Source organism: Hypomesus nipponensis, chromosome 14 (genome assembly GCF_054491055.1).
Source record: "Hypomesus nipponensis isolate SF chromosome 14, ASM5449105v1, whole genome shotgun sequence".
NCBI classification, from domain to species: Eukaryota; Metazoa; Chordata; class Actinopteri; order Osmeriformes; family Osmeridae; genus Hypomesus; species Hypomesus nipponensis.
In genome coordinates, this window is record NC_140374.1 from 8,508,658 (window position 1) to 8,652,836 (window position 144,179).

Below are 144,179 nucleotides of genomic sequence, written 5' to 3' on the forward strand. Positions count from 1 at the left end.
ATTACTTATTACTCCTGTTTAAAATGAAAGGTAAAGGTATTTCATGGAGTTTGTTCAATGTATCTGACTCCAGATATGAATGAAAAGCAGAATTGTGTTTTTACAGTTGTTCACGCCTTTGGTTACATTGCCATAAAAAAATTGTGACAATGAAAATTGGGTATTATTTGCACGTAACTTTTATAGTTAAAAAATGTCCGAAGGGACAATTGGCCCCCGAGCATCTTCACATTATCAAATCTGGCCCTCTTTGAAAAAAGTTTGGACACCCCTGTTCTAGAGTCTTTGGATCATTTTTTACGTGACCTGCATAGGCTGTGTATCTAGAGGAAACGAAGGACTCGTTCATTTCCCGACTCTATGGGAGCAAATCGTGACCAAGATTCTAATGAAAATGCATTTCCAGAAATGCATTTTCATTTTAAGAATGTGGCTGCATTATTTGACTCATAAATGAAATTAGTAATCAATCATCCTATTTGCATTTTAATTTTCTTCTTTAAGACTGCACGTTATGCCATAATCAAAAAGAAAACAGAGGGGACATTGCATTTTTATTTTCGTGTTCTGCCCGCAAAGAACTAGCCTGGTCCTAACCAGACCCTCGTACATTACATTTGTACAGAGGGTCATTCTTTCCCTTAATTAAAATTAAAACGAAAAATACATTTGAAATTTAATTTTCAAAATATTCCCCAGCAAATAGATACCAAAATTCAATTTGAAATGTAAAATTTGAAAATGAAAATGCATTTCCATAAATGCATTTTCATTTTAAGAACGTGGCTGCAAAATCGTGACCACAATTCAAATTCAAATGCATTTCCATAAATGCATTTTCACTTTCAAGAACGTGGCTGCAAAATTGTGACCACAATTCAAATTCAAATGCATTTCCAGAAATGCATTTTCATTTTAAGAATGTGGCTGCATTATTTGACTCATTAATAAAATTAGTAATCAATCATTCTATTTGCATTTTCTTCCTCAAGACTGCACATGTTATGCCATAGAAAGAAAACAGAGCGGACATTGCATTTTCATTTTCGTGTTCTGCCCGCAAAGAACTGCCCATAATTCTAAAACGAAAATGCATTCTGATCGGCGCAGTGGAGTGACGTCAGTAGCCGCTCTTCTTCAGCTCCCTGCTGACCGAGCCACCCATCTTGTTCGGTAGGGGGCGGTGTGCACATACGCATTGCATTACATGGCATATGTGCCGGGAAATTGATTGAATTGCCGGGTCTTTAGAGGACGCATCACAGATCATGGCGCTCCCTCAAATTGTGCAGACACTGATAGAATTAGCTGAGCTGGTAGAAACTAATAATATATCTGAGTCTGATGCCCGTGACCAAGTAGAACAAGTCACAGAGAGATTGGCTGCATACTCTGCTGTCACAGACGTGCACATTAATGAGGTTGCCATAGTAAACCTCTCTTCAGTCCTGGAACGGCTGGATGCTGTGGAGCCTCAAATGGGACGGGGACGACCAACCATCCACATTCCGTTCGAGTCCATCGAAAACAATTTATTAAATGGTTTAAAAATAAAGGACATAGCGGAGCTGTTCGGCGTAGGCCACCAGACCATCCGTCGGAGGATGCAAAGCAACGGATTTATGGAGAAAACTAGAAAGTTGACAAAAGTATCTGAATTTGAATATGAAAGATCTGAAATATTTGTGTGTCGAATTTCATAAAACTAAAATATTTTGCTGTTGAATATATAATATCTGAATTATTTGTATGCCGAATTTAATAAAACTGAATTATTTTGATCCAAAAATACAAATGTCTAAAATTAAGATTGCAGGAATTCAGATTCTTGAAATTCAGATTGCTGAAATTCAGATTGCGGAAATTCAAATTCAGATTTTGTCTGAACAAGGCCATAGGGGAAACAGCTTGCTTTCACAGGGAAAAGTAGACGATTTCAGAACGACCGAATTTTACCTCAGAACAAAAGCTAAGTTGCTCATTGGAGGAACAGACGAACAGTATGGAGCAAGTGCTTATGAAACTTGTAAAAACTTGTGTCTTCTCCTTTGCCAAAATCGGCAGTTACTGTTACCAATTGAGTCGAGACAGAGTCGGAGGGGGGCGGACACCGATGGAAGACGTGGAACAACTGGCAAAGCTATAGCCTATATATTTATGTTCCGTTGTTCTCTTTTCTGTGTTGGAGTTCTTTTAAGAGCTTGATGCCATCAACATCCAGCCTGATATAAAATCATGAACTTCAATTGTGTCTCTTAATTATAATACCCACACAGAAAATGAACAAGTCACGCTAGCTAGCTACTGTATTGCTAATAGCCAATTTTGGATGGTCAAGCATATTTTTCATTGTCTCCTTATTCCTATTCCTATGTTCATTTGCTAAGTGACATTTCATATTGGTTATGGATAGTGAAATATTTGCTTTCTGAGAGATCGGACCTAGCAACTTATATTTTATTGTATATTTTATTTTAATTGTATTCCACTTAGTATTGCTAGTTTATGTATCCTTAGTATAGTTAGACCACATTTAAATTTAAGATTCCTATATGTTTATTGTATGCACCTCCCTGCCAAAGCAAATTCCTTGTCTGTGCAAACCTTCATGGCGAATAAATCCCTTTCTGATTCTGATAGCCTAGTATTTAACAGCATATAAGGAGTTATCTATCAGAATATATCTGTAGTGTGGCCGGGTGTGATTTGATTCATCGTTCACACATAGTCTGGAAGTTAGTTTCGATCAAATGCCAACGATCTCCATACTACATCTTGCAGACGTATCTTCTACACATCGGGCTGACGTCGGAAAGACATATGTGTGCTATCCCAGATGATCTGGGTCTTCTTCCAACTAGCAATTTTTTGTTCTACTCGGTCACAGGCATTAGACTCAGATATATTATATATAGTTTCTACCAGCTCAGCTAATTCTATCAGTGTCTGCAAAATTTGAGGGAGCGCCATGATCTGTGATGCGTCCCCCAAATTTCCCGGCACATTTGCCATGTAATGCTATGCGTATGTGCACACCACCCCTTACCGAACAAGATGGGTGGCTCGGTCAGCAGGGAGCTGAAGAAGAGCGTCTACTGACGTTACTCTGCTGCGCCGCTCAGAATGCATTTTCGTTTTCGAATTATGGGCAGTTGTTTGCTAGCCTGGCTCTGCCCTCCTACGTATTTCCGCTCAATTGGATTTCGTTTCAGTAGTAGGTCTGGGAGCTAGGCTCTGAAGTCGGTTTCTAGAAACACATTTTTTGTAGGTCCAATCAGCGAACAGAGGGAGTGGCTGAGAACGATGATGTTAATGTCGTGCACTAGTTTGAGTAGTTCCGTAATGGCGGCGGAGAAAGATGCGAGCGAAACTATTCTGCGGTTGTAGCAGCAACGCTGCCGAATATCCATAGGTTAAAGCCAGAGCAAGAAGTTCTTGCTGAGTTCGTGGCCATGATGTTGAGGCCCTCCTCCCCACGGGGTTTGGAAAAGTTTGATTTTCCAGCTACAGCAGCTAGCTCCATTACAGTAGTGGTGAAGGAGTTGGCTAAGGCGAACGCTTGCGATTGGTTATGGCAAATCAGAGTGGCTCTGGGCGGATCCAATAGTTTTAAACTTCAACAGAGGCGGGTCGCCTTCTAAGAAGTTAACGTTTGTCAATAGAGAGATCCCAGACCCTCTGTACAAATGTAATGTACGAGGGTCTGGTTAGGACCAGGCTAGTTCTTTGCGGGCAGAACACGAAAATAAAAATGCAATGTCCCCTCTGTTTTCTTTTTGATTATGGCATAACGTGCAGTCTTAAAGAAGAAAATTAAAATGCAAATAGGATGATTGATTACTAATTTCATTTATGAGTCAAATAATGCAGCCACATTCTTAAAATGAAAATGCATTTCTGGAAATGCATTTGAATTGTGGTCACGATTTTGCAGCCACGTTCTTAAAATGAAAATGCATTTCTGGAAATACATTTGAATTTGAATTGTGGTCACGATTTTGCAGCCACGTTCTTAAAAATGAAAATGCATTTTTCAAATTCTACATTTCAAATTGAATTTTTGTATCTTTTTGCTGGGGCATATTTTTAAAATTAAATTTGAAATGACTTTTTCGTTTTCATTTTAATTAAGTGAAAGAATGAGCAGTCTTAAAGAAGAAAATAAAAATGCAAATAGGATGATTGATTACTAATTTAATTTATGAGTCACATAATGCAGCCACATTCTTAAAATAAAAATGCATTTCTAGAAATGCATTTTCATTCGAATTTTGGGCACGATTTGTTTCCATACGACCCGGTCTTTTTACGAGTCTTTGGATCATTTTTCACGTGACCTACATAGGCTCTGTAGCTAGAGGAAACTAACGATTCGTTCATTTCCCGACTTGGTCTTTCTAAGAGTCTTTGGATCCTTTTTTCACGTGACCCGCATTGTATTTTTTAGTAGAGAAAACAGTTGCCTTATTCCCTTTCGCGTGGCTGCTGTTTTAGTAGACGTGAATGATATTCACTCAAGTCATCATACTGACTGGTCTTTATTTTCACTTTACATTTACACATACAGTTTAGTGCAGTGTAATTGTTTGACGTGATAATTAAATGCTAGTGTGATAATACATGATCAAATCATACAAACTCATGATACATTATTTTAATGCAAGAATTTCTTTTGAAATAGTATCTGCTGGTGCACATGTCATGCACTAACCTTCATGAGAATATCCTACATGTTTGCAGTGGACGTATAGCCCCCCCCCCCACCCAGTTAGTTTCAAAGGGGGTTCGGCTTGTTTCATAATAAACGGACACATCTGCAACTGACGCACGCCCTACAATTCCCCCCGGAAATTGTCCTGTTCCCCTTTCAAGTAAGCCCCTGTGTTCAAGTGTTGACCATTAAATTAGCTGCATGGTTTGTAGACATCTTGGGACGAACCTGCAATACCTAATAGAAAGTGTTTCATTCTGTAGAAATTGTGTAAATGTTTTATGTAGTTAGATTGTCAGAGGAAAATGAGTGGAGTTGGTGAAGCGTCCTGGTGAGTTGCAGTCATTCGCCATAGTTCTAGTACTAATCTGAGGCTATTCTCCATAGATATCTATATTATGTCTATGGATATCTATGCCACGTCTCCCCAATATAACATCATCACCAAATTGAGCTAATATGCTAATGCTAACACCAAAAACGACAAAAACTGATCTTTAACACCATGTAGAGACACCACTTGGAGATTTTTTTATGATATACAACTTTTGAGTGCTTCATGTACCCATTTATCAACAGTGATGTTTAACCTGCAATATGGCCTTTAAGTCACGCTCAGAAATGTGTAATTTGCATATTAAAATCCAGGGCTCTCAAGTTTTAAAGACAGGCAAGAGTGACATTTCCCTCAGTGCAGCCCCCCCCCCCCCCCACGTGGGAATTATTTATTTATATATAATTATTAGTGTTTAGGTTATTTTGTTGATTGTTATTAATAATTGATCTGACGTGCAAAACAAAATATTTGACACATGGCACTGACAATTCAACCAAATACAATGTATTTATTCAATTTCCGTAAGCACGCGAGTGTGTGTGAGAGAGAGAGACACGAGACATGGTGTATATCTCAAACATTACATATTTTCCTTTTTTGTTTCGATTTGACTGATTTAATTACTCTTTCTAAGCACTTGAAATCTATTATGATTATTACAATTATTATCATTATGACAGGGTGTATGTGCGTGTGTATGCGGATATATGTGTGTATCTTTTCTACCAATTATTTGGCAACATTAATAATATACCAACTTGAATAATAACATGGATACAAGTTGTACACCCGTTTGGTGTAATTACACATATGTATAGGTATAACTACCGTGTGTCTCTCTGTATGTAAGTGTATGACATATAAGTACATAGAAGGCCATGATTTATATATATATATATATATATATATATATATATATATATATATATAGAGAGAGAGAGAGAGAGGGAGAGGGAGAGGGAGAGGGAGAGGGAGAGGGAGAGGGAGAGAGAGAGAGAGAGAGAGAGAGAGAGAGAGAGAGAGAGAGATTATGACTGGTGATGTTTATTGTGTTTGTTGCATTTTTGGACTGCTTTATCATAAATGGTGTTGGCTCTCACTTGAAACAGTTTGGCTCAAGCCCAGCCATTTTCAGGGTCATTATTGAGGCCAATGTCCCGTCCAGAGACAAGCTGTTTTGGGTTTTTGTTTAAACCGACCTTGGAAAATACCCTCTCGGCATCAGCATTTGAATGTGGAAGTACTAAAACCAAGGCTGCAATCTTGGATAGCCTCCCAAACTGGTTCAAGCCAGTCACCTTTGAAAAAAGGAAACAAGGGCCTTTATTACTCAAATGTTTTCCTTTCTTCATAATTAATAATGAGCAAGTCATGTTGTGTGCAAAATATTTGTTACCTTGTTCTTTGTTGAGGACATTTTTCCCCAAAAGTCCTCAACATCAAAGACTGTTGGGTCCTGGGGCATAGAAATGTCCATGAGTTGGTACTCCATAAACTCCTCACTTACTTGGACCTGTTTCGTTTGGGTCATGAAAAGCAAAGAGTTCCTGAACTCTTAAAAAGAGCATGTGTACAAGACTGATTACAATACATTTAGAAACAGATTTGTTTTGTGATCATGACCATTAAACTTAAAAATATATCATCAGTATGTGAAAACCCTTGCCTGTCTACAAAGTATATCAAGTACATCTTCAACCCCACACTCAGCTCTCTGCTGCACATAAGTAAATCTTGCATGCTTCAGGACAGCATCTTTCAACAGGAGTTTATCCATGGCATACTCCACAACTCCGACCAAAAAGGCCAGTGCTAACTGCTGGAATTGTTGAGCCTTCTGTGATGTGACCTCTCCAGCCTCAAGGAGCCTGTTGAGCGTAGCTCTGGTTGTGAAACCCACATTGAGTTTTTCTCCTTTCAGTGAGACAGAAGACAGAGAAAGCTAGTCAAATACAGGCGTCTTATAAGTTTCAAGTTTATTGCCATATACTCATAAATAACATTTATCAGTCATGAAATTTGTTGTGCTCAAAGTAATCTCAACTTTACAGAATAACATTTTAATATAAAGTTGCTGAATAGTAGAGGTAAAAAAAAGGATTAATTCGTAAAAAGTGACAAGTGTGCCATTTAGAAGAGTGAAGATGGTTGAGTAGAGTTTAGCATCCTGATGGCCTGTTTCTGATGCTCTTATATCTTCTACCAGATGGCAGAGGGGTAAATATATTGTGATACCATACTTATTACAATTTGTATCAATTTTCCATCATCAGAAAGACCACTCAATCCATGGAAAAGGTGTATTTGTTGTCAATAAGCATACAGGTTTATCACTCTATGTGACTTCAAAGCATTACCTGGCAGTTGGTGCAGTGGGTCCTTGTAGGGGATGTCATGGACTTCTCCTCGTAGTGCTGCTGGGGTCATGAACCTCGAACAGAGTTTCTTGATGAATTTCGTCATCTGCAAAATGTAATGTCATAAAAGATTCAAATGCATTCTTAATGCAATAGCTACTCAGTTAAATGACTGAGTAAATTTACGTTTAAATAATTAAGTTATCTTTTCACTCTGTACAAGTAATTTATAAAGGGACACATGAAGTGCACAGAATCAACAAATGTCAGCTGTTTTGAAATAAGATAGCTTAATTGTCTTTCTTGACAAAGTAACACAACCTATATTTCACAGGGGTGTTGCACTTAAAAAAGGAGACATAAAAATAGCCCAACCCTCCCATTTACCTCTCCATACAGCAGGAATATGGAGGCATTTTCTCTCTGGAGAAGGATGTTCAGTGTAGAGAACACTGGGAATGTGGCCTGAACAGGAGGTAGACTTCTGTCAGGGGATTGGAATATGCCTCCACCAGCCTTCTGAACCTTGGTTGTTTCTCATCTGCAAACAGACAGGTTGTTAGTATTGGGTGTCTCATATAACTATCTTGAACTAGTGCCAATTTAATGTGTGACTTACTTAAAGATCTGAAGTAGCTGGTGAGTGGGCCATACTGCTTCAGAATGCGGGTGATGCCCATCTCCAAACTCAGCCACCTCACAGAAATGTACAGCAGCATTACCATATAATCACTGCCATGGAGATCACAAAATTCTGGTAAAATATATAAGAAAAGCAAACAAAGTTACCCAAAAGGTTCCTCAGTTTGGGTGTATAACACTGGAGCTAATTGAATTACAAACCTTTCAAGTAACCTTTACGGTTTGTGCTGCCCTTAAACCAGTATCCAACTTCAACCACAAGGTCCTCAGTGTCAAATCCAGATATCTGCAGAACATGACCAAAAAGATGTATTAATTTTGTCATGATACAGCAAATGATTTACTTCACCTTAGCTTAACAGATATTTAATGGAAAGCAAACATGTTGAAACGTACTTCCAAAAACTTCTTCCCTGCATGTTTGGCAGTGTTATGGATTATATGGCAGGGGCATCCATGAATGTAAATGCTGGGATTTTCCTTTTGCATTTTTGCCGTAATTGAATTTTTGGCTCCAATGTTAACTGGGGCATTGTCGACTGACAGGCCGACACAATTTTTCCATGGTATGTTATACTCTATCAGGACGTTGTTGATTTTTGTATATATCACATCAGCTGTGCCACAGCTTCTTCCACTTGTGGTGCCCATGTCGAGAAATCTGTGCACAACTTTGGTGGTATCAAATACCCTTACAGTTAAGGGGTTCATCTTCTCTAGTCCTGTAACAATATGATACTTAACTAACTCTACATGCAGGTATTATTTCAGGGTGTGTGACAAGACTTTGAGGAAATGGAAACAGGCAATTTAGCTTTCAAAGGTATACCTGTGTCATTTGAGCCATCCATGACCAGTGTAAAGGGATTTTCCCTCATCTCGACTGTGCTGGTTGACTTCAGTGCCTGCTGTTTGTCCTGATGCCCCTTACTTTCTATGTGCCTTGTCACATCCCGTACACCTTGATGGGCACAGGAGTTCTCTTGACGGTAGATAGAGCACCAGTAATAGGAGCGTGTGCTTCCTACAGTAATAAATGGCCATTTAGAGGTCCATTCATTATTAAAGGAGCTCTTGTACGTGGCTGCTCCTGGTACTTATCTCCCTTTTGTTTTGATAGTCTCTTCTAACACCCTAGCCATCTCCTCCACCGTCTCTTCCTCTTCCACCTGCACTGTCTCTTCCTCTTCCACCTGCACTGTCTCTTCCTCCAGCACTATCTCTTCCACCTGCACTGTCTCTTCCTCTTCCACCTGCACTGTCTCTTCCTCCAGCACTATCTCTTCCACCTGCACTGTCTCTTCCTCTTCCACCTACACTGTCTCTTCCTCTGGCTCCTCCTCTAATGGGCCTACCCTTTCCGCCACCTTCTCTGGGCCAGCATCCTCTAACCTGGCCTTTTTAGGGGGCTTTCCTCTTAGGGCGAATGAGAGGATGCTTAATAGCTTTTTACCAGACATCTTTGAAAGGCAGATGCAATGATTAATGCATCCATGGCCAGAATATAATTATAAAATATAACATGATTTTAAAAGTGACCTATAACATTGACTACGCAATACACTTACATGTATTTAGTGCTAATAAAATTATTAAGCCTATAGGTATTTATAATTTGACAATAGTCAAGTCATCGTTTGATAACGAAACTATGACTAGGCCTAGACTACTTGTTCTGAGCAGGTGTTGTCAGTAAACAGGCTGTAAAACTGTTGGCTAATGCTGGGTACACACCACACCTGTTGGCTAATGCTAGGTACAATTTTTTTTTTAATCTTTTAAAGGGGCAATTGACTGCAAAACCGATTTTACCTTGTCATAGTTGAATAACGACAGTTCGGTGGGTAAAATGAACATACCGTGAATATCAAAGTCCATTGACACCTCTTTCCTATTCAAATCTCAAAAAGAAAAAATTTGGCTGTAAAACGCTAGCTTTTCAACAAAGCTACCAGTCCTACGTAGGACCGGTGATCGCCCTCTTATTGGCTCTGGTCTGTATCTTTGTTATGCCCCAGAATTTACATACAGACCAGCCCGAGGTAGCGTCTATCTCCGATGCTAGTTTAGCTGCGCGCTGCTCTGTGTAAGCTACTTGTAAGGAATTATAAAGAAGAACGTTTTGAATTATAACAAGGATATTGAAAATGGACCACGTTCGTAAATGCTGTGTTCCATGCTGTAGCCTACAGGGAAGGCTAACACTCACAGTCTTCCCAAGGAGCCAAACATTCAACAGGCATGGCTGCTGTTGTCTTATGAGAAGATCCCGGCGAAGTTCGACACTCAACACCTAGACTGTAGGCATGTAAACAAGTTTAGCTTGCTAACGCAAGAGCGTAGAATGTGTGATAATTTAGCCTAGTTTATTGGCAATGGGGCTAACGTTGATTCATGTTCCTGACTGTGTTTCATTCAAATAAATAACCTGTGTAATGTAAATCTACAATTCAAGATGCATGTTTGTCCAGATCTTGGTCATGTTATTTTTCAGCAAGTTATTTAGAGCTAGCTAGCTAACTGAAGCCGAGTAGAATCAGGATATGGTTTGGTTGCTAAGCTGTAGCCTAACGTTCTACCCACCCAAGTCAATCCAGTTTGCTTCAACAACAGAAGTGGAAACAAGTAATGTTATCATTTCAAATGACATATAGTCAATCTGTTGAAAACAGTGTTGTGTAGACACAATAGATTTATTTGCAAGTTTTTATTTCAAGTCTCCAACTTCGGTGTTTCAGCGAGTGCTGCTGTTGGCCGTGTTGCGTTTTTGCTCCCCAGCTTCACTCGTTGAAAACCAACCAATCAGCACGCAGCTCATCTAAATATTAATGAGCATACCATAAAAGGAGAAAAGCTAGTGTTTTTTCCCGGGAACATTTCAGAGGATCTGTCAGTGGGCATAGAACAGCACCCGGGCCATTTTCAACCCAACCAATGTTACATACCCTATTTGGAGACCTTAAGGAACAGTGTGAAATACCCCCAAAAAACAGTCAATTGCCCCTTTAAGATTTTCAAAATGTGAGACCACAAACATGAGGACAAAAAAATCCTAGATTTAATAGTTTGCTTATTCAACATGTTGTTAACACACCCCACACCAAGGGAAATCTGATCAAATAATCTGTAGAAACATCTAGATAATCGGGACATGGCCTAGGATTGTCGGAAGGGGGAAATCGGCCCGATTATCCTGTGGTGTGTACCCAGCATAAGTTACAGACATTCAGGCAAATCTGATGCTGATTATCTGGGAAACATTTTCTAACAGCAGTCATGTTGTCATTGTTTGTGTCAAACAAGTTGTGAATTTGTTGTAACATTAAAACAGGAGATCATGACTTACTCTGTGCTGATGATCGAGCTCCAGTGGTTTCCTCTGTGAGTGAACGAAACGAAAGATGTTGTCGCAGAAACAAGGGAACAATTCCAGGATATTCTTTTTTTCCATTGGTTGTTGCGTTAAATCTTAACCAGATACAATAGTACCTGTTTTCTGATTGGCTATTGTGTAGCCCCTTTCTTTTTTTTGATTGGCTGATAAGTGGCAAGAACTAAGAACTCCAGGGGAGACACGCTTGATTCCTGCCGGTTCCATAGTGTGAGCGGCGCGGCCAGAGAAATGTTGTTTGTGCGCTGCGGCATATTAAATATATTATAAATAGTTTTTCTGCGTGAGATATTCGATGTGTGGCGGGAGAGCATGACTAAAGACCGAAATGAGTGACTGTCACGCTCAATGCGTGACACTTGAGAGCCCTGAAAATCACTAAAAAATCGAGCTGGGGGCACGCCCCACCCACCCCCCATAACACTGTCACCTTTTTTACTCAGGAGTTTGCAGGTTTGAACTTATAACATAGGAAACAGCAAAAAAAATGAAAGCTAAAGAAACCTTGCATGAAGGTTACCACAGCATTGGCAATATGACTAGATATAGATGTAAAGGTTGTAGGGCTGCCACTAACGACTATTTTTCTTTCGATTAATCTGTAGACTATTTTATTGATTAGTCGATTAATCTAAACGATTCATTTTTTTATTTTTTTATTTTACAAAACTGTAGGTTTAAACTATCAACTCCAACGTTAATTAAAATATTTAGATAAGGTACATAACATATCCCAACATACACGAACACACACCCCTTTTAAACCAAAAATTCCAAGGTGCTGGTTCTGGGCTGGTGCTTATGCCAGTTCGGTAATGATTAGATAGCGATATTCGCCAATTATCTAAGAACCAGGTAGTCTACATTTACCACACTCTAGAGCCGGAGTAGGGCTAACGTCTTTAAATCACTTCATACGCCTCCATTGTCCTAGCAAAGCGTCATGGTTACGGTTAACAAGTTAGCTAAATAGCAAGAGCTAACCTAGAGAGCCATCTTATCGACCAACATAGAGTAAACCCCGATTCTAACCTACCTAAACATTTATTCAATGGAAACTCTAAGGTAGCAGGCAGACAACTTTATAGCTTTAATAATGCGTGTATTTAGCAGCTACAATGACAACATAGATTAAAAAGGCTATCCCTTATAAACATGAATAGACAACACCAGACAACCGTGGTTTTGCCTTTTTAGCGCCTGTATGTTTTCTTTTCAGGTGCTCGTGCATAGCGCAAGTGCTGCTGTGGTAAGCCATTGAAACTTTGCACAGTGTACAAACCACCTTATTGTTTGGTGATAGCGTTAAGTCGAAGTATTCCCATACTTTTGAAGCCTCGTTAGGACATTAGGGAATCCTATATTTAACATGTAATAATCAGTCTCATCTTTAGGAATGAATTCGTTCTAAGTGTAGAGCCAATCGTAACATCAGTGAACACGCACGTCAAAATATCTTTACAATGAATTTATTCAAGTAAGGTAAACGGATCTTATGAACAAGTTAGATTATGGATTTAATATGAGTTATTGGTTTCAATGAACAGAATGAAATGGACTAACTTAAAGAAATACAGAAATGGTAAGTCAATGATTACATCCTTACAAATCATAAACAGAGCTTACGATAATGTCATGTCTGGGAGGAAAGAGCGTTAGCCATAGTTACGTTTGATCAGGGGTTGATCAATGAGGTTGAGGGCGGTTTGCGCCAAAGGTTCATTTGAAGAATCGGAGGTGAAAGCGCGGCTGCGCTGCCGGGTCATGTGGCTGAGTCTGGGGGATCTCAGTCAAGTCGCAATGATAATTGCGTTTTTGGTTCTTCTGTTGAAACGTCCAGATAGTGTCGCGATCACTATAAAGTTGAATCTCAGGAGAAGCTTGGAGACGTCCTTTGGAACGCCAATCCCAATGGCGTTCATGCCATGGTTGGTTTCGCTGGAGTCCGAGATTGATGGTCATCTCAGATATTTATACAGTTCAGAGTTCGCGGGAGGACCTGTCTGGGGTCAGACGTTGATTGGGGGAAGCTGGGTTGTCAACTCCCCCCTCCTTCCTTCACACCTACCAAAAGTGTGATCTGGTCTCTGACTGGTTCAAAAGATCATTCAAATATTGTTCTGGACATCTTGGTACAGTTACAAAATATAGTTGAATGATTGTTTTATTAAGAGAGCTTTGTGTAGATACCAAGAATGACATGGTTATCTTTCAGGAAGAAGGAGTAGTTACTAGAATCAAGATTTCAGTGAACACAACATTAAAACAAAGTAACAAACATGACACAAATATCCCTCTCATAATTCTCCACCTTGTACTCTCGTGGTAAAGGTGAAGTCTGAAGAACTTTCCTCAAAAGTTCTGATTAAGGTATGTTCTTTGTTCAAATGCCGCCAAAACGGATGCAAATGGTTGCTGGAGACGTGTCGTCTCAAGCACGCCCTTTGAAGCTTGCAAGCTAGCAGGAGGGCTGAGATTGGGGAGGTCCTCCCCCCAATTCTATGGTTCCTTTGCATCGGCGTTTGGTGGGTAATCAGCATACTGAGGGTGTCACAAGGGCTGATTAGGTTTGTCTGATGTGATTGAATCACTCTTCAGGCGTGGCAAGATGTTGGCTCCGTGTGGTCTTGCTGACCTCACTACAGGTATTTGAGGACTCGGGTTTCGGAACCAAGTCGGACTCTGCATCTGCCATGATATTTGAGCGTTGACTGGAGCCGACCAATGACTTGAGCCAACAACGACCGACGTCATGCAAGCACCAATTACGATGTGATATTGAAGAAAAACACTTGTTATAATGAATTGAAGCGTTTTTTGTATTTTTTATAATAAAAAAATTGTTTTAAAAGATGCGTCGATTTAAAATATTGATGTCGACGCATTTTCAGCGACATCGACGAATCGCGGCAGCCCTAAAAGGTTGAACAAGTACTTAAGAGACGTAAAATAATTTCAATTGTGATCTGAGAAATATAGGTTCCCGAAACCGCTGAAAAGTCTGTCATCACCAGCTGCATCACAGGCACTGTATATAATTCCAGAAATCTGTGTCGACAAAATAATCAGTGGCACTGTGTCCTATCTATAGTTCAAGGAATCTGTATTTGTGTTTCACTGACAAATGTATCACCAACTGGATCATGGGCACTGTGCACTAGTTCTAACAATCTTAGTTCTTGTTGGATGTTTCCTACTTCACTTGTAAAAAAAATCTTCTGAAAGTGAATCCCACTGAGGGAACTGAGGATTTATTGCATCTCAACTCTTAGTTTAAAGAAAGTCACACACTCCACTCTATTCCATCTGCATCTCTTTATTTTGAGGAGGAATTGTTCCTTAACTACATAAGACTTGCACTTGCAGCGGCCTGGTTTCAGGCACTGGCCCCTAGTGATTATTATTTCATCACTAACAGTGGACATCTTGTGCCTTCTAAAACATTACAAAAATAGCACAGTTGAATACATGTGTTGGAAAGCTGGATCCCTGATTTAAATTGTAAATTTAGTTATTTTTTGGGGGGCTACCTAAATTCTTCCTCCAACAAATAAAGACTATTGTGTATTGTGGGCCTACATATTGCTAACAAAATAATGAAAAGGCAACCAAACTGATACCACAACAAATTACACTTAACTTACATTGCTAAACAGTTATTCATTAAAATCATTATGTTTTAATCATAGCATATTGCTAATTTCTAATGCCTCTTCTCAAATGTACTTGTTGGACTAGCAGAACTACAAGATTGTGTAGGAAAGATCCATATAATATAGACTTGACTGTAAAATTTGATCATGACATTCTCAAAGGGGATTTTAGAGCTGTCTTTTTGACACTGAGAATGACCAGAGATTACCATCATCTTTAGAATCTAACAGGAGCAGTCTGTCTCAATAGAGGAATGTAACGTAAAGCAAATAAGACAAGTACATCTTTTTAAAATAAGAGCAGCAAGGGAGGTCTAATGAAATGCTATATTAATAAAGAACTCATGCACTTTTAACAACCAACTCGGAGTGATAGGAGTGATAATGATGCAGATAGGAGGCAAGCCTGATCTGGGGCCATGAAGCCTACACGCTCCAACATGCAACAGGTTTTAAAGCTTGGTGTCAACCTTCAAGTCAGTCATGTTTGACACAGCCTAAGAGTCTGTTTCTAAGACAGCAGTGCCCATGGCGGCAGAGTCCGAGGCAGCCAATTCCGAGGCAGTCTTCCCGCAGACAGCAGTTTCCGATGCAGTTGCATCAGAGGCAGCCTTGTCTGGCCGCTCCACATAGAAGAGGATGTAGGCTTTTGCCTTCACCACAGTTTCCTCTTCAGTTAGAGTCACAGTGCTATCATTAAAGTGGTACCAGTGGCCATCGTGGCTGCCATATGCAGTATAATGCCCTGATCCCACCCTGTAATTACAGTAGACATTTTTTGTCATATTCATATATAATCATGTACATTTTATGTGAGTGATGCACCACTGCCACCTAATGGTTATTTGGGGAGATCATCAGCCATGTTGCAAAAATAAGTATGATGGAAACCCATGGAAAATTCACTCACCCTGACCCATGATGCACCACCACAGCAGCAAGGTCATATAGGCAGCTCTCTGGCAGATAATTCTCTGGCTGTACACAAAAAAAAGCAAGAACATTATAATAGTACATACATAAGGGAAAGGACAATATTTGATACACCTACCTTATTGTGTCAAGATCCAGGGCTTGAAATTGCGAACATTTTGGTCACGTATGCTCCCAAAATTGTGACTGTGTGACCTCAAAATATATTTCAGAGCATTTGTGCGAGTGCAAATAATCGTAATGGTGCGACTTGTTTAAATTTCTTTACAAAACGCTCGCTAATTTGCCTACTACACATGTGCCTGCTGTGAGCTGATAGTGACCGGATCAATCCAACATTACATAACCAATTAAACTTAATCTTTACGTTCTACACTTTAATGCAAATTTAAGATTGGTTAATATTAGCCGTCAGTCAATACTTGTCATTGCGCCCCGTTGTCATGTGACAAGGAGCTAACTAGCGAGCAAAATAAATCTATAACATAAAAATTTTAGTTGTGCTGCTCCTTAATATCCAGACAGTTCAGACTGAAGAGGACTAAAGACCAAGAGCCTGGGCCTCCCTGCACCTTACGTGGTAAGCTCCAGTGCTCCATAGTGGACATGTGTATAGATCTCGCTCGGATTGCGTTTGTTTATTTCTGTTCAAATGTAGACTGCCTACCCAGCTAACACATGACGTTGCGGCAACGTTGCCAGTAGGTGCTCAGTTGGTAACCCGCGACGTTACCTTCTGGCAACATCGTGGCAACGTTATAAAGGGAATGTTGCCAGTTGGTCCCATGGACTACGTTGCCACGACGTCGTACCTTAGTCGGCCGGTTACATTATTTTTAGCACTGTGGGCAACGTTGCCGCGATGTCGTACCTTGGTCGACTGGTTACTTTATTTTTTGGTCCCATGGACGTTGCCGCAACGTTGTACCTTGGTCGGCTGGTTACGTTATTTTTTGGTCCGTGGGCAACTTTGCCGCGACGTTGTACCTTGGTCGGCTGGTTACGTTATTTTTTGGTCCCATGGACAACGTTGCCGCGACAATGTACCTTGGTCGGCCGGTTACGTTATTTTATGGTCCCGTGGACAACGTTGCCGCGATGTCTTACCTTGGTCGGTTGGATACTGTTATTTTGGTCCCGTGCACAACGATGCCGTGACGTTGTCCCTTGGTCGGCTGGATACATTAATTTTGGTACCATGGGTTAAGTTGCCGTTAAGTCTCTCTTTGGTCGCAGGACAACGGATCTCGAGTGCGTGGTTTATCCATGGAGAGATCACACTGGACTGCTCTCACTGGACACTTTTGTAATGTAGCCATAGTCTACATGAATTTCAATCACACAATATTAAATGTTGCACCCAGCACGTATAAATTTAGACAATGTATGTAATTCATGTGCAGCTCAGCCCCAGCATGGTCATCAATTTTCTCATATGCAGGAACATAGCTTTAATAAATAAAAGACTGAATTTGGAATATCATTCTTATATTCTTAGCCTTAGGCCTATATTAAATTATAAGTATTTCATTCTTTACATGTCCAAAAGCAATCAATGTGTGATGTGTAACATGATTAAGCAAACATTCTTTGTCCAGCACACCAAAGCTGTATGACACACAATGCAAATTTGAGCTGCAATATTACAATTCTTCTGCAGGGATTCAAAACCGTCTTGAACGCATGGATTTCAACTGGAAATTAGCTACTTCAAAGGTGAGTTTCTTTACAGAAATAGCTTTAAATATATAAACATATTTTCTGAAATTGGATGGAGCATGCTATTACGTTTAGGTTTGAATTTAGGCTATTTAGCCTGGTTATCTGTTTCAGATTCACATTGTTTGCGTTAGGATTTCGCTAGCTACTAGTAGTAGAGCTAGTATAATGTACTGTAGAGATAAGACTATACCGTCCAGAAAGTTATGTTTAAATCAGTGGCGAAAATCTGTTATCAACTTTGGGGGGGACAATTATATGACATTTTCTCAAGAGCAATTTCTGAGGGGGACACCAAAATGATTGCTGCAATGTAGTTATAAGTAGTGTTTCTTATCAGTCAAGTATGAATGCAGGCATACAGTATTTACAACCAGCAATACCAAGAAAGGCCCGTATGTACTGTACACTGTATGGGTGCAGTTTATGTAATTACAAAGTGATGAAGAAAATTACGTCACCCTGCTGAAAATGATGGAGATGGGTTACATTTATGGAACTATCCGATTGAAAAGTGAATGTCTCAGTTATTCCTTATATTATACTCTAAGTTGTATTATGGGAAATTTGATGCTAAGCTGTGACTGAGTAAAACCAAATAGAAGTGTGAAACGTTGGTTTTAGCAAAGGAGGGTAGGGAAGTACCACTCCATGGAATGCAGAGGCCTAGCCGTAAATTAGAACGTACACATATGGCCAAGCTGCAGGAAAACTACCAACCAAGTCTGAAGCTGTCACCCAGGTCAGGCCTAGGTCTGTGTCTAGGGGTTTCCTATGTTTATAAAGCACGAGCATCCCATACCAACTAGAAAACAGCCTAAGATGTGTGTGCACCCAACACGAGCCTGGACATGGTCAGATTTATGTAAGGACAGAGATGCCAACGTGACCCAGCTTCTGTAATCAGAAACCCTAGTATAGGGGCCAATTGGGTGACAAAGCGTAGAAATGGTCATCAACAGAAAGGTACCAATAATGTGAGGATGCATAATGTATCTGTGACCAACAGTATTGTACCAATAGCAAAAAATGACACAAATAATAGGCAGAAAATACAGTATATAAGAGGATGTTTGGAGAGAACTTGCCAGTCTGCTCTTGGGAGCTTACTCACTAGGATACCTTTTTTACCCTGTGTTGGAATAAACTTTTGCATCAATACTCTGAGTTTCAGTGCATCTGTTTGGACTTAGCCTGATTTTTGACTGGTTTGGACTTAGAATAATTTTCAACGTTGGGACTTAGCCTGATTTTTGACTGGTTTGGACTTAGAATAATTTTCAACGTTGGGACTTAGCCTGATTTTTGACGGGTCAACACTTAGAATAATTTTCATCGTTTGGACTTAGTTTATTTTCCACTTGTCAACACTTACAATCATTTTCAACCTTTGGACTTAGTTTATTTTTGACTTGTACGGACTTAGGATTTTCTTCACTTCGACACTCTGATTTATTTTCACTATACACGGGAACTTGCAAAAATCATTTATGACAATTTACAAGGTAAGCAGACCATTTACTCTGCTAGATTTGAATGTGTGTCCGAGTGTGTCCGCCCAGGCCCGATACTGGTATAGTGTCATTTTTTCAAAAGAACCTAGCTTTTAAATTGGATTTATAAAATATATTAGTGCACTGCAACCACAGTTTGATGCAAACGTACATGTATTTTTATGTATTTCAATAATTTGCGATTTTTAGTAATTGTAATAATTGTTGCTTATATGTTTTGCTATGGTGCGGAAAGAATGAATGACTAACATGGAACGTACGTCTATCATTTGCTGGCTGATTGCATGCTTAGTATTTGCGGGATGTTTGCTTTGGCTTGCTTTGACGGCGAGACGTTGGCATTAATCGCTACGCTGTGAGTTATTTTTTTGAGACTCTGTTGAGAGAGAACCCCGTGTCGCCCTAAATAAAATTGTATCTTCTGTTTTAGTGTGTTTAGAATAATAGTAGTAAAACTGTAGTACGAGTGAAGTCCTCCGCGCTAGTAAGCGAGGCACTTATCCTTGGGGATAAGTAAATAACGAATGTGTGAAGTCCTCCGCGCAAGTAAGCGAGGCAGTTATCCTTGGGGATAAATAAATAACGAATGTGTGAAGTCCTCCGCGCTAGCAAGCGAGGCATTTATCCTTGGGGATAAATAAATACAAGTGGCTCCCGGCTGGTCTAAGTCGAGAGAGCGGCTCCCGGCTGGTCTAAGTCGAGAGAGCGACTCCCTTCAGCTGGTCTAAGTTGGGGGAGAGACTCCCAGCTGGTTTAAGTTGGGAGAGCGCCTCCCAGCTGGTCTAAATTGGGAGAGCGACGCCCAACTGGTTTAAGTTGGCAGAGCTCCTGGCTGGTCTAAGCCAAGAGAGCGACTCCCTTCAGCTGGTCTAAGTTGGGGGAGAGACTCCCAGCTGGTTTAAGTTGGGAGAGCGCCTCCCAGCTGGTCTAAATTGGGAGAGCGACGCCCAACTGGTTTAAGTTGGCAGAGCTCCTGGCTGGTCTAAGCCAAGAGAGTGACTCCCTTCAGCTGGTCTAAGTTGGGGGAGAGACTCCCAGCTGGTTTAAGTTGGGAGAGCGCCTCCCAGCTGGTCTAAATTGGGAGAGCGACGCCCAACTGGTTTAAGTTGGCAGAGCTCCTGGCTGGTCTAAGCCAAGAGAGCGACTCCCTTCAGCTGGTCTAAGTTGGGGGAGAGACTCCCAGCTGGTTTAAGTTGGGAGAGCGCCTCCCAGCTGGTCTAAATTGGGAGAGCGACGCCCAACTGGTTTAAGTTGGCAGAGCTCCTGGCTGGTCTAAGCCAAGAGAGTGACTCCCTTCAGCTGGTCTAAGTTGGGGGAGAGACTCCCAGCTGGTTTAAGTTGGGAGAGCGCCTCCCAGCTGGTCTAAATTGGGAGAGCGACGCCCAACTGGTTTAAGTTGGCAGAGCTCCTGGCTGGTCTAAGTCGAGAGAGCGACTCCCTTCAGCTGGTCTAAGTTGGGGGAGAGACTCCCAGCTGGTTTAAGTTGGGAGAGCGCCTCCCAGCTGGTCTAAATTGGGAGAGCGACGCCCAACTGGTTTAAGTTGGCAGAGCTCCTGGCTGGTCTAAGCCAAGAGAGCGACTCCCTTCAGCTGGTCTAAGTTGGGGGAGAGACTCCCAACTGGTCTAAGTTGGGAGTGAGCCGGCGGTTTCCCTTGGGGGGAACGAAAGTACTTTGTAAATAAATAAATAATAATAAATAACTGCGTGGGTCGCTGGAGGGGCGACAGATAATAAAACTGGCCAGAACCAATGCTTGTAAATTCGCTTGTATATACTGCATGAGTAGATTTTAGACAAAAAGTCATATAACGTGTTGTATCGCAGGTTGTTGAAATAGAGAGAAAAGACAAAGTGACCTGCGCTTTGCACAGCATTATAATAGGTAGACCGCTGTCAGGAAAAGGGAATGTAGAGGCTTGATTTTAAATTGATTGGAGCTGACGAGGGGCAACTCAGAGTACCGCTCGGAGACTCCCCGAGGGAGACACGACCGGTAGACAGACGCTGTCCGTTTTCTCGGACGGGGCAGCGGGTGAACAGACTAAATTACAGATTTATGTAAATTGAGTTGAATATTGTTTTATACTCCACGTTATTCCGTAAGGATTTAGTAATTGTAGTTTATTTATTTAAAGTAACAGCAAACCATAGAGCATTTGGTGAATTTTCAGAAAACTAAAATAAAAGTGTTATTTGTACTAAAAAGACGGAACAGCATATTTCTTATATATTGCTGCTAGAATGTAAGTGTTATAACACGGAAAACGTAGAAAATAGGCTGATATCTTTTTCCAAGTGTTTGTTTCCGACCCAAAGTATAAATATTAGTTTAAAACTGCAAGCTGCCCCGCGGGTTAAATTAGTTAACCCGAAGAAGTGTAATTTAGAGAGAAAAGCCTGTCAATCTATGTGGATCTGCGGAGTCCGTTCGTCTAGTAAGAAAGCAGACTGCAAATCACCAGGGCACTCCAAACAGGAGACAGAGTGGGGTTTACAGGGAGAAAATCGGTTAAAAAGCCACTCCATCTCTGCCCCAGACTGAACATCACAAAGTTATAGATAAAGACAGGGAATGGGATTGTGAGAGCCGACGGAGAACTCTGTTTCATGAGTTTGAGAGTTTAAGTTGTGGGACATATAAGTGGTGGTTCTCTGGAACAGTTGAAAACAGAGATAGTTGTGTGGGAAGGTTGTCTGAACTTCGACGGACAACTCCCGTCTGCGTAAGTTTCACTCATTGCGAAGGGACCCCTCCGCTCTCTGTCTCTCTCCCTCTCTCTTGCCACCAAGCAAGTGGCAACGCCCATTTTGCTCTCCCCAGCTCAAGTTGAGCCTCTCCCTCTTCCTCCCTCCTCTTACCTCTCTCTTCTCCCACCCCCTCCCCTGCATACACTCATACACACCCCTCACACGACATACACACTCACGCATCCACACACATTCACACGCTCTCACGTACACTCACCCCTCACCACACACACTCATACACACACATCCACACACACACACACACTCACACGCGCACACAAATACACACACTCACACGCACGTCCACACACCCCTCACCACACACACTCCTCTCCCTCCCTCATACACTCACACATACACATCCACACCCACACACTCACACGCACACACAGATACACACACTCACACTCTCTTGATCTCACATACACACATACGCATACACACATACTCATCCAGACACCCCTCACACGCACACACACACAACACACCTACTCACACTCTCTCGCTCTCTCACACACACACACACACACACAACACACACGCATACAACACACACACCCTTTCGTATTCACACACTCACATATATATTCATACATAGACACCTACACACACACCCCTCACACGGATACACACTTAGACTCTTGCTACCCGTCCTTCCGCTTTTTTGAAGTTTCACACTGAGTTGTATTTGATTTACTGAGTGGCAGGAAGAGCAGTGTGCCATTTGCAAATAAATCACATTCAGATAATAAAGCTGGGAGGAAACACCAGAGGTCTGTGTGAAACTTTAACGTCAGTCTGAAGTCAGAGGGACTGGTGTGAGTTACACAGAACAGCATTTGCAAAAAGTATTACTAAAAGCATCCAAGACTCGGGAGTTCCGGGATATAGACGGCGTTCCATTCTTACACATTGATTGATTAACATAAAAGGGGTGAAAAGCCCACCAAATACATTTAAAGCTTGATTATAAAATCTTGGCCCAGAAGACGGTTTTTCACAGACGTGTCTTGAGCAACAAGCATTGCATTGTTTGTGTGACTGTAACAGTCTGGCCCAGCTCTTAGAGCAGACCACAGGGGCAATTATACTGGTGATATCCGCTTTACAGTGTCGGGAGGGTAACAACGGGACGAGTTAGCCGCACATCCATCACTCAGTATCACTGTTATTCCCAGTAGGTTGAACAGGGATCATATTACCAGACCTCCAAGATAAGATAGATCTGAGGAGCTGGTGTAAGATTCCAACTGAGCCGCAGAACACCAACTAGGACAGCCAATGAGCTATTTGATAGAGATAAATAAAATCAGGGAAACGGACGACCAACCAGAGTTTCCCGGGTCCTTGGCCAACAGAGCACAACAAATCTTCATGGGGATCACTCACGGTAAAAGTAGAGGGAGGGCCTTAGACAGCCAGTCGAAGGTCCCAATGGAGATAATAATAAAGCGCCACCCAGAGGACAAAAAATTAATTCAACAACTAATGAAAAAATGGCATGTTCGCAACCCACTTTGGCCGGAAGGTGGATCCTTTGATTGGGCGTGTTGTGAGGAGATGGAGGTCAACATCAAACACCATAAATCTGAAGACCACGGTGACAAGAGATTAGGCAGGAGGACGAGGGAAAGAATGGTGTTAAGCTGGTTTAAAATGCATGGACAAAAGCGCCAGCAGATGGCCAGAACAATGTGGAAAATACGAAGTGATGAAAAAGAAAAAACAGATGACTTGGCTACAGCAAAGGAGACAGGGACAGAGAGAGTACAGGGTCAGGACCCCACCGCACCAGCATGGCCTTCGGAGCCGCCCCCATATCCTGACAACATGAATCCATTCAGAATGGGACAGTATCCACTCCTGAACATGGGCCCTGAGGAAGGAAAAGTAACAGGGCAACTACAGGGAGATTTCACTTTCAGTCTGAACAAAGCACCTGAAATCCACATTAGGAAAGTGCCTGAACTACCAGTCAAGTCAGGACAGCTGGTCAAAACTGACATGGGACAAGAGGAGGGGAAAACAACATGTGATAGTGAACGGTCCCAGGACAGTCGAGACAGACGGGAGTACCAAGAGAAAGCGGCAGCCAAAGCAGAAGTGGCACACCTGGCTGATAAACTGAATTACCTGGAAGAGGCAATAAAAGAATCCGATCAAGAGGGGCGGAAATGGAGCCAACTTAAGAGAGCTGAATCACTGAGACAACGTGACCATCGAGACATCCGACAGGAGGAGGGCGAGGAAATTTATCAAACACCTCCAAAAATAGAATCAATACATCTCTCATCAGGGGCACGGCCCAAACAAAAAAGCAGAGGGCAACCATCGGAGGAGTGGGCCCACCTCACACGGACATGTGAACACTGGGAGCAGGCACTACGGAGGATGGATGACGAAATAACCAACCTGACGACAAAATTACGAGTCCACGGAGAAAAAACACCCACGCCCAGGCCAACGCCGTATGACAGACCAAACAAGGATCCCCGCAGTGCATGGCAACAGAACAGCGACAGAGGGGCAATGCACTTAAGTCTGGAAGGGACAATAACTCCACAAGACAGAAGAGCTGCGGAAGTGGAGAAGGCTTCAGTCGACAGTCCACTGCCCAGACGACACCCACAGGAAGAGCAACAGCGGCGCTGGGTGAGAGATGGAGGAAGACTGGGGAGAAGATCCAGCCAAATGGACCACCCAGCCGAAGGGGGAATAGAAGACCTAGACGCGCCAACCTCACTGTGTCCTCTGGTGGTGAAAGGAGCTGGACAAAATCCCATGTACGTGCCATGGTCATTCATGGACATGATCGGCCTAGCAGGGAGACTGCCCACACTCACGGATGGAGCAAATAAATGGATAACAGCACTGGAAGAGAGCACAGCAGGGGTGACTCTGGCTCTGGGAGATATAAAGGCTCTACTGATGCATACCGCCGGAAAACAAATAACAGAAGAAATCTTCCAGAGTGCACAACTGCCAATAGTGGTGTCCGGAAACCAAGTGGACGGCGTAGGGTTCGGAGGTCATCGCAACCAAGTATGGGCAGAGCTAAGGAAACACTACCCAGAGAAGATGGATCCCTCCAAGCTGGATGGCGAAATGCTGAAAGACGACGAGTGTCCATCGAAGTTTCTGCATGTTTTCCAACGCAGATGGAGAGATGAGACAGGGAGTGCCTGGAACACGAACAACACCACACAGAGACTGTTTATGCTAATGGTGAAGAAGGCAATGCCACTGGAAGTACAGAAGTGTCTGGACGGTGTGGTGGGTCTGATGAAAATGGACTGGCCACTGTTCTCAGAACACATTGTCCATCACGTTGAAAATAGCAGGAAAGATAAGCGGGAGGCGGAAGAACAGAACAAGCAACTTGTCAACAAGCTAGCGCAACTGCAGCTGGGAGAACTGTGTAAACTAAAAAAAGACAAAGCCAAGACACAAGCCCCGGTTATAACAACACCACCCCAGGCTCCCGAGAACCCGACCCTCCACCACCCAAGCCAGCTGCTCCAACAGGACCAGTACAGGCAGCAACAGTTAACCCTACAGCTCTGCCACCAATCCATGTGCATATTGGACCCCCAGATGGCAACTATCGATCCTGGAAGGGAAAAGGAGGACCTACGCAGCGAGGTGGGAACACCCAGGGGGGAGGAGGACAAGGCCCACCCCCACAGCAGTATGGACTAGCACAGTCCAACCCCAATCAGTACGGACATGCGCAGTCCAACCCCAATCAGAACGAACAAGCGCAGTCCTACCCCAATCGCATTGACAATCAACAAGCTAATGTGTGCTGGGGATGTAAACAACCAGGACATATCAAAAGAGACTGTCCATCACAGTCTTGGGGGCCAGCAGCAGACTGGCAATAGAGGTGCCCGGAGAAGCCTGAGGGGGAAACAATAATGTCGCCAGTTATCTCACTACAACCACGAGAAGAACCCACCATACCAGTTACAGTGCAAGGACGAGAACATGCCTTCATGGTAGACACAGGAGCGACGTATTCATGCATTGGAAAAAACGGCTTCAATCTCCCCCTCTCCAGTTCATCCATCCGAACTGTAGGCTTTTCTGGGAAAACACAAGTAATACCACTTACGGAGCCACTCACAATGCAAATTGAAGGAAAAACTATTGTAGCGCCTCTACTGTACTCCGCACACACTCCCATCAATCTATTAGGAAGAGACATTCTCTGCATACTAAAAGCCAACATTGTGTGTACTCAACGTGGCCTGCAAATAGAGTTCCATGAAGGTCCCTCAGTAAACCAGATGATGCCAGTGATGGTTGGAAAGGAACTCCAAAATGGTTTAAGTCCATTAATGAATGTAACAGCACAAGATCACCACAGCCGGACTCCACCGCTAGCGTACTGGCTACAATTGGCCCCACAAGAATCTTCACTAATCCAATTATGGGAAGAATGGGAACCGTGGGTCCAAGCATTAGTAGGGAAACCAAGACCACAACAGATGCCGCTCCACTGCACTCTTCTATATGACGAACATCAAAACTACACAGACTATGCCGACTGCTGGATGGAGCTGATCAATAAAAAACAATACTCCATCATCAGCCAGGATATCTTTGTAGGCCCTGAAGGAGCAGCCGCAGCCATAACACTCCCACCAGAATTACGAGAATGGCATCATGTACAGGACTCTGCCCCCCATGTCCCATTGATGACAAACGAAGGACATCGATCTAGTGAGTTAGGACCAATGATAAAAGCAGCTTTACAAGTGTTAGACTGGAGGCCCACCAATAATAAGTACTTACACATATCACCTGATGCCCGGTTCCATAGAATTTCAGCAAGAAATTACAACGTAGGGACAGCTGAGATGGTGGTTGTGAATGTAAAGACAACATCACATCAATGCCCATTGTCGGAACATGAAGATGTGTTAGGACAGGTGCCCCCATCCCTGTGGTCAAAACATAAGACGGATGTGGGTTTTATACAGGCAGCAGACCCCATACACATAAAAGTGAAGAAGGGAGCAAGATTACCATACCAGAGACAGTACCCACTCCGACAACACGCCATAGACGGGATTAGACCCACGATAAGGGGTTTAGTGGATGCGGGAGTCTTAATAGAGACAAAAAGTTCCTGTAATACACCCATCTTTCCAATAAAGAAGCCACATTCTAATGATTATCGGTTAGTACATGATCTGCGGGCTATTAACTCCATTGTGGACGTTCCAAAGGCTATTGTTCCCGATCCACATACACTACTTTCTAACATACCCCCAGGTACCAAATGGTACACTGTCATCGATCTGTGCTCTGCCTTTTTCTCAGTCCCCCTACACGCTGATTCACAGTACCTGTTCGCTTTCACCTTTGAAGGCAAACAAATGACTTATACTCGGTTACCCCAGGGATTCCTGGACAGCCCAGCTGTGTATAATCGAGTGTTGGCCCAGGACCTGCAGAACCTGCACGTCACTAGTACCGTCTTGCAATATGTAGATGATATCCTTATTTGCAGTAGTTCAAAAGAGCAGTGTGAGAGAGACTCTGTCACGGTGTTAGAACAGCTGGCAGAAGGAGGTCATAAGGTCAGTAAAGATAAGTTGCAGTTCTGTCAGACGACAGTTGATTATCTGGGGAGACGGCTTAGTGGGGATAAGAGGCAGATAGCTCTGTCACAGATAGAAGCCATAGCCAAAGCTCCGAAACCTCAGATGGTAGGGCAAATGCTCACCTTGTTGGGAATGGCGGGATACAGTAGACCATGGATTTGCGACTATGCCCTCAAATCAGCGCCTCTGAGGGCTCTTATTAGGGCTGCGGGGCAGACCAGTAATGCTGCGGCTCTGCAGTGGACCGAAGAGGCGGAGGGCGCTTTCTTGGCCCTAAAAAGTGACATGCAATCCGCCCCCGCCCTTGGCAATCCGGATTACTCGAAACCATTTCACCTATATGTTGCAGAACGGTCTGGATATGCAACTGCTGTGTTGTTGCAGGACACGCCCATTGGGAAACAACCGTTAGCCTATTACAGTACAAAACTGGATAATGTGGAGGCAGGACTTCCACCCTGCTATCAGGGACTGGCAGCTGCTGTCTTTGCTTTCAAGAAGGCATCATCACTAACTATGGGACACCCAGTCACATTATATACGTCCCATCAACTGTATGCCTTACTCACAAGTCCCCGGTTTGTGTTAACACAGGCCAGACGGACTGGCTACGAGGTGATACTGTCTGCCCCAGAGCTTACCATTCAAAGGTGCGGTATAGTAAACCCAGCGACTAAGATGGTATTACCTGTAGATGGGACACCACACGATTGTGTTCATGTAACTGATGTATTCATGCGTGCACGCAACGACTTGCACAATGAGCCCATCGTAGCAGACCTCACGTTGTTTGTGGATGGATCTTGCTTTAGGGATGCTGTAGGTAATCATGCAGGTTACAGCGTGGTGCAGCTTAAGGATGACACCACGTTTGAGATACTCCAATCTGTAAAGGTGGACCAACCATGTTCAGCCCAATTGGCTGAGATCAAGGCTCTTACAGCTGCATGTCAGTTGGCGTCGGGTAAGAGTCTCAATGTTTATACTGACTCTGCTTATGCATATGGTGTGTGTCACGTGTATGGTAACATATGGAAACAGAGAGGTTTCTGCCGAGCGGATGGAACAACCATCAGCCACGGAAGCTCTATTTCGCACCTATTAGAAGCTATGCACAATCCGACAGCCTTGGCCATTATTAAGTGCCCGGCCCACCAAAAGACGGATACTCTCATTGCCAAGGGTAACAATATAGCCGATGAGGCGGCCAGACAGGTAGCGACACGGACAGGGGCAGTAATGGGACCCGTACAAGTAGCTGAGGACCCTGCCCCACTTACCACGTTGTCTTCCCTAGTGTTAGCACAGGACAGAGTCAGTCCTCAGGAAAAGGACATGTGGGTGAGACGGGGGGCAATACAAACCACTCAAGACGGACCGAACAAAGGTCTCTGGAGGAGCTGTCAGGGACATTTTGTCCTACCTAGTTCGTTGTTACGCTTTGCTATTAGGAATGCGCATGGCGGCGACCATGGCGCAAGGGGGGAGACTATACGGCGTCTTCAGGCTGTATGCTGGTCCCCATATTTAGCAGCCACAGTTGATAGAGTGTTACACGAATGTGAGGTATGTGCACATTATAATCTTAGGAAAACACTTCCTGCCCCCATATCACACATCCCAACACCTGACGGACCATTTCGACATTTGATGATCGATTATGTTGACATGACGCAACGCATAGGAAGGCTGAGATACATCTTGGTAGTAATATGTCGATTCAGCAGATGGGTAGAGGCGGTACCAACTGCAGGTCCAGACTCCCGATCAGTAGCAAAATTTCTGTGTAGAGAGGTCTTTCCGAGATTCGGAATCCCGGATAGCATAAGTTCAGACAATGGACCGCATTTTGTGGCTGAAACATTTAAATTGGCATTGAAAATGCTAGGTATTAGACAAAGGTTTGGCTGTGTTTACCATCCCCAGTCACAAGGGACAGTCGAGAGAGCCAACGGTATCTTGAAAGCTAAGTTAGCAAAGATCATGGCCGATGGTAAGTTAAACTGGGTACAGGCTTTACCGCTGGCACTAATGGCAATGCGCTCAAGTACTAACCGCATGACATTTCTAACACCGCATGAAATGGCAACTGGAAGACCGCTTCCAGTTCCTTATTTGAGAGGACCCATTGCGGGTCCTCCCCTAGAAAAATTGGAAAGGGAGCTGCAAAGCTACCTACTACATTTAACACAAATACATAAGGAAGTGTTCTCACAGGTAAAAGGTGCCACGGAGCAAAGGGAAGCAGAAATCCCAGAGAACCTGCAGAAAGTTGAGCCTGGAGACTGGATCTACGTGAAGGTATTCAAACGAAAGTGGAACGAGCCCAGACGGGAAGGTCCTTTCAGAGTCCGTCTAACAACCCACACAGCACTAAAAGTCGACGGTAAGAAGTTTTGGTACCACTTAAATCACTGCTGCAGAGCAGAAGATCCAGAACAGACTGAGGCGTTTAGGAGTGAAGCAGCTCCACCGGAGACAACAGGGGCAGGTGTCACCGCCCCGCAGGGACTCCAGGATGGGGATGGACACTCCTCCCCGCAGGGACTCAGACGATCTCACAGACTGGTCCAGCAGAGAGTCACAAACAACAGCAACACTGTCAGCAGCTGCTCGCCAGTTAAGGGAGTACCAAAGGTACCGAGGGTCAACAGGCAGTAAGGAATGTATCAAGGCGTGAAATCACCTTGAGACATGAGGAAAGAAACCCAGATTGTGCAGCCATGATAAAACTAGGGATAGGGATGATGCTAATAGGGACAGCCATAGTGTTGGCAGGTAGTTTGATGTGGATACAAGCACGCCCAAACCCCACCTTGTATCCCCAACCTAACTCAACTCAACAGGTTTTACACATCACACATCACCAATACAACCCAACGCCACAACAGGAAGTGCCCCTCAATGAGTCAAAAACATCTATGGATGATATACAGATGGCGAAATGTGCATTAGCTGTAGGAGTTATGGCAGCTTACCTAGGGTATATACCATTAGCATAGGAAGTTAACTTAACATACACCAACCCACCCAACCGACACGTGATAACAACACCCATCCCCAGTAATGTAATAATCTACAGCTATTCCTCGAACAAAAGGTGCAGGAACAAAGGAATGACAAAAATAACAATAAAATGCTTGAAAACTCAATGTATTGATGTAAACACCAAACGAACAATGAATAACCAAAGAGCCATTAATATGATCAAAATATACTCCTTCACCCGTCGAGTCAGACGTAGCCAGGACATTAAGTCAATAAGAACGGGGCAACTCCAATCTAACATGTTCTACAAATGGCTGAAGTACTCAGCTCGGCAAGTGAGTCAGGAAACCTGTGTAGCAATTTACAATGCAAAAAAGATTCCACAGGTCAGGCCCATCCCAGGCAGCGCACTAGGGTCCTGTACGGACCCAGACCAGTGCTTTGCTTATTGTACTCTGTACATGGCGAATGGTAATTACCAAAGTATGAGTATGGATGAGACGGTTTGTCCGCGCAAACTAGATGAAACGCAAAACGAGGGCGATTATAGTGCGCCACCCCTGGTTCAGATCCCGCCGACTCTCATTTTTCCATTTTGTATAGTGAGGGGGACAGAAATAGAGGATGTGATTAAACGCTACGCTGTAACTGACTCCAAAGGATTAGTGAGTTGTAGACAGGAAGTATTTGGCAGATGGTGCACGACGGTAAACACGGCCACAATAAAGTGCGAACAGCTGGTATTAGACGGTGAATACCTTACCCACAAAATAGAATCCACAAATGCTGAACAATATCGCATACCTAGTTTTGCAGAAGGAACAGTACCATTGGGAGATATATTTTGGTTATGCGAAGGAGATGAAAGTCTTAAAATAAAGTTAGAACCGAAATGGGAGGGTATCTGCACTCCAGTTATGCTAACTGGAAAAGTAACAGTGTTAGTGCCGCAAAGCCAAGTAGGCCTACAAAACAAACAAAAAAGAGACACACAAACTCAGTGGAAGACAGGTGACAGGGTATACATCTCTTATGACCAAATTCCGGTCGGAACGCCCACTGAACATTTGGCCATAAGTAATGACTGGATAATCTCAGGACGTATAGCAGGCTCATTGCCCTTGTACGGTCAGATAATAAATGCTCAATACATAGCACGTAACAGCAGATGGATAAATTACTTATGGTACAACCAACAACGATTCATAAACTACACAATAACTGCCCTAGAAGGAGTAAAAGAACAACTACATGCCACCTCGCTGATGGCTCTTCAAAATAGGTTTATCATTGAAACCATACAAGCAGAAAATCAGGGAGTTTGCGATCTCATTGGCGAAGAATGTTGTGCCGTCATTCCCATGCACACCGGGGAAGGGGGGAATCTTACTAAAGCTTTAATAAATCTAAAAGAACTAAGACAGGAGCATGTAATACATTCCAATTGGAAAACGGGAACAAATGCGTTATGGAGCTGGTTAACTAGTTTGACTTGGCCTAAATTACTGAGGGGGATAGCGATGGCATTGGCAACGGTTGTGATAATAGTGGTAGTAGCTGCCTGCTGTATATTGCCATTGGTAGCGCGACTGATAAAAAAGATGGCAGGAGTAATAACAGGACAGTTTCCAGTACAAGTATATCCTAAAGGAGAGGAAAGTGATGAATCACTGTATATGGTTCCCCCTAACAACCAACTCGATTTAGAGATTTACACAGAAATGAAGGACTTAGGGGAGTCACCAAAATTCAAGTATAAATCTAACCTGTATGAGCTAAACCATGAGGAGCTTGGCAAACTCTAACCTTGTGTTATGTCACTAGATGAACACGGCAGACGACCCCAACCAGAAGAATGACCAAGGCAACCCAACCCCCCGGCAGACGCCAACTTCATCCATGCCATCCCCAACAAGTCAGAAACCCCCAACTCCAGGTCTAGATTTACGTCAGTTAACATCCCCGGTTTCATCTGTACCAGACACCCCAGAGAGTCCACCCCCATTGACCCCTAGAGATGTAGACATGCGTCCCCCAATCCCTATACCAGTGTGTAGAATTATCGCGGTAGGAGAAGAAAGTCAGGTTCCCAGCGACCCCCGACAAAGGAAGTGGCAGATCCAGCCCATAGACCTGCCCCCCTCTCAGGTAGACGAGTTAGAGCTGCTGCAGGATCTTCCACTCGTTGACCTTGGTCCTCTGATCGCACTGGGCCAAGGCGTGGGGTGGCCAATCGATTTCAGTCTATCAGGACCATCATCCAGTGACCACCCACCATCATCCAGAGACCAACCACCATCATCCAGCGGCCAACCACCACCTCCAGGAGACCAGACCAGACCAGGTGGAGCAGAGGGCCCAACGGCGAGGGAATCCACGGACGACGCGGATGAGGGCCCTGATGACGAGACGGATGACGATGCAGACGACGAAATGATGATCACCGGTTCCTGGACCACTGAGGCCATACAACGGATCGGAGACATGTCACTGGCCAAGTTTAGGAGCCTCCAGCAACGTGTGTCCCGAAGGATTAGACAACGTCTCGCTACTGCTAGAAAGCGAGGGCAATCACTTCAGCGGTGGAGCCTTCGCCGCCAGGAAGACACTCGTCGGAGCGACGAGTGTCTGGCAGTTCAGCACCAGAATCGGGTGCTGATTCGCGAGAATGAGGAGCTCAGAGAGACGTTGGACAGATTGCAGCGGGTGTGGGGAACCTCTCAACGCGGTTATCCGCCAAACCCGCCACCACGTGGATAGTACCGACAAAGGGTAATTGGACTCGTTCTACATCACCACGAAGAACAAGTCACAATTGATTCAGTGTTATGGACACCATACAACCTTACCTCACGATCTACCTCAGTGTTATGGACACCATACAACCTTACCTCACAATCTACCTCAGTGTTATGGATACCATACAACATTACCTCACAGTCAACCTCACTGCATGTCTTCAAACAGATTTTTGTTTCATTGTTTTGTTCAAAGTATTGTGTGTTTTTGTTTTGCTGACCCTGCAGTAATGTTGTGTTGATGTCATTGTTTTGGTTGTTAGCCTAGCATACTGCATGGGGACATTTTAAATGTAGCATGACCACGTTGCTCACTAGCCCATCATATAACCACTATTCCTTGGGTCGGAAATAGTAGCAAATCTTCATGTGGCAACGAACACCTATATCGCATATGTCACGACCACTGGCTGGGGTGATATGTATAATCAACATACATTCATACACTATGTATTTTATAATCTTCCTTTCTCACCATTTTTATCTTACACGTACGAGACGGACCAATTTGTATAAGTAATCAGGACCTCAGTGCCAAGCTTACGAAGTGTGGAGGGTGGATGAGCGGGAAAGTACAGTATGACAACTAGCGATGACTCAGTTTGTCTCATATACTTAGGTAGAGGCTGGAACAGATACTCATGTCGCATTATGAGCATAGTTGCCCTGATGACCTGCGCCATGTGCATCATTGGGGCTACGGGGAGTTTCCATCACCCATACCCCTTTTACTTCACTCCCCTGCTATGTGTTGCAATAAGCTGATAGCTTATGCGAGTATTGGGCGATAGGAAGACCACCAGGCCACCAAGGTAAAGCTTCGCACATGATGACATTTATGTACAAGATGAAAATTGACAATGCATAGGTCGGTATTACTGTTTATTACCTCAACTGTGTTTTACAAGCTGACAGCTTTCTTACATTTACCTTTCCATATTATCATTATGTAACTACTACTGTTTTATTGGATAGTTGTAATCTCATTCCATCATTAGTAAAGATGGGACTTTGCAAGTCCCAAAGGGGGGAATTGATGAAGAAAATTACGTCACCCTGCTGAAAATGATGGAGATGGGTTACATTTATGGAACTATCCGATTGAAAAGTGAATGTCTCAGTTATTCCTTATATTATACTCTAAGTTGTATTATGGAAAATTTGATGCTAAGCTGTGACTGAGTAAAACCAAATAGAAGTGTGAAACGTTGGTTTTAGCAAAGGAGGGTAGGGAAGTACCACTCCATGGAATGCAGAGGCCTAGCCGTAAATTAGAACGTACACATATGGCCAAGCTGCAGGAAAACTACCAACCAAGTCTGAAACTGTCACCCAGGTCAGGCCTAGGTCTGTGTCTAGGGGTTTCCTATGTTTATAAAGCACGAGCATCCCATACCAACTAGAAAACAGCCTAAGATGTGTGTGCACCGAACACGAGCCTGGACATGGTCAGATTTATGTAAGGACAGAGATGCCAACGTGACCCAGCTTCTGTAATCAGAAACCCTAGTATAGGGGCCAATTGGGTGACAAAGCGTAGAAATGGTCATCAACAGAAAGGTACCAATAATGTGAGGATGCATAATGTATCTGTGACCAACAGTATTGTACCAATAGCAAAAAATGACACAAATAATAGGCAGAAAATACAGTATATAAGAGGATGTTTGGAGAGAACTTGCCAGTCTGCTCTTGGGAGCTTACTCACTAGGATACCTTTTTTACCCTGTGTTGGAATAAACTTTTGCATCAATACTCTGAGTTTCAGTGCATCTGTTTGGACTTAGCCTGATTTTTGACTGGTTTGGACTTAGAATAATTTTCAACGTTGGGACTTAGCCTGATTTTTGACTGGTTTGGACTTAGAATAATTTTCAACGTTGGGACTTAACCTGATTTTTGACGGGTCAACACTTAGAATAATTTTCATCGTTTGGACTTAGTTTATTTTCCACTTGTCAACACTTAGAATTATTTTCAACCTTTGGACTTAGTTTATTTTTGACTTGTACGGACTTAGGATTTTCTTCACTTCGACACTCTGATTTATTTTCACTATACACGGGAACTTGCAAAAATCATTTACGACAAAAAGGCGTGGTGTAGTCTCATCTAAAATAATCTCAATTGAACCATCATAACATCGGGGAAAATTGCTAAACCTCTTGAAGTGTCAACACTTTGTTGGCAAGAGTTTGCGGTTCTATAAATTGTGGGTGTGGCTGATATGGTTCTGTGCCACCACTGAGGTGACTAGAAAGTGCTGTGCCACTGTCTCCTATACTGGTGCTGCTGGCAAAAAGGTTGACCCCCAGTCCTGCCATGGCTGTGACACGGTCATCTGAAGTCTCTCTCTGGCTCTTTCCCTTTTACCACCCTCACTGACTCACAGTCTGTCTCCTAGAAAGACATAAGGTGTTTGCCATCCTACTTACTACCAGTACCCAATACTACTCAATTAATCACAACAACAATACCATTGCCTCAAACTAATCTTGGTTCAGTCACCAGTTCAAGTAGAGAGTGGGGGTATCCATGGCATTGTCCAATTATGTCCCTATTTTACAAGTCTGAAGAAGAGAACCCATCATGTTGCCAAACAAGAGACTCAACAAACTTACCCGAGACCCCCGTCTCTGCCAGTTTGTTCCTGCCTACCTCCAGCTCTATTGTCTGTTTGTAATCTGGTGCCTCCTCTGCCTAATGGCATCATTATGAAACATTCAATTAGCACATTTCACATCATTTTTATGAACATTTTATCAACTAGTCTTTGAGATTAGGCCACTAGGGTTCTTTCTTTGCGTTTTGGTGTCCTGAAATGCTCTGATGTCCGTCTTTCTTTTTTCTGCAATTTTTCTACCATGCTGGCCGCACACACAATGTGCTGTTTATTTACAGTAGGAGATGGGCTTCTATAATTTATTAAGATTCTTCTAGAATAGGCTTCGATCTACCAGGTAGCTAGACAGTTAGGAAAGGTGAAACGGATTACATTGACAAGGATTGACAGCTGTATGAGTTCACCTTTTACACAACGCAAACTGCAACCTTTTGTCATATTAATATAATTCATGTTTTGGTTTTACTAACCCAGAATAGCTGAATTTGCAGAGCTAGCGAGCCCCAATTCCGTTTGTGTGGCATTTGTCATCATTTTTGCTATCTCCAGTTTACTCCAGATCGGCACACAGGTGCTTCGAAGTCCCTGGAGACGATTTAGCTTTTGCAATGAGACCATTTAAGATAATTATGAAAATGGTAGAATATAGTATAGTACTGTTCAGTATCGCTAACCATGGCAAATGGATTTCGAAGAACTACAATATCCGTGCTGATCTTGGATTAAATTGACGATAGCAAAGTTTTCATCTTGCACAAAGCCAAATGGAGTAGGTGCTAATGTTTGCTCCATCGGTTTGTTTGGTAGCTATGCAAATGCAGCTAGTTTAGTTTAACCCTGCAAACATAGTGAAATCGCTTTGGTGCGATTAACTGGATTAATTTTACGTTGGCTTCGTGCATTTCAGATGGTAGACACTCATGTCACCTTGTCAGATAAGGAACACAACTACTGCATTGCTAGCTTCTCTCAGTTACTGACTATAATGCAAAAAGCTGGTGATGTTACTTAGCTGGCTAGCTAACATAGTGATCAATGCAGGGAAAATTGTGACAGATATGAATGTTTTATTGTATTGAGTGCTAGAAATAAATTGTCAAACCAATCCTTTCCTACTAAACTACTTACTGGACATCAGCCACCAACGACACAAACAGATACTGTCCGATTTTCACACACGCACCTGCATCACTGCTGAGGGCTGGGGCTGTGGATCAAACCATTGTGGGACCAAGGGCGGGGTTCGCAATCATTTAAAACTTTAAAAAGCGCCATTGTGTCCATAATCAGCAAAGCGCTTTCATTGCATATTATTATAAGTGTTATTGAAATTACATAGTTATGTTTACAGTGATTTATTAGGGGGGGGAAATCATATTCTTCCCAGGATTGGGGGGGTCGTGTCCCCCCTGTCCCCCACGGGATTTCCGCCCGTGGTTTAAATACTGAAAATACATACATCAAAGTTTAGCGTCTCACAAATCACCCACAAAAGAATCAGTGAAAATAAACGTTCAGAACTGTTCGAAAATACCTTGTCCGAAAATAGTTTATTTAGCCCTGGATTTTCAAAGACTGTGGAGCTAGCGCGTGGCTGATCACGTTTTGATCAGTCGGTCATGGCATGCACAGCAATGGCGTCTATAAAAGTATCATGTCACTAATTCTTCCAATTTGTACATGACATCTGTTTTTGGATACGTTTATTCGTTTTAACCTTAAGATGCGTGAGTTCTAAATATTTCTGACGCTTCCACGAGTGAGTTTTTTCCCAAAACGGCAGCTAGGTAGCTTTAATTAATACTCGTAGCAATGCTCCTACCTGCTAGTGTTACATGTTAGCCTACTAATTGTAAATGTTGAAGCCATACTATAGCATTTGTCACATTGTTTGTCTATCTGAAAATAGTCGGTTGTAATGTTCAGAATCACACATGTGCGACGCTACGCTGTGGGGCCCTGCTTTCGAACGATCACACATGTGCGATGCTACTCGTTTTATATCAATATCAAAATGCCGATACTATGTACTTAAACTACATTCCACTTTCATTTTTGTACAGAGTATCCTACCACTGTCACAAGGCCTAGGCTGTGTCCCTGGGAAATTATGGTAAAGTAATGAATGACCGTTTTTAACAGTGACAATAATTGTATGAACCATGGCAACCCTAAAGGCTATGTTTTGAAGCAAAAGCATGACTTAAAACTTTTGCATCACCAGACCCCTAGGTGTCAACTCTGGTCTGGTGGAGGAGAACCCATATGGGGTCCAGGAAAACAGCTGGCAGCCAGGCAAGTGCAAATATAAGACACTCAAAGCTTCTCAATAGCATTGCCAACTCATTGTAAGGCATACTTAAGTTGTTCTGATCATGGCAGGGGGATACATATTTGTCAAAACAACAAATGTTGTCTTACTAATGCTTTGTATATAACCATTCAAGGTAACGTGTTATTTACATCAATGTTACAGCTAATCTAGAAGAACCACAGTGTATGCCAATCATGTTAACTCTTGTAAACTTGTTTTACTTGTCTTTACTGACAGACACATTACAGTTTATGTTCCAGAAGATGGAGACATTGGAGGAGAACCAGCGAGAGGCTCTCCTATTCAGGCGACGACAGGGCAGACACGCTGAAGAGGTGCCAGTGATGGACCTACAGGTGGCCCAAACACGGGCTGAACTCCAAGACCTTGAGGAGCGCCTTAAGGTGCTGGAGTTCCGAAAGAGGTGTTTTGAGATGCCGTAAACTATGGCTTAGCATTCAACGTTCAAATTGGTGCTAACAATAAGTTCATGACTACTAATTGCAGATGCTGTGATGAAGTGGAAGACGGGACTAGGAGAGAAGGCTGTGGAGCTCCTCACAGCGTAAACACTCAAACACGCCCCGGTAGCCCATTCAAAACAAGCCAGGTGAATGAATCATGATTGCAGCTTCTCAATCCAACCTTTGACATGGCTATGTGACCAAAAACTAGAATCCCATAATATTTTTTTGATGATGTATATTATTCTAGATGTGATTTTTTTAATGACTTGTATATCCCCTTTCATACGTGCAATTATGTTGATAGGACACTAACTTATTTTGTGCTTCATTGTCAGGGCCAACAGACAGGACCTGTAGCGGGGACTGGCAGAAGATGTTCATTCACTGTTTGGCACTTTGTTTGAAATAAAATGACTGAATGTTACATGGAAATGCTGGCTTGTTTATGATTAGCTTGAGTTAGGCTACACACCACATAAACATAGTCCTCCTGAAGTTGGCTATGTAGCCTATTATACAAGAACAAGTAGCATTTGGGGCAAATGAGGTCTGCATATGAACCGCCCAAATATAAGCAATAGAATTGAGAAATATAGGTTAGTAATTAACGTCGCAGTTACAGACTGGCAACGTCGGAAAATTACGTTGCTAGGAGGTTGCGGTTACGGACTGGCAACGTCGGAAAATAACGTTGCCACGACGTTGCGGTTACGGACTGGCAACGTTATTTGGTGACGTTGCCGTTACCTCATGGCGTATTTCACTTTCCACGTTGCAAAGTATGTTTGGTCAACGAGTGACGTTGCGGCAACGTAAGGGCAACGTAATTGTGTTAGCTGGGTATACAGTTTCACAGACCAGGGGGGTTTTCCAGGTAGCGGGTTTAGTGAAAAGTTTGAGTTGTTTAACCCTAAAAAGAGGCTTACTCCACGGTTTCCGTTCCAGGAAGAGAGGTAACGAAACCTTTTGGCAAATTTCCATTTCCAAAACTTGTCCTCTTTCAGCCAATGTAACTACTAAAGAGCTCACATTTACAGATTTTCAGCTTTGAGCCTTGAAGCGAGAGCAGCCTTTCAAATTCTCTCACTAACTTCCATGGAGAGGTGGGTAAAATTCGTCAGAGAATTTCGAAAGTAGACGTGTTTTTAAACTGCCGGTAGAGTCGTATTTCTGACCGCACAGACATATAAAGGACATTTCTGGTTTCGGGAGAGTCTTGGGTCTCGTAAAATATCCTCATTTTTTGGATTGGACGTATAGTTTTGCGTCTAGGTTAACTTGTTTGAGGTGTGGATGCTAGCTAAATGTGTCAATCTCTGCCCAGCTCGTTAGCGAGCACAGCTGCTCCATTGCCGTGGCAACCAAACAGACACGCACCATGAAAGCAGAATTGGGTGACGTTTTGGAAACTGCCTAAAGAGTTGTATTTCTGACCGCACAGACACATAAAGGATATCAATGGTTTCGGCAGAGTCTTGGGTCTCGGAAAATATCCGTATTTTTGGGATTGGACGTACAGTTTTGCGTCTAGGTTAACTTGTTTGAGGTGTGGATTCTAGCTACATTTCTCATAATCGAGCTAGCGTGATGCCTCTCCATAACTAGGCTAATAACGGTTCGACTTTTTTTCCACAATCGACCAAATTGGCCAAACAAGCTATGTACATTCAGCTTAAAGTGTACATAATCTAGCTAGATCGTTTTCATTTTAGCAAGTTTCACAGAAATCTGCAAAAATCGAGGCTCAAGACAGTCATAGCTGACCGTCACGAACAGCCAAACCAGGGCTGGGGTAAGTGTTTGCTGCAGCTGGCGTTAATCCTGCCAACAAATGCTTCGTAACTGAAGTATTTACTTTTTATTGGCGATATTGACAACAGAGGTTAAGGAACTTGTCCTTAATCCAAAGATGGTCTCCGTTTTCAATTTGAAGCAGTAGATGTAGCTTATGTAGGAAATCTTCCATTGCATCCTCTCTACCGGTTATGCCTACAGTACGGTGTTAATAAATACCACTTTGACACACTTGCAAGAAATGATCCGCTGGTTAGATGTAGCATGATCTTGTTATTTACCAGAAAAAAACTCACCAGGGACAGACAACATCAGCGACCCTGTACTATGAATTATTATTTTGATGTAATCTTAAATTAAGTGTCTGAACAGGACTGGTGTGCAGGCACGCATGATTAGTTTCTCCTCCGTTTTGTGATTCTAGGTTAGAAATGTTGCCAGTCTATTGCCAATGACCAGCGGTTGCTACATTTTTCCAGCAAGTTCCAGTCATTCCAGTGTTGTCCTCTTACCTTCAAATTCGTTCAACCCAGACTTCAGCAACTGGTTTTCTGCTCAATTTTCACAGTTTCCTGCAGCTCATCTTTCTGAAATGTTCCCCTTTTTGTTTTGCATTTTTCTTCTTATTTTCTTCCGTTTTCTGCCTTCATCTTGCTCCAGGTCCTTTCAAAAATACATTTCACAGCAGTATCTTCCAACTGCCAGTACTTTTGAATTTTTTCCCTCTTTTCTGTACTTTTCTGCCTTCATCTTGCTGCAGGTCCTTCTTAACATACATTTTAGGCCTTTTGAAACTCCAGCAATTTTTTTTTGCTAAATGTTCACATTTCTATGCGTTGTTTCTCTTCTTTCTGATTAGTTTCACTTTGTTTAGCATTTTTCTTCTCTTTTCTATAGTTTTATGCCTTCGTCCAGCTCCAGCCTCTGTTTAAAATACCTTTCGGTCGCTTTGAAGCTTCAGCTTTTAACTTTCAGAAAACTTTCAACATTTTCAGCTTTTTTAGCATGGTCAGCTATCCCCATTCAGGTTTTCAGCATTCTCACTGCTGTTTCGCAGGAACAGCCTTTTCTAGTTATTATTGTGAGAATGCTGTTAAGCATTCTCACTATTGTTTTTCTGTTTCTCTTTATTATTATTATTATTATTATTATTCCAACTTCTTAGTTCTTCCGTAGGTTTTTTGGCCTTTAACTAGTCTCAACTTGTTTGAGGTATGGATGCTAGGCAAATTTCTGTTATTCTCGACGAACCAATAAAGTTCATCATTCATCAAACCCGATTATTAGCAATTGTCGGTTCATGCCAATAATACAATTACTCTGTTTACATGTGTAATTAGTTATGCGATTACTCAATAAACACGTCTACATGATTCTTTTTTATTTATCGTTGTACGCTTCACGGACGAAACTTGCACCATCATCCTTCTGCAACACAGTGTCGCCATGTCTTCTTGTATCGGCCCTACTGCTGTATGTTTGAATCCTACTAAGAAAGCCGAGTAAATGCACTCAATGTTAGGCTACATCTGCTACTGCTATTACTATCTCAACTATATTTTCAGCTGTTTAAACGATAATATTCTTGTTGTGACTAGCTAGCCTACTTCTTCTCTGTTTAACAGTTGAGCTTTCAGCTTCTCCCTCATTGTAGGCTATTTTAGCTCTTAGCATATAATAAAACAAACGTTCAGCTCCTTCAGGAGATGTGTGCTGTGTTTTGGTATTTCTCCATTTTATACTTAAAAAAATGTTAAGGTTATTGTGCAAATTATTTTCCCTTTAAAAGTAATGGTAAATCCTTTCAAATCATTAAAAAAGCTTCCTCTTTCAAACTTAACTTCTTCAGCATACTTTCAGTCCTCCTCTTTCAAACTTAACTACTTCAGCATACTTTCAGATAGAGACACCATTCAACCTTTAAAATGTTCACAAGACATTCAGCTTATAACTTTCTACTAAATGTTCACTATTTTCAGCTTTTTTAGCATGGTCAGCTATCCCCATTCAGGTTTTCAGCATTCTCACTGCTGTTTCGCAGGAACAGCCTTTTCTAGTTGTGAGAATGCTGTTAAGCATTCTCACTATTGTTTTTCTGTTTCTCTTTATTGTTGGAATGCTGCTTCAGCATTCCAAGTATTGTTCTTTGAATCTTTATTCAACTTATTATTGTTGGAATGCTGCTTCAGCATTCCAAGTATTGTTCTTTGAATCTTTATTCAACTTATTATTATTATTATTTATCTTCTATTTCTTCCGTGGCACCTTTCAGCGCCTTCAAATCTTCAGCTATTTAACCCATTCAACTATCAAAAAATTCAGCAGTTTCAGGCCATGGGGGCTATGACTTTTCAGCTTTGTACCTCTTATAGTTGAATTAATATAAATCAATATTCATAATATTTTTAACATGGGTTTCCAATGGAGTTTTCTTTCAAATCCTTTCAAACTTCTTCAACTTCCAAATCCTTCTTCTTCCTCAATCTTTCAGCTAGAGCCACCATTTAAACTTTAATTCCAACTGCATTCCAACGCATTTTCAGCAGGAAATGCATGTTCTAGTTATTATTATTATTTATCTTCTATTTCTTCCGTGGCACCTTTCAGCGCCTTCAAATCTTCAGCTATTTAAACCATTCAACTATCAAAAAATTCAGCAGTTTCAGGCCATGGGGGCTATGACTTTTCAGCTTTGTACCTCTTATAGTTGAATTAATATAAATCAATATTCATAATATTTTTAACATGGGTTTCCAATGGAGTTTTCTTTCAAATCCTTTCAAACTTCTTCAACTTCCAAATCCTTCTTCTTCCTCAATCTTTCAGCTAGAGCCACCATTTAAACTTTAAAACGTTGACAAAACCCTAAACTATTTTTAAATAATTCAGCTTTTTGATATCTATTCAACTTTTTTTGATATCACTGATTATGTTTCATGACTTTTTCGAACCGTTTCTGAGATTTACATGGGTGTGTACGAGGAAGCCCAGAGTGCAGACTGAATCGCTTAGAGCGGAAGGAAGCTTCTGGTGTCGTTGAAAACATATTTCAAGTTTGCCAGCATTGCCACAATTTTCGCTCTTCATGCTTCGTTTTTGGATCAATAGATAGCTAATTTTGTGCTAGTTGTAGACAGTTGTCTGTGGAATCCAAAAGACTTACACATTTGTTCAGAGCCCCACGAAAGCGAGACAACGTCCAACTCTCGCCCCATAGAGTCCAATGCAAATGTGGTGACAAATTCGTCACAGAAAACAAAAAATAACAAGATTTATAAACTGCCGTTATAGTCGTATTTCTCAACGCACAGCCATATAAAGGACATCTCTGGTTTCGGCAGAGTCTTGGGTCTCGGAAAATATCTTTATTTTTTGGATTGGACGTATAGTTTTGCATCTACGTTAACTTGTTTGAGGTGTGGATTCTTGCTAAATTTCTGGAAGTCTCTGCCTTCAGCGCATTAGCAGCCATAGCTGCACCATCACCGTGGCAACCACACAAACAAGCGCCAGTCTCTTACACAGGTGATTGGTATTAGCTGATTAGTGGAGACACAACAAGCGATTCAGTCAAGTCGTCTCATTAAAAGACTAAGAGCACCACAACACAACTACTACCACTACTGATACTGCTATATCTTATGCCACACAACAACTACTAATTCTGAAGATGCTGCTAATATCTCTTTTGCTAACTACTATGCTAATGCTACTGTTTTCTTCTACTACGCCACTGAGTGCGTTCTCTTGACCATGAAAAACCCGATAGCAATTGTCACTTTATACCAATAATACGATTACTCCGTTTACATGTGTAATTAGTTATGCGATTACTCAAACACGTCTACATGATTCTTTGTATTAATCGTTGTATGGTCCACGGACAAAACGTGCACCATCATTCTTCTGCAGCAAAGTGTCGTCGTGTCTTCCCGTATCAGCCCTACTACTGCTGTATGTTTCATTCAATCAAAACATTGAATCCTACTAGGAAAGACGAGTAAACACACTCAATGATAGGCTACATCTGCTACTGATATTACTATCCCAACTATAATTTCAGCTGTTAAAACTATAATATTCTCGTTACAACGATAACTTCTTCTGTTTAACAGTTCAACTTTCAGCTTATCCCGCATTGTAGGCAATTTAAGCTCTTATAGCTTTGTTGATGCAGTTCAGCTTCCACACTGCCTCTTGAAATTAAACTTTTTTGCTTCACAACGTTCAAACGTATTCTCCCGCATAGTTTTTAAGCACTGAGCTTCGATAGATGATGCAGTTCAGCTTCCACACTCCCTCTTTTGAGTAAGTCATACATTTGTTAAATTAATTTCAGTTTGAAGGTATTTTCTCATTTCTGTATTTTCAGCCATTTGAAAAAAATAATAATCAGATTTCAGCATTCCAACGCATTTTCAGCAGGAAATGCATGTTCTAGTTATTGTTGGAATGCTGCTTCAGCATTCCAAGTATTGTTCTTTGAATCTTTATTGTTGGAATGCTGCTTCAGCATTCCAAGTATTGTTCTTTGAATCTTTATTCAACTTATTATTATTATTATTATTATTTATCTTCTATTTCTTCCGTGGCACCTTTCAGCGCCTTCAAATCTTCAGCTATTTAAACCATTCAACTATCAAAAAATTCAGCAGTTTCAGGCCATGGGGGCTATGACTTTTCAGCTTTGTACCTCTTATAGTTGAATTAATATAAATCAATATTCATAATATTTTTAACATGGGTTTCCAATGGAGTTTTCTTTCAAATCCTTTCAAACTTCTTCAAACTTCTTCAACTTCCAAATCCTTCTTCTTCCTCAATCTTTCAGTTAGAGCCACCATTTAAACTTTAAAACGTTGACAAAACCCTAAACTATTTTTATATAATTCAGCTTTTTGATATCTATTCAACTTTTTTTGATATCACTGATTATGTTTCATGACTTTTTCAAACCGTTTCTGAGATTTACATGGGTGTTTACGAGAAAGCCCAGAGTGCAGACTCAATCGCTTAGAGCGGAGGAGAGCTTCGGATGTCGTTGAAAACATATTTCTAGTTTGCCAGCATTGCCACAATTTTCGCTCTTCATGCTTCGTTTTTTTGTGCTAGTTGTAGACAATTGTCTGTGGAATCCAAAAGACTTACACATTTGTTCAGAGCCCCACGAAAGCGAGACAACGTCCAACTCTCGCCCCATAGAGTCCAATGCAAATGTGGTGACAAATTCGTCACAGAAAACAAAAAATAACAAGATTTATAAACTGCCGTTATAGTCGTATTTCTGAACGCACAGACATATAAAGGACATATCTGGTTTCGGCAGAGTCGTGGGTCTCGGAAAATATCTTTATTATTTGGATTGGACGTATAGTTTTGCATCTACGTTAACTTGTTTGAGGTGTGGATTCTTGCTAAATTTCTGGAAGTCTCTGCCTTCAGCGCATTAGCAGCCATAGCTGCACCATCACCGTGGCAACCACACAAACAAGCGCCAGTCTCTTACACAGGTGATTGGTATTAGCTGATTAGTGGAGACACAAGACAAGCGATTCAGTCAACTCGTCTCATTAAAAGACTAAGAGCACCACAACACAACTACTACCACTACTTAGTGATGGGCAAATCGAGGCTTTTCGAAACACCGAGACAATTGAAACATTTGAGTCGGGGCCTTTGAAACGCTCGAAACCTTTACCCAACAGCGACATCTGCTGGCATTTACGAGTATGGCATAACGAACAGTTTTATAGCTAATTCCACATTGATTGTGTAATGAGCTGTGTGGTTGAGTGGAATTATTGCCGTTCTGCAATGCAGACAGTGTGGAATCGAATATCAGAGAGATCTTTCTCATTCAAAAATATAAATGGCCCAAAGCATGTTTTTTGAACAGTTTGAGACGGTAAACTAAAAATATACATTTTCATATATATATTTATACATCTTTTGCATTGTTTCCAAACCAAAATGAAGGCCAAAAATATATATTGTTAGTCGAGTATGGATTTCGGGTGGATGTGTGTCATGAATTCATAGGGCATTGCAAACACTGCATCTTGTTAGGGGAGACCAGATCAAAGTGCTCCCACACATGGGACCTTTGTCTCTTGTTGGCTCTATACTACAAACTATCTACATTATTTATCTGAACTATCTATCAAACTATCTATCAACTAATACTGAATATAAACAAACTATGGAAACACACAATTAACTAACTAAGGCAGCACTAAACTATGAATAACTACACTGAAGCTCATACGGATAATATCTATACATATATTTTAAAAAATTTAAAAAAACACACAACAGCACACAAACAGACAAATGAACAAACAGGATTTCGCTAATGGCACACAAGTAACTCACTTTCTCTAACGTTCTCTAACTGTCTCAATCTCTCTCAAACTGTCTCAAACTCTCTCAAACTGTTTCAAACTGTTTCAAACTCTCTCAATCTCTTTCAAACTGTCTCAAACTCTTTCAATCTCTCTCAAACTGTCTCAAACTGTCTCAAACTCTCTCAAACTGTCTCAAACTCTCTCTATATTTCTCAAACTGTCTCAAACTCTATCTCTCTCAAACTCTCTCAAACTCTCACAAATCTCTCAACCAAGGTCTCACTCATTCAAAACCTTTGGCTTTGCCGCCTCATTTTATACCCCGACACATCAGTCTTTTGGCAAGTTTGGCACAGGTTTCGTTCAAGATCACGTCACAAAACGTTTCGAAACATTTTGCCACGTGACCGGAAGTGTTTTTAAAACCCGTCTCGAAACGTTGTTCCGATGCAGTGAGTGTTGAATGTGTCGGGACAGTATCGACACTGTAGTACCGAGCAGCCCATCACTACCACTACTGATACTGCTATATCTTATGCCACACTACAACTACTAATTCTGAAGATGCTGCTAATATCTATTTTGCTAACTACTATGATAATGCTACTGTTTTGTTCTACTACACCACGGACTGCGTTCACTTGACCATGAGACACCCGATAGCAATTGTCAGTTTATACCAATAATACGATTACTCCGTTTACATGTGTAATTAGTTATGCGATTACTCAAACACGTCTAGGCCTACATGATTCTTTTTATGAATCGTTGTGCTCCACAGACAAAACTTGCACCCTCATTCTTCTGCAACAAAGTGTCGCCGTGTCTTCCTGTATCAGCCCTACTGCTGTATGTTTCCTTTAAATCAAAACATTGAATCCTACTAAGAAAGCCAAGTAATCGCACTCAATGATAGGCTACATCTGCTACTGATATTACTATCCCAACTATAATTTCAACTGTTAAAACTATAATATTCTTGTTACAACGATAGCAAACTTCTTCTTCTGTTTAACAGTTCAACTTTCAGCTTCTCCCGCATTGTAGGTAATTTAAGCTCTTATAGCTTTGTTGATGCAGTTCAGATTCCACACTGCTTCTTGAAATTGAAATATTTCTTCGATTGCTTCACAACGTTCAAACGTATTCTCCCGCATAGTTTTTAAGCACTGAGCTTCGTTAGATGATGCAGTTCAGCTTCCACACTCCCTCTTTTGTGTAAGTCATACATTTGTTAAATTAATTTCAGCTTGAGGGTATTTTCTCATTTCTGTATTTTCAGCCATTTAAAAAAAATATATTCAGATTTCAGCATTCCAACGCATTTTCAGCAGGAAATGCATGTTCTAGTTCCAACTTCTTAGTTCTTCCGTAGGTTTTTTGGCCTTTAACTAGTCCTGCATACTTTCACCGATTCCTACAATTTTGGTATCAAAACGTTCAGCTCCTTCAGGAGATGATGGCTATGACTTTTGGTATTTCTCACTTTTATACTTTTTAGACAATTGAGGTTTTTGTGCAAATTATTCTCCCATTAAAAGTAATGGTAAGCTCCTTCTTGGTTGAGCAGCCAGCAGAGTGGCACACTCTGCTGGCTGCTCTTTTTCTGGTATTCAACTAAATTGTCAAACAAATTCCTCTGACGTTCATATAGTTTAACTTACAGAAACAAGTTATACCTTAAAATGTAGGAAAACTTGTCCTCTTTCAGCCAATGTAACTACTTAAGAGCTCACATTTACAGATTTTCAGCTTTGAGGCTTGAAGCGAGAGCAGCCTTTCAAATTCTCTCACTAACTTCAATGGAGAGGTGGGTAAAATTCGTCAGATAATTTCGAAAGTAGACGTATTTTTAAACTGCCGGTAGAGTCGTATTTCTGACCGCACAGACATATAAAGGACATGTCTGGTTTCGGGAGAGTCTTGGGTCTCGGAAAATATCCTCATTTTTTGGATTGGACGTATAGTTTTGCGTCTAGGTTAACTTGTTTGAGGTGTGGAATCCAGCTAAATTCGTGTTTCTCTGCCCAGCTCGTTAGCGAGCACAGCTGCTCCATTGCCGTGGCAACCAAACAAATACACACCAGGAAACCAAAAGGAACACGTTTTCAAGACTGCAGGTAGAGTCTATTTCTGACTGTACAGACATATAAAGAATATCTCTGGTTTCGGCAGAGTCTTGGGTCTCGGAAAATATCCTAATTTTTTTGGATTGGACGTACAGTTTTGCGTCTAGGTTAACTTGTTTGAGGTGTGGATTCTAGCTAAATGTGTCGTTCTCTCTGCTCAGCTCGTTAGCGAGTACAGCTGCTCCATTGCAGTGGCAACCAAACAGACACGCACCATGAAAGCAGAATTGGGTAACTTTTTGGAAACTGCAAAAAGAGTTGTATTTCTTACCGCACAGACACATAAAGGATATCAATGGTTTCGGCAGAGTCTTGGGTCTCGGAAAATATTAGTTTTTTAGGGGATTGGACGTGTAGTTTTGCGTCTAGTTTAACTTGTTTGAGGTATGGATGCTAGGCAAATTTCTGTTATTCTCGACGAACCAATAAAGTTCATCATTCATCAAACCCGATTATTAGCAATTGTCGGTTCATGCCAATAATACAATTACTCCGTTTACATGTTTAATTAGTTATGCGATTACTCAATAAACACGTCTACATGATTCTTTTTTATTAATCGTTGTATGCTTCACGGACGAAACTTGCACCATCATCCTTCTGCAACAAAGTGTCGCCATGTCTTGTATCGGCCCTACTGCTGTATGTTTGAATCCTACTAAGAAAGCCGAGTAAATGCACTCAATGTTAGGCTACATCTGCTACTGCTATTACTATCTCAACTATATTTTCAGCTGTTAAAACGATAATATTCTTGTTATGACTAGCTAGCCTACTTCTTCTCTGTTTAACAGTTGAGCTTTCAGCTTCTCCCTCATTGTAGGCTATTTTAGCTCTTAGCTTTGTTAGATCATGCAGTTCAGCTTCCACACTGCCTCTTTTGTGTGACTCACACATTTTTGAAATTCATTTCAGCTTTCAGCTTGCTGGTATTTTCTCATTTCTGTATTTTCAGCAATAAAAAAAAAAAATATATAAAATAAAACAAACGTTCAGCTCCTTCAGGAGATGTGTGCTGTGTTTTGGTATTTCTCCCTTTTATACTTAAAAAAATGTTAAGGTTATTGTGCAAATTATTTTCCCTTTAAAAGTAATGGTAAATCCTTTGAAATCATTAAAAAAGCTTCCTCTTTCAAACTTAACTTCTTCAGTATACTTTCAGATAGAGACACCATTCAACCTTTAAAATGTTCACAAGACATTCAGCTTATAACTTTTTACTAAATGTTCACTATTTTCAGCTTTTTTTAGCATGGTCAGCTATCCCCATTCAGGTTTTCAGCATTCTCACTGCTGTTTCGCAGGAACAGCCTTTTCTAGTTCTTTTTGCCCCCCTAAAACTTTGTTAATATTTGGACTACATAGACAACCTAGGTGTCAAACGCTTCGTCTTGGTAGAGATTGAGTTGCTTGTATTGGGATTTACGTTCCGTTGCGCGGTTTAAGTAGAAATTAAGTTTTTGTGGCGAAAAGTGAAGCAAACGGTGGCTAACTTGCTAGCCACAGTCACTGACGCCACTAACGTCACGAAAACTCGCGTGACTATCTCTAGCAGAACATTAGTTTTGCAGCTCGTTAACTTCTGGGAGATAACTGCATTACTGCAAGGCGGCTGCAGAAACGCCACACAATTGTAATGTGTAATGTACAATATAAGCTAATATTATTAAGGAAGTACATCTACTTTCGGAAACAGTAGTCTACTATTTCACTGAAGCAATAGCATCATGACATTAGCCTGTGGTGCCCGGGCAACACATACTACAGCGGTCTATGATGCATCTGTTTTCAATCGTTAAAATTAACATTCCTCACAAATACATTTTCGTTGTAGGATTTATGACATTAGATTACAAGTAAACGATTTGTGGGTGAAATTATCATGGAAACGTGGTTTCAAACCAGTGTAGCTCACTGCAACGCTGTAGCCTAGTCTAGTAGCTAACAAAAACATCTCCACAGCTGTTTACAGTACTACTGTAGTGTCTACTAACCTGAACTCCATTGCCACAGCCTAAACTTTGTCAATCTGTTCATGAAAATAATTCATTTCAGCCTAGACCGTACAACGGAAGTAACGTTAAATCGAATTCAACCAACGCAATTGCTACCGAGACAGTCTAGTAGTAGTAGTAGCCTACAATTTACAGGGGCACCTTCTCCACACAGCAGGGCTATATCGCATTTTGCCTTGGTACTGACAATGATTGCTACCACTGACATAAATAAATGTCAAGCTTATTTACGTTTTTGGGGGCATTTTTTTCAGTTAGCCTAGTACTATTTGAATCGCGATTCCGTCTGAGATAGCTACTGCTGGTAACGTGTTTGTTAAAATAAGCTTCAAAAGTTTTTTTTTTATTATTCATGAATGAATGCAATATGAGTAGGCTAAATGCCTGAAAATATCATGAGAAGGGAAAAACTTACAATAACGTTTAAGTCATAGAGATTAGGTCAATTTTCTCACCGGTCTGCCAAATGTATTAGTTTTGATTCAACTATGAGGTTGCTGATCACCGTTCCCTCTTGCAGGGGAAATGAAAATATGAAATGAAAACTATTTAATTCTAATCTTCACTCTTAGTATTTTGAGTTGTAAATGAGCAGAAATAAATATGCTTTTAAATATATGTAATCTTTATAAATAAGTAGGCTATGCATTTTTATATTAAATACAGAAATATCAGTTGTAAACCCCGCGTTCACACTGCAGCGACGCGAATCGCTTGCCATCGCTCGCCTTCCCACAGTTCATCACGCTGGGGGGACGTTTCAAACTGATTATGTAGAATGTAGTTCTCCAAAATCACAGTTGTAGTTGTCATGGCCAATTGTGCAGACTTGGGTTTACGTACTCGCAACATCGATCAAAGTACAACTTATACTCAAAATACAAAACTGTTTCATAAACATACACGTTGACATGTGTAAAAACGTTTTATTATATTACTCAAAGTCTCTGCTAATCTGTCGATACGACCAGGGAGTTCCAGCCGGGCTACTACTGTACAGTAACTAGCTAGGACAAAGTTACGTACTGTGACGAGAGACTGAATTTGAAAGTACAGAAAACCCACCAGGAGCACCAACAACGTCGGCAAACCTGTGCCAGGCCTCATTCTTTTTATTAATGTCTCTGTACAAATACAGGGACGTATCTTACAGGACTGGATATGTAGCCACACAGGCAATTAGCTTCTCCATCTTAAAAACTGAAAGCTAGAAATGTTTACCATGGTTGCTACGTTACGAGAAACAAGAAAACACCGCGATTGGCCATCGCTAGCGAAAATCGCTCCTCATTTGCATAACGTTGAGAAAATCTCAACTCTGTCACGTCGCTACCCACAATGCACCACGCAAGCGATTCGCCTGGCTCCATAGAAAATTAATGGAAAACATGTTTTCGCTTGCATCGCGTCGTTGCAGTGTGAACGCACTGTAATTTAAATACGGACCCCTGCAACCAACGCGAGCAAGCACACCCTACAATTTCCCAAGAAATTGTACCCTCTCTAGTTATTATTATTAGGGTTCCTCCGGTAGGAAGAAACCTATTGTTTTTGTTAGTATTATTAGTACCTGGAATCAGCTGAGAGCGTATAGCGTCCTGCTGAAGCAAACATCGAGAGCGCCGCATTGACTGCGAGTGATCAAGGCTGTAGTATAATATTGAGTTGAGCTAAAACTTAGTCTCTTGGGTAGAGCTGAAGGGTCAGCAGTTAGATAACCAGCTTAAACTGGTCAAAGAGTAGCTAGCCAGTGAGTCATTTTCGGTTTCAGGGTACTCAGGGTATTCCTTTTGTTTGACTGAAATTGGGGGCGTTGTATCTGCGCATTAGCATATTTAAGGCGGCTAGCACTACAGAGGCAGCCTCGTCTGGCAGCCTCGGTGCACGAAGACTCGGTCGAACAAAGACAGGGAGTCTACCGGCGGGAGTCCGCCGACGAGGCGGATCACCTCTTCTGATAAGTATCAACCTATTTATATTCATATTTAGATTATATTCTACCTAGAACTTATTCATAGCTAGCATGTGTTTCCTGAGCATTCCTGTTCATTACACTAACCATAGACGTAGATATGTCACAAGGTATATACGGTCAACTTTTAACCTTCACTAACTATCCAGATCTTCTCCACCTGCCTTCTCTCTTTCCTTAGGGCTCTGGAACTGCCAGTCTGCTGTGAACAAGGCAGACTTCATCTCTGCGTTTGCATCTCATGCTTCTCTTCATGCCCTCGCGCTGACAGAGACGTGGATCCACCCAGAGAACACTGCAACTCCAGCTGCTCTCTCTGTCAACCACTCCTTCACTAACGCACCTCGCTCAACCGGGCGGGGTGGTGGGACAGGTTTGCTTCTTTCCCCTCATATTAAATACACATCCACACCACTCTTTGTTACTGCCAAATCATTTGAACATCATTATGTGATGCTAACTGATCCTATCAAAGCATGCTTAATTGTTCTTTATCGCACACCAGGACTGCTAGCCGACTTTGTGGAGGAGCTGGACATGCTCCTCGGCGTCCTCCCTGATGATGGAACCCCGCTGATAGTCCTTGGGGACTTCAACATCCACCTCCAAAGAACGCAGGCTGTCGACTTCTCGTCTCTCCTGACTTCCTTCGACCTGGCGCTGCTGAGCACACCGGCAACCCACAAGGCAGGCAAACAGCTAGACCTCATCCTGACACGTAATTGTATGACAGACTTACCCTCTGTAACCCCACTGCATATTTCTGATCACTACTTTATCCAATTATCTGTCTCTCTCCCTCCAACTCCTCCTACCTCCCCTCCCCTCGTAACTTTCCGACGCAACCTTCGCTCCCTGTCCCCCTCCCATTTCTCCTCTATTGTAACATCCTCCCTCCCTCCCATTGACGAGTTCTCGTCCCACCCCACTAACACTGCCGCTGACACCCTGTTAACCACTTTAACTGCATCACATGGCTCTCTCTGTCCCATGTCAACCAGGCCTGCACAATCTTCTCTCTCCTGCCCGTGGCTCTCGGATGTTATTCGTGAAGAACAGTCCACCCTTCGAGCAGCTGAGAGGAGATGGCGCAAGTCCAAAGACGGTCTGGACCTTGATAAGTATCACTCCCTCTTTAAATCCTTCTCTTCTCACATAACTGGTGCTAAAACCCTCTACTTTCTTAACAAAATTAACTCTGTTTCAAACCCCCACAAACTTTTCTCTACCTTCTCCACCCTCTTTAACCCATCTCCCCCACCCCCTCCCTCCACCCTGACAGCAGACGACTTCTCCTCCTTCTTTGAGAAGAAAGTCTCCGACATTAGCAGTCAGTTCCCTAAACCCACCTTTCCTACCCCCTTACCCTCTATGACTGACCCAACTAAACGTCTAAACTTCCTCTCCCCTGTCCGAGGCAGAGCTCTCTGACCTCATTCTCTCTCATCGCCCCACCTCCTGTCCCCTTGATCCTATCCCCTCCCCTCTCTTTCAAACCATCTCCCCATCCATCATAACATTTCTTCTCCATGTCCTAAACTCCTCTTTTACCTCTGGCACCTTCCCCTCTGCCTTCAAACAAGCCAGAGTTACCCCCCTACTCAAAAAACCCTCCCTTAACCCTCAGGGATGCAAACACATGTATGGTCAAAAAAGAGAGAGGTAATTGACAGTATGTATGTGAAGAAAAAGAGAGAAGTAATTTAAGCCCTCGCTCCGTGGCAAATATCCATACTTACATTGCCACGAACCCCCTGACATCCCTTGCCCACCCCTATATGCACAGAGTAAAATTAAATTTTGAAGATCAAAATACACCGACACTAATTTGTAATATTAAATTTCATTTTTTATTCCGAGACAAACTCTTATTAAATTGTCTAGCACTTCTTCTGTTTTTACTCCTTCTTCCTCTTCTTCTGGCCACCTCTAAGGGCACTAAATGTTGATGATCCTAGCCAACTCCTTCAGCTGAGTAACAGCCTGGGAATGGCCCCTCACCACAGGATCAATGGATTACAAGGCCTGTAGATTCTTACTTTTGAGAGGTAGTTTGTTTTACTTGCCACAGTCTGTGTATGCCTTGGTCACCTTCCTAATAAAATCCATGACAGTAGGCAATTTCTTTAAGACTGCAAGGGGAGCTCGGTTTCCCCTAAAAAAGGGGTACTCAATTAGAAACTCAAAAGGGCCACTCACCAAATTTCCATTCAGTCCAGGGTCCGGAACGGACCATGGTTTATTTTTCTGGCCCTTACCTCTCCCATTGACTCCCATTCAAAATGGACTTAGGTTTAGGAGGGCACAGTGCCCGTGGCCCTGGGAATCTTTCTCCCATAGACCAGAGTTCTGGGGGGAATTTTGTTCAAAGTGTCTATGCTTTGTGTCATAGTGACATTTTACATTAGCTCTACCACTTTTGACAAGGGCAACCGTCTCAATGCAGATTAAACACATAGGTTTTGTGCTCCCCACCGGCAACACAAATGCGCGATTTTCGGAATCAACTTTTCGCTGGGTTTTGTCACGCCATGATTTTTGCTAAGGAAGAAACAGGTAGGCTAGCTACCGTTAGAAAATCGATTAGCCTGCGTTGTTGCGAATGACACACACAACCTGCGTTACCCACAGAGGTTGCGGCCAACGTTGAGTGAGTGAGTTGTCATGGTGATTACAGTTATTATAGCTCCTGATTGGAGGTTTCGATTGGACATGGAAGATATAAAGCTAGTAGGAAAAAAATATAGGCTATAGCACAAAATCACTCACCAATGAACTGCGTCTAGGTATTGCGGTCCAGATCCGGACCGGAGTCCGTTTATTGAGTACCCACCGCAGACAGTAAAAGACAAGCAACAAGAAGAAACACTAGTGGTTCACTCTTGTGCGCATAGGCTACTGGTGATTTGCTTATTTTGTATTTACTTGTTTGGTGGAGGCAATCCAGAATTACTGTTGGTGCAATTATAATCAGACACCACCCCCACGCTTAAAATTAAAACTCTTTGGATCTGCACGATTCACGCAAGTCACCCAAACTGACGTGAAAAAAGTGGGAGGCGCCGAAAAGCGCGCTGTTTGCATCCCTGAACCCTGCCGTCCTACGGAACTACAGACCGGTATCACTGTTCCCCTTCTTCTCTAAAACAATTGAACGTGCTGTGTCTAACCAACTGTCTAACTTTCTCTCTCAGAACAACCTGCTTGACCTGCATATCCTGCTCTACAGACTTTCTGATATGGGCATCACTGGCACTGCACTCCAGTGGATCTCATCCTACCTGTTGTGAAGATCCTACCAGGTCTCCTGGGGAGGCAAACTGTCAGACCCTTGCCAGCTCTCCACTGGTGTCTCACAGGGCTCCATCCTAGGACCCCTCCTCTTCTCTCTGTACACCACCTCACTCGGACCAATCATCACCTCCCATTGCTTCTCCTACCACTGCTACGCTGACGACACGCAGCTGTACCTGTGTTCCCCCGACCGATCCGGGGATCTCAGCTAGAATTGAGGCCTGCCTCGCAAACTTCTCCGCCTGGATGACCGAGCACCACCTCCAGCTGAACCACGCCAAAACAGAACTTCTCATCATCCCGGCCAAACCCTCCATCTCCCACGACCTCTCAATCACTCTGGGATCTGCGACGGTGACCCCCTCATCCTCTGCCAGGAACCTTGGGGTTACCATGGACAAGCTCTCCCTCACGGCCCACATTGCTGCAGTCTCCCGGTCGTGTAGATTCACCCTCTACAACATCCGTAAGATCAGGAGATACCTGTCTGAGCACTCCACCCAGCTGCTTGTCCAAGCACTTGTCCTCTCCAAGTTGGACTACTGCAACTCGCTGCTCGCCGGTCTCCCAGCATGCGCAAACCGCCCGCTTCAGAGGATTCAGAATGCAGCGGCACGCCTGGTCTACAACCTACCCAGACGCTCCCACGTTACTCCGCTCCTTATCTCCCTCCACTGGCTACCCATCACGACCCGCATCAGATAACCTTCTGAGCAGTGAACGGGACTGCACCCGACAACATCAAGTCTCTCCTGCAGCCTTACACTCCCACCCGCCACCTACGGTCTTCTTCAGACAACCGCTTGGTGGTCCCACCGCTCAAGACCGCCCGGTCCCAACACAAGCTTTTCTCCTGCCTGGCCCCCCAGTGGTGGAATCAACTCCCCACCTCCATCAGAGACACAGACTGTCTCTCCACTTTCAAGAGAAGGCTCAAGACGCACTTGTTCCGGGAGTACAACGGTACTTAGGAATGGTTTGCTGAACCCATTGCTAGTTTCCTCAAGGATCACAATGACTCTTGCTTAGAGACTTGTTGCTCTTTTTGGTTAGTGGCAACTGATTTAAACTGTTGTATTCACTGCAAAATATTCTATTTTAGTTAATCTTATTTTTATTTTACTGTTGCTGCTTTTTCTACAGGTACACTTGCACTTAGAGATTTGTGTTGTTTAAATTATAACTTGCATAACTACATGCTCTTATGGTTCTTCCCTTTGGCACTTATTTTTTTGGTTGTTCACAATGTGTGCTTCTTGTTTTGGCTACCCGCAATGCTTTGGGGCTATCTTGTTGTTATTATCAGTGACCTATGCACTTTGTAAAGCTCTCTCTTGGAAGTCGCTTTGGATAAAAGCGTCTGCTAAATGAATACATTTAAATATTTTGCCATTTTGCGAAGGAACCCGCATCGCTGCTTGCACACAAGGCGGGGGCAGGTTGATAGCCTTACAAGATCAGCCTTTATTCTTCTGCCTGAAGTACACCATCTATTGGTCAAAATAGAAATTAAGCAAATTCAACCATTAATATTCATATAAACTATTGTTCCTACTATTTACATCACCTGTGACCATGCATCCTCCTGTAACTTCTTCTAGTAAAGCTTTTTCAAGATTAGCCTTTATTCTTCTACCCTAAAGAGGCCTACACCATCTCTTGGTCAGTTTTTGTCACTTTCTTCATGAGATGCAGGTTGTACAACTCATTTACTTGTAACTGGGAATACATGAGATTACATGAAATTTCACAGTTCCACATGTAAAATTCACCTGCCATTAAATGAACATCTCACTGTATACAGCATCCATGCTCTGTTGTCAGAATGTGCAAATCGTTTTATATTCATTGGGCCTCATTCTCGAACATTTTCTTAAGTTTCTTCTGGAATGTTTCTCACGGGCTTAGGAAAAACAACGTAAGAAAAAGACATCCGCCAAATTCATGAACGCTTGAAAATGTGTTCCTACGCAGCAGAAGTTTTCTGAGCTGTGCTCCACAGGAAGAGTTTTCTTAATTTGAAAGCGCGTCCTCGTGCTCCTGAATTTGCTTACATACATGCCCCGAAAGCTCCTTATAAGGGCACGCAACAGCAGTGACGTGTGCAGTCAGAATTGACACAATCAGGAAAGGAACAGGAACGCAGAAAGGAACAGTTATGTCCAAGCGAAAAGCAACCGGTGCATCGGTGCAACATCATACCAGTAAGATGAGCAGTGGAATTATTCTCCACTGGATCTAACAGTGTGCACACTAAGCAAGGTTAATTATTATAATTATTTAAATCCGAGGATGTCTGTTATGGCAAGCCGTTTTATCATTTAATCAATGAATTCTTGATACCTAAAATTCAAATTCTTGATATAAAAAATAAAATTCTAAGCTTTTTTACTAAGTATGACAAGCCGTTTTATCATTTAACCAATGAATTGTCGATATCAATAATTCGAATAGTTGATATCCAGAATTGAATTCTTGATATCCAAAATGCAATTCTGGATATCAATAATTCATTGGTTAAATGACAAAACGGCTTGCCATAGTCTGTATAGTTTAACGCAATCACCAACGATTTCTCATAACTTCATTAACACTTCAAACACAAAGTTTTCTTAAATGCGATTCCTTTGATCCTTGTGTTTTTTTAAGGCATCGCATTTGAGACAACTCTGGCTAATTTACGACTGCTATTTCGAGTTCGGAAAGTCTTCTGAAGTTCAGAACAAATCCCAGATGAGAAAACTTTCATGAATGCCAAATATTTTCCTAAATCCAATTCAGAAGAAATTCCTTCTTAAATTCTTAACTGCGTTCGAGAATGAGGCCCAATATTCTTATAATGTCAGTGTAACTGAAAATTCCACACAAGCCTGTAAATAAAGAACTACAAGTAACTACCATACACTGCATCCATTTCTGCGGCAGCAGTCATTAATGTCTCTTCTAGGGCTGTCCCCGATTTTCTTTGGTCAACTAAAACGTCTGAAAATCGACTAATCGAAATTTGAAACACTTTTTTCCACAAAAGAAAAATGTACAAACATTTTCCCGATCTGACTTAATGGCTGCTGGACATTGCAGATTCAGCCGCTAATAGCCTAATAAGACTCGTATCACCAGTCCTGTTGTAATCGAATGCCGATGGTATTTAGTATCTCTTACTGTACTACAAATTTAAATTATTGTTTGTTTAACATGCAAATCATCAGAGCGCACTAATCACTGCCTGAAAACTTGCAGCATGCAAACTTACGTAGTAGCTAAGTGGGGAACAGTGCAACAGAGAAAGATAGGAATATTCATTTTTCAACCCAGCGCGTTAGCATGAGCCAACTAGGGCTAGGCCAACTTACGTTTATCAGGTGGTAGGCTACATCATATAGAGAGACTACTTATTATTTATAAAGATTACGTAGATTTAAAAGCATAATTTTTTTCTGCTAATTTACAACTCAAAATACACTGCAGCAACGCGATGGGAGCGACAATATGTTTTCCATTCATTTTCTATGGAGCCAGGCAAATCGCTTGCGTGGTGCATAGTGGGTAGCGACGCGACGCAATTGAGTTGAGATTCTCAACTTTATGCAAATGAGGAGCAATTTTCGGTAGCGATGGCCAATCGCAGTGTTTTTTTGTTTCCCGTAACGTAGCAACCATGGTAAACATTTCTAGCTTTCAGTTTTTAAAATGGAGGAGAAACTAATCGCCTGCGTGGCTGCATATGAAGTCCTGTACGTTACCTCTCTGTATTTGTACAAAAAATAAAAAGAATGAGGGCTGGTGCAGTTTTGCCGACGTTGTCGGTGCTCCTGGTGGGTTTTTTGTACTTTCAAATTCAGTCTCTCGTCACATTACGTAACTTTGTTCTGGTAGCTAGTTAGAGTAGTAGCCCGGCTGGAACTCCCTGGTCGTATCGACAGATTAGCAGACTTAAGTAATATAAAAAAACGTTTTTACACAATAATACACATGTCAACGTGTATGTCTATTAAACAGTTTAGTATTTTGTATAGAAGTTGTATTTTGACCGATGTTGCGAGTACGTAAACCCAAGTCTGGACACTTGGCCGTGACAACTACAACAGTGACTTTGGAGGACTATAATTCTAGCTACATTTATCTGTTTCATACGCCCCCGAGCGTGGTGAACTGTGGGAAGGCGAGCGATGGCAAGCGATTCGCATCGCTGTTGTGTAAACGCACAGTTGGAGTGAAGAGTAAAATTAAATAGTTGTCTTTTCATTTCCCCTGCAAGAGGGAGCAGCCTCATAGTTGAATCAAAACCAATACATTTGGTAGACCAGTGTAAAACTGGACCTAATCTCTATGACTTAAACATATTTTTAAGTTGTCCCTTCTCGTGATATTTTCAGGCATTTAGCCTACTCATATTGCATTCATTCATTAATAAAGAACCGCCTTTGAAGCTTATTCTAACAACGATGTTACTGGTAGTAGCTATCTCAGATGGAATCGCGATTCAAATAGTACCATCTGCTAACTGAAAATATGCCCCCAAAAACTTATATAATTTGACATTTATTATGGGGGAAATCACTCATTCATAAAAATGTCAGTGGAAGCGATCATTGTCAGTAACAAGGCAAAATGCGATATAGCCTTGCTGTGTGGAGAAACTGCTCCGGTAAATTGTTGACTACAACTACTACTAGACTGTCTTGGTAGCAATTGCGTTGGTTGAATTTGATTTAACGTTACTTCCGTTGTACGGTCTAGGCTGAAATGAATTATGTTCATGAACCGATTGAAGTTTAGGCTGTGGCAATGGAGTTCAGGTTAGTAGTCACTAGTCAGATAGGTTCACCTATTGAAAGACTTTTGAATTAAGTAAGGGTAGTGCCGAACATGTGCCCCCGTTTGACTTCCTACGTAGGCTACTGTACTGTAAACAGCTGTGGAGATGGTTTTTTTTGCTTCTAGACTATGCTACAGTACAGCGTTGCAGTGAGCTACACTGGGTTGAAACCACAGGTAATGATAATTTCACCGACAAATTTACTTGTAATCTAATGTCATAATAAATCCTACAACAAAAATGTATATGTGAGGAATGTTTATTTTAACGATTGAAAACAGATGCATCCTAGACCGCTGTAGTATGTGTTGCCCGGGCAACAGAGGCTAATGTCATGATGCTAATGCTTCAGTGAAACAGTAGACTACAGTTTCCGAAAGTAGATGTAACTACTTCCTTATATCAGCTTATATTGTACATTACACTTCACAATTGTGTTTTATATGACAAAGTAAAATGAGTAAATAGTTATCACCCTGGCCTATTTGCTTGTGGCGTTTCTGCAGCTCCCTTGCAGTAAAGCAGTTATCCTACCTATCTCCCAGAGTTAATGAGCTGCTAAACTAATGTTCTGCTAGACAGTCACGCGATATTTCGTGACGTTAGTGACGTCAGTAGCAAGTTAGCCACTGTTAGCTTCACTTTTGCCACAAAAACGTAATAAAAACCTAAACCGTGCAACGAAACATAAATCCCAATAGAACCAACGCAATCGTGACCAAGACGAACCTTTTGACATCGACTTTGTCTATGTAGTCCAAATATTGACTGAGCCTTAGGGGCGCGAAAATAAACAATAATAAAAAGTAAATATATGTGTGAGATAACAATGGTTTGTGCTCGCCGAAGGCAAGCACACCCCAATAAATATATATTTGAGATAACAATGGTTTGTGCTCGCCGAAGGCAAGCACACCCCGAAGGCACCCATTGATATTTAGACTTTGTATCATGTCGAATATGATTAAAACCGTGGTGACATCGAAGCTTCAATAAGCGTATAGCCTAAGCAAAATATGCAATGTTCGAAGTATGTTTTTATATTTAATAAAACATTGAACATGCTATTTTATTAAGTCCACCACCTTTTCTAATATTAACGGACAGTGGGGTTAAATGTTCAATGTATGGACTGGCTATTGCCTTCAAATGCATTGACTCGGCAACAATTGTCTCCCACACCACTTGTTTACGCTGCCACAGTCGTGTAGTTTTTTTCCGGAATATGTGCTCGACCATAAACACGAAATAAAACTTGTATTTGAAGTTTGTAAGTAGGACAATGTTTTTTGTCGCCGGGTGTCATGGTGGATCCTAGTATCGGAGCTCCATTGATGTTGGCTTTTAATAGTTCTCATGCCCGCGCTTAACTCTGAGTTGATGTACTCTACTAATTTTCGGAGTTTCCCATTTTAGAGTGACTCAACTCAGGGTTCAGGGTTAATCTCAGAGTTTGTTAAACCCGCTACCTGGACTACCCCCCAGAAATAACTTGATGAGACAGAACTGTAGCTGCCAAAGGTATGAATCATGTTTATATGGACAGAACAGTGATTAAACTCTTAAGAGAGTTACACTGGGTATAAACTGAGTTAAACTGGGTGCTCCAAAACATTTTGCTGGTGCTTTAAACTTTTTTTTTAGTTGGGAGCACCAGTGCCACCAAGTAAAAAAGTTAATTTCAAGCCCTGAGATACCTTCAAGACCAATACTGTTTTGCTCACCTCAAGCAAAAAGCCCTTCATGTCCAGGTCTCGAAGCGGGAATTCCACATAGGTGTCCACTTTATTCCTTAGATACGCCGTCCAATGGAATCTTTTAAGGTGCAAACACAAAACCTGCCAAAGAAAATGTTATGAAAGGACACAGAGTTTTACTCTCTTAGGACTTCAATCACTCTTCTGTCCATATAAACATGAATCATACCTTTGGCAGCTTCTGGACCCAGAACTTTTTTGTTGATTTTTGTCTTTTTTTACACTTAAGGCACATGTACAGTTCTGTCTCGTCAAGTTCTTCCAGGTCTGTGAAACTGTGTAGGCAGTCTACATTTAAACAGAAACAAAACTAAAGCAATCAGAATGAGATATAGTAGGAAGATATATACACATGGCCATTATGGAGCACTGGCGCTTACCACGTAAGGTGCAGGTAGGCCCAGGCTCTTGGTCCTTAGTCCTCTTCTGTCTGAACTGGCTGGGAATGTCTAAAGACAAATCTAGTGGACCAGAGGGGAGGTTAAAGCACCTGGGTACCAGTGTTAGTTAAAGTAGTACTCATGGAAAGAAGAGAAGAGAATGATTCTTACCAAGGAATGGGTCAAACTTCCTAGACTCTGTCCCACAGATCAGGCAGTAAACTTTATTCTGAAGCACTCCACCAAATATGGATGTAACAACTGTGGAGGTCCCATTTCTGGATAGGAAACACAGAGAATCAGCATGAATACACTTAGCAATAGCACTTGATTATCAGGCCGTGTTCATTTTTATAAACTACATTATAAAGTTCATTCAAATCCATCTACTGTTATTGAGGTCAAACTTACAACTTGTGGCCGAATATCACATTTTATGGTAGCATTTCCAGCATGAACACACTGCCATGTCACCCCAGACAACTCAAAGAACACCCCAACATAGGAGCCCTGAATGAACTGTTGCAATCAGTTAAAGTCAAGTCTCTTATTGTAGAGAAATCACAATATGCTTAATCAGCAGCAGTTGAAACAGAATCTACACAGCAAAGATTGATCAGTGAAAGGAACTTTACTACAGCGCAGTAACATGTGATTTAAGTGTTCAATGCACACTGGACACATACACAGAGGAATTGAAGTGAAGATATTATACATGCAGCATTTGGCTCCTGTAGTTGGGAGTTTGAGGCCCTCCTGAGGTGGCGCTAGGTGTACAGGCCCGTTGCAGCTGCTCTGGAGCTCACGGTGGAGATGGTCCAGCAAGTAACGCATGAACTCATGAGCATCCTGCTGCTGGTAGCCCCTAGACACAGATAAAACACAGGCTTTATAAAAAGGAAGAAACCATTACATTATCATATTACTAACAGTATGGGAAATACCTGAAACTTGGCATTATTTTCCACACCACATAGAAAAAGGAATCTGGACTGAAGGCGCTCTGGCTCCCTTGCCATAGGGAGCACAGGATTTTTCTTAACTCCTCCACAAGAGACCTGCTCCATACAAAGAGACCTGAGCACTAGAGACACCACTTTCACCAGCACAGCTTATTATTCAGATCAATCTCATCACTGAGTAACTAATTATTGGATCAAGTCTGCTGCTGTTTTAAGTGTTGCTAGACCAGTGTCATCCTTATATTTACATTTAGTCATTTAGCAGACGCTCTTATCCAGAGCGACTTACAGTAAGTACATGGACATTCCCCCCGATGCAAGTAGGGTGAAGTGCCTTGCCCAAGGACAAAACGTCATTTGGCACAGCGGGAATCGATCTGGCAACCTTCTGATTATTAGCCCGACTCCCTCTCATCTTCTATCATTATATAGAACAAACTTTCTTAAACACCTATAATCTACACATTCTACAAGTCATTATTTTATTGTCCTGAGTATTTGTGGACCTCACCCCTCCCAGAGTACCCTCTCGCTTGAAAAGGACCTTACACACTGGTGACCCCTTGGCTGCGGGTGTGGTACATTCTCCTTCCTGCCGTTTTACCACTGCGCAGCGCCACTGCTGGCAACTCCTTGAAATAGCAGCAGAACTGCTTAATGTTGCTGGAAAAATAAACTTAGTTTTAACAATGATATGTGTAACATGCACATAACTGATACTGTAACACCAGTAGAGTTGTATGTGGCATCAAAGCTAATATATGAGGTAGAAGAGAGAAAGGAGATTGGGTTTGTCTGCTGTCTACAGTAAGCAGGCCAGTCAGCCTAATCCCCTTGCTGCACACCAGATTGCATTACTGAAGGATGACTGCCCCTGAGGCCCAGTCTGATTCTAGGACCTGGACATGCAGACTGGCAGTGCACACAACAGGCCACCCACCCAGAGGCCAGGCTGGGATTGAAGCATTACCTCAGGGACTGCAGGATGGCATTCATGAAACACGTGTTTCCCAGGTTTCGCAGGCCGGTGGCAGAGAGAGCCGAGGTCCCACCCTGGCAAAGACGTAAAAGGCTTGGCTCAAAAGCTTCATGAAAGCTAGTTCAACAAATTACTTACATTACATCATGAATCAAAACCGAGAAGTGTTCTGTTCATCAGTTGTGACTCACTGACAATCATGTAGTGTTATATTTCACTTTAAGACTGACACGTTCTGATGTGTTAGACAGGTGCTAACACTGCAATAGAGTGTTGGAACATGCAGAAAGTGTGAGTTTGCGCCAAGGTATCGAGAAGTAGGCTATTGATAAAAAGCAAGGTTTTAAAAAGCTTAAGTTACTTGACCCCAGGTACGTGCTCCCTGGCCGCAAACATTTCTCTCACACTGCTCTGCCTAAACCTTATGCTGAGTGTAGGGAAAAAGTTGAGGAGGAGATTTATTTAGCTACTACAGATCTGTGGTCTATCGTTATCGAATGTAAATATCTATATCGATAATTTTTTACCCATATCGCCCAGCCCTATGTCATAGTATCCTTACGTTTTCCTTTAACAGTTTTCTGTTTGGTGATGAGGTTTCTAATAGCTTCCTTTTTCTTTGCTTATCAACAGTCCATGGTGAACTGTAAAAGAGAGAATCAGATTCAACATAGGCAGTATGAAATGAGCCAGTCTATGTTAAACATGCTGTGTAGCCTAGTCAAAAAGTTGGCATTCCAATACCTAGGACTAGAATAATCCACACAAAACAACAGCAGCGTCACTCAAAACTGATTTGGGCTATAATAGGAACATTTTTTATATGACTGAAGGAGTGACAAGAATGGCCAGTCCCATAAATAAAAATCTCCTACAGGTAAACAATAATAAATCAATTAGCATCTTGCAAAACACTCACTTTTCCAAAATCTGAAGATGCTCCCTCAACTTCTGAACCTGTCCTAACACTGTGTCATTTACAACAAAGTCATTGCATCTGTAACTGTGGACAGAAAACAACAAATAAATGGGTGCATACTAGGGGTGGAACGGTACATGTATTCGTATTGAACCGAAACGGTACGGGCGTCACGGTTCGGCAAGGCACTTCACCCTACTTGCCTCGGGGGGAATGTCCCTGTACTTACTGTAAGTCGCTCTGGATAAGAGCGTCTGCTAAATGACTAAATGTAATGTAAATGTACATGTAGCACCAACTCAATGTTATGGGTGAGCGAGTTCACTGAAGCAAGAGGACCGTCATGTGCGGACGTTCGACTCCGTTAGCCAGCAGCGCAGACGAGAAATCTAGTGTTTATATATATCTATGGCTAGCAGCACTAAGGACGAGTATGGCGAGTGGTGGCGACCCACAAGAGACGGAAGACCCGCCGGCCTCTTTAAGATTGCATATTTGGGAAAACTTCGGTTTCCCAGTCAGTTACAGTAGTAGATGTGAGAGAGTGGAGGATAAGACAAGCACTGTGTGTCGGCGTTGTTCAGTAGTTGGGGTATGTGAGTGGAAATACATCTGACATGCCAACGCATATGTGAACGCATCTGGATAATAGTGTTTGCTAAATGACTAAAAATATCCAACGCCATCACCCAGGTGTGCTAATCAATGGAACGAGACACACACAAAATAAAACATGTCCAACTTCTCCTCCCTACAGTACTTAACCAACCTTTAGATACACCCAAATAGGGCCAAAAAAAAATCACTGACGCAATCGGATTTTACATGTCATCTCCAATGCGCCCGTATTCAGTCATAGAGGAACCTGTTTGTTTTGCTTTTCCATTGTAACAAACTCGTAGCCTACCAAACCGTGATGTCTGAACCGCAGTATGAACAGAACCGTTCCACCCCTAGTGCATACTAAGAAGTAAACAGTGTCCCAGAAAATATTACTGCACTGGGGTGAACACTGAGACGTTTTATAAGAGTGGATTATTAAAGATGGGCACAAACCAAAATGTGCTGTAACTACAACAGTCCATGCAGACAGAGTGTGATGCCTTTTCCTTCTCACATTTCTTCTGATGATTTCCATGGACCACACTTTCTGCAAAGTGTTTTTTTGCATGTCCATTCACATATCTATGCAGAAACATATCATAATTTGATACAATAATAAATAGCCCTAAACATATTCAAGGTACACTGGTAAGGTACATTTTTATATTTTGTGGTTAGAGATTTATATGGAGAAAATTAGGGCTGTCCCCGACTAAGATTTCTTTTGGTCGACCAAGACTCGACTAAAATGTCTGAAAACTAATTGACTAATCGAACTTTGAAATGCTTAAAAAAAAAAACAAAAAAAAAACGTTCAAACATTTTCGCGTTCTGACTCGATGCCTGCTGGACATTGCAGATTCAGCCGCTAATAGCCTACTAATAATAAGACTTGTATCAACAGTCCGGTTGTAACCGAATGCCGATGGTATTTAGTATCTCTTACAATATACTACTAATTAAAAATATTTTGTTTGTTTAACATGTTTAACATTTAATAGTTTGTTTAACATGCAAACCATCAGAGTGCGCTTATCACTGCCTGAACTTGCAGCATGTGAACTTACGTAGAAGCTGAGTGGAGAACGTTGCAACAAAGAAAGATTTTGTTGTCTTGGCCGGAGAAGATAATGTCATTCGATTTGAATGTGATTCTTATAGGCATATTCATTTTTCAACCCAGCGCGTTAGCATGAGTGAAGTAGGGCTAGATCAACTTACGTTTTTCAGGTGGTAGGCTACATCATATTTGACGTCAAACTATGAAAAATAAACCGCTGATGGCAGAGTTTGCATTCAACATTTTTCGAGTCACCCTGTACTTTGTAAATGTACTCTAATGAAATGCTGCCATACCACAGACTTCTTTGCCATTTTGACTACTGACAAAGTAGGCTATGGCAGAGGTTGTAGTTCAGCAACGATTGTGCTTGTGCCGTGTGCAAAATACCAAACAAAAACAAAGCGCAGATTAACGAAAGGGAAAACAGTAACACCTTTTCTTTTAAATTATATATTTTTAGAGTTGTTTTATGTCTTTAATAATATAATCTACAATTTCTGTTGAACATTTCTTTAATTCAGCAATGATGACAAAAGCTGGATTCAGATCTCACACTGCCATATGGCAGCTCGACTAAAAAAATCTTAGTCGACCAAGAGCATATCGACCAGAAAATCGACGAGTCGACTAAGTGGGGACAGCCCTAGAGAAAATAAAACAAACAAGGTGGATATGCTTCATATATGTCAACAATAATATATGCTATAACGTTATATACAAATTGTGCACTCAGATCTGAGAACAAAGTAATTTGTTACACAACACTTGCCTTCCGCAATGCACATTCATACAGGTAAGACAAACCCATGGGCTTTTGTTTGACCTGCAGACTGGACAAGAACAGACACATGAGATGAAGCAGGTGTTGCACCGAAACCCATCAGAAACTGACCGCAGATGCACATCGTCTGCCCGTGTGTGTAGGTACACTAGTTTGAAGTTTAACTCATTTATTAAGCAGTAGGCTGTCAACAAATATTCTAAATTCGAATATATATTCGAATAGTGGTTAAAAACAGAATTTCGAATGTGAAAATGTATATTCGAATGTAAAAAAAAAAACACGACCGCAGCGTCAGCGCGTCTGTCTACTTTGCGGGTGGTCGCGTCACTGCTGACAGTTGACTTGCGTGGAAGATGGCAGAAAGTGCAGAACCTAGCTTGACCGCAGCAGAGAAAGTGATTGTAACCCCAAAAAATCTAAAGAGTGATGTCTGGAAATATTTCGGATTTTGGTCAGTTGATGGTAAATTTGTTGAGTCTACAGCTAAAGTACTGTGTAAACTATATAAACTGAAATTAGCTTACCATTCAACAACTAGCAACTTGAAGCTACATCTCCATGTTTACCACAGCACAGCTCGCTCGGAGCGTTCAATGTCGGTTCTATACTGTAATACTTTAATGTTAATAATATTTGTTTCAATCACTGAATGAATCCTGCCATATTTGGGACAAGAATCGCGACCTTAAATTGCTTGCTCAGAACTCAGCATTTGTTTATTGTTGTCGTTCAATTTACACCGCTACGCGCAGAGAGCGCGACGGTGCGGGAGAGAGAGAGAAACCCAGCTAACAAGGGACATCCTGGGGACGTTCGGTGACGTTCCTATTTGGTCCCCTATAGGTTATACCGTGACGTTATCCTTAGGACGTCCCTAGGACGTTATTAAAGTTCCTAAAAGGTCACAATTTAGACATTTATTTTTAAACTTTCAGGGGACGTTCCAGGAACGTCCCTGGTTGGTTATGATATGACATTATGTTTAAAACTTTCGTTGGGTTCCAGAACGTCATTCGTTGGTCATAACGTAACCATCTAAATTCCGACTGATATTTTCGTTTGTGTGTCATTCTTTGACGTGAATTGCTCGAGCTATAGCCTACTGTCACTCTGGAAACTCTGAAAATCAATTGTTTATGTATGGTACCAATAACTTGCATTTGAGCGAAGTAATACATTATAGTCATAAATAATTTGGGGATGTACTGAAACAAAACATCTAAGATGGATCCAGCCTATCCAAGCACCAGCTGTGTCTCTAGAAATGTTCCATACTAGCCTATTACAGCACATCTCTCGCGGACGTCACCGCTCGTGACGTGAGCCCTGTTGTTGAGTGAAGAAGTCGTTGAGAGACAGCAAAACTTTTTGATCCTGCATCCTTCATTTATAGCTATAATACCGTTTGATAATCAATTCATGTAAATATATCTTTAACTTAAGTTTTAGTGTTGATAGTTTAGTTCTTTGTTTTTGTGTTTTCAATAGTGTTTTTTGTGTAGTTGGCTTGTAATTTAGCGCACTCCTGTGAAGGTGGGCCACCCGAAGGACAGAATTTGAGGTAGCGTTAAATATGTTTTAATACAAACTTTAGCTCTACTATCTATGTATTTATATGTTTATCCAATGTGAAATAGCCATATCGAAGATGAATGTATATTCATTTCTAGCCAATTTGAGTTGGCACTAGTTAAGTCGGCTAAATTGAGACATCGTACAGTATCATCTTTATTTGTACAGTAGTTAACAATGTCCTCGATAACACTAGCTACTGTAACTAGCTAGCTTGAAATCTGATGCCTACACACTAGTGGTGTCGTCTCTTCAAGGATACAGAAAATACAAAACAGCCGAAGCTACTTTTGGACAGGTGAAGGCTACAGCTCTAAGCAAGTCAAGTAGCGTTAGCTCTATTGTACAGTAGCAAGCTACTTTTGGACAGTTATCTCTAGACTAGAGCTACAATAAACCAAGATGTTTTGCAAGAAAAGTAGCATAATGATATGCTACATTGCTACGTCGGACAAATGTTCACGATGAGTATGAAGGAAAGTTGATTAGCACTGGCTAGATGGTTGTAAACATCTGGATACTGAAGGTCAGGGAAGCTTTCCGTTTCACTTGTTACGGTCCTAAAAATAACTCCAGGAGCATATGGATAAAATACACTTCCACTTAATGTTCTTTGCATTTGAACTGCTGTCTAACTGTATCTAATTCATGTTGCAGGTGTTGATTCCGCACAAACTGGTGGAGGACGAGGAGGAGGAGTAGGGAGAGGATGAGAAGGGGTTGACACAATTAAAATATAAGAAAATTAATTCAGGCTTTTAAAATGCATTTGAATAAAGTGTTTGTTTATACTGTAAATCGTGTTTTTTCTTTTACAAGCATACACATAATACGTTAGAATACACAATACTTAACAGCAGCCTGTTATACTTAAAGTTGATTTTTAAAAATAAAGAAGTTAAATTATAACTTATTATATAAATATTATATTGAAAGTTATCAGGATGTCGCAAGGGAACGTCCCCATGACGTCGCAGACAAACGTTCCCTGAACGTCCCCTAAATGTTATGAGGACGTTGTATGGACGTCCCGGGGACGTTTGTCTGCGACGTCCCCGGGACTTTCAGGGGACCCTACAAAAAACGTCATGGGGACGTTCCCCTACGACGTCCTGATAACATTCGGGGACGTCCTGGGGACGTCATTTTGTTAGCTGGGAAGAAAGAGTGCGTGTGTGCGAGCAAGAGGTCAAGGTCTGCGGTCTTGGCCATTAGTTCATTTATTTATTTTTGTGTAGGTAATTTGTAAAATATGTTTAAACTTAAATAAATTAAGCCTACCTACCTACAGTATACAAGTAGTTGTGTTTCGTTGTATTAATTTGTCCTGTTATTGACGTACCTAATGTGCAACCAGAAAGTCGAATAAGTGTTTTTTTAAGGGAATATTCGAACGTCATTTTTGAGCCATTTTGACAGCCCTATTAAGCAGTAACAGTGGTGTCACATATTCTGACAATTTACCGAATGTGCTGGTCCATTAAGTAATTAGTTTTTCTTTACAGTAGAATATGGTTATTTAAAGTTCTAAATGTCTAGTTTAAGTTTTAGGTAGATTATTACAAATATAACTCGTGCATGCAGTCACAAAGAAATACATGTTTAAAAACATTTCAGAGAAAATGTACCGTAATAAATTTTATTTTATTTCTGATAAACATGTTACTTCCGCGAATAATCATGCGGTCAATTTCTGATGGGTCACAGCTTTTGGTGCAACACCGGCAACGTGACAAAATCCGCTGCAACAGGGTAAACGAGTATCAACACATTCAAACGTGAAATTCATGCAATTATCAGTGATGGCATATAATAAAGCTAGCAATATCTAACTGGATAAACAGCTACGGACCAAGCAACTGTGTCTAGCTAGCTTGTGTATAAATTGTAGTCACATAGTAGTAGCCTACCTATAGCATAAATTAGCTTAACTGCTGGTTTAAGTGAACGAGATTTTTTCAAGATGTTTTAGATTAGGTGGAATTTAATGAATGTGGCTAGATGCGCAATACACTTACCGTTGCAGCACCAGGAGGACGGCAAACCATTCGGAAACATTGAAGAATCGATGGCAATGCACAAATTGGAGTTCAAATGGGGGCACTCCATTAAATTGGACAAATATAGCTAGCTAGGTAGCTAGTTTGTAAAGTGTTTTCTTCTCTTTACTCGCGTCTCATCTGTTGCGAGCCAGTGATAATGTAATCTACCTGTAGGTTAAGTGCAATACTTATTCACAACAAAACACAAGCAAAGCAATTTAACTATTGCTCCTGCAACAACCAATTTCTTTACAACCCAGCTAGCTAGTTAAACCTAAAGCTAGCTTTTACGGAGGTAAAAATAAAAGAAAATAGTAGTATGTCTATGTGCGTATTCGTTCCGGGGCAACTCCCGGCGGAAATGCATTCGGTTTTCCTCTTTTTCGGGAAGCAACAGTCTTAGAAGTCAATCTTGTAATTGAAATATTTGGATTGAGCGGCGAGAACAAGTAGCCTAGCCTACTCGTTCTCAAACTCTAGTTTGATATTCCATCAACAGCCAAATAGTCTGTTTTGTCGAATGTCAATCCCAATGTCCACCCTCACAGACTTTCAGGCGCGTCTGGCTGCAATGTATGGACAACCCAGCAGTGATCAAGTAGGCTAGTATGCCCCTGAGTATGGCGAGTCATCATACTCTTAAAGGGGTGATTGACTGGGTTTTGGGGGTATTTCACACCGTTCCTTTTGGACTCCGAATAGGGTATATAACACTGGTTGGGCTGAAAATGGCCCGGGTGCTGTTCTATGCCCCCTGATACATCCAGTGACATTTTCCTGAGAAAAAACACTGTTTTCTCCTTTTATGGTGTGCTCATGAATATATAGATGAACTGCACGCTGACCCAGCTGACACAGTTATGTCGCCCTTACGTAACTAGGACGTAATTTGATGACCAAACTTTCGTCGCCACAACGTAATTACATCACGTCGTGGCAACCAGAAAAGTGAAAGTCGTGGATTCGTAACGACAACGTAATTTGGTTACGTTGTCAGATGGTCGTTGCAACGTTGTGACAACTTAATGTCAGAGCCTGTTTAAAGGTGACATGACATGAAAACTTCATTTTATGAGGTTATTTAACATTAATATGAGTTCCCCTAGCCTGCCTTTGGTCCCCCAGTGGCTAGAATTTTCGATAGGTCTAAACAAAGCCCTGGGTGTTCTTCTCCGCCTTTGACAAAATGAAGGCTCAAACGCTCTGTTTGAAAATCTCCAAGTGACGTAGATACGACAAAGGTTACCTCCCCTCTCTCTGCTTTGCCCGCCCAGATCATCTGGCCCGCCCATTAGAAACTGAGCTACAGTACCACCGTGCAAGGGCAAGTGCGATATCGGTTTTTCCTGGAGAGACATCATGGCGAGCAAACAAACGAAGCACAACAGTTGCTCAGTAGGGATGGGCGTGGTTAATCGAATATCCGGATATCCTAAAGTAAATTAGTATTCGAATATTTTTTTCGAACACTTATGAGCATAGTTTAATTTAAAAAAAACATTTTATTGAAAAACCGTCGCGTCGTGGTGTGAATTCTAATAGTTGTGACGTTAGAAAATGATGAAAACCATCAAAAAAGGTAGGCTACGCCTGTGTTCTGCTGCGAGTCTCCTTTCATTTCATTTGGCGCTACAAGAAGCATAGTGTCCTGGCTAAGCAGTACCTCGCAGCAACCTCAGGTCCTGCAGTCTTTTCTACGCCGGCCTGCTCGTAAATCGACTCCGTACTCGCCTCTCCCCTGAGCATGTTTACATGCTAATTCTCCTGAATAAAAATGCGTATGGCTAATGCAGTTGTGGCTTATTTATTTTCTTATGTAGAGCTAGCGTAATCGGCTGTTTATGTTTGCATTGTGTGGTGGCGCACCGTATCCTATAGGATTCCGGTTCCAAGTTAATGTCCAAGTTAATATGCAATAGTTCTCCATGTGTGTCTTTCGTTTTTATCGAGAATAGCCTACCCAATGTGTTAAATTTAGTCCAATGTAGCCTACTTTTTATTTCACATAATAATAGGCTAATCGCTTCTCCGTCAAATTAATAGCCTACGTCTGAAGGCGCAGCGTTTTTTCAAGTACATTGTCTTTTCGTCATGTAAATAAATTGATCTTTCATTTGTTTTCTTTATTCAACCCTTATTTAATCTAATAGCTTAACAGTCCCAATTATTGCCAGAATGTGTGGTGGTTCATGTGTTTACTGTATGCTTTGCGTCACGTCAGGCTAATTACATAACGGAACCACATTAACAAAATAGATTATCCGGATATTCGAAAATAATTTCGGATACTATTCGAATAGTGAAATCAGTTAAAATCTCCATCCCTATTGCTCAGTGCTTGGATGTACAAATGCAAGCTCAAATCTTTATTTAATTCCTTCATCATTGAGCCTCTGCACAACCAATATCTCAATTTTATTTTCGCTGAAAATGCGCCGACACAACTTCCCAAAGTTTTGCATGTCTGCGCCAAACATTTCAGCCACTACTGTTTCCTTAACTTGAGCCAACACAAAGCTGGCCTTGCTGAAATTAAATTCTGGATCATTACTAAATCTCCTTGGTCAAGCTACAAAACTTGGACAAGTAAGTTAACTAACGCTATATAATTGTGTTGCTTTACTGTACATTGTTACCTACCCTTAGAATGTGGCTGTAACATGATCTAACAGCTGAGTTACTGTTGCTAACGTACAAACCCTGTAACGCCAGTGTTGTACACTTCTTTGTTATTTGGATAACCGTTACGCTGTTGGTGTTATGGCGTGCGCGATATCCGCCTTTCCCCTCTTTGAAATTATTATGAGTGTGCACCTCTGCAAACCAGGGTGATCAGATGAGAAGGGGCAAATTCGAAGCATTTTACAGCAAAGGGGCTACGAGCCAGCTGAGTTACTGTCGCTAATGTAAAGGTAGATGGCATCAAGTGTGTGTGTGTGTGAATACAAACGCTGTAACGCCAGTGTTGTAAACTTCTTTGTTATTTGGATAACCGTTCTGCTGTTGGTGTTATGGCTCGCGATATCCGCCTTTCTCCACATTGAAATGAATGAGTGTGCACCTCTGCAAACCAGGGTGATCAGAAGAGAATGGCTACATTTGAGGCATCTTACAGCAACGCGGGCTACGAGCCATTGCGATACATCCGTTGTAAACATTAGCGCATGTTGCCGCCCCTCTCCTCCTCATTAGCATTTAAAGCTACAGACACAGAAACAGCGCGTTCTGAGGAAAGCTGATTGTGGGACTACTTGTAGTGGCTATAATTCTGCACCATGGCTGAATTTCGGGAAAGAGACTTCAGATACAGTATTAGGGGACCACTAAGGCCTATATAAAAGCATCCAAAAACAGCATGTCATGTCACCTTTAAGGAGAGCCTTGCCACTCCCTATTAAACCCCATTGTACCGAATTTGGCTGCAGTTCCACCAGAGTTCCACTGGGGGTGATCGCGAGCGAGTGCATATTGAATGGGAGTCTATGGAGCTAAACGGCTAAATTTGTCTCTTTCGTCTCTTTTATTTTTCTCTTGTCGTTGAAAAATCTCTGATTTGATTGTAGTTTGTGCATGTTCAACATGGATTATAGGTCGAAAATTGAATGAAGGAGTACTTATGTCCTTTTGATTTCTTACATGGTGAGTCGTTGAAGATTGGACAACATGTGTAAGAGGAGTAAAGAAAAAAGTTTTTCAATGAATTCAAAATGGCGGCCGGATCAATTCGGCTATTATCACAAGTTATCATGTATCACATACGGGATGTCCCAAAATATCATGAGACAAAGGAATCACTTAATAAAAGCAAACAAATCAACAGTTATTGGCCAAAACACATTTTTACTTCCTGCGGCCACGCCCAGTGATCACATGACACCAAATTAATTGGACAGCCTCAGAAGAGGGTTCCGAGTCATCATATTAAGTTTGGTGTTGATTTCTCAAAGATTAGCTGAGATATGACCCAACTTCCTGTTTGGTTGCTTTGTTGCCAATTTTGATTGGCTGTACCGGACAAACGGTTTTGAAAATCGAATATCCTTTGATAACTTCTGTGAGGGTTGGTCTGATGATAATGTGTGCCAATTCTGGGGAGGATTCGAAAAAAATAGAAGTAGTTGAAGCGAAAAAACGTGTTTCCTTAAAAATCTAAATCTATATTACCGGAAATTTACGTTATAGGGTGTGTTGAACTCGTCTTGATCCAGGGAATCCAATGGTACCTCATTTGTGAAAATCGGTCATACGGTTCAAAAGTTGCGTGTGTAAACACAAGTCCAACTTTGACCCGTTGGTGGCGCTAGAGTGGTCTAATGGGAGACATGAAACTTGGTGTAAGTATAGAAGTAACTGTCCTTAATGAGTGTTCCAAATTTCACAAAAAGTTATCGAAGGGTTCTAGGGGCTGCCATTGACTTCCATGGTACAAGAATAAAAATAAAAAGAAATATAACTGCAAGCAGTAATGGCGGATTCCTCCAAACACTGCGAACCATTGAAAAATGTTTATTTTTGACAAATTGTAACTGTATAGAAAAATGTATGCTGCAGAATTACCAATGGCATACCAAATCTGAAATGCAATACCATCAAGATCCACAAGGGCCTTTATTTCAAGCCAGTAAGTGAAGGAAGGGGGCTTGGTGAGCTTATCCATTCCAGAAAGCCTTGTATCTTTATGCATTAAGGCGTGGCCTGTAGCGCCACCTATGGGTAATGGTGGGCCATTTGTGGTGTGGTAGTTACTCTTGGCCTATACTATTAATGTTTCAGGATTTTAAAAACTTTTTACCATTGCATATAAAATCGGAAATGCAATACCAACAGGATCCACATGGGCTTTGGGTAAAGTGTGGTAGTTACTCTTGGCCTGTACTGTCAATGTGTCAGGATTTGGAGACCTTTTTACTATTGCATACAAAGTAGGAAATGCAATGACACCAAGGTCCTCAAGGGCCTATGCTGATATTCAAGGAATGAGTGGGGGCTTGGTCAGCCCACACAGTCCTGATATGTTGCGTGTGTGTCTTGCCAAGCCCGCGCGTGTCAAGGGAAGAATGAGTGTCTGAGAATTTGGAGCATGCGCGGGGAGGAGCAGGGGACACATTTCATTGTAAATTTCCCTAGAAATTAGCCAAGCATGCATGTTTCAAAGATTCACCAAAAATCGACCTTTCATCTTAGAGTCAACTTTTTCTCAGATTTGTGTACTAAACATTCTCAAGAGTCTTCATATGAACTTGTTTGACTGGCTTACGTGTAAAGCATTGCGAACCATTGAAAAATGTATATTCTTGACAAATTGTAACTGTATAGAAAAATCAATGCTGCAGAATTTCCAATGGGATACCAAATCTGAAATGCAATAACATCAACATCCACAAGGGCCTTTATTTCAAGCCAAGAAGTGAAGCGCTTTAATCTTCACAAGAAGTGAAGTGCTTTGTGCTTTAGGGCGTGGCCTGTAGCGACACCTATTGGTAATGGTGGGCCATTTGTGGTGTGGTAGTTGCTCTTGGCCTATACTATCAATGTTTCAGGATGTTTTTAACTTTTTACCATTGCATACAAAATCGGAAATGCAATACCAACAAGATCCACATGGGCTTTTGTTAAAGTGTTGTTGTTACTCTTGGCCTTTACTATCAATGTTTCAGGATTTGGAGAACTTTTTACCATGGCAAACAAAATCTGAAATGCAATACCATCAAGATCCACATGGCCTTTGCAAAAGACCAAGGAACACTCTCCTGAAATGTTGCGTGTGCGTCTTGCCAAGCCCGCGCGTGTGTCAAGGGAAGACCTATGGGTAATAGTGGGCCATTTGTGGTGTGGTAGTTACTCTTGGTCTATACTATCAATGTTTCAGGATTTTTATTACTTTTTACCATTGTATACAAAATCGGAAAAGCAATACCAACAAGATCCACATGGGCTTTTTGTTAAAGTGTTTCTTTGCCTATACTATCTATGTTTCAGGATTTTGAGACCTTTTTACCATTGCATACAAAATCGGAAATGCAATACCATCAAGAGCCACATGGGCCTTTTTTTCAAGCCAATAAGTGAAGGGAGGGGGCTTGGTGAGCCTATCCATTCCAGAAAGCCTTGTATATTTGTGCTTTTTGGCGTGGCCTGTAGCGCCACCTATGGGTAATGGTGGGCCATTTGTGGTGTGGTAGTTACTCTTGGTCTATACTATCAATGTTTCAGGATTTTTATAACTTTTTACCATTGCATACAAAATCGGAAATGCAATACCAACAAGATCCACATGGGCTTTTGTTAAAGTGTTTCTCGGCCTACACTATCAATGTTTCAGGATTTGAGACCTTTTTACCATTGCATACAAAATCGGAAATGCAATACCATCAAGAGCCACATGGGCCTTTGCTAAAGACCAAGGAATGAGTGGGGGCTTGGTCAGCCCACACTCTCCTGAAATGTTGCGTGTGCGTCTTGGCCGCGCGTGTGTCAAGGGAAGGCTGAGTGTGTGTGAGATTTTGGAGCACGCGCGGGGAGGAGCAAGGGAGACATTCATTGGAAATTTGCCTAGAAATTAGCCAAGCAAGCATGTTTCAAATATTCACCAAAAATCGACCTTTCATCTTACAGTCAACTTTTTCACAGATTTGTGTTATGAACATTCTCAAGAGTTTTCATATGAACTTGTGATTGAATCAGAGTATCAGTTTTTGAATGGCTGATGTGTAAAGCATAATTTTAGCGTTAGCGATAAGTTCAATTTGCTTTATATCAATCATTTTTTGAGATATGAATTTGCCTTTGCACATGGTAACATGTTGTAGTGTCTTCCTCCGATCTACCAAGTTTAGTGTTGATATCTCAAAGATTTGCTGAGACATGACTTCACATCCTGTTTGGCGGCTTTTCTGATGAATTTGATTGGCTGTACCGGACAGACGGTTATGAGGATCAAAATTCCTTTGATAACTTTTGTGAGGCTTGGTCTGAAGATCATCTCTGGTGATTTTGAAGAAGATATGACAAAAATTGTAGGAGGAGTAGGCTTTCAAAGGTTTTTGATAAAACCGGAAATGGCGGGAAATCTATATAACCGGAAATTAACGCCATGGTGTGCGTTGAACTCGGCTTGATCCAGGGAATCCAATGGTACCTCATTCTTGAAAATGAGTCATACGGTTCAAAAGTTGCGTGTGTAAACACAAGTCCAACTTTGACCCATTGGTGGCGCTAGAGTGGTCTAATGGGAGACATGAAACTTGGTGTAGGTATAGAAGAAACTGTCCTTAATGAGTGTGCCAAATTTCACAAAAAGTTGTCGATGGGGTCTAGGGGCTGCCATTGACTCCCATGGTACAAGAATTACAAATAATAAAACCACCAATAACAATAGGTTTCCTCCTTACGGAGGAATCCTAAATATAACTGCAAGCAGTAATGGCGGATTCCTCCAAACACTGCGAACCATTGAAAAATGTTTATTTTTGACAAATTGTAACTGTATAGAAAAATGTATGCTGCAGAATTACCAATGGCATACCAAATCTGAAATGCAATACCATCAAGATCCACAAGGGCCTTTATTTCAAGCCAGTAAGTGAAGGAAGGGGGCTTGGTGAGCTTATCCATTCCAGAAAGCCTTGTATCTTTATGCATTAAGGCGTGGCCTGTAGCGCCACCTATGGGTAATGGTGGACCATTTGTGGTGTGGTAGTTACTCTTGGCCTATACTATTAATGTTTCAGGATTTTAAAAACTTTTTACCATTGCATATAAAATCGGAAATGCAATACCAACAGGATCCACATGGGCTTTGGGTAAAGTGTGGTAGTTACTCTTGGCCTGTACTGTCAATGTGTCAGGATTTGGAGACCTTTTTACTATTGCATACAAAGTAGGAAATGCAATGACACCAAGGTCCTCAAGGGCCTATGCTGATATTCAAGGAATGAGTGGGGGCTTGGTCAGCCCACACAGTCCTGATATGTTGCGTGTGTGTCTTGCCAAGCCCGCGCGTGTCAAGGGAAGAATGAGTGTCTGAGAATTTGGAGCATGCGCGGGGAGGAGCAGGGGACACATTTCATTGTAAATTTCCCTAGAAATTAGCCAAGCATGCATGTTTCAAAGATTCACCAAAAATCGACCTTTCATCTTAGAGTCAACTTTTTCTCAGATTTGTGTACTAAACATTCTCAAGAGTCTTCATATGAACTTGTTTGACTGGCTTACGTGTAAAGCATTGCGAACCATTGAAAAATGTATATTCTTGACAAATTGTAACTGTATAGAAAAATCAATGCTGCAGAATTTCCAATGGGATACCAAATCTGAAATGCAATAACATCAACATCCACAAGGGCCTTTATTTCAAGCCAAGAAGTGAAGCGCTTTAATCTTCACAAGAAGTGAAGTGCTTTGTGCTTTAGGGCGTGGCCTGTAGCGACACCTATTGGTAATGGTGGGCCATTTGTGGTGTGGTAGTTACTCTTGGCCTATACTATCAATGTTTCAGGATGTTTTTAACTTTTTACCATTGCATACAAAATCGGAAATGCAATACCAACAAGATCCACATGGGCTTTTGTTAAAGTGTTGTTGTTACTCTTGGCCTTTACTATCAATGTTTCAGGATTTGGATAACTTTTTACCATGGCAAACAAAATCTGAAATGCAATACCATCAAGATCCACATGGCCTTTGCAAAAGACCAAGGAACACTCTCCTGAAATGTTGCGTGTGCGTCTTGCCAAGCCCGCGCGTGTGTCAAGGGAAGACCTATGGGTAATAGTGGGCCATTTGTGGTGTGGTAGTTACTCTTGGTCTATACTATCAATGTTTCAGGATTTTTATAACTTTTTACCATTGTATACAAAATCGGAAAAGCAATACCAACAAGACCCACATGGGCTTTTTGTTAAAGTGTTTCTTTGCCTATACTATCTATGTTTCAGGATTTTGAGACCTTTTTACCATTGCATACAAAATCGGAAATGCAATACCATCAAGAGCCACATGGGCCTTTTTTTCAAGCCAATAAGTGAAGGGAGGGGGCTTGGTGAGCCTATCCATTCCAGAAAGCCTTGTATATTTGTGCTTTTTGGCGTGGCCTGTAGCGCCACCTATGGGTAATGGTGGGCCATTTGTGGTGTGGTAGTTACTCTTGGTCTATACTATCAATGTTTCAGGATTTTTATAACTTTTTACCATTGCATACAAAATCGGAAATGCAATACCAACAAGATCCACATGGGCTTTTGTTAAAGTGTTTCTCGGCCTACACTATCAATGTTTCAGGATTTGAGACCTTTTTACCATTGCATACAAAATCGGAAATGCAATACCATCAAGAGCCACATGGGCCTTTGCTAAAGACCAAGGAATGAGTGGGGGCTTGGTCAGCCCACACTCTCCTGAAATGTTGCGTGTGCGTCTTGGCCGCGCGTGTGTCAAGGGAAGGCTGAGTGTGTGGGCGATTTTGGAGCACGCGCGGGGAGGAGCAAGGGAGACATTCATTGGAAATTTGCCTAGAAATTAGCCAAGCAAGCATGTTTCAAATATTCACCAAAAATCGACCTTTGATCTTACAGTCAACTTTTTCACAGATTTGTGTTATGAACATTCTCAAGAGTTTTCATATGAACTTGTGATTGAATCAGAGTATCAGTTTTTGAATGGCTGATGTGTAAAGCATAATTTTAGCGTTAGCGATAAGTTCAATTTGCTTTATATCAATCATTTTTTGAGATATGAATTTGCCTTTGCACATGGTAACATGTTGTAGTGTCTTCCTCCGATCTACCAAGTTTAGTGTTGATATCTCAAAGATTTGCTGAGACATGACTTCACATCCTGTTTTGCGGCTTTTCTGATGAATTTGATTGGCTGTACCGGACAGACGGTTATGAGGATCAAAATTCCTTTGATAACTTTTGTGAGGCTTGGTCTGAAGATCATCTCTGGTGATTTTGAAGAAGATATGACAAAAATTGTAGGAGGAGTAGGCTTTCAAAGGTTTTTGATAAAACCGGAAATGGCGGGAAATCTATATAACCGGAAATTAACGCCATGGTGTGCGTTGAACTCGGCTTGATCCAGGGAATCCAATGGTACCTCATTTTTGAAAATGAGTCATACGGTTCAAAAGTTGCGTGTGTAAACACAAGTCCAACTTTGACCCATTGGTGGCGCTAGAGTGGTCTAATGGGAGACATGAAACTTGGTGTAGGTATAGAAGAAACTGTCCTTAATGAGTGTGCCAAATTTCACAAAAAGTTGTCGATGGGGTCTAGGGGCTGCCATTGACTCCCATGGTACAAGAATTACAAATAATAAAACCACCAATAACAATAGGTTTCCTCCTTACGGAGGAATCCTAAATATAACTGCAAGCAGTAATGGCGGATTCCTCCAAACACTGCGAACCATTGAAAAATGTTTATTTTTGACAAATTGTAACTGTATAGAAAAATGTATGCTGCAGAATTACCAATGGCATACCAAATCTGAAATGCAATACCATCAAGATCCACAAGGGCCTTTATTTCAAGCCAGTAAGTGAAGGAAGGGGGCTTGGTGAGCTTATCCATTCCAGAAAGCCTTGTATCTTTATGCATTAAGGCGTGGCCTGTAGCGCCACCTATGGGTAATGGTGGGCCATTTGTGGTGTGGTAGTTACTCTTGGCCTATACTATTAATGTTTCAGGATTTTAAAAACTTTTTACCATTGCATATAAAATCGGAAATGCAATACCAACAGGATCCACATGGGCTTTGGGTAAAGTGTGGTAGTTACTCTTGGCCTGTACTGTCAATGTGTCAGGATTTGGAGACCTTTTTACTATTGCATACAAAGTAGGAAATGCAATGACACCAAGGTCCTCAAGGGCCTATGCTGATATTCAAGGAATGAGTGGGGGCTTGGTCAGCCCACACAGTCCTGATATGTTGCGTGTGTGTCTTGCCAAGCCCGCGCGTGTCAAGGGAAGAATGAGTGTCTGAGAATTTGGAGCATGCGCGGGGAGGAGCAGGGGACACATTTCATTGTAAATTTCCCTAGAAATTAGCCAAGCATGCATGTTTCAAAGATTCACCAAAAATCGACCTTTCATCTTAGAGTCAACTTTTTCTCAGATTTGTGTACTAAACATTCTCAAGAGTCTTCATATGAACTTGTTTGACTGGCTTACGTGTAAAGCATTGCGAACCATTGAAAAATGTATATTCTTGACAAATTGTAACTGTATAGAAAAATCAATGCTGCAGAATTTCCAATGGGATACCAAATCTGAAATGCAATAACATCAAGATCCACAAGGGCCTTTATTTCAAGCCAAGAAGTGAAGCGCTTTAATCTTCACAAGAAGTGAAGTGCTTTGTGCTTTAGGGCGTGGCCTGTAGCGACACCTATTGGTAATGGTGGGCCATTTGTGGTGTGGTAGTTACTCTTGGCCTATACTATCAATGTTTCAGGATGTTTTTAACTTTTTACCATTGCATACAAAATCGGAAATGCAATACCAACAAGATCCACATGGGCTTTTGTTAAAGTGTTGTTGTTACTCTTGGCCTTTACTATCAATGTTTCAGGATTTGGAGAACTTTTTACCATGGCAAACAAAATCTGAAATGCAATACCATCAAGATCCACATGGCCTTTGCAAAAGACCAAGGAACACTCTCCTGAAATGTTGCGTGTGCGTCTTGCCAAGCCCGCGCGTGTGTCAAGGGAAGACCTATGGGTAATAGTGGGCCATTTGTGGTGTGGTAGTTACTCTTGGTCTATACTATCAATGTTTCAGGATTTTTATAACTTTTTACCATTGTATACAAAATCGGAAAAGCAATACCAACAAGATCCACATGGGCTTTTTGTTAAAGTGTTTCTTTGCCTATACTATCTATGTTTCAGGATTTTGAGACCTTTTTACCATTGCATACAAAATCGGAAATGCAATACCATCAAGAGCCACATGGGCCTTTTTTTCAAGCCAATAAGTGAAGGGAGGGGGCTTGGTGAGCCTATCCATTCCAGAAAGCCTTGTATATTTGTGCTTTTTGGCGTGGCCTGTAGCGCCACCTATGGGTAATGGTGGGCCATTTGTGGTGTGGTAGTTACTCTTGGTCTATACTATCAATGTTTCAGGATTTTTATAACTTTTTACCATTGCATACAAAATCGGAAATGCAATACCAACAAGATCCACATGGGCTTTTGTTAAAGTGTTTCTCGGCCTACACTATCAATGTTTCAGGATTTGAGACCTTTTTACCATTGCATACAAAATCGGAAATGCAATACCATCAAGAGCCACATGGGCCTTTGCTAAAGACCAAGGAATGAGTGGGGGCTTGGTCAGCCCACACTCTCCTGAAATGTTGCGTGTGCGTCTTGGCCGCGCGTGTGTCAAGGGAAGGCTGAGTGTGTGTGAGATTTTGGAGCACGCGCGGGGAGGAGCAAGGGAGACATTCATTGGAAATTTGCCTAGAAATTAGCCAAGCAAGCATGTTTCAAATATTCACCAAAAATCGACCTTTCATCTTACAGTCAACTTTTTCACAGATTTGTGTTATGAACATTCTCAAGAGTTTTCATATGAACTTGTGATTGAATCAGAGTATCAGTTTTTGAATGGCTGATGTGTAAAGCATAATTTTAGCGTTAGCGATAAGTTCAATTTGCTTTATATCAATCATTTTTTGAGATATGAATTTGCCTTTGCACATGGTAACATGTTGTAGTGTCTTCCTCCGATCTACCAAGTTTAGTGTTGATATCTCAAAGATTTGCTGAGACATGACTTCACATCCTGTTTGGCGGCTTTTCTGATGAATTTGATTGGCTGTACCGGACAGACGGTTATGAGGATCAAAATTCCTTTGATAACTTTTGTGAGGCTTGGTCTGAAGATCATCTCTGGTGATTTTGAAGAAGATATGACAAAAATTGTAGGAGGAGTAGGCTTTCAAAGGTTTTTGATAAAACCGGAAATGGCGGGAAATCTATATAACCGGAAATTAACGCCATGGTGTGCGTTGAACTCGGCTTGATCCAGGGAATCCAATGGTACCTCATTTTTGAAAATGAGTCATACGGTTCAAAAGTTGCGTGTGTAAACACAAGTCCAACTTTGACCCATTGGTGGCGCTAGAGTGGTCTAATGGGAGACATGAAACTTGGTGTAGGTATAGAAGAAACTGTCCTTAATGAGTGTGCCAAATTTCACAAAAAGTTGTCGATGGGGTCTAGGGGCTGCCATTGACTCCCATGGTACAAGAATTACAAATAATAAAACCACCAATAACAATAGGTTTCCTCCTTACGGAGGAATCCTAAATATAACTGCAAGCAGTAATGGCGGATTCCTCCAAACACTGCGAACCATTGAAAAATGTTTATTTTTGACAAATTGTAACTGTATAGAAAAATGTATGCTGCAGAATTACCAATGGCATACCAAATCTGAAATGCAATACCATCAAGATCCACAAGGGCCTTTATTTCAAGCCAGTAAGTGAAGGAAGGGGGCTTGGTGAGCTTATCCATTCCAGAAAGCCTTGTATCTTTATGCATTAAGGCGTGGCCTGTAGCGCCACCTATGGGTAATGGTGGGCCATTTGTGGTGTGGTAGTTACTCTTGGCCTATACTATTAATGTTTCAGGGTTTTAAAAACTTTTTACCATTGCATATAAAATCGGAAATGCAATACCAACAGGATCCACATGGGCTTTGGGTAAAGTGTGGTAGTTACTCTTGGCCTGTACTGTCAATGTGTCAGGATTTGGAGACCTTTTTACTATTGCATACAAAGTAGGAAATGCAATGACACCAAGGTCCTCAAGGGCCTATGCTGATATTCAAGGAATGAGTGGGGGCTTGGTCAGCCCACACAGTCCTGATATGTTGCGTGTGTGTCTTGCCAAGCCCGCGCGTGTCAAGGGAAGAATGAGTGTCTGAGAATTTGGAGCATGCGCGGGGAGGAGCAGGGGACACATTTCATTGTAAATTTCCCTAGAAATTAGCCAAGCATGCATGTTTCAAAGATTCACCAAAAATCGACCTTTCATCTTAGAGTCAACTTTTTCTCAGATTTGTGTACTAAACATTCTCAAGAGTCTTCATATGAACTTGTTTGACTGGCTTACGTGTAAAGCATTGCGAACCATTGAAAAATGTATATTCTTGACAAATTGTAACTGTATAGAAAAATCAATGCTGCAGAATTTCCAATGGGATACCAAATCTGAAATGCAATAACATCAAGATCCACAAGGGCCTTTATTTCAAGCCAAGAAGTGAAGCGCTTTAATCTTCACAAGAAGTGAAGTGCTTTGTGCTTTAGGGCGTGGCCTGTAGCGACACCTATTGGTAATGGTGGGCCATTTGTGGTGTGGTAGTTACTCTTGGCCTATACTATCAATGTTTCAGGATGTTTTTAACTTTTTACCATTGCATACAAAATCGGAAATGCAATACCAACAAGATCCACATGGGCTTTTGTTAAAGTATTGTTGTTACTCTTGGCCTTTACTATCAATGTTTCAGGATTTGGAGAACTTTTTACCATGGCAAACAAAATCTGAAATGCAATACCATCAAGATCCACATGGCCTTTGCAAAAGACCAAGGAACACTCTCCTGAAATGTTGCGTGTGCGTCTTGCCAAGCCCGCGCGTGTGTCAAGGGAAGACCTATGGGTAATAGTGGGCCATTTGTGGTGTGGTAGTTACTCTTGGTCTATACTATCAATGTTTCAGGATTTTTATAACTTTTTACCATTGTATACAAAATCGGAAAAGCAATACCAACAAGATCCACATGGGCTTTTTGTTAAAGTGTTTCTTTGCCTATACTATCTATGTTTCAGGATTTTGAGACCTTTTTACCATTGCATACAAAATCGGAAATGCAATACCATCAAGAGCCACATGGGCCTTTTTTTCAAGCCAATAAGTGAAGGGAGGGGGCTTGGTGAGCCTATCCATTCCAGAAAGCCTTGTATATTTGTGCTTTTTGGCGTGGCCTGTAGCGCCACCTATGGGTAATGGTGGGCCATTTGTGGTGTGGTATTTACTCTTGGTCTATACTATCAATGTTTCAGGATTTTTATAACTTTTTACCATTGCATACAAAATCGGAAATGCAATACCAACAAGATCCACATGGGCTTTTGTTAAAGTGTTTCTCGGCCTACACTATCAATGTTTCAGGATTTGAGACCTTTTTACCATTGCATACAAAATCGGAAATGCAATACCATCAAGAGCCACATGGGCCTTTGCTAAAGACCAAGGAATGAGTGGGGGCTTGGTCAGCCCACACTCTCCTGAAATGTTGCGTGTGCGTCTTGGCCGCGCGTGTGTCAAGGGAAGGCTGAGTGTGTGTGAGATTTTGGAGCACGCGCGGGGAGGAGCAAGGGAGACATTCATTGGAAATTTGCCTAGAAATTAGCCAAGCAAGCATGTTTCAAATATTCACCAAAAATCGACCTTTCATCTTACAGTCAACTTTTTCACAGATTTGTGTTATGAACATTCTCAAGGGTTTTCATATGAACTTGTGATTGAATCAGAGTATCAGTTTTTGAATGGCTGATGTGTAAAGCATAATTTTAGCGTTAGCGATAAGTTCAATTTGCTTTATATCAATCATTTTTTGAGATATGAATTTGCCTTTGCACATGGTAACATGTTGTAGTGTCTTCCTCCGATCTACCAAGTTTAGTGTTGATATCTCAAAGATTTGCTGAGACATGACTTCACATCCTGTTTGGCGGCTTTTCTGATGAATTTGATTGGCTGTACCGGACAGACGGTTATGAGGATCAAAATTCCTTTGATAACTTTTGTGAGGCTTGGTCTGAAGATCATCTCTGGTGATTTTGAAGAAGATATGACAAAAATTGTAGGAGGAGTAGGCTTTCAAAGGTTTTTGATAAAACCGGAAATGGCGGGAAATCTATATAACCGGAAATTAACGCCATGGTGTGCGTTGAACTCGGCTTGATCCAGGGAATCCAATGGTACCTCATTTTTGAAAATGAGTCATACGGTTCAAAAGTTGTGTGTGTAAACACAATTCCAACTTTGACCCATTGGTGGCGCTAGAGTGGTCTAATGGGAGACATGAAACTTGGTGTAGGTATAGAAGAAACTGTCCTTAATGAGTGTGCCAAATTTCACAAAAAGTTGTCGATGGGGTCTAGGGGCTGCCATTGACTCCCATGGTACAAGAATTACAAATAATAAAACCACCAATAACAATAGGTTTCCTCCTTACGGAGGAATCCTAAATATAACTGCAAGCAGTAATGGCGGATTCCTCCAAACACTGCGAACCATTGAAAAATGTTTATTTTTGACAAATTGTAACTGTATAGAAAAATGTATGCTGCAGAATTACCAATGGCATACCAAATCTGAAATGCAATACCATCAAGATCCACAAGGGCCTTTATTTCAAGCCAGTAAGTGAAGGAAGGGGGCTTGGTGAGCTTATCCATTCCAGAAAGCCTTGTATCTTTATGCATTAAGGCGTGGCCTGTAGCGCCACCTATGGGTAATGGTGGACCATTTGTGGTGTGGTAGTTACTCTTGGCCTATACTATTAATGTTTCAGGATTTTAAAAACTTTTTACCATTGCATATAAAATCGGAAATGCAATACCAACAGGATCCACATGGGCTTTGGGTAAAGTGTGGTAGTTACTCTTGGCCTGTACTGTCAATGTGTCAGGATTTGGAGACCTTTTTACTATTGCATACAAAGTAGGAAATGCAATGACACCAAGGTCCTCAAGGGCCTATGCTGATATTCAAGGAATGAGTGGGGGCTTGGTCAGCCCACACAGTCCTGATATGTTGCGTGTGTGTCTTGCCAAGCCCGCGCGTGTCAAGGGAAGAATGAGTGTCTGAGAATTTGGAGCATGCGCGGGGAGGAGCAGGGGACACATTTCATTGTAAATTTCCCTAGAAATTAGCCAAGCATGCATGTTTCAAAGATTCACCAAAAATCGACCTTTCATCTTAGAGTCAACTTTTTCTCAGATTTGTGTACGAAACATTCTCAAGAGTCTTCATATGAACTTGTTTGACTGGCTTACGTGTAAAGCATTGCGAACCATTGAAAAATGTATATTCTTGACAAATTGTAACTGTATAGAAAAATCAATGCTGCAGAATTTCCAATGGGATACCAAATCTGAAATGCAATAACATCAACATCCACAAGGGCCTTTATTTCAAGCCAAGAAGTGAAGCGCTTTAATCTTCACAAGAAGTGAAGTGCTTTGTGCTTTAGGGCGTGGCCTGTAGCGACACCTATTGGTAATGGTGGGCCATTTGTGGTGTGGTAGTTACTCTTGGCCTATACTATCAATGTTTCAGGATGTTTTTAACTTTTTACCATTGCATACAAAATCGGAAATGCAATACCAACAAGATCCACATGGGCTTTTGTTAAAGTGTTGTTGTTACTCTTGGCCTTTACTATCAATGTTTCAGGATTTGGAGTACTTTTTACCATGGCAAACAAAATCTGAAATGCAATACCATCAAGATCCACAAGGCCTTTGCAAAAGACCAAGGAATGAGTGGGGGCTTGGTAAGCCCACACTCTCCTGAAATGTTGCGTGTGCGTCTTGCCAATCCCGCGCGTGTGTCAGGGGAAGACCTATGGGTAATAGTGGGCCATTTGTGGTGTGGTAGTTACTCTTGGTCTATACTATCAATGTTTCAGGATTTTTATAACTTTTTACCATTGTATACAAAATCGGAAAAGCAATACCAACAAGATCCACATGGGCTTTTTGTTAAAGTGTTTCTTTGCCTATACTATCTATGTTTCAGGATTTTGAGACCTTTTTACCATTGCATACAAAATCGGAAATGCAATACCATCAAGAGCCACATGGGCCTTTTTTTCAAGCCAATAAGTGAAGGGAGGGGGCTTGGTGAGCCTATCCATTCCAGAAAGCCTTGTATATTTGTGCTTTTTGGCGTGGCCTGTAGCGCCACCTATGGGTAATGGTGGGCCATTTGTGGTGTGGTAGTTACTCTTGGTCTATACTATCAATGTTTCAGGATTTTTATAACTTTTTACCATTGCATACAAAATCGGAAATGCAATACCAACAAGATCCACATGGGCTTTTGTTAAAGTGTTTCTCGGCCTACACTATCAATGTTTCAGGATTTGAGACCTTTTTACCATTGCATACAAAATCGGAAATGCAATACCATCAAGAGCCACATGGGCCTTTGCTAAAGACCAAGGAATGAGTGGGGGCTTGGTCAGCCCACACTCTCCTGAAATGTTGCGTGTGCGTCTTGGCCGCGCGTGTGTCAAGGGAAGGCTGAGTGTGTGTGAGATTTTGGAGCACGCGCGGGGAGGAGCAAGGGAGACATTCATTGGAAATTTGCCTAGAAATTAGCCAAGCAAGCATGTTTCAAATATTCACCAAAAATCGACCTTTCATCTTACAGTCAACTTTTTCACAGATTTGTGTTATGAACATTCTCAAGAGTTTTCATATGAACTTGTGATTGAATCAGAGTATCAGTTTTTGAATGGCTGATGTGTAAAGCATAATTTTAGCGTTAGCGATAAGTTCAATTTGCTTTATATCAATCATTTTTTGAGATATGAATTTGCCTTTGCACATGGTAACATGTTGTAGTGTCTTCCTCCGATCTACCAAGTTTAGTGTTGATATCTCAAAGATTTGCTGAGACATGACTTCACATCCTGTTTGGCGGCTTTTCTGATGAATTTGATTGGCTGTACCGGACAGACGGTTATGAGGATCAAAATTCCTTTGATAACTTTTGTGAGGCTTGGTCTGAAGATCACCTCTGGTGATTTTGAAGAAGATATGACAAAAATTGTAGGAGGAGTAGGCTTTCAAAGGTTTTTGATAAAACCGGAAATGGCGGGAAATCTATATAACCGGAAATTAACGCCATGGTGTGCGTTGAACTCGGCTTGATCCAGGGAATCCAATGGTACCTCATTTTTAAAAATGAGTCATACGGTTCAAAAGTTGCGTGTGTAAACACAAGTCCAACTTTGACCCATTGGTGGCGCTAGAGTGGTCTAATGGGAGACATGAAACTTGGTGTAGGTATAGAAGAAACTGTCCTTAATGAGTGTGCCAAATTTCACAAAAAGTTGTCGATGGGGTCTAGGGGCTGCCATTGACTCCCATGGTACAAGAATTACAAATATAACTGCAAGCAGTAATGGCGGATTCCTCCAAACACTGCAAACCATTGAACAATGTTTATTCTTGACAAATTGTAACTGTATAGAAGAATGTATGCTGCAGAATTACCAATGGCATACCAAATCTGAAATGCAATACCATCAAGATCCACAAGGGCCTTTATTTCAAGCCAGTAAGTGAAGGAAGGGGGCTTGGTGAGCTTATCCATTCCAGAAAGCCTTGTATCTTTATGCATTAAGGCGTGGCCTGTAGCGCCACCTATGGGTAATGGTGGACCATTTGTGGTGTGGTAGTTACTCTTGGCCTATACTATTAATGTTTCAGGATTTTAAAAACTTTTTACCATTGCATATAAAATCGGAAATGCAATACCAACAGGATCCACATGGGCTTTGGGTAAAGTGTGGTAGTTACTCTTGGCCTGTACTGTCAATGTGTCAGGATTTGGAGACCTTTTTACTATTGCATACAAAGTAGGAAATGCAATGACACCAAGGTCCTCAAGGGCCTATGCTGATATTCAAGGAATGAGTTGGGGCTTGGTCAGCCCACACAGTCCTGATATGTTGCGTGTATGTCTTGCCAAGCCCGCGCGTGTCAAGGGAAGAATGAGTGTGTGAGAATTTGGAGCATGCGCGGGGAGGAGCAGGGGACACATTTCATTGTAAATTTCCCTAGAAATTAGCCAAGCATGCATGTTTCAAAGATTCACCAAAAATCGACCTTTCATCTTAGAGTCAACTTTTTCACAGATTTGTGTTATGAACATTCTCAAGAGTCTTCATATGAACTTGTTTGACTGGCTTACATGTAAAGCATTGCGAACCATTGAAAAATGTATATTCTTGACAAATTGTAACTGTATAGAAAAATCAATGCTGCAGAATTTCCAATGGGATACCAAATCTGAAATGCAATAACATCAAGATCCACAAGGGCCTTTATTTCAAGCCAAGAAGTGAAGTGCTTTAATCTTCACAAGAAGTGAAGTGCTTTGTGCTTTAAGGCGTGGCCTGTAGCGACACCTATTGGTAATGGTGGGCCATTTGTGGTGTGGTAGTTACTCTTGGCCTATACTATCAATGTTTCAGGATGTTTTTAACTTTTTACCATTGCATACAAAATCGGAAAAATATACCAACAAGATCCACATGGGCTTTTGTTAAAGTGTTGTTGTTACTGTTGGCCTTTACTATCAATGTTTCAGGATTTGGAGAACTTTTTACCATGGCAAACAAAATCTGAAATGCAATACCATCAAGATCCACAAGGCCTTTGCAAAAGACCAAGGAATGAGTGGGGGCTTGGTAAGCCCACACTCTCCTGAAATGTTGCGTGTGCGTCTTGCCAAGCCCGCGCGTGTGTCAAGGGAAGACCTATGGGTAATAGTGGGCCATTTGCGGTGTGGTAGTTACTCTTGGTCTATACTATCAATGTTTCAGGATTTTTATAACTTTTTACCATTGTATACAAAATCGGAAAAGCAATACCAACAAGATCCACATGGGCTTTTTGTTAAACTGTTTCTTTGCCTATACTATCTATGTTTCAGGATTTTGAGACCTTTTTACCATTGCATACAAAATCGGAAATGCAATACCATCAAGATCCACATGGGCCTTTTTTCAAGCCAATACGTGAAGGGAGGGGGCTTGGTGAACCTATCCATTCCAGAAAGCCTTGTATCTTTGTGCTTTTGGGCGTGGCCTATAGCGCCACCTATGGGTAATGGTGGGCCATTTGAGGTGTGGTATTTACTCTTGGTCTATACTATCAATGTTTCAGGATTTGAGACCTTTTTACCATTGCATACAAAATCGGAAATGCAATACCATCAAGAGCCACATGGGCCTTTGCTAAAGACCAAGGAATGAGTGGGGGCTTGGTCAGCCCACACTCTCCTGAAATGTTGCGTGTGCGTCTTGGCCGCGCGTGTGTCAAGGGAAGGCTGAGTGTGTGTGAGATTTTGGAGCACGCGCGGGGAGGAGCAGGGGAGACATTCATTGGAAATTTGCCTAGAAATTAGCCAAGCAAGCATGTTTCAAATATTCACCAAAAATCGACCTTTCATCTTACAGTCAACTTTTTCACAGATTTGTGTTATGAACATTCTCAAGAGTCTTCATATGAACTTGTGATTGAATCAGAGTATCAGTTTTTGACTGGCTGATGTGCAAAGCATTATTTTAGCGTTAGCGATAAGTTCAATTTGATTTATATCAATCATTTTTAGAGATATGAATTTGCCTTTGCACATGGTAATATGTTGTAGTGTCTTCCTCCGATCTACCAAGTTTAGTGTTGATATCTCAAAGATTTGCTGAGACATGACTTCACATCCTGTTTGGCGGCTTTTCTGATGAATTTGATTGGCTGTACCGGACAGACGGTTATGAGGATCAAAATTCCTTTGATAACTTTTGTGAGGCTTGGTTTGAAGATCATCTCTGGTGATTTTGAAGAATATATGACAAAAATTGTAGGAGGAGTAGGCTTTCAAAGGTTTTTGATAAAACCGGAAATGGCGGGAAATCTATATAACCGGAAATTAACGCCATGGTGTGCGTTGAACTCGGCTTGATCCAGGGAATCCAATGGTACCTCATTTTTGAAAATGAGTCATACGGTTCAAAAGTTGTGTGTGTAAACACAATTCCAACTTTGACCCATTGGTGGCGCTAGAGTGGTCTAATGGGAGACATGAAACTTGGTGTAGGTATAGAAGAAACTGTCCTTAATGAGTGTGCCAAATTTCACAAAAAGTTGTCGATGGGGTCTAGGGGCTGCCATTGACTCCCATGGTACAAGAATTACAAATAAATAATATAACTGCAAGCAGTAATGGCGGATTCCTCCAAACACTGCAAACCATTGAACAATGTTTATTCTTGACAAATTGTAACTGTATAGAAGAATGTATGCTGCAGAATTACCAATGGCATACCAAATCTGAAATGCAATACCATCAAGATCCACAAGGGCCTTTATTTCAAGCCAGTAAGTGAAGGAAGGGGGCTTGGTGAGCTTATCCATTCCAGAAAGCCTTGTATCTTTATGCATTAAGGCGTGGCCTGTAGCGCCACCTATGGGTAATGGTGGGCCATTTGTGGTGTGGTAGTTACTCTTGGCCTATACTATTAATGTTTCAGGATTTTAAAAACTTTTTACCACTGCATATAAAATCGAAAATGCAATACCAACAGGATCCACATGGGCTTTGGGTAAAGTGTGGTAGTTACTCTTGGCCTGTACTGTCAATGTGTCAGGATTTGGAGACCTTTTTACTATTGCATACAAAGTAGGAAATGCAATGACACCAAGGTCCTCAAGGGCCTATGCTGATATTCAAGGAATGAGTTGGGGCTTGGTCAGCCCACACAGCCCTGATATGTTGCGTGTATGTCTTGCCATGCCCGCGCGTGTCAAGGGAAGAATGAGTGTGTGGGAATTTGGAGCATGCGCGGGGAGGAGCAGGGGACACATTTCATTGTAAATTTCCCTAGAAATTAGCCAAGCATGCATGTTTCAAAGATTCACCAAAAATCGACCTTTCATCTTAGAGTCAACTTTTTCTCAGATTTGTGTACTAAACATTCTCAAGAGTCTTCATATGAACTTGTTTGACTGGCTTACGTGTAAAGCATTGCGAACCATTGAAAAATGTATATTCTTGACAAATTGTAACTGTATAGAAAAATCAATGCTGCAGAATTTCCAATGGGATACCAAATCTGAAATGCAATAACATCAACATCCACAAGGGCCTTTATTTCAAGCCAAGAAGTGAAGCGCTTTAATCTTCACAAGAAGTGAAGTGCTTTGTGCTTTAGGGCGTGGCCTGTAGCGACACCTATTGGTAATGGTGGGCCATTTGTGGTGTGGTAGTTACTCTTGGCCTATACTATCAATGTTTCAGGATGTTTTTAACTTTTTACCATTGCATACAAAATCGGAAATGCAATACCAACAAGATCCACATGGGCTTTTGTTAAAGTGTTGTTGTTACTCTTGGCCTTTACTATCAATGTTTCAGGATTTGGATAACTTTTTACCATGGCAAACAAAATCTGAAATGCAATACCATCAAGATCCACATGGCCTTTGCAAAAGACCAAGGAACACTCTCCTGAAATGTTGCGTGTGCGTCTTGCCAAGCCCGCGCGTGTGTCAAGGGAAGACCTATGGGTAATAGTGGGCCATTTGTGGTGTGGTAGTTACTCTTGGTCTATACTATCAATGTTTCAGGATTTTTATAACTTTTTACCATTGTATACAAAATCGGAAAAGCAATACCAACAAGATCCACATGGGCTTTTTGTTAAACTGTTTCTTTGCCTATACTATCTATGTTTCAGGATTTTGAGACCTTTTTACCATTGCATACAAAATCGGAAATGCAATACCATCAAGATCCACATGGGCCTTTTTTCAAGCCAATACGTGAAGGGAGGGGGCTTGGTGAACCTATCCATTCCAGAAAGCCTTGTATCTTTGTGCTTTTGGGCGTGGCCTATAGCGCCACCTATGGGTAATGGTGGGCCATTTGAGGTGTGGTATTTACTCTTGGTCTATACTATCAATGTTTCAGGATTTGAGACCTTTTTACCATTGCATACAAAATCGGAAATGCAATACCATCAAGAGCCACATGGGCCTTTGCTAAAGACCAAGGAATGAGTGGGGGCTTGGTCAGCCCACACTCTCCTGAAATGTTGCGTGTGCGTCTTGGCCGCGCGTGTGTCAAGGGAAGGCTGAGTGTGTGTGAGATTTTGGAGCACGCGCGGGGAGGAGCAGGGGAGACATTCATTGGAAATTTGCCTAGAAATTAGCCAAGCAAGCATGTTTCAAATATTCACCAAAAATCGACCTTTCATCTTACAGTCAACTTTTTCACAGATTTGTGTTATGAACATTCTCAAGAGTCTTCATATGAACTTGTGATTGAATCAGAGTATCAGTTTTTGACTGGCTGATGTGCAAAGCATTATTTTAGCGTTAGCGATAAGTTCAATTTGATTTATATCAATCATTTTTAGAGATATGAATTTGCCTTTGCACATGGTAATATGTTGTAGTGTCTTCCTCCGATCTACCAAGTTTAGTGTTGATATCTCAAAGATTTGCTGAGACATGACTTCACATCCTGTTTGGCGGCTTTTCTGATGAATTTGATTGGCTGTACCGGACAGACGGTTATGAGGATCAAAATTCCTTTGATAACTTTTGTGAGGCTTGGTTTGAAGATCATCTCTGGTGATTTTGAAGAATATATGACAAAAATTGTAGGAGGAGTAGGCTTTCAAAGGTTTTTGATAAAACCGGAAATGGCGGGAAATCTATATAACCGGAAATTAACGCCATGGTGTGCGTTGAACTCGGCTTGATCCAGGGAATCCAATGGTACCTCATTTTTGAAAATGAGTCATACGGTTCAAAAGTTGCGTGTGTAAACACAAGTCCAACTTTGACCCATTGGTGGCGCTAGAGTGGTCTAATGGGAGACATGAAACTTGGTGTAGGTATAGAAGAAACTGTCCTTAATGAGTGTGCCAAATTTCACAAAAAGTTGTCGATGGGGTCTAGGGGCTGCCATTGACTCCCATGGTACAAGAATTACAAATAATAAAACCACCAATAACAATAGGTTTCCTCCTTACGGAGGAATCCTAAATATAACTGCAAGCAGTAATGGCGGATTCCTCCAAACACTGCGAACCATTGAAAAATGTTTATTTTTGACAAATTGTAACTGTATAGAAAAATGTATGCTGCAGAATTACCAATGGCATACCAAATCTGAAATGCAATACCATCAAGATCCACAAGGGCCTTTATTTCAAGCCAGTAAGTGAAGGAAGGGGGCTTGGTGAGCTTATCCATTCCAGAAAGCCTTGTATCTTTATGCATTAAGGCGTGGCCTGTAGCGCCACCTATGGGTAATGGTGGGCCATTTGTGGTGTGGTAGTTACTCTTGGCCTATACTATTAATGTTTCAGGATTTTAAAAACTTTTTACCATTGCATATAAAATCGGAAATGCAATACCAACAGGATCCACATGGGCTTTGGGTAAAGTGTGGTAGTTACTCTTGGCCTGTACTGTCAATGTGTCAGGATTTGGAGACCTTTTTACTATTGCATACAAAGTAGGAAATGCAATGACACCAAGGTCCTCAAGGGCCTATGCTGATATTCAAGGAATGAGTGGGGGCTTGGTCAGCCCACACAGTCCTGATATGTTGCGTGTGTGTCTTGCCAAGCCCGCGCGTGTCAAGGGAAGAATGAGTGTCTGAGAATTTGGAGCATGCGCGGGGAGGAGCAGGGGACACATTTCATTGTAAATTTCCCTAGAAATTAGCCAAGCATGCATGTTTCAAAGATTCACCAAAAATCGACCTTTCATCTTAGTCAACTTTTTCTCAGATTTGTGTACTAAACATTCTCAAGAGTCTTCATATGAACTTGTTTGACTAGCATACGTGTAAAGCATGTTTATTCTTGACAAATTGTAACTGTATAGAAAAATCAATGCTGCAGAATTTCCAATGGGATACCAAATCTGAAATGCAATAACATCAAGATCCACAAGGGCCTTTATTTCAAGCCAAGAAGTGAAGTGCTTTAATCTTCACAAGAAGTGAAGTGCTTTGTGCTTTAGGGCATGGCCTGTAGCGACACCTATTGGTAATGGTGGGCCATTTGTGGTGTGGTAGTTACTCTTGGCCTATACTATCAATGTTTCAGGATGTTTTTAACTTTTTACCATTGCATACAAAATCGGAAAAGCAATACCAACAAGATCCACATGGGTTTTTTGTTAAAGTGTTTCTTTGCCTATACTATCTATGTTTCAGGATTTTGAGACCTTTTTACCATTGCATACAAAATCGGAAATGCAATACCATCAAGATCCACATGGGCCTTTTTTTCAAGCCAATAAGTGAAGGGAGGGGGCTTGGTGAGCCTATCCATTCCAGAAAGCCTTGTATCTTTGTGCTTTTGGGCATGGCCTGTAGTGCCACCTATGGTTAATGGTGGGCCATTTGTGGTGTGGTAGTTACTCTTGGTCTATACTATCAATGTTTCAGGATTTTTATAACTTTTTACCATTGCATACAAAATCGGAAATGCAATACCAACAAGATCCACATGGGCTTTTGTTAAAGTGTTTCTCGGCCTACACTATCAATGTTTCAGGATTTGAGACCTTTTTACCATTGCATACAAAATCGGAAATGCAATACCATCAAGAGCCACATGGGCTCTTTGCTAAATACCAAGGAATGAGTGGGGGCTTGGTCAGCCCACACTCTCCTGAAATGTTGCGTGTGCGTCTTGGCCGCGCGTGTGTCAAGGGAAGGCTGAGTGTGTGTGCGATTTTGGAGCACGCGCCGGGAGGAGCAGGGGAGACATTCATTGGAAATTTGCCTAGAAATTAGCCAAGCAAGCATGTTTCAAATATTCACCAAAAATCGACCTTTCATCTTACAGTCAACTTTTTCACAGATTTGTGTTATGAACATTCTCAAGAGTCTTCATATGAACTTGTGATTGAATCAGAGTATCAGTTTTTGACTGGCTGATGTGTAAAGCATTATTTTAGCGTTAGCGATAAGTTCAATTTGATTTATATCAATCATTTTTAGAGATATGAATTTGCCTTTGCACATGGTAACATGTTGTAGTGCCTTCCTCCGATCTACCAAGTTTAGTGTTGATATCTCAAAGATTTGCTGGGACATGACTTCACATCCTGTTTGGCGGCTTTTCTGATGAATTTGATTGGCTGTACCGGGCAGACGGTTATGAGGATCAAAATTCCTTTGATAACTTTTGTGAGGCTTGGTCTGAAGATCATCTCTGGTGATTTTGAAGAAGATATGACAAAAATTGTAGGAGGAGTAGGCTTTCAAAGGTTTTTGATAAAACCGGAAATGGCGGGAAATCTATATAACCGGAAATTAACGCCATGGTGTGTGTTGAACTCGGCTTGATCCAGGGAATCCAGTGGTACCTCATTTTTGAAAATGAGTCATACGGTTCAAAAGTTGCGTGTGTAAACACAAGTCCAACTTTGACCCATTGGTGGCGCTAGAGTGGTCTAATGGGAGACATGAAACTTGGTGTAGATATAGAAGAAACTGTCCTTAATGAGTGTGCCAAATTTCACAAAAAGTTGTCGATGGGGTCTAGGGGCTGCCATTGACTCCCATGGTACAAGAATTACAAATAATAAAACCACCAATAACAATAGGTTTCCTCCTTACGGAGGAATCCTAAATATAACTGCAAGCAGTAATGGCGGATTCCTCCAAACACTGCGAACCATTGAAAAATGTTTATTTTTGACAAATTGTAACTGTATAGAAAAATTTATGCTGCAGAATTACCAATGGCATACCAAATCTGAAATGCAATACCATCAAGATCCACAAGGGCCTTTATTTCAAGCCAGTAAGTGAAGGAAGGGGGCTTGGTGAGCTTATCCATTCCAGAAAGCCTTGTATCTTTATGCATTAAGGCGTGGCCTGTAGCGCCACCTATGGGTAATGGTGGGCCATTTGTGGTGTGGTAGTTACTCTTGGCCTATACTATTAATGTTTCAGGATTTTAAAAACTTTTTACCATTGCATATAAAATCGGAAATGCAATACCAACAGGATCCACATGGGCTTTGGGTAAAGTGTGGTAGTTACTCTTGGCCTGTACTGTCAATGTGTCAGGATTTGGAGACCTTTTTACTATTGCATACAAAGTAGGAAATGCAATGACACCAAGGTCCTCAAGGGCCTATGCTGATATTCAAGGAATGAGTGGGGGCTTGGTCAGCCCACACAGTCCTGATATGTTGCGTGTGTGTCTTGCCAAGCCCGCGCGTGTCAAGGGAAGAATGAGTGTCTGAGAATTTGGAGCATGCGCGGGGAGGAGCAGGGGACACATTTCATTGTAAATTTCCCTAGAAATTAGCCAAGCATGCATGTTTCAAAGATTCACCAAAAATCGACCTTTCATCTTAGAGTCAACTTTTTCTCAGATTTGTGTACTAAACATTCTCAAGAGTCTTCATATGAACTTGTTTGACTGGCTTACGTGTAAAGCATTGCGAACCATTGAAAAATGTATATTCTTGACAAATTGTAACTGTATAGAAAAATCAATGCTGCAGAATTTCCAATGGGATACCAAATCTGAAATGCAATAACATCAAGATCCACAAGGGCCTTTATTTCAAGCCAAGAAGTGAAGCGCTTTAATCTTCACAAGAAGTGAAGTGCTTTGTGCTTTAGGGCGTGGCCTGTAGCGACACCTATTGGTAATGGTGGGCCATTTGTGGTGTGGTAGTTACTCTTGGCCTATACTATCAATGTTTCAGGATGTTTTTAACTTTTTACCATTGCATACAAAATCGGAAATGCAATACCAACAAGATCCACATGGGCTTTTGTTAAAGTGTTGTTGTTACTCTTGGCCTTTACTATCAATGTTTCAGGATTTGGATAACTTTTTACCATGGCAAACAAAATCTGAAATGCAATACCATCAAGATCCACATGGCCTTTGCAAAAGACCAAGGAACACTCTCCTGAAATGTTGCGTGTGCGTCTTGCCAAGCCCGCGCGTGTGTCAAGGGAAGACCTATGGGTAATAGTGGGCCATTTGTGGTGTGGTAGTTACTCTTGGTCTATACTATCAATGTTTCAGGATTTTTATAACTTTTTACCATTGTATACAAAATCGGAAAAGCAATACCAACAAGATCCACATGGGCTTTTTGTTAAAGTGTTTCTTTGCCTATACTATCTATGTTTCAGGATTTTGAGACCTTTTTACCATTGCATACAAAATCGGAAATGCAATACCATCAAGAGCCACATGGGCCTTTTTTTCAAGCCAATAAGTGAAGGGAGGGGGCTTGGTGAGCCTATCCATTCCAGAAAGCCTTGTATATTTGTGCTTTTTGGCGTGGCCTGTAGCGCCACCTATGGGTAATGGTGGGCCATTTGTGGTGTGGTAGTTACTCTTGGTCTATACTATCAATGTTTCAGGATTTTTATAACTTTTTACCATTGCATACAAAATCGGAAATGCAATACCAACAAGATCCACATGGGCTTTTGTTAAAGTGTTTCTCGGCCTACACTATCAATGTTTCAGGATTTGAGACCTTTTTACCATTGCATACAAAATCGGAAATGCAATACCATCAAGAGCCACATGGGCCTTTGCTAAAGACCAAGGAATGAGTGGGGGCTTGGTCAGCCCACACTCTCCTGAAATGTTGCGTGTGCGTCAAGGGAAGGCTGAGTGTGTGTGAGATTTTGGAGCACGCGCGGGGAGGAGCAAGGGAGACATTCATTGGAAATTTGCCTAGAAATTAGCCAAGCAAGCATGTTTCAAATATTCACCAAAAATCGACCTTTCATCTTACAGTCAACTTTTTCACAGATTTGTGTTATGAACATTCTCAAGGGTTTTCATATGAACTTGTGATTGAATCAGAGTATCAGTTTTTGAATGGCTGATGTGTAAAGCATAATTTTAGCGTTAGCGATAAGTTCAATTTGCTTTATATCAATCATTTTTTGAGATATGAATTTGCCTTTGCACATGGTAACATGTTGTAGTGTCTTCCTCCGATCTACCAAGTTTAGTGTTGATATCTCAAAGATTTGCTGAGACATGACTTCACATCCTGTTTGGCGGCTTTTCTGATGAATTTGATTGGCTGTACCGGACAGACGGTTATGAGGATCAAAATTCCTTTGATAACTTTTGTGAGGCTTGGTCTGAAGATCATCTCTGGTGATTTTGAAGAAGATATGACAAAAATTGTAGGAGGAGTAGGCTTTCAAAGGTTTTTGATAAAACCGGAAATGGCGGGAAATCTATATAACCGGAAATTAACGCCATGGTGTGCGTTGAACTCGGCTTGATCCAGGGAATCCAATGGTACCTCATTTTTGAAAATGAGTCATACGGTTCAAAAGTTGCGTGTGTAAACACAAGTCCAACTTTGACCCATTGGTGGCGCTAGAGTGGTCTAATGGGAGACATGAAACTTGGTGTAGGTATAGAAGAAACTGTCCTTAATGAGTGTGCCAAATTTCACAAAAAGTTGTCGATGGGGTCTAGGGGCTGCCATTGACTCCCATGGTACAAGAATTACAAATAATAAAACCACCAATAACAATAGGTTTCCTCCTTACGGAGGAATCCTAAATATAACTGCAAGCAGTAATGGCGGATTCCTCCAAACACTGCAAACCATTGAACAATGTTTATTCTTGACAAATTGTAACTGTATAGAAGAATGTATGCTGCAGAATTACCAATGGCATACCAAATCTGAAATGCAATACCATCAAGATCCACAAGGGCCTTTATTTCAAGCCAGTAAGTGAAGGAAGGGGGCTTGGTGAGCTTATCCATTCCAGAAAGCCTTGTATCTTTATGCATTAAGGCGTGGCCTGTAGCGCCACCTATGGGTAATGGTGGGCCATTTGTGGTGTGGTAGTTACTCTTGGCCTATACTATTAATGTTTCAGGATTTTAAAAACTTTTTACCACTGCATATAAAATCGAAAATGCAATACCAACAGGATCCACATGGGCTTTGGGTAAAGTGTGGTAGTTACTCTTGGCCTGTACTGTCAATGTGTCAGGATTTGGAGACCTTTTTACTATTGCATACAAAGTAGGAAATGCAATGACACCAAGGTCCTCAAGGGCCTATGCTGATATTCAAGGAATGAGTTGGGGCTTGGTCAGCCCACACAGTCCTGATATGTTGCGTGTATGTCTTGCCAAGCCCGCGCGTGTCAAGGGAAGAATGAGTGTGTGAGAATTTGGAGCATGCGCGGGGAGGAGCAGGGGACACATTTCATTGTAAATTTCCCTAGAAATTAGCCAAGCATGCATGTTTCAAAGATTCACCAAAAATCGACCTTTCATCTTAGAGTCAACTTTTTCTCAGATTTGTGTACTAAACATTCTCAAGAGTCTTCATATGAACTTGTTTGACTGGCTTACATGTAAAGCATTGCGAACCATTGAAAAATTTATATTCTTGACAAATTGTAACTGTATAGAAAAATCAATGCTGCAGAATTTCCAATGGGATACCAAATCTGAAATGCAATAACATCAAGATCCACAAGGGCCTTTATTTCAAGCCAAGAAGTGAAGTGCTTTAATCTTCACAAGAAGTGAAGTGCTTTGTGCTTTAAGGCGTGGCCTGTAGCGACACCTATTGGTAATGGTGGGCCATTTGTGGTGTGGTAGTTACTCTTGGCCTATACTATCAATGTTTCAGGATGTTTTTAACTTTTTACCATTGCATACAAAATCGGAAAAATATACCAACAATATCCACATGGGCTTTTGTTAAAGTGTTGTTGTTACTGTTGGCCTTTACTATCAATGTTTCAGGATTTGGAGAACTTTTTACCATGGCAAACAAAATCTGAAATGCAATACCATCAAGATCCACAAGGCCTTTGCAAAAGACCAAGGAATGAGTGGGGGCTTGGTAAGCCCACACTCTCCTGAAATGTTGCGTGTGCGTCTTGCCAAGCCCGCGCGTGTGTCAAGGGAAGACCTATGGGTAATAGTGGGCCATTTGTGGTGTGGTAGTTACTCTTGGTCTATACTATCAATGTTTCAGGATTTTTATAACTTTTTACCATTGTATACAAAATCGGAAAAGCAATACCAACAAGATCCACATGGGCTTTTTGTTAAACTGTTTCTTTGCCTATACTATCTATGTTTCAGGATTTTGAGACCTTTTTACCATTGCATACAAAATCGGAAATGCAATACCATCAAGATCCACATGGGCCTTTTTTCAAGCCAATACGTGAAGGGAGGGGGCTTGGTGAACCTATCCATTCCAGAAAGCCTTGTATCTTTGTGCTTTTGGGCGTGTCCTATAGCGCCACCTATGGGTAATGGTGGGCCATTTGAGGTGTGGTATTTACTCTTGGTCTATACTATCAATGTTTCAGGATTTGAGACCTTTTTACCATTGCATACAAAATCGGAAATGCAATACCATCAAGAGCCACATGGGCCTTTGCTAAAGACCAAGGAATGAGTGGGGGCTTGGTCAGCCCACACTCTCCTGAAATGTTGCGTGTGCGTCTTGGCCGCGCGTGTGTCAAGGGAAGGCTGAGTGTGTGTGAGATTTTGGAGCACGCGCGGGGAGGAGCAGGGGAGACATTCATTGGAAATTTGCCTAGAAATTAGCCAAGCAAGCATGTTTCAAATATTCACCAAAAATCGACCTTTCATCTTACAGTCAACTTTTTCACAGATTTGTGTTATGAACATTCTCAAGAGTCTTCATATGAACTTGTGATTGAATCAGAGTATCAGTTTTTGACTGGCTGATGTGCAAAGCATTATTTTAGCGTTAGCGATAAGTTCAATTTGATTTATATCAATCATTTTTAGAGATATGAATTTGCCTTTGCACATGGTAATATGTTGTAGTGTCTTCCTCCGATCTACCAAGTTTAGTGTTGATATCTCAAAGATTTGCTGAGACATGACTTCACATCCTGTTTGGCGGCTTTTCTGATTAATTTGATTGGCTGTACCGGACAGACGGTTATGAGGATCAAAATTCCTTTGATAACTTTTGTGAGGCTTGGTTTGAAGATCATCTCTGGTGATTTTGAAGAATATATGACAAAAATTGTAGGAGGAGTAGGCTTTCAAAGGTTTTTGATAAAACCGGAAATGGCGGGAAATCTATATAACCGGAAATTAACGCCATGGTGTGGGTTGAACTCGGCTTGATCCAGGGAATCCAATGGTACCTCATTTTTGAAAATGAGTCATACGGTTCAAAAGTTGCGTGTGTAAACACAAGTCCAACTTTGACCCATTGGTGGCGCTAGAGTGGTCTAATGGGAGACATGAAACTTGGTGTAGGTATAGAAGAAACTGTCCTTAATGAGTGTGCCAAATTTCACAAAAAGTTGTCGATGGGGTCTAGGGGCTGCCATTGACTCCCATGGTACAAGAATTACAAATAATAAAACCACCAATAACAATAGGTTTCCTCCTTACGGAGGAATCCTAATAACTGCAAGCAGTAATGGCGGATTCCTCCAAACACTGCGAACCATTGAAAAATGTTTATTTTTGACAAATTGTAACTGTATAGAAAAATGTATGCTGCAGAATTACCAATGGCATACCAAATCTGAAATGCAATACCATCAAGATCCACAAGGGCCTTTATTTCAAGCCAGTAAGTGAAGGAAGGGGGCTTGGTGAGCTTATCCATTCCAGAAAGCCTTGTATCTTTATGCATTAAGGCGTGGCCTGTAGCGCCACCTATGGGTAATGGTGGGCCATTTGTGGTGTGGTAGTTACTCTTGGCCTATACTATTAATGTTTCAGGATTTTAAAAACTTTTTACCATTGCATATAAAATCGGAAATGCAATACCAACAGGATCCACATGGGCTTTGGGTAAAGTGTGGTAGTTACTCTTGGCCTGTACTGTCAATGTGTCAGGATTTGGAGACCTTTTTACTATTGCATACAAAGTAGGAAATGCAATGACACCAAGGTCCTCAAGGGCCTATGCTGATATTCAAGGAATGAGTTGGGGCTTGGTCAGCCCACACAGTCCTGATATGTTGCGTGTATGTCTTGCCGCGCGTGTCAAGGGAAGAATGAGTGTGTGAGAATTTGGAGCATGCGCGGGGAGGAGCAGGGGACACATTTCATTGTAAATTTCCCTAGAAATTAGCCAAGCATGCATGTTTCAAAGATTCACCAAAAATCGACCTTTCATCTTAGAGTCAACTTTTTCTCAGATTTGTGTACTAAACATTCTCAAGAGTCTTCATATGAACTTGTTTGACTGGCTTACGTGTAAAGCATTGCGAACCATTGAAAAATGTATATTCTTGACAAATTGTAACTGTATAGAAAAATCAATGCTGCAGAATTTCCAATGGGATACCAAATCTGAAATGCAATAACATCAAGATCCACAAGGGCCTTTATTTCAAGCCAAGAAGTGAAGCGCTTTAATCTTCACAAGAAGTGAAGTGCTTTGTGCTTTAGGGCGTGGCCTGTAGCGACACCTATTGGTAATGGTGGGCCATTTGTGGTGTGGTAGTTACTCTTGGCCTATACTATCAATGTTTCAGGATGTTTTTAACTTTTTACCATTGCATACAAAATCGGAAATGCAATACCAACAAGATCCACATGGGCTTTTGTTAAAGTGTTGTTGTTACTCTTGGCCTTTACTATCAATGTTTCAGGATTTGGATAACATTTTACCATGGCAAACAAAATCTGAAATGCAATACCATCAAGATCCACATGGCCTTTGCAAAAGACCAAACAAAGACACTCTCCTGAAATGTTGCGTGTGCGTCTTGCCAAGCCCGCGCGTGTGTCAAGGGAAGACCTATGGGTAATAGTGGGCCATTTGTGGTGTGGTAGTTACTCTTGGTCTATACTATCAATGTTTCAGGATTTTTATAACTTTTTACCATTGTATACAAAATCGGAAAAGCAATACCAACAAGATCCACATGGGCTTTTTGTTAAAGTGTTTCTTTGCCTATACTATCTATGTTTCAGGATTTTGAGACCTTTTTACCATTGCATACAAAATCGGAAATGCAATACCATCAAGAGCCACAAGGGCCTTTTTTTCAAGCCAATAAGTGAAGGGAGGGGGCTTGGTGAGCCTATCCATTCCAGAAAGCCTTGTATATTTGTGCTTTTTGGCGTGGCCTGTAGCGCCACCTATGGGTAATGGTGGGCCATTTGTGGTGTGGTAGTTACTCTTGGTCTATACTATCAATGTTTCAGGATTTTTATAACTTTTTACCATTGCATACAAAATCGGAAATGCAATACCAACAAGATCCACATGGGCTTTTGTTAAAGTGTTTCTCGGCCTACACTATCAATGTTTCAGGATTTGAGACCTTTTTACCATTGCATACAAAATCGGAAATGCAATACCATCAAGAGCCACATGGGCCTTTGCTAAAGACCAAGGAATGAGTGGGGGCTTGGTCAGCCCACACTCTCCTGAAATGTTGCGTGTGCGTCTTGGCCGCGCGTGTGTCAAGGGAAGGCTGAGTGTGTGTGAGATTTTGGAGCACGCGCGGGGAGGAGCAAGGGAGACATTCATTGGAAATTTGCCTAGAAATTAGCCAAGCAAGCATGTTTCAAATATTCACCAAAAATCGACCTTTCATCTTACAGTCAACTTTTTCACAGATTTGTGTTATGAACATTCTCAAGAGTTTTCATATGAACTTGTGATTGAATCAGAGTATCAGTTTTTGAATGGCTGATGTGTAAAGCATAATTTTAGCGTTAGCGATAAGTTCAATTTGCTTTATATCAATCATTTTTTGAGATATGAATTTGCCTTTGCAAATGGTAACATGTTGTAGTGTTTTCCTCCGATCTACCAAGTTTAGTGTTGATATCTCAAAGATTTGCTGAGACATGACTTCACATCCTGTTTTGCGGCTTTTCTGATGAATTTGATTGGCTGTACCGGACAGACGGTTATGAGGATCAAAATTCCTTTGATAACTTTTGTGAGGCTTGGTCTGAAGATCATCTCTGGTGATTTTGAAGAAGATATGACAAAAATTGTAGGAGGAGTAGGCTTTCAAAGGTTTTTGATAAAACCGGAAATGGCGGGAAATCTATATAACCGGAAATTAACGCCATGGTGTGCGTTGAACTCGGCTTGATCCAGGGAATCCAATGGTACCTCATTTTTGAAAATGAGTCATACGGTTCAAAAGTTGCGTGTGTAAACACAAGTCCAACTTTGACCCATTGGTGGCGCTAGAGTGGTCTAATGGGAGACATGAAACTTGGTGTAGGTATAGAAGAAACTGTCCTTAATGAGTGTGCCAAATTTCACAAAAAGTTGTCGATGGGGTCTAGGGGCTGCCATTGACTCCCATGGTACAAGAATTACAAATAATAAAACCACCAATAACAATAGGTTTCCTCCTTACGGAGGAATCCTAAATATAACTGCAAGCAGTAATGGCGGATTCCTCCAAACACTGCAAACCATTGAACAATGTTTATTCTTGACAAATTGTAACTGTATAGAAGAATGTATGCTGCAGAATTACCAATGGCATACCAAATCTGAAATGCAATACCATCAAGATCCACAAGGGCCTTTATTTCAAGCCAGTAAGTGAAGGAAGGGGGCTTGGTGAGCTTATCCATTCCAGAAAGCCTTGTATCTTTATGCATTAAGGCGTGGCCTGTAGCGCCACCTATGGGTAATGGTGGGCCATTTGTGGTGTGGTAGTTACTCTTGGCCTATACTATTAATGTTTCAGGATTTTAAAAACTTTTTACCACTGCATATAAAATCGAAAATGCAATACCAACAGGATCCACATGGGCTTTGGGTAAAGTGTGGTAGTTACTCTTGGCCTGTACTGTCAATGTGTCAGGATTTGGAGACCTTTTTACTATTGCATACAAAGTAGGAAATGCAATGACACCAAGGTCCTCAAGGGCCTATGCTGATATTCAAGGAATGAGTTGGGGCTTGGTCAGCCCACACAGTCCTGATATGTTGCGTGTATGTCTTGCCGCGCGTGTCAAGGGAAGAATGAGTGTGTGAGAATTTGGAGCATGCGCGGGGAGGAGCAGGGGACACATTTCATTGTAAATTTCCCTAGAAATTAGCCAAGCATGCATGTTTCAAAGATTCACCAAAAATCGACCTTTCATCTTAGAGTCAACTTTTTCTCAGATTTGTGTACTAAACATTCTCAAGAGTCTTCATATGAACTTGTTTGACTGGCTTACATGTAAAGCATTGCGAACCATTGAAAAATGTATATTCTTGACAAATTGTAACTGTATAGAAAAATCAATGCTGCAGAATTTCCAATGGGATACCAAATCTGAAATGCAATAACATCAAGATCCACAAGGGCCTTTATTTCAAGCCAAGAAGTGAAGTGCTTTAATCTTCACAAGAAGTGAAGTGCTTTGTGCTTTAAGGCGTGGCCTGTAGCGACACCTATTGGTAATGGTGGGCCATTTGTGGTGTGGTAGTTACTCTTGGCCTATACTATCAATGTTTCAGGATGTTTTTAACTTTTTACCATTGCATACAAAATCGGAAAAATATACCAACAATATCCACATGGGCTTTTGTTAAAGTGTTGTTGTTACTGTTGGCCTTTACTATCAATGTTTCAGGATTTGGAGAACTTTTTACCATGGCAAACAAAATCTGAAATGCAATACCATCAAGATCCACAAGGCCTTTGCAAAAGACCAAGGAATGAGTGGGGGCTTGGTAAGCCCACACTCTCCTGAAATGTTGCGTGTGCGTCTTGCCAAGCCCGCGCGTGTGTCAAGGGAAGACCTATGGGTAATAGTGGGCCATTTGTGGTGTGGTAGTTACTCTTGGTCTATACTATCAATGTTTCAGGATTTTTATAACTTTTTACCATTGTATACAAAATCGGAAAAGCAATACCAACAAGATCCACATGGGCTTTTTGTTAAACTGTTTCTTTGCCTATACTATCTATGTTTCAGGATTTTGAGACCTTTTTACCATTGCATACAAAATCGGAAATGCAATACCATCAAGATCCACATGGGCCTTTTTTCAAGCCAATACGTGAAGGGAGGGGGCTTGGTGAACCTATCCATTCCAGAAAGCCTTGTATCTTTGTGCTTTTGGGCGTGGCCTATAGCGCCACCTATGGGTAATGGTGGGCCATTTGAGGTGTGGTATTTACTCTTGGTCTATACTATCAATGTTTCAGGATTTGAGACCTTTTTACCATTGCATACAAAATCGGAAATGCAATACCATCAAGAGCCACATGGGCCTTTGCTAAAGACCAAGGAATGAGTGGGGGCTTGGTCAGCCCACACTCTCCTGAAATGTTGCGTGTGCGTCTTGGCCGCGCGTGTGTCAAGGGAAGGCTGAGTGTGTGTGAGATTTTGGAGCACGCGCGGGGAGGAGCAGGGGAGACATTCATTGGAAATTTGCCTAGAAATTAGCCAAGCAAGCATGTTTCAAATATTCACCAAAAATCGACCTTTCATCTTACAGTCAACTTTTTCACAGATTTGTGTTATGAACATTCTCAAGAGTCTTCATATGAACTTGTGATTGAATCAGAGTATCAGTTTTTGACTGGCTGATGTGCAAAGCATTATTTTAGCGTTAGCGATAAGTTCAATTTGATTTATATCAATCATTTTTAGAGATATGAATTTGCCTTTGCACATGGTAATATGTTGTAGTGTCTTCCTCCGATCTACCAAGTTTAGTGTTGATATCTCAAAGATTTGCTGAGACATGACTTCACATCCTGTTTGGCGGCTTTTCTGATGAATTTGATTGGCTGTACCGGACAGACGGTTATGAGGATCAAAATTCCTTTGATAACTTTTGTGAGGCTTGGTTTGAAGATCATCTCTGGTGATTTTGAAGAATATATGACAAAAATTGTAGGAGGAGTAGGCTTTCAAAGGTTTTTGATAAAACCGGAAATGGCGGGAAATCTATATAACCGGAAATTAACGCCATGGTGTGCGTTGAACTCGGCTTGATCCAGGGAATCCAATGGTACCTCATTTTTGAAAATTAGTCATACGGTTCAAAAGTTGCGTGTGTAAACACAAGTCCAACTTTGACCCATTGGTGGCGCTAGAGTGGTCTAATGGGAGACATGAAACTTGGTGTAGGTATAGAAGAAACTGTCCTTAATGAGTGTGCCAAATTTCACAAAAAGTTGTCGATGGGGTCTAGGGGCTGCCATTGACTCCCATGGTACAAGAATTACAAATAATAAAACCACCAATAACAATAGGTTTCCTCCTTACGGAGGAATCCTAAATATAACTGCAAGCAGTAATGGCGGATTCCTCCGAACACTGCGAACCATTGAAAAATGTTTATTTTTGACAAATTGTAACTGTATAGAAAAATTTATGCTGCAGAATTACCAATGGCATACCAAATCTGAAATGCAATACCATCAAGATCCACAAGGGCCTTTATTTCAAGCCAGTAAGTGAAGGAAGGGGGCTTGGTGAGCTTATCCATTCCAGAAAGCCTTGTATCTTTATGCATTAAGGCGTGGCCTGTAGCGCCACCTATGGGTAATGGTGGGCCATTTGTGGTGTGGTAGTTACTCTTGGCCTATACTATTAATGTTTCAGGATTTTAAAAACTTTTTACCATTGCATATAAAATCGGAAATGCAATACCAACAGGATCCACATGGGCTTTGGGTAAAGTGTGGTAGTTACTCTTGGCCTGTACTGTCAATGTGTCAGGATTTGGAGACCTTTTTACTATTGCATACAAAGTAGGAAATGCAATGACACCAAGGTCCTCAAGGGCCTATGCTGATATTCAAGGAATGAGTGGGGGCTTGGTCAGCCCACACAGTCCTGATATGTTGCGTGTGTGTCTTGCCAAGCCCGCGCGTGTCAAGGGAAGAATGAGTGTGTGAGAATTTGGAGCATGCGCGGGGAGGAGCAGGGGACACATTTCATTGTAAATTTCCCTAGAAATTAGCCAAGCATGCATGTTTCAAAGATTCACCAAAAATCGACCTTTCATCTTAGTCAACTTTTTCTCAGATTTGTGTACTAAACATTCTCAAGAGTCTTCATATGAACTTGTTTGACTGGCATACGTGTAAAGCATGTTTATTCTTGACAAATTGTAACTGTATAGAAAAATCAATGCTGCAGAATTTCCAATGGGATACCAAATCTGAAATGCAATAACATCAAGATCCACAAGGGCCTTTATTTCAAGCCAAGAAGTGAAGTGCTTTAATCTTCACAAGAAGTGAAGTGCTTTGTGCTTTAGGGCATGGCCTGTAGCGACACCTATTGGTAATGGTGGGCCATTTGTGGTGTGGTAGTTACTCTTGGCCTATACTATCAATGTTTCAGGATGTTTTTAACTTTTTACCATTGCATACAAAATCGGAAAAGCAATACCAACAAGATCCACATGGGCTTTTTGTTAAAGTGTTTCTTTGCCTATACTATCTATGTTTCAGGATTTTGAGACCTCTTTACCATTGCATACAAAATCGGAAATGCAATACCATCAAGATCCACATGGGCCTTTTTTTCAAGCCAATAAGTGAAGGGAGGGGGCTTGGTGAGCCTATCCATTCCAGAAAGCCTTGTATCTTTGTGCTTTTGGGCATGGCCTGTAGTGCCACCTATGGTTAATGGTGGGCCATTTGTGGTGTGGTAGTTACTCTTGGTCTATACTATCAATGTTTCAGGATTTTTATAACTTTTTACCATTGCATACAAAATCGGAAATGCAATACCAACAAGATCCACATGGGCTTTTGTTAAAGTGTTTCTCGGCCTACACTATCAATGTTTCAGGATTTGAGACCTTTTTACTATTGCATACAAAATCGGAAATGCAATACCATCAAGAGCCACATGGGCTCTTTGCTAAATACCAAGGAATGAGTGGGGGCTTGGTCAGCCCACACTCTCCTGAAATGTTGCGTGTGCGTCTTGGCCGCGCGTGTGTCAAGGGAAGGCTGAGTGTGTGTGAGATTTTGGAGCACGCGCGGGGAGGAGCAGGGGAGACATTCATTGGAAATTTGCCTAGAAATTAGCCAAGCAAGCATGTTTCAAATATTCACCAAAAATCGACCTTTCATCTTACAGTCAACTTTTTCACAGATTTGTGTTATGAACATTCTCAAGAGTCTTCATATGAACTTGTGATTGAATCAGAGTATCAGTTTTTGACTGGCTGATGTGTAAAGCATTATTTTAGCGTTAGCGATAAGTTCAATTTGCTTTATATCAATCATTTTTTGAGATATGAATTTGCTTTTGCACATGGTAACATGTTGTAGTGTCTTCCTCCGATCTACCAAGTTTAGTGTTGATATCTCAAAGATTTGCTGAGACATGACTTCACATCCTGTTTGGCGGCTTTTCTGATGAATTTGATTGGCTGTACCGGACAGACGGTTATGAGGATCAAAATTCCATTGATAACTTTTGTGAGGCTTGGTCTGAAGATCATCTCTGGTGATTTTGAAGAAGATATGACAAAAATTGTAGGAGGAGTAGGCTTTCAAAGGTTTTTGATAAAACCGGAAATGGCGGGAAATCTATATAACCGGAAATTAACGCCATGGTGTGTGTTGAACTCGGCTTGATCCAGGGAATCCAGTGGTACCTCATTTTTGAAAATGAGTCATACGGTTCAAAAGTTGCGTGTGTAAACACAAGTCCAACTTTGACCCATTGGTGGCGCTAGAGTGGTCTAATGGGAGACATGAAACTTGGTGTAGATATAGAAGAAACTGTCCTTAATGAGTGTGCCAAATTTCACAAAAAGTTGTCGATGGGGTCTAGGGGCTGCCATTGACTCCCATGGTACAAGAATTACAAATAATAAAACCACCAATAACAATAGGTTTCCTCCTTACGGAGGAATCCTAAATATAGCTGCAGGCAGCAATGGCGGGTTCCTCCATAGCATTTCAAACCATTACCAAATTGACATGACACAGACATGTATTTCATTCATGTACACAACATTTCAAGACAACTGGATCAATGGCTGATTTTAAGTCATTTTCTGAAATTCTTCACAAATTGTCACTGTAGAGAAATATCCATGCTGCCGACATTATGGGTTATTGACACTCTTTTGTTCCCCATGAGCAATATAAGGCATGCGTACCAACTTTTAGACATTTTGGACAAACAGGGTTAAAATGCCACCCTTTTGAAAGTGACAACTTTGAAGCGTGTTCTGTCAGGCCACCTGTGCTCTGGTCAGGCCCATCATGCAGAGATCCATTCTTTAAAAGCTTTGATTACAATAATAATTTTATGAAAGGGAAGATACACTTTAGTAAAGGACGTGTATGCAATGGTAGGACGACAACTACATTAAGGCCTATAAGTATAGTTATATATATATTATATGTAAAGTAGCCCCATTTTTGTTGGGTGTACAACAAAGGAGTTACCACCAGTTCCAATAGATGCCTCCATATTTAAAATGTAAAAATGACTGGTGGATTAATATTTTCCTTGTTTTATGCTGTTTTTGGGGACTTTCCACTTCAGCACCCATTTCCCAGTGTCATGTTACTGGATCTAGTTAATGGCGTAATGTTATGGGCATGGAGATGAGGCTACTACAAGGGGCCGGGGAGCAGGGCGGTAGGATAAAGCAGGGCGAGACGTTATATACTGGACACACACCACGAATAAAGGGAGACTTCTCAAGTTTTCTAAAACATGGCACGGAGCATTCATTCCGCAAGCAGATGCTTGTACACCCAGTTCCTCTATTCTACGCTACTACATTTTGAGTTGGGATGGTGTTCCACTGTTCTGCTTCTCTTTTTCGCAACTCCTACAAAACATTTCTGGGCATCATTGCTTTTATTAGTGCATGCAATGCTCGGAAGAAAACTATATAACAACAATAATGTTTAATGTAACTGGCCTTTCTAACAGTACAACTAGGCCCAGCTTGGCACCCCATAGTTGCATTGCAAATGAAAACAAGAGCCTTTTCAATAGGCCCAGTGGCAGACTCATGGTGTTTGAGGTTGTCAAATATCACCAGACATGGACTTCTGCCTAAATTGACATGCACCAACGCAGAGCAATGAGTTTCAACAACCATTAGCACAGTTATTCAATTTGTTGACTCTACTCTTAATGCAAGACTATGTTTAAGTCTGAAATTCTTTGTCAGCAACTGTTTATGTAGGAACCCTCCCTCACCCAATTGCTTTGGTCATGCTTTCTTAAAAGTCAAGTCCTTAGTTTAGATGTGCCAAAGAAGATGATAACATGACCAAGCTGTGTTTGGTTGATTCAACTGTATAGTTCTGAAGAAGAAGACCTTCTGTTTCTTTTAACAGTAGAATTAGCTGTGGCCAAACTAACCACACAATGCCTACTAGTCTAAAATGGCTACTAGACTAAGGAGTGAAGGTGGGAGCTTGCTATTGTTATGATTTTTGAGTCAAACAACTTGCTAAATGATTAAATGTCTGTTAAATCTCAAATCCAACTTTAAATTTATAAAAGAGAGAATTAAACCTAGAGGTTTAAAAGGCTACGTTTGTTTAAACAAATTACAGATAGGATTTGGGGAAAAAGCTTTAGAAATTAGCCAAGCATACATATTTTAAATATTCACAATGAATCTACTTTTCATCTTACATTGAACTACTTTTCAGATTTGTGTGGGTGCCGTAGGTTCTAAAGGCTTTTTTGTTCCTCATGAGAAATAAGGCATATGTAATGAATTTCAGAATTTTGGGACAAATGGGATGCAAATGGCAGCACTTTGAAAATGGACAATTGGGGGGTGGCCGTAGCGCCACCTATGGATAATGGTGGGTCATTTGTGGTGTGTTAGTTACTCATGGCCTATACTATCAATGTTTCAGGATTTGGAGAACTTTTTACCATTGTATACAAAATCGGAAATGCAATACCAACAAGATCCACATGGGCTTTTGTTAAAGTGTTTCTTGGCCTATACTGTCTATGTTTCAGGATTTTGAGACCTTTTTAGCATTGCATACAAAATCGGAAATGCAATACCATCAAGATCCACATGGGCCTTTATTTCAAGCCAAGAAGTGAAGGGAGGGGGCTTGGTGAGCCTATCCATTCCAGAAAGTCTTGTATCTTTGTGCTTAAGGGCGTGGCCTGTAGCGCCACCTATGGGTAATGTTGGGCCATTTGTGGTGTGGTAGTTACTTTTGGTCTATATACTATCAATGTTTCAGGATTTATATAACTTTTTACCATTGCATACAAAATCGGAAATGCAATACCAAGAAGATCCACATGGGCTTTTGTTAAAGTTTTTCTCGGCCTATACTATCAATCTTTCAGGATTTGAGACCTTTTTACCATTGCATACAAAATCGGAAATGCAATACCACATATAAGATCCACATGGGCCTTTGCTTAAGACCAAGGAATGAGTGGGGGCTTGGTCAGCCCACACTCTCCTGAAATGTTGCCTGTGCGTCTTGGCCGCGCGTGTGTCAAGGGAAGACTGAGTGTGTGTGAGAATTTGGAGCACGCGCGGGCAGGAGGAGGGGAGAGAGGGTTTTGCAGAATAGCTCTGAAATTAGCCAAGCATGCATGTTTCAAATATTCACCAAAAATATACTTTTCATCTCACAGTCAACTTTTTTTCAGATTTGAATACTAAACATTCTCAAGAGTCTTCATATGAACGAGTGATAGTATCAGAGTATCCGTTTTAGACCGGTGGATGTGTAAAGCATTATTTTAGCGTTAGCGATAAATTTGATTTGATTTATGTCAGTCATTTTTTAAGATATTAAGTCAATTTTTCACATGGGAACATGTTGTATTGTCTTCTACCGATATACCAAGTTTGGTGTTGATATCTCAAAGATTTGCTGAGATTTGACCCAACTTCCTGTTTGGTTCCTTTGTTGATGATTTTGATTGGCTGTACTGGACAAACGGTTTTGAAAATCAAAAATCCTATTGATAACTTTTGTGAGGCTCAGTCTGGAGATCCTCTCTGGCAACTTTGAAGAAAATTTTAACCAAAAATGTAGGAGGAGTAGCGAAAAAACGTGTTTCCTCAATCTTTATTGTACAGAAAAATCCAATATGGCGGCCGTTATAGGTTCTAGAGGCTTTTTTGTTCCTCATGAGAAATAAGGCATCTGTAATAAATTTCAGCATTTTGGGACTTATGGCCTGCAAATGGCATCACTTTAAAAATTGACATATTGGGGCGTGGCCTGTAGCGCCACCTGTTGTCTCACATGGCCCATGTTTGGTATGGTAGTTACTAATGGTCTGCAGTTTCAACATGCCAAATTTCACAACTTTTTACAATTGTGCTCTAGGGGCTGCCATTGACTCCCATGGGTAAAACATAATAATAATAAAACCACCAATAACAATAGGGTTCCCTCCTACCGGAGGAACCCTAATAACTGCAAGCAGTAATGGCGGATTCCTCCAAACACTGCGAACCATTGAAAAATGTTTATTTTTGACAAATTGTAACTGTATAGAAAAATGTATGCTGCAGAATTACCAATGGCATACCAAATCTGAAATGCAATACCATCAAGATCCACAAGGGCCTTTATTTCAAGCCAGTAAGTGAAGGAAGGGGGCTTGGTGAGCTTATCCATTCCAGAAAGCCTTGTATCTTTATGCATTAAGGCGTGGCCTGTAGCGCCACCTATGGGTAATGGTGGGCCATTTGTGGTGTGGTAGTTACTCTTGGCCTATACTATTAATGTTTCAGGATTTTAAAAACTTTTTACCATTGCATATAAAATCGGAAATGCAATACCAACAGGATCCACATGGGATTTGGGTAAAGTGTGGTAGTTACTCTTGGCCTGTACTGTCAATGTGTCAGGATTTGGAGACCTTTTTACTATTGCATACAAAGTAGGAAATGCAATGACACCAAGGTCCTCAAGGGCCTATGCTGATATTCAAGGAATGAGTGGGGGCTTGGTCAGCCCACACAGTCCTGATATGTTGCGTGTGTGTCTTGCCAAGCCCGCGCGTGTCAAGGGAAGAATGAGTGTCTGAGAATTTGGAGCATGCGCGGGGAGGAGCAGGGGACACATTTCATTGTAAATTTCCCTAGAAATTAGCCAAGCATGCATGTTTCAAAGATTCACCAAAAATCGACCTTTCATCTTAGAGTCAACTTTTTCTCAGATTTGTGTACTAAACATTCTCAAGAGTCTTCATATGAACTTGTTTGACTGGCTTACGTGTAAAGCATTGCGAACCATTGAAAAATGTATATTCTTGACAAATTGTAACTGTATAGAAAAATCAATGCTGCAGAATTTCCAATGGGATACCAAATCTGAAATGCAATAACATCAACATCCACAAGGGCCTTTATTTCAAGCCAAGAAGTGAAGCGCTTTAATCTTCACAAGAAGTGAAGTGCTTTGTGCTTTAGGGCGTGGCCTGTAGCGACACCTATTGGTAATGGTGGGCCATTTGTGGTGTGGTAGTTACTCTTGGCCTATACTATCAATGTTTCAGGATGTTTTTAACTTTTTACCATTGCATACAAAATCGGAAATGCAATACCAACAAGATCCACATGGGCTTTTGTTAAAGTGTTGTTGTTACTCTTGGCCTTTACTATCAATGTTTCAGGATTTGGAGAACTTTTTACCATGGCAAACAAAATCTGAAATGCAATACCATCAAGATCCACATGGCCTTTGCAAAAGACCAAGGAACACTCTCCTGAAATGTTGCGTGTGCGTCTTGCCAAGCCCGCGCGTGTGTCAAGGGAAGACCTATGGGTAATAGTGGGCCATTTGTGGTGTGGTAGTTACTCTTGGTCTATACTATCAATGTTTCAGGATTTTTATAACTTTTTACCATTGTATACAAAATCGGAAAAGCAATACCAACAAGATCCACATGGGCTTTTTGTTAAAGTGTTTCTTTGCCTATACTATCTATGTTTCAGGATTTTGAGACCTTTTTACCATTGCATACAAAATCGGAAATGCAATACCATCAAGAGCAACATGGGCCTTTTTTTCAAGCCAATAAGTGAAGGGAGGGGGCTTGGTGAGCCTATCCATTCCAGAAAGCCTTGTATATTTGTGCTTTTTGGCGTGGCCTGTAGCGCCACCTATGGGTAATGGTGGGCCATTTGTGGTGTGGTAGTTACTCTTGGTCTATACTATCAATGTTTCAGGATTTTTATAACTTTTTACCATTGCATACAAAATCGGAAATGCAATACCAACAAGATCCACATGGGCTTTTGTTAAAGTGTTTCTCGGCCTACACTATCAATGTTTCAGGATTTGAGACCTTTTTACCATTGCATACAAAATCGGAAATGCAATACCATCAAGAGCCACATGGGCCTTTGCTAAAGACCAAGGAATGAGTGGGGGCTTGGTCAGCCCACACTCTCCTGAAATGTTGCGTGTGCGTCTTGGCCGCGCGTGTGTCAAGGGAAGGCTGAGTGTGTGTGAGATTTTGGAGCACGCGCGGGGAGGAGCAAGGGAGACATTCATTGGAAATTTGCCTAGAAATTAGCCAAGCAAGCATGTTTCAAATATTCACCAAAAATCGACCTTTCATCTTACAGTCAACTTTTTCACAGATTTGTGTTATGAACATTCTCAAGAGTTTTCATATGAACTTGTGATTGAATCAGAGTTTCAGTTTTTGAATGGCTGATGTGTAAAGCATAATTTTAGCGTTAGCGATAAGTTCAATTTGCTTTATATCAATCATTTTTTGAGATATGAATTTGCCTTTGCACATGGTAACATGTTGTAGTGTCTTCCTCCGATCTACCAAGTTTAGTGTTGATATCTCAAAGATTTGCTGAGACATGACTTCACATCCTGTTTTGCGGCTTTTCTGATGAATTTGATTGGCTGTACCGGACAGACGGTTATGAGGATCAAAATTCCTTTGATAACTTTTGTGAGGCTTGGTCTGAAGATCATCTCTGGTGATTTTGAAGAAGATATGACAAAAATTGTAGGAGGAGTAGGCTTTCAAAGGTTTTTGATAAAACCGGAAATGGCGGGAAATCTATATAACCGGAAATTAACGCCATGGTGTGCGTTGAACTCGGCTTGATCCAGGGAATCCAATGGTACCTCATTTTTGAAAATGAGTCATACGGTTCAAAAGTTGCGTGTGTAAACACAAGTCCAACTTTGACCCATTGGTGGCGCTAGAGTGGTCTAATGGGAGACATGAAACTTGGTGTAGGTATAGAAGAAACTGTCCTTAATGAGTGTGCCAAATTTCACAAAAAGTTGTCGATGGGGTCTAGGGGCTGCCATTGACTCCCATGGTACAAGAATTACAAATAATAAAACCACCAATAACAATAGGTTTCCTCCTTACGGAGGAATCCTAATAATAAATATAACTGCAAGCAGTAATGGCGGATTCCTCCAAACACTGCGAACCATTGAAAAATGTTTATTTTTGACAAATTGTAACTGTATAGAAAAATGTATGCTGCAGAATTACCAATGGCATACCAAATCTGAAATGCAATACCATCAAGATCCACAAGGGCCTTTATTTCAAGCCAGTAAGTGAAGGAAGGGGGCTTGGTGAGCTTATCCATTCCAGAAAGCCTTGTATCTTTATGCATTAAGGCGTGGCCTGTAGCGCCACCTATGGGTAATGGTGGACCATTTGTGGTGTGGTAGTTACTCTTGGCCTATACTATTAATGTTTCAGGATTTTAAAAACTTTTTACCATTGCATATAAAATCGGAAATGCAATACCAACAGGATCCACATGGGCTTTGGGTAAAGTGTGGTAGTTACTCTTGGCCTGTACTGTCAATGTGTCAGGATTTGGAGACCTTTTTACTATTGCATACAAAGTAGGAAATGCAATGACACCAAGGTCCTCAAGGGCCTATGCTGATATTCAAGGAATGAGTGGGGGCTTGGTCAGCCCACACAGTCCTGATATGTTGCGTGTGTGTCTTGCCAAGCCCGCGCGTGTCAAGGGAAGAATGAGTGTCTGAGAATTTGGAGCATGCGCGGGGAGGAGCAGGGGACACATTTCATTGTAAATTTCCCTAGAAATTAGCCAAGCATGCATGTTTCAAAGATTCACCAAAAATCGACCTTTCATCTTAGAGTCAACTTTTTCTCAGATTTGTGTACTAAACATTCTCAAGAGTCTTCATATGAACTTGTTTGACTGGCTTACGTGTAAAGCATTGCGAACCATTGAAAAATGTATATTCTTGACAAATTGTAACTGTATAGAAAAATCAATGCTGCAGAATTTCCAATGGGATACCAAATCTGAAATGCAATAACATCAACATCCACAAGGGCCTTTATTTCAAGCCAAGAAGTGAAGCGCTTTAATCTTCACAAGAAGTGAAGTGCTTTGTGCTTTAGGGCGTGGCCTGTAGCGACACCTATTGGTAATGGTGGGCCATTTGTGGTGTGGTAGTTACTCTTGGCCTATACTATCAATGTTTCAGGATGTTTTTAACTTTTTACCATTGCATACAAAATCGGAAATGCAATACCAACAAGATCCACATGGGCTTTTGTTAAAGTGTTGTTGTTACTCTTGGCCTTTACTATCAATGTTTCAGGATTTGGATAACTTTTTACCATGGCAAACAAAATCTGAAATGCAATACCATCAAGATCCACATGGCCTTTGCAAAAGACCAAGGAACACTCTCCTGAAATGTTGCGTGTGCGTCTTGCCAAGCCCGCGCGTGTGTCAAGGGAAGACCTATGGGTAATAGTGGGCCATTTGTGGTGTGGTAGTTACTCTTGGTCTATACTATCAATGTTTCAGGATTTTTATAACTTTTTACCATTGTATACAAAATCGGAAAAGCAATACCAACAAGATCCACATGGGCTTTTTGTTAAAGTGTTTCTTTGCCTATACTATCTATGTTTCAGGATTTTGAGACCTTTTTACCATTGCATACAAAATCGGAAATGCAATACCATCAAGAGCCACATGGGCCTTTTTTTCAAGCCAATAAGTGAAGGGAGGGGGCTTGGTGAGCCTATCCATTCCAGAAAGCCTTGTATATTTGTGCTTTTTGGCGTGGCCTGTAGCGCCACCTATGGGTAATGGTGGGCCATTTGTGGTGTGGTAGTTACTCTTGGTCTATACTATCAATGTTTCAGGATTTTTATAACTTTTTACCATTGCATACAAAATCGGAAATGCAATACCAACAAGATCCACATGGGCTTTTGTTAAAGTGTTTCTCGGCCTACACTATCAATGTTTCAGGATTTGAGACCTTTTTACCATTGCATACAAAATCGGAAATGCAATACCATCAAGAGCCACATGGGCCTTTGCTAAAGACCAAGGAATGAGTGGGGGCTTGGTCAGCCCACACTCTCCTGAAATGTTGCGTGTGCGTCTTGGCCGCGCGTGTGTCAAGGGAAGGCTGAGTGTGTGTGAGATTTTGGAGCACGCGCGGGGAGGAGCAAGGGAGACATTCATTGGAAATTTGCCGAGAAATTAGCCAAGCAAGCATGTTTCAAATATTCACCAAAAATCGACCTTTCATCTTACAGTCAACTTTTTCACAGATTTGTGTTATGAACATTCTCAAGAGTTTTCATATGAACTTGTGATTGAATCAGAGTATCAGTTTTTGAATGGCTGATGTGTAAAGCATAATTTTAGCGTTAGCGATAAGTTCAATTTGCTTTATATCAATCATTTTTTGAGATATGAATTTGCCTTTGCACATGGTAACATGTTGTAGTGTCTTCCTCCGATCTACCAAGTTTAGTGTTGATATCTCAAAGATTTGCTGAGACATGACTTCACATCCTGTTTGGCGGCTTTTCTGATGAATTTGATTGGCTGTACCGGACAGACGGTTATGAGGATCAAAATTCCTTTGATAACTTTTGTGAGGCTTGGTCTGAAGATCATCTCTGGTGATTTTGAAGAAGATATGACAAAAATTGTAGGAGGAGTAGGCTTTCAAAGGTTTTTGATAAAACCGGAAATGGCGGGAAATCTATATAACCGGAAATTAACGCCATGGTGTGCGTTGAACTCGGCTTGATCCAGGGAATCCAATGGTACCTCATTTTTGAAAATGAGTCATACGGTTCAAAAGTTGCGTGTGTAAACACAAGTCCAACTTTGACCCATTGGTGGCGCTAGAGTGGTCTAATGGGAGACATGAAACTTGGTGTAGGTATAGAAGAAACTGTCCTTAATGAGTGTGCCAAATTTCACAAAAAGTTGTCGATGGGGTCTAGGGGCTGCCATTGACTCCCATGGTACAAGAATTACAAAATATAACTGCAAGCAGTAATGGCGGATTCCTCCAAACACTGCAAACCATTGAACAATGTTTATTCTTGAAAAATTGTAACTGTATAGAAGAATGTATGCTGCAGAATTACCAATGGCATACCAAATCTGAAATGCAATACCATCAAGATCCACAAGGGCCTTTATTTCAAGCCAGTAAGTGAAGGAAGGGGGCTTGGTGAGCTTATCCATTCCAGAAAGCCTTGTATCTTTATGCATTAAGGCGTGGCCTGTAGCGCCACCTATGGGTAATGGTGGGCCATTTGTGGTGTGGTAGTTACTCTTGGCCTATACTATTAATGTTTCAGGATTTTAAAAACTTTTTACCACTGCATATAAAATCGAAAATGCAATACCAACAGGATCCACATGGGCTTTGGGTAAAGTGTGGTAGTTACTCTTGGCCTGTACTGTCAATGTGTCAGGATTTGGAGACCTTTTTACTATTGCATACAAAGTAGGAAATGCAATGACACCAAGGTCCTCAAGGGCCTATGCTGATATTCAAGGAATGAGTTGGGGCTTGGTCAGCCCACACAGTCCTGATATGTTGCGTGTATGTCTTGCCAAGCCCGCGCGTGTCAAGGGAAGAATGAGTGTGTGAGAATTTGGAGCATGCGCGGGGAGGAGCAGGGGACACATTTCATTGTAAATTTCCCTAGAAATTAGCCAAGCATGCATGTTTCAAAGATTCACCAAAAATCGACCTTTCATCTTAGAGTCAACTTTTTCTCAGATTTGTGTACTAAACATTCTCAAGAGTCTTCATATGAACTTGTTTGACTGGCTTACATGTAAAGCATTGCGAACCATTGAAAAATGTATATTCTTGACAAATTGTAACTGTATAGAAAAATCAATGCTGCAGAATTTCCAATGGGATACCAAATCTGAAATGCAATAACATCAAGATCCACAAGGGCCTTTATTTCAAGCCAAGAAGTGAAGTGCTTTAATCTTCACAAGAAGTGAAGTGCTTTGTGCTTTAAGGCGTGGCCTGTAGCGACACCTATTGGTAATGGTGGGCCATTTGTGGTGTGGTAGTTACTCTTGGCCTATACTATCAATGTTTCAGGATGTTTTTAACTTTTTACCATTTCATACAAAATCGGAAAAATATACCAACAATATCCACATGGGCTTTTGTTAAAGTGTTGTTGTTACTGTTGGCCTTTACTATCAATGTTTCAGGATTTGGAGAACTTTTTACCATGGCAAACAAAATCTGAAATGCAATACCATCAAGATCCACAAGGCCTTTGCAAAAGACCAAGGAATGAGTGGGGGCTTGGTAAGCCCACACTCTCCTGAATGTTGCGTGTGCGTCTTGCCAAGCCCGCGCGTGTGTCAAGGGAAGACCTATGGGTAATAGTGGGCCATTTGTGGTGTGGTAGTTACTCTTGGTCTATACTATCAATGTTTCAGGATTTTTATAACTTTTTACCATTGTATACAAAATCGGAAAAGCAATACCAACAAGATCCACATGGGCTTTTTGTTAAACTGTTTCTTTGCCTATACTATCTATGTTTCAGGATTTTGAGACCTTTTTACCATTGCATACAAAATCGGAAATGCAATACCATCAAGATCCACATGGGCCTTTTTTCAAGCCAATACGTGAAGGGAGGGGGCTTGGTGAACCTATCCATTCCAGAAAGCCTTGTATCTTTGTGCTTTTGGGCGTGGCCTATAGCGCCACCTATGGGTAATGGTGGGCCATTTGAGGTGTGGTATTTACTCTTGGTCTATACTATCAATGTTTCAGGATTTGAGACCTTTTTACCATTGCATACAAAATCGGAAATGCAATACCATCAAGAGCCACATGGGCCTTTGCTAAAGACCAAGGAATGAGTGGGGGCTTGGTCAGCCCACACTCTCCTGAAATGTTGCGTGTGCGTCTTGGCCGCGCGTGTGTCAAGGGAAGGCTGAGTGTGTGTGAGATTTTGGAGCACGCGCGGGGAGGAGCAGGGGAGACATTCATTGGAAATTTGCCTAGAAATTAGCCAAGCAAGCATGTTTCAAATATTCACCAAAAATCGACCTTTCATCTTACAGTCAACTTTTTCACAGATTTGTGTTATGAACATTCTCAAGAGTCTTCATATGAACTTGTGATTGAATCAGAGTATCAGTTTTTGACTGGCTGATGTGCAAAGCATTATTTTAGCGTTAGCGATAAGTTCAATTTGATTTATATCAATCATTTTTAGAGATATGAATTTGCCTTTGCACATGGTAATATGTTGTAGTGTCTTCCTCCGATCTACCAAGTTTAGTGTTGATATCTCAAAGATTTGCTGAGACATGACTTCACATCCTGTTTGGCGGCTTTTCTGATGAATTTGATTGGCTGTACCGGACAGACGGTTATGAGGATCAAAATTCCTTTGATAACTTTTGTGAGGCTTGGTTTGAAGATCATCTCTGGTGATTTTGAAGAATATATGACAAAAATTGTAGGAGGAGTAGGCTTTCAAAGGTTTTTGATAAAACCGGAAATGGCGGGAAATCTATATAACCGGAAATTAACGCCATGGTGTGCGTTGAACTCGGCTTGATCCAGGGAATCCAATGGTACCTCATTTTTGAAAATTAGTCATACGGTTCAAAAGTTGCGTGTGTAAACACAAGTCCAACTTTGACCCATTGGTGGCGCTAGAGTGGTCTAATGGGAGACATGAAACTTGGTGTAGGTATAGAAGAAACTGTCCTTAATGAGTGTGCCAAATTTCACAAAAAGTTGTCGATGGGGTCTAGGGGCTGCCATTGACTCCCATGGTACAAGAATTACAAATAATAAAACCACCAATAACAATAGGTTTCCTCCTTACGGAGGAATCCTAAATAATAAAACCACCAATAACAATAGGTTTCCTCCTTACGGAGGAATCCTAATAATAAAACCACCAATAACAATAGGTTTCCTCCTTACGGAGGAATCCTAATAATAATAAATATAACTGCAAGCAGTAATGGCGGATTCCTCCAAACACTGCGAACCATTGAACATTTTTTATTCTTGACAAATTGTAACTGTATAGAAAAATGTATGCTGCAGAATTACCAATGGCATACCAAATCTGAAATGCAATACCATCAAGATCCACAAGGGCCTTTATTTCAAGCCAGTAAGTGAAGGAAGGGGGCTTGGTGAGCTTATCCATTCCAGAAAGCCTTGTATGTTTATGCATTAAGGCGTGGCCTGTAGCGCCACCTATGGGTAATGGTGGGCCATTTGTGGTGTGGTAGTTACTCTTGGCCTATACTATTAATGTTTCAGGATTTTAAAAACTTTTTACCATTGCATATAAAATCGGAAATGCAATACCAACAGGATCCACATGGGCTTTGGGTAAAGTGTGGTAGTTACTCTTGGCCTGTACTGTCAATGTGTCAGGATTTGGAGACCTTTTTACGATTGCATACAAAGTAGGAAATGCAGTGACACCAAGGTCCTCAAGGGCCTATGCTGATATTCAAGGAATGAGTGGGGGCTTGGTCAGCCCACACTCTCCTGAAATGTTGCGTGTGCGTCTTGCCAAGCCCGCGCGTGTGTCAAGGGAAGACCTATGGGTAATAGTGGGCCATTTGTGGTGTGGTAGTTACTCTTGGTCTATACTATCAATGTTTCAGGATTTTTATAACTTTTTACCATTGTATACAAAATAGGAAAAGCAATACCAACAAGATCCACATGGGCTTTTTGTTAAAGTGATTGTTTGCCTATACTATCTATGTTTCAGGATTTTGAGACCTTTTTACCATTGCATACAAAATCGGAAATGCAAATACCATCAAGATCCACATGGGCCTTTTTTTCAAGCCAATAAGAGAAGGGAGGGGGCTTGGTGAGCCTATCCATTCCAGAAAGCCTTGTATCTTTGTGCTTTTGGGCGTGGCCTGTAGCGCCACCTATGGGTAATGGTGGGCCATTTGTGGTGTGGTAGTTACTCTTGGTCTATACTATCAATGTTTCAGGATTTGAGACCTTTTTACCATTGCATACAAAATCGGAAATGCAATACCATCAAGAGCCACATGGGCCTTTGCTAAAGACCAAGGAATGAGTGGGGGCTTGGTCAGCCCACACTCTCCTGAAATGTTGCGTGTGCGTCTTGGCCGCGCGTGTGTCAAGGGAAGGCTGAGTTGTGTGTGAGATTTTGGAGCACGCGCGGGGAGGAGCAGGGGAGACATTCATTGGAAATTTACCTAGAAATTAGCCAAGCAAGCATGTTTCAAATATTCACCAAAAATCGACCTTTCATCTTACAGTCAACTTTTTCACAGATTTGTGTTATGAACATTCTCAAGAGTCTTCATATGAACTTGTGATTGAATCAGAGTATCACTTTTTGACTGGCTGATGTGTAAAGCATTATTTTAGCGGTAGCGATAAGTTCAATTTGCTTTACATCAATCATTTTTAGAGATATGAATTTGCCTTTGCACATGGTAACATGTTGTAGTGTCTTCCATCGATATACCAAGTTTAGTGTTGATATCTCAAAGATTTGCTGAGACATGACTTCACATCCTGTTTGGCGGCTTTTCTGATGAATTTGATTGGCTGTACCGGACAAACGGTTGTGAGGATCAAAATTCTTTTCGATAACTTTTGTGAGGCTCGGTCTGAAGGTCATCTCTGGTAACTTTGAAGAAGATTTGACAAGAATTGTAGGAGGAGTAGGCTTTCAAAGGTTTTTGATAAAACCGGAAATAGCGGAAAATCTATATAACCGGAAATTGACGCCATGGTGTGCGTTGAACTCGGCTTGATCCAGGGAATCCAATGGTATCTCATTTTTGAAAATTAGTCATACGGTTCAAAAGTTGCGTGTGTAAACACAAGTCCAACTTTGACCCATTGGTGGCGCTAGAGTGGTCTAATGGGAGACATGAAACTTGGTGTAGGTATAGAAGAAACTGTCCTTAATGAGTGTGCCAAATTTCACAAAAAGTTGTCGATGGGGTCTAGGGGCTGCCATTGACTCCCATGGTACAAGAATTACAAATAATAAAACCACCAATAACAATAGGTTTCCTCCTTACGGAGGAATCCTAAATATAACTGCAAGCAGTAATGGCGGATTCCTCCAAACACTGCGAACCATTGAAAAATGTTTATTCTTGACAAATTGTAACTGTATAGAAAAATGTATGCTGCAGAATTACCAATGGCATACCAAATCTGAAATGCAATACCATCAAGATCCACAAGGGCCTTTATTTCAAGCCAGTAAGTGAAGGAAGGGGGCTTGGTGAGCTTATCCATTCCAGAAAGCCTTGTATCTTTATGCATTAAGGCGTGGCCTGTAGCGCCACCTATGGGTAATGGTGGGCCATTTGTGGTGTGGTAGTTACTCTTGGCCTATACTATTAATGTTTCAGGATTTTAAAAACTTTTTACCATTGCATATAAAATCGAAAATGTAATACCAACAGGATCCACATGGGCTTTGGGTAAAGTGTGGTAGTTACTCTTGGCCTGTACTGTCAATGTGTCAGGATTTGGAGACCTTTTTACTATTGCATACAAAGTAGGAAATGCAATGACACCAAGGTCCTCAAGGGCCTATGCTGATATTCAAGGAATGAGTGGGGGCTTGGTCAGCCCACACAGTCCTGATATGTTGCGTGTATGTCTTGCCAAGCCCGCGCGTGTCAAGGGAAGAATGAGTGTGTGAGAAATTGGAGCATGCGCGGGGAGGAGCAGGGGACACATTTCATTGTAAATTTCCCTAGAAATTAGCCAAGCATGCATGTTTCAAAGATTCACCAAAAATCGACCTTTCATCTTAGAGTCAACTTTTTCTCAGATTTGTGTACTAAACATTCTCAAGAGTCTTCATATGAACTTGTTTGACTGGCTTACATGTAAAGCATTGCGAACCATTGAAAAATGTATAGTCTTGACAAATTGTAACTGTATAGAAAAATCAATGCTGCAGAATTTCCAATGGGATACCAAATCTGAAATGCAATAACATCAAGATCCACAAGGGCCTTTATTTCAAGCCAAGAAGTGAAGTGCTTTGTGCTTTAGGGCGTGGCCTGTAGCGACACCTATTGGTAATGGTGGGCCATTTGTGGTGTGGTAGTTACTCTTGGCCTATACTATCAATGTTTCAGGATGTTTTTAACTTTTTACCATTGCATACAAAATCGGAAATGCAATACCAACAAGATCCACATGGGCTTTGCAAAAGACCAAGGAACACTCTCCTGAAATGTTGCGTGTGCGTCTTGGCCGCGCGTGTGTCAAGGGAAGACCTATGGGTAATAGTGGGCCATTTGTGGTGTGGTAGTTACTCTTGGTCTATACTATCAATGTTTCAGGATTTTTATAACTTTTTACCATTGTATACAAAATAGGAAAAGCAATACCAACAAGATCCACATGGGCTTTTTGTTAAAGTGTTTCTTTGCCTATACTATCTATGTTTCAGGATTTTGAGACCTTTTTACCATTGCATACAAAATCGGAAATGCAATACCATCAAGATCCACATGGGCCTTTTTTCAAGCCAATAAGTGAAGGGAGGGGGCTTGGTGAGCCTATCCATTCCAGAAAGCCTTGTATCTTTGTGCTTTTGGGCGTGGCCTGTAGTGCCACCTATGGTTAATGGTGGGCCATTTGTGGTGTGGTAGTTACTCTTGGTCTATACTATCAATGTTTCAGGATTTTTATAACTTTTTACCATTGCATACAAAATCGGAAATGCAATACCAACAAGATCCACATGGGCTTTTGTTAAAGTGTTTCTCGGCCTACACTATCAATGTTTCAGGATTTGAGACCTTTTTACCATTGCATACAAAATCGGAAATGCAATACCATCAAGAGCCACATGGGCTCTTTGCTAAAGACCAAGGAATGAGTGGGGGCTTGGTCAGCCCACACTCTCCTGAAATGTTGCGTGTGCGTCTTGGCCGCGCGTGTGTCAAGGGAAGGCTGAGTGTGTGTGCGATTTTGGAGCACGCGCGGGGAGGAGCAGGGGAGACATTCATTGGAAATTTGCCTAGAAATTAGCCAAGCAAGCATGTTTCAAATATTCACCAAAAATCGACCTTTCATCTTACAGTCAACTTTTTCACAGATTTGTGTTATGAACATTCTCAAGAGTCTTCATATGAACTTGTGATTGAATCAGAGTATCAGTTTTTGACTGGCTGATGTGTAAAGCATTATTTTAGCGTTAGCGATAAGTTCAATTTGATTTATATCAATCATTTTTAGAGATATGAATTTGCCTTTGCACATGGTAACATGTTGTAGTGCCTTCCTCCGATCTACCAAGTTTAGTGTTGATATCTCAAAGATTTGCTGAGACATGACTTCACATCCTGTTTGGCGGCTTTTCTGATGAATTTGATTGGCTGTACCGGGCAGACGGTTATGAGGATCAAAATTCCTTTGATAACTTTTGTGAGGCTTGGTCTGAAGATCATCTCTGGTGATTTTGAAGAAGATATGACAAAAATTGTAGGAGGAGTAGGCTTTCAAAGGTTTTTGATAAAACCGGAAATGGCGGGAAATCTATAAAACCGGAAATTAACGCCATGGTGTGCGTTGAACTCGACTTGATCCAGGGAATCCAGTGGTACCTCATTTTTGAAAATGAGTCATACGGTTCAAAAGTTGCGTGTGTAAACACAAGTCCAACTTTGACCCATTGGTGGCGCTAGAGTGGTCTAATGGGAGACATGAAACTTGGTGTAGATATAGAAGAAACTGTCCTTAATGAGTGTGCCAAATTTCACAAAAAGTTGTCGATGGGGTCTAGGGGCTGCCATTGACTCCCATGGTACAAGAATTACAAATAATAAAACCACCAATAACAATAGGTTTCCTCCTTACGGAGGAATCCTAATAATACTACCAATTACAATAGGTGCCTCGCAGCTTCGCTGCTTGGCCCCTAACAATAGGTTTCCTCCTTACGGAGGAATCCTAACAATAGGTTTCCTCCTTACGGAGGAATCCTAATAAAACTAACAATAACAATAGGTTTCCTCCTTACGGAGGAATCCTAAATATAACTGCAAGCAGTAATGGCGGATTCCTCCAAAGACTGCGAACCATTGAAAAATGTTTATTCTTGACACATTGTAACTGTATAAAACAATCAATGCTGCAGAATTACCTATGGGATACTAAATCTGAAATGCAATACCATCAAGATCCACAAGGGCCTTTATTTCAAGCCAAGAAGTGAAGGGAGGGGGCTTGGTGAGCCTATCCATTCCAGAAAGCCTTGTATCTTTGTGCTTTAGGGCGTGGCCTGTAGCGCCACCTATGGGTAATGGTGGGCCATTTGTGGTATGGTAGTTACTCTTGGTCTATACTATCAAAAAAGCTAGACCAGAGCAAACCCCCCTCTCTCAGGGTACTGAACTTCAGCTCAGTTATGATGCTGGGGTGAATGTAGGCCTATCTGTAGAGACCAGGAAGACAGACACACCGGCCAGCTGCCCTGATTGGTCCGTGGTAGATCATTAATGCGGGTTGTATCCTACAACGCTCGTGGCCTTTGAGTAGGACATACTGCTGCTGATAGATCAAGACGTTTGGTGGTGGACACATTGCTGGACGAGAGTGACATTGTCTGCCTTCAAGAAACCTGGATGGCAAAGCCTGATCCGGACAAATTGAACTCCCTACACAAGAACTTTCATGGTGCTGGAGAGTGTACTACCGATCTCATCATGAGGATGGTTTGTGGCAGGATAGCTGGTGGTGTAGCTATACTGTGGAACATCAAATATGACCCAAGGGTAAAGGTGGTGCGGCTTAACGTTGACTGGGCTATTGGGTTGGAGTTTAATCATAATGAAAATAAATTTACTATTTTAAATGTGTACACACCATATGAATCCTATGACCAGGAGGATGAATTTCATAACAGTTTAGCTTTTATTCAGTCCTTCATAGAGGACAATAGTTCATGTTGTGTCTATGTCATGGGTGATTTTAATGCTGACATATCAGATAAGTGTTTATTCGCACAACATCTGCAGCAGTTCTGTAATTAAACTAAATTAATTATACCAAGCGTTATTGCCTGATACAAGTTTTACCTATGTAAGTGAAGCGTGGCACACAACTTCCTGGCTAGACCATATTGTGACCACAGCCGATGCTCATGACTCACTGGAAAGTATAGAGATGTGTTATGGGCTGGCCACCACTGATAACATTCCAGTTGCTGTGCTGCTAAATGTTGAGAGTGTACCCTTGTTGGCCAACAAGGGTAATGCTGCTCCCTCAAGAAAACTGGAATGGTCAAAATTGACCAAAGAGGTTATGCACAGATATTCTCTATTAACTGACAGCTTACTTAGTGATGTTGAATTGCCTAGGGATGCCTTAATGTGCACGGATATGAACTGCAAGGATAAACATCATCCTGAAGAGCTCAGTGCCATGTATGATGATATTGTCAAATGTCTTTATGCTTCCAGTGAACCTTTTATTAGTCATAAGAGTAAGGTCCCTAACACAAGGCCTGGTTGGAATGAGTTTGTGTCTGAGCAACATGCTGCTGCTAGAGAAGCCTTCAGAGTCTGGTCAGAGGCAGGCAGACCCAGACAGGGAGGGCTGCTTGATAACAAAAAACTCACAAATGCTAGATTTAAATATGCACCTGTTTTATTAAGAGAAATGAAAACACAATGAGAGCAGACTCGCTGGCCAGAAAGATGCAGAATAACAATCTTACTGACTTCTGGTCAAGATCATAAATGATAACAGAACTCCACTCCCTTCTGATATCGAGGGGGTCAGTTGTCCAGAGAAGATTGCTGATCTATGGCATGAGCACTACAGTAAACTATTTAATTGTGTTAAAAGTAACACAGTGAGAATTGATAATGAATATAAAGGTATCTCTGCAGACTTGATAGTTAGATCAGTAGATATTTATGATGCCATCCACATGCTAGACAACAACAAAGCTTGTGGTATGGATTGCATTTCTGCAGAACATCTAAAAAATGCCAGTTATAGACTCAGTCCATTACTAGCCATGTGTCTCACTGAAATTATGGTTCATTACATTTAGTCATTTAGCAGACACTCTTATCCAGAGCGACTTACAGTAAGTACAGGGACATACCCCTGAGGCAAGTAGGGTGAAGTGCCTTGCCCAAAGACACAACGTCATTTAGCACGGCCGGGAATCGAACCAGCGACCTTCAGCTTACAAGCCCGATTCCCTAACCGCTCAGCCACCTGACTCCTGGTTCATGGTGTTCTACCGAACTCTATTATGTCAGTACTGTTAGTGCCTGTTGTTAAAGATAAGGCTGGTGAACTGAACAGCATAGGCATCTATCGACCCATTGCATAGGCCAGTATCTTGTCTAAAGTGTTTCAGAGAATTATTTTATTGACATTGGAAATGTATATTCTGACTGCAGACAATCAGTTGGGTTTTAAAAGAAAACATGGTACCGATCTCTGTATCTATGCTCTGAAGGAGATTGTCTTTAGGTACACAAGTCTTAATTCATCTGTATTTTTATCCCTATGTCATGAAAAACTGTTTATGAAGCTGCTAGCGAGAGGTGTCCCTAAACCTCTTGTGAGGATTTTGGTGTTCTGGTATGCCAATCAAACTTTTCATGTTAAATGGGACAATGTTGTATCAGCTCCTTTCCATGTTGGTAACGGAGTCCGACAAAGAGGAATTTGATCTCCCTTTTTGTTAAATGTGTATATGGACAACTTATCAAGCCAGCTGAATAAGACAAATACAAGCTGTCTTGTTGGTGAATCTGTTGTCAATCCTCTGATGTACGCAGATGAGCCGGACCTACTCAGTCTGTTGCAACAGACGCTGAGGGTGTGCTCTCAGTATGGCATAGATCATGATGTAAAATATAATGCAAAGAAAAGCCACATAATGATAGTCAGAAGTAATCAGGACAGGAAATTAACCTTCCCTACCTTTTATTTATCTGGCAGTCCCCTTGGTGTTTGTGAGAAAATAAAATATCTGGGCCATGTCATTTCTGATGATTGGACAGATGACAACGATATATATCGACAGCGCTGTAAAATATATTCTCAGGCCAATATGTTATTAAGGAAGTTTTCTATGTGCTCAGATTCAGTTAAATGTTCCCTGTTTAGAACCTACATAACACCATTGTACACTGCTATGTCTATGTACAAAAAAAGGAATATACAGATACTGGAAGGAGCCTACAATGATGCTTTTAGATTGCTACTTAATGTGCCTAGGTGGCATAGTGCTGGTCAGTTGTTTGTGTCTAAGCACGTACCAACCTGTAAGGCACTCTTGAGACAACTGATGTATGGTGTCGACTGGACAAGTCTGAGAACTGAATAGTAGAGGCTTTGGTCAACCCTCTAAAGAGCTGCTATCGATTTACTTGGAACTTAAGACGACATTGGCACAAAAGTCTTTAACGCACTGTATTGTCTATGTTTTATCTTTTTGTTTTTTCTATTTTTTATAGCTCTATGTCTGTTATTTTATATGGAAGTTGGCGTCTTAAATAAAGATTTATTATATATATATATATATATATATATATATAGCAATGTTTCAGGATTTGTATAACTTTTTACTATTGCATACAAAATCGGAAATGCAATACCAACAAGATCAGCTTTTGTTAAAGTGTTTCTTTGCCTTTACTATCAATGTTTAAGGATTTGGATACCTTGTTACCATGGCATACAAAATTGTAAATCCAATACCATCAAGATCCACTAGGCCTTTGCTAGAGACTAAGGAATGAGTGGGGGCTTGGTCAGCCCACTCTCTCTTGCAATGTTGCGTGTGCGTCTTGTCAAGCCCGCGCGTGTGTCAAAGGAAGGCTGAGTGTGTGGGGATATGGAGCACGCGTGGGCAGGAGGAGGGGAGAGAGGATTTTGCAAAAAAGCTCTAGAAGTTAGCCAAGCATGTATATTTAAAATATTCACTAAAAATCTACTTTCCATCTTAAATTCAACTTTTTTTCAGATTTGAATACTAAACGTTCTCAAGAGTCTTCATATGAACTAGTGATAGTATCAGAGTATCCGTTTTAGACCGGTGGTAGTTTAAAGCATTATTTATATATTCGATTTGCTTTATATCAGTCATTTTTTAAGATATTAAGTGTCTTCCACCGATGTGCCAACTTTGGTTTTGATATCTCAAATATTTGCTAAGATTTGATCCAATTTCCTGTGTGGTTGCTTTGTTGCCGAATTTGATTGGCTGTACCGGACAAACGGTTGTGAGGATAAAAATTTTTGTGAGGCTTGGTCTGAAGGTCATCTCTGGTCATTTTGAAGAAGATTTGACAAAAATTGTAGGACGAGTAGGCTTTCAAATGTTTTTGATAAAACCGGAAATAGCGGAAAATCTATATAACCGGAAATTGACGCCATGGTGTGCGTTGAACTCGTCTTGATCAAGGGAATCCAATGGTACTTCATTTTTGAAAATGGGTCATACGGTTCAAAAGTTGTGTTTGTAAACACAAGTCCAACTTTGACCCATTGGTGGCGCTAGAGTGGTCTAATGGGAGACATGAAACTTGGTGTAGGTATAGAAGGAACTGTCCTTAATGAGTGTGCCAAATTTTACAAAAAGTTATTGAAGGGGTCTAGGGGCTGCCATTGACTTCCATGGTACTAGAATAATAACTAGAGAGCATACAATTTCTGGGGTTAGTCTAATTAAATAATAATTTCTTTTTGTATACAAAAACTGACCACATATTCTCATCCTTGCGTGTAGCTCAAAGGGTTGAAACAGTGTCCTGCAAAGTGTGAGATCACAGGTTTGAATCCAGGAACAGTCTTTTGGCCTGTCATAATTTTGATTACTTGTTTAGTTAAACAGGCAGACATCCTTCTGAAATACCATGCGCAGTTTCACCTTGAAATGTCAACCGTTTCTTAACCTTTGTCCCAAAGCTGACCAAAAATGAATTCTTATATCACGCAGTCAGAACACAGCTAGATAATCAGCGTCAGCACTCTTGGGTACCCAGCATGCAGTGCGGCATGTCAAAAAACGCTAAGACTTGCGGAAAATAGTTTGGTTACAAAAGCTGTGCGAGGGATTTCAGTGTTGTGTTCGTTCAGTTAGATGTTTGTAATGTTATTGTTGGTTAGTTAATATAATCTTGTTGGTCACCCTGATTGTGTATGTTGTGTAGTTTATTTTCTAATTTGGCAAATTTATACTACATCCAAGTGGGTACCCCCACACCAATTATGGGCCACATCGGACCATAGGGGGTGCCACAGGCCACGCCCTAAAGTCAAATTTTCAAAGTGATGGCATTTCCACCCTATTGCACCAATTCTTCTGAAACTTGGTGTGCATGCCAAATTTTTCATGAGAAACAAAAAAGCCTCAATGAACCATAAGGTCAGCCATGATGGATTTTCCTTTACAGTGATAATTTTGGAAAACATTCAAAATTCCTTTTCTCTTGAACCAAAGGTCCAATTGACTTGAAATTTTGTACAGATATGTATCATTGACGTATTTGAAAATGTTACTTAAGGCAATTGAATCAAGTACAAAATGGCTGAAAGGGGTGTATTTATGTAAATGTCCAAATTGCCTCAATATGTTTGTGTCTCTAAATCAAATGTATTTTTGAAGGATGGTTCAAACCTAATAGGCTTTAAGGTGATATGCCTCTGAAGTACCATGCAAAATTTCACCTTGATATGTCAAAATATGACTGAACTAGAGAGGGTACAATTTCTGGCGAAATTGTAGGGTGTGCTTGCTTGCGTTGGTTGCAGGGGTCCATATTTAAAGGTCACATGACATGCTGTTTTTGGATGCTTTTATATAGGCCTTAGTGGTTCCCTAATACTGTATCTGAAGTATCTTTCCGGAAATTCAGCCTTGGTGCATAGTTACAGCCACTACGAGCAGTCCTTCAATGAGCTTTCCTCAAAATGCGCTGTTTCTGTGTCTGTAGCTTTAAATGTTAATGAGGAGGAGAGGGGCGGCAACATGCGCTAATGTTTACAACGGATGTATCGCAATGGCTCGTAGCCCCCGTTGCTGTAAGATGCCTTGAATTTAGCCATTCTCATCGGATCACCCTGGTTTGCAGAGGTGCACACAGTCTTTCAATGAGGAGAAAAGCAGATATCGCGAGGCATAACACCAACAGCAGTACGGTTATCCAAATAACAAAGAAGTGTACAACACTCGTGTTACAGCGTTTGTATTCACACACACTTGATGCCATCTACCTTTACATTAGCGACAGTAACTCAGCTGTTAGCTGCAGAGCTAATGATACAGCCACATTCTAAGGGTAGCAAGGTAGGTAACCATATACAGTAAAGCAACAAAATGATATAGCATTAACTTACATGTCCAAGGTTTGTAGCTTGACCAAGAAGATTTAGTAATGATCCAGAATTTAATTTCAGCAAGTCCAGCTTTGTGTTGGCTCAAGTTGAGGAAACAGTAGTGGCTGAAATGTTTGGCGCAGTACTAGAGTAGGCTACAGCTTTGCAGTGAGCTACACTGGTTTGAAACCACGGGTAATGATTATTTTACCCAAAAATCGTTTACTTGTAATCTAATGTCATAATAAATGCTACAACGGAAATGTATTTGTGTAGAATGTTTATTTTAACGATTGAAAACAGATGCATCATAGACCGCTGTAGTATGTGTTGCCCGGGAAACAGAGGCTAATGTCATGATGCTAATGCTTCAGTGAAATTGTAGACTACTGTTTCCGAAAGTAGATGTACTTCCTTAATAATATTACCTTATATTGTAGATTACACATCACAATTGTGTGTCATATCACAAAGTAAAACTAGAGAGCATACCATTTCTGGGGAAATTGTGAGGGTGTGCTTGCGGCTGCCCCAGCTGCCCATAGTCTTCTGGTGTTTACATATTTAAAAAAGCATTTAAGTGTATGACTGCAGTTCTGACCATTGTGTTCCCTTGATAATAAGTTTGTAAAAATGACATGCATCACTCAGATGGAGGAGAGGTGATACTGGTTGGTTGGAAGAGAAGGAGGCCAAATGTAGCTCATGAAGATGCAGCGCTAGGTAACTTATTAAATTGTAATCAGATAAACAACTTGTTGGTTGCCCAACAAGAGGAAGACACAGCATCTGCTTCTTCAACTCCTTAATCCTCTCAGGGCACCTGTTGCACCGGGTTAGAAAGACATCAGCATAATGTAGCTAATTTTACACAATACATTAAGGATTAAAAAATCAACACCCATCTTTGCTATATTTAAAGGGTCAATTGTAGGCTATGGGACGTCTAATATTACAGTTTGTCTACTTATGTGTAAGACTGTGTTTCTCAAGTGGTGGGTCCCGACTCCCGACCCAAGTGGATGGCAAGCTGGTGTAGGACTTATTGATTCATAAAACCATCTAAACTCCATATATTAATGTTTTCTGTTATTTAAAAGTAAGCTCAGACGTATGAATGGAAAAGGCATCTTTGTAAACCATCCTGGTCTGTTGTTATGTGTAAACCGAACATTTCACTTAGCTACTTGACTTTAAATAATCACTTTGTATTCTACCAAATACAACAAAGCTGACTAGACTAGCTAGATTTTTTTTTTGCTAACTGACTATCACTACGGCACAAGCTGGTGGCTGGACGATTTGTACAGTACCTCCCAGAAGAGGTCTGGAACGGAAGACTAACAAGGTAGCAAGTTAGCTGTAGCTAGGTCTAACACTTGGTAACACTGCAGATAGTAGCAGATGTGCTGGGGTAACAGCTAGAGCTAACTCCTCTGTGAAATAGCAGGCCACTGTTTCCGAAAGTAGATCTACTAGCTTAGCTCTAATAATATCAGCGTAGTGGCTATAGAGCTATCATATGTAGCTAGCTAGCTACATTTCACAAACGTGTTTCATATCACAATGTAAAACGAAAAAATTTGGCAGACCGGTGTAAATATTGACCTAATCTCTATGACTTAAATGTCATTGCAAGTTTTTCCCTTCTCGTGATATTTTCAGGCATTTAGCCTACTCATATTGCATTCATTCATTAATAAAGAACCCCCTTTGAAGCTTATTTTAACAACGACGTACCAGCAGTAGCTATCTCAGATGGAATCGCGATTAAAATAGTACCATCTGCTAACTGAAAATATGCCCCCAAAAACGTGAATAAGCTTGACATTTAGTTAGGGGAAAATCACTCATTCATAAAAATGTCAGTGGTAGCGATCATTGTCAGTAACAAGGCAAAATGCGATATAGCCCTGCTGTGTGGAGAAGCTGCCCCGGTAAATTGTAGGCTACTACTTACTAGCCTGTCTTGGTAGCGATTGCGTTGGTTTAATTCGATTTAACGTTACTTACGTTGTACGGTCTAGGCTGAAATGAATTATTTTCATGAACAGATTGACAAAGTTTAAGCTGTGGCGATGGAGTTCAGGTTAGTAGTCACTAGTCAGATAGGTTCACCTATTGAAAAACTTTTGAAGTAAGGGGTAGTGCCGAACATGAGCCGCCATTTGACATCCTACGAGCTGTTAACAGCTGCAGTGTGGAGATGTTTTTTTTAGCTTACGCTACTAGCGTTCTTCTAGACTAGGCTACAGTACAGCGTTGCAGTGAGCTACACTGGTTTGAAACCACAGGTAATGATAATTTCACCAACAAATCGTTTAGTTGTAATCTAATGTCATAATAAATCCTACAACGAAAATGTATTTGTGAGGAATGTTTATTTTAACGATTGAAAACAGATGCATCATAAACCGCAGTAAGATGTGTTGCCCGGGCAACAGAGGCTAATGTCATGATGCTAATGTTTCAGTGAAATTGTAGACTACCGTTTCGTAGTAGATGTACTTCCTTAATAGTACCTTATATTGTACATTAGACATCACAATTGTGTGTCATATCACAAAGTAAAATGAGCAAATAGTTATCACCAAGGCCTCTTTGTTTGTGGCGTTTCTGCAGCTGCCTTGCTGAACAAAGACAAAGGAGTCTACCTGCGGAGTCCACCGAGGAAGGCCGACGAGGAGGATCACCTCTTCTGATAAGTATCAACCTATTCATATTCATAATTAGATTATATTCTACCTAGAACTTATTCATAGCTAGCATGTGTTTCTTTAGCATTCCTGTTCATTACACTACCCGTAGACGTAGATATGTCACAAAATATATACGGTCTACTTCTAACCTTCACTACCTATCCAGATCTTCTCCACCTGCCCTCTCTCTTTCCTTAGGGCTCTGGAACTGCCGACCGCTGTGAACAAGGCAGACTTCCTCCCGGCGTTTGCATCCCATGCTTCTCTTCATGCCCTTGCGCTGACAGAGACATGGATCCGCCCAGAGAACACTGCAACTCCAGCTGCTCTCTCCGTCAACCACTCCTTCACTCACTCACCCCGCTCAACTGGGCGGGGTGGTGGGACAGGTTTGCTTCTTTCCCCACATATTAAATACACATCCACGCCACTCTCTTTTACTGCCAAATCATTTGAACACCATTATGTGATGATAACTAATCCTATCAAAGCATGCTTAATTGTTCTTTATCGCCCACCAGGACCGCTAGCTGACTTTGTGGACGAGCTGGACATGCTCCTCAGCGTCCTCCCGGATGATGGAACCCCCCTGATAGTCCTTGGGGACTTCAACATCCACCTCCAAGGAACGCAGGCTGTTGACTTCTTGTCCCTCCTGACTGCCTTTGATATGACGCTGCTGAGCACACCGGCGACCCACAAGGCAGGCAAACAGCTAGACCTCGTCCTGACACGTAACTGTATCACTGACTTAACCTCTGTAACCCCACTGCACATATCTGATCACTACTTTATCAAATTCTCTGTCTCTCTCCCTCCAACTCCTCCTACCTCCCCTCCCCTCGTAACTTTCCGGCGCAACCTCCGCTCCCTATCCCCCTCCCATTTCTCCTCGGTTGTAACATCCTCCATCCCTCCCATTGACGAGTTCTCGTCCCACCCCACTAACACTGCCACCGACACCCTGTTAACCACGTTAACTGCATCACTTGACTCTCTCTGTCCCCTGTCAACCAGGCCTGCACGATCTTCTCCCTCCTGCCCGTGGCTTACGGATGTTATTCGTGAAGAGCGGTCCACCCTTCGAGCAGCTGAGAGGAGATGGCGCAAGTCCAAAGACGGTCTGGACCTTGATAAGTATCACTCTATCCTTAAATCCTTCTCTTCTCACATAACTGGTGCTAAATCCCTATACTTTCTTAACAAAATTAACTCTGCTTCAAACCCCCACAAACTTTTCTCTACCTTCTCCACCCTTCTTAACCCACCTCCCCCACCCCCCCCTCCACCCTGACAGCAGACGACTTCTCCTCCTTCTTTGAGGAAAAAGTCTCTGACATTAGAAGTCGGTTGCCTAAACCCACCTTTCTTACCCCCTCACCACTCACGACTGACCCAACTAAATGTCTAAACTCTTTCACTCCCCTGTCCGAGTCAGAGCTCTCTGACCTTATTCTCTCTCATTGCCCCACCTCCTGCCCCCTTGATCCTGTCCCCTCCCCTCTCTTTCAAACCATCTCCCCCTCTATCATAACTTTTCTGCTCCATGTCTTAAACTCCTCTCTTACCTCTGGCACCTTCCCCTCTGCCTTCAAACAGGCCAGAGTTACCCCTCTACTCAAAAAACCCTCCCTTAACCCTGCTGTCCTCCAGAACTACAGACCGGTATCACTGCTACCCTTCTTTTCTAAAACAATTGAACGTGCTGTATCTAACCAACTGTCTAACTTTCTCTCTCAGAACAACCTGCTTGACCCCAACCAATCGGGCTTCAAGACCGGCCACTCCACAGAGACTGCCCTCCTTTCAGTCACCACTGCCCTCCAGTCTGCCAGAGCGGCTTCAAGGTCATCCGTCATCATTCTGCTGGACCTTTCTGCAGCGTTTGACACGGTTAACCCAGACGCTCCCATGTTACCCCGCTCCTCATCTCTCTCCACTGGCTACCCATCAACGCCGGTATCAGATTCAAGACCCTGGTACTGACCTTCCGAGCAGTAAACGGGACTGCACCCGTCTACATCAAGTCTCTCCTGCAACCTTACACCCCCACCCGTCACCTACGGTCTTCTTCAGACAACCGTCTGGTGGTCCCACCGCTCAAGACTGCCCGGTCCCAACACAAGCTCTTCTCCTGCCTGGCGCCCCAATGGTGGAACCAGCTCCCCACCTCCATCAGGGACACTGACTGTCTCCCCACCTTCAAGAAAAGGCTCAAGACGCACTTGTTCCGGGAGTACAACGGCACTTAAGAATGCTTGGCTGGACTTGTTAGTTAGTTTGCTCCAGGATTACAATGACTCTTATTAAGTGACTCATTGCTCTTTTAGGTTAGATATAACGAAGTTAAGTCTTGTACTTGCTGTGAAATATTTTACTGTTGATTGTTCTTCTACAGGTACAGTCCTGCACTTTTGTGGTTCATGTTGTTTCAATTTGTAACTTGTATAACTGCATGCTCTTATGGGTCTTCCCTTTTGGCACTTGTTTAGCTTTTTCACAATGTATGCTTCATGTTTTGGCTACTTGCAATGTTTGGGACAATCTCGTTGTTATGATCAGTGACCTATGCTCTTTTGTAAAGCTCTCTCTTGGAAGTCGCTTTGGATAAAAGCGTCTGCTAAATGAATACATGTAAATGTAAATGGACCGTCCACAGTCGTTGTGAGAAGACTACAGGATTAAATGACTCCGTGCACACGTAAAAGAGAGTACTCATTAGTCGACGAGGACTAATTATATAATTGTTAAAAACCGCGGTCTTGTTGTGAATTTAACCATGGGTAATTGTTGTACATGTTGTAAAGGAGAGTCTGTTGAGACTACTGAAGATGCTGAATTTATGCAATTTCGAGGACAGGAAAATGTGAAATATTTGAAAGTATGGCGAACTAAATACGGATTTAATGGTAAACTGAGTGTGGATAGCTGTTCCGAATTAGTTAGAGATATCGGAGCAAAAGGAAGAGGAAATCAGAAGCCTGATAAAAAACATGGCTTACAACAGGCGAGAAATTGGTTACAGGAAGCACATAACAGAAAGATAAAGAAATAAATAAATACCTTGGCTTTAGAGGATTCCGATGATATAAATACAGTAACATCTAGACAAGATAAAAATCTCGGAGCAGAACTTGACATGTCTCCGCAGCAGCTCCTACTTCAACCCCCAGCTTTGATCCAAGTCACAAATCCAAACCCTGGGAAGAACGGCGAGCCAACTTTGTATGTTTTTAGACCATGGACAGCCAATGATGATGGGAGACAATTTGTGAACCTCAATGACCTACAGCATTTAGCAACAATGTTGAATGAAAGCCCTTATGAACAACTACTTAGGAGTGAGTTGCCTCCCTCATCTTAGCGGGGTTTTACCTGAACATATGGTATGTCACAGTACTTCCCGTTTAAATGAAACTCAGGAATATGCTTGTCATGCTGAAAAACATTTCCAACAAAAGAAAAAGACAAAAACCAGAACAGCAGTGTTTTCGTTAGATGACGAAGGGGCGGGCATGTTTATATTTGACAGTAGCACATGCGGAGGTCGAGGAAAAGGTCAAAGAAGAGCCAGGGGGAGACGAAAGATGGAATATAGAACAGAAGGATGCCATAAGTGTGGTAGAATGGGACATTATGCTAGAGATTGCAGACAAAGGAAGCTGAACTTCTCATCAGGAGAAAAGGGAACTGCATGGAAACAGGAGAGGGAAATCAAAAGGCTGACAAGGTTCTAGTTTGAATTTGCCGGTCCGCTGTCTGTTGAACA

The 144,179-nt window shown here is 41.4% G+C and overlaps 1 protein-coding gene and 4 long non-coding RNA genes across 10 annotated transcripts in view; 3 read left to right on the forward strand and 2 right to left on the reverse strand.

The window, feature by feature from the left end:
- Positions 1-5,998: 5,998 nt before the first annotated feature.
- On the reverse strand, positions 5,999-11,439 carry LOC146258495 (uncharacterized). Of its 2 annotated transcripts, none has more exons than XR_014729776.1 (7): positions 11,394-11,439; positions 8,249-8,333; positions 8,025-8,101; positions 7,793-7,946; positions 7,406-7,511; positions 6,445-6,962; positions 5,999-6,346 (listed from the first exon to the last, which is right to left on the reverse strand). It is a non-coding gene; the product is annotated as an uncharacterized LOC146258495 (long non-coding RNA). The 2 variants fall into 2 exon arrangements; XR_014729775.1 differs by having other exon boundaries at positions 8,025-8,159.
- A 3,299-nt stretch (positions 11,440-14,738) lies between these two features.
- Positions 14,739-72,810, reverse strand: usp3 (ubiquitin specific peptidase 3). 4 transcript variants are annotated; one of them, XM_084672126.1, is made up of 15 exons: positions 72,212-72,809; positions 68,607-68,667; positions 67,228-67,356; positions 66,172-66,255; positions 65,815-65,896; positions 65,244-65,326; positions 64,823-64,936; positions 64,256-64,369; positions 64,027-64,176; positions 63,483-63,589; positions 63,312-63,392; positions 63,101-63,219; positions 62,899-63,012; positions 16,002-16,069; positions 14,739-15,847 (listed from the first exon to the last, which is right to left on the reverse strand). In XM_084672126.1, exons 1-15 carry the CDS (start codon positions 72,300-72,302, stop codon positions 15,589-15,591), a joined length of 1,656 nt encoding a protein of 551 aa, XP_084528252.1. In that variant the 5' UTR covers positions 72,303-72,809; the 3' UTR covers positions 14,739-15,588. The 4 variants fall into 4 exon arrangements, with proteins under 4 accessions (XP_084528252.1, XP_084528255.1, XP_084528254.1 ...); XM_084672129.1 differs by having other exon boundaries at positions 68,607-68,660; positions 72,212-72,808; XM_084672128.1 differs by lacking the exon at positions 64,256-64,369 and having other exon boundaries at positions 72,212-72,810.
- Positions 17,378-39,239, forward strand: LOC146258497 (uncharacterized). The gene is made up of 4 exons (XR_014729722.1): positions 17,378-17,740; positions 38,251-38,321; positions 38,848-38,950; positions 39,143-39,239. It is a non-coding gene; the product is annotated as an uncharacterized LOC146258497 (long non-coding RNA).
- LOC146258498 (uncharacterized) lies at positions 47,894-56,513 on the forward strand. Its single transcript, XR_014729827.1, has 3 exons — positions 47,894-53,434; positions 53,567-54,166; positions 56,256-56,513. It is a non-coding gene; the product is annotated as an uncharacterized LOC146258498 (long non-coding RNA).
- Positions 72,811-139,065: 66,255 nt separating the features above from the next.
- LOC146258499 (uncharacterized) overlaps positions 139,066-144,179 on the forward strand; it is a 9,374-nt gene continuing 4,260 nt past the window's right edge. Inside the window, exons 1-5 of one of the 2 annotated variants that reach the window (XR_014729774.1) lie at positions 139,066-140,005; positions 140,334-140,799; positions 140,932-141,113; positions 141,428-141,531; positions 142,151-144,179. The exon at positions 142,151-144,179 is cut by the window's right edge and continues 4,260 nt beyond it. This is a non-coding gene — a long non-coding RNA (uncharacterized LOC146258499). Of the gene's footprint in view, positions 140,006-140,333; positions 141,114-141,427; positions 141,532-142,150 lie in introns of both variants that reach the window. The other variant, XR_014729773.1, reaches the window with a different exon arrangement.

Bases quoted from the DNA above. Each gene is read 5' to 3' on its own strand.
- usp3 (XM_084672126.1), bottom strand. From the start codon at position 72,302: ATGGAGTGCCCCCATTTGAACTCCAATTTGTGCATTGCCATCGATTCT. The intron at 65,897-66,171 runs GTGAGTGTTTTG...TCTCTTTTACAG, and splicing joins CATCTTCAGATTTTGGAAAA to TTCACCATGGACTGTTGATA. The intron at 15,848-16,001 runs GTGAGTGAATTT...CTGTAATTACAG, and splicing joins GTGGTGCATCATGGGTCAGG to GGTGGGATCAGGGCATTATA.